Below are 121,896 nucleotides of genomic sequence, written 5' to 3'. Positions count from 1 at the left end.
TCGAAGTTCTATTTTTTAGGTCAATGGCATCGCAAAATCAGGCTTATATTACAAAACAAAAAGATCTATTTTGGCAAAATTAATGTTTTTTAAATAAGCATCGGCCTAGATTAGGTGCCTTAGGGGCGGGAAACTTAAAATCATGTTCCTTCGACTAAAAACCTGTGAGTCCCCTCTTTTCCGTATATAACCTTGCGAAAAAGCCGAAGTGGAAACAAAAACGAAAAAAAGACGATTTTAAACAATTTGCAGTCATATATTAAATCTTTTTTAAGAACATAAAGCTGGAATTTACTCGAAAATAATTTACCTCATGCAGATTTTCCATAAGGAGGACGACTTTTGTTTTGTCAACTGGAAACATCAACATCAAACTCTTTTCCTCAATTACTATATCAATGTCCTTGAGAAAAAGTAGTAATAATTTATTTATCAATAGACAAAAAGTACATGATTTTATAGAAAAATGATTATATAAGTATTGTTGTGACTAAGTCTATTGAAAGGTGATCATCACAAAGCAAAATAGCTTAAATGAAAGTGGTGACCACCTAAGAAACAGGACATCACAAAAAGGACAAAATACAAGACAGGACTGGGACTAATACAAAACACAAAGGTAGGAGTTTATGTAGATAAGTCTAGTCAAATATGAATTTATCAAGAAGGCATGATGCAAAAAATATGGAGGCTGATACAGTTAAAAAATATAATAAAATTTAGTAGCTGTTTAAGAAATGCGGAAATAGGATAGGTTTGATCTCAGAGGTAGATTTACTAAGAAGTCGAAAAGGAAAAGATTTTTGTACCTCATTTCACAATTTTAAAGAGTGATATGTAATAGACTTTTCCCCAAATGATGTTGAAAAAACAAAAGGTAATTTTAAAAGCCCTTGTTGATCAGCACGAGTGTGTTGATCATGAGAAAAGTTAATGGAAAAAGTATCTTTGATAGTGTCAGGAAGGCTATTATGAGCTAAGTTGTGCAGAAAAATAACATTTTGCATAGAGATCATGTCGGGAAACTTGAGAAGCCCTAGATTGGAGTAGAGTGAGCTGAGTGTTGTGTAGGGAGTTCCAAAAGAAATGAGTCGGATAGCATGATTTTGGAGAATTTCAATACGATGTGTGATAACTTTTTTGACCCCAAACTTGTGAACAGTATGAAATACGTGAATAAAAGATGGCATAGTAAATCAGCAGGAGTATATTTTTGTGGACAAGGTGACGGATTTTGGCTAGAGCTCCATTAGCTTTCTTTGTATAATAATGGTACTATTAATTTGTGATTTCCAGCTTAGGTCAGAGTCTAGAATGATTCCAAGATATTTGACTTGATCACTGGGATAGATTTTTGTACCATTAACATTTAATTTAAAGTTGAAATGAAGTGGCTTAAAAGGACTTTTGAAAATAACATATTCAGTCTTTGTTTTGTTGAGAGAGATCTTATTGGCATTAAGCCAATGACATAGGAGTTTAAGATCTATATTTAAATGCTTGGCGAGTTGTTTAGTCGATTTACTGATGTGCAGCATGTTGGTGTCAAAAATAAGCAAAAAGGTGAACTAAAGAATAATTGATAGCAAAATGAAGATCATTTATGTACACTAAAAATAAAAGTGGACCAAGTACAGACCCCTGTGGTACACCATGATTGATAAATTTCTGAGAAGAGATAGAGTTATTGATACATAATTAAAAAAGACCTAATTAAAGAAAGTGGGATGCCACGAATACCATAGTGAGATAATTTTGTCAGTAAGATTTCATGATCAACTGTATCAAAAGCTTTTTGAAAATCAATAAATACACCGCAAGCAAAGAGACCATTGTCAAGAGCATCTATAATTTTTTGAGTGATGTTAATGAGTGCTTGGGAAGTGGAAAACCAAATTGATTATGGTAAATAGTTTTGTTGGAGGATAAAAATTTATATAAGCGATTGTAAATTAGTTTTTCAAAAACCTTATCAATGTTAGAAACTAGTGAAATGGGTCGATAGTTAGTGAGTTCCATATTGGAGCCTTTTTTATAAACCAGAATGACTTTAGTAGTTTTGATGGAAGATGGATATACACCAGTAGAAAAGGATAGATTTATTCACTTAGCTATAGGTACTGACAGCGTTTCCCTAGATGGGATAAGTACTTGATAAGTGTCTAGGATCTTCCAACAAATTTCCAATCCAATCTCTGCGTCCGAACCACAAAAGCCCTAAGGGCTAGGTTGACGCAAAAACTATGTAACTTATTTCTCGACCCCAGTGAATTAAACTGTCCCCGACACACAACCCTTTTAAATCAACAAATGGGTAAACACACGTACCGACATCGAGCTTACAATTTTTCAGGAGGCTGACTGCTGGCTAACTGGCTAGCTAGCTAACTTGCAAGAATTAGCTATAAGAATTAGATGTCTCATTTTTCACAGATTATTGAAAAGAATATAGGGCGCATTTTTATTGGAATACCAAAGTTATATTTTAGTCCGACTTACAAAAGGCATTTGTCAACCAACATACAAGCAGACAAACTACCATTCCCAGACGTGCTAGATGTATATTGGCACATACAGGCAGCATTTTTTATAAGTATTGTTGGTGGATGGGGCAGAACTTTGCTTGGTAAGAAGTCTGAACTATTATCATAACTATAGATTCTAGCTACAGGGTGTCTCTCAATAGAAAACACCTCAAAATTACAGGGCCTTATTGACAAGTGTGGCATTTGTTGAAAATACTTTATCTTGAAAAAGCCAGCATTCATTTTAAGAATTAAAATCCACGGTTTTTGATTGTAGCAAACAATGTTCTATCTTTTTATTCAAAAAGTTGCCTGAAACCTAACCCTACACATACAGGCGTTTTCAATGAGTTGGCACCCTCTTGTTAGATTCTTCAGGTCAAAAAGGCTTTTAACCAAAAAGATTGTTCCATTTTTTTGAAAAAACAAAGAAAGACTTTCAAACAAACCAACAATATGTGAAATAAAAATTTAGGTGGCTTTATGTTCTGTTTTACTCCAAAAGGTGATGTAATCCCTGGGTGCTTGATGTATGGGATCTTTCTCATCACGAAAATCCTCCGAAAACGCCTGCACTTTTTACGGCGTATGCAGCTTATCCGCACCCTCGTAAGTTGATGAGAACATTCAACAGTGTCATCATAACTGCCTTCGTACTTTGGTGTGACAACTGCAAAAATAAATTCTTTCATGACTTTTATCTAGTTTTTTTTAAGAATAAGGTGTTACGAACATCAACCAATTAACTTTTTGCCATAATGTTAAGCTCTTGTAATACATCTTTCTTAGAATGCAGTACAACAACATTTAACGTTTACAGGGTGTTTAGTTTTTTAAAACTAAATATGATGACTTATATTCTTTATATGACCATGTGATCAACATTTTCAGCAAAATACACGTACTTACTAAAAGCAGTAACTACTTAAACCAGCTGAAACCAGCTAAAACCATCCACTTAAAACGTGCTTGCCAGGAGCATAATTTTTCTTACCACCAGCAAAATTGGAATAGTTAGGTGGGAAAAATTACGCTGGGTCTTAGATTTTTTGCGTTAAAATTCTGAACGCGCTTTTTAATTGATTAATTATATTATTATTTGCCTTGGTCAATATCAGGAAATCTTTTGTTTTGGGCCAGAATGACTTCAATCACCCTAGGAAATATAATTACTAGTATTATTAAGAGAGTAAAATTACCACTCCGACTTTGTGCTCAATTGTTAATTGCAATCCGGGGTTTCCTATGAGGTGGATTTGAATATTAGGAATTTGCTCTGACATATGTTTGCGTCTAAGCTTTCATGTGAGAGAAAATGAAATTGATATGCTCGGAGAAAGCTTAGCTAACCAGAAAGAGAAAATACCTGAAATCATCTTAACCCTATTCAACTTAATTCCAACCCTCCACCGGGGGATAATAACACAATTGGATAATTAATACTGTTGAAAACATTATTGTGGAACTTTTATGTACATAAATAATGTAAAAATAATATAATAGAAATTTGTAAATATATATATATATAAAAACAAATAAAGTGGTCCAAAGGGTTAGAACATTTTAAGAACATTTAAACTTCAAAAAATGACATAAAGGGTAGAAATTTAAGGACAATTAAAATATATTACATATAGTATATATTCTCTAAAAAAATAAAAGCTTTAATTCCATTTCTTTGAAATTGATCTAGAAAATTTTGGACATTTTATAGTAAATAAAATTGAACTTCTGAACAAGTTCATTAATATTTCAGTATTTAGGCGTTACTCTTACTCTTGGTGATGGTGGATATTTTGATAAAGGCTGATCTAAAAAGAAACCATTCAAAAAATAAGGAAAAAAAATACAATTGTAGCACAAACTGAGTTTCACATGCTGGTAGCTATAAGTCTAACTATTCTATAGCTAGCTTGGTGACTAGACAAAGACATGTGCAGATCAGCTAAAGAACACAACACCAGCCAGCTAATCGAAATACAAAATTTCTTACCTTATATCAAGTATACTATAATATAAACTACTCTGGAATTCCAACCAGCAAGCCAGCAAGCCAACCCTAAAAGAAAAACCCAACAAGCACAGCCAAAAGACGATCTCCGTACAACTAGAATTCAAAATGCTTTTGGTCATAGTCCAAAGCTTTGGCCAAGGAACATAGAATACTAGAAGGTCGTGAAGATCAGATTATTTGCAATCTGTATTCTTATTAGTTGTAAACCAAACGAAGCTTTCCTGTTGGCTTTTCAGTTAAAAAAAATCAACAAAAATAAAATAAAATAACAATGGTAGGGTCTGCGCAAATATTATAGCCTAAAGCCAAAATATCACAACCCAGTGCGTCCAGCCTAGCTGCACTGTCTCTCTCTGTATCCTTCAAGGTGATTTTAAAGATTCCACCTCACATAGTGGTTGGCGGAAATCAACATAAATTGAAAAACTGAGTCGAAATACAGGAGAACACTACTCTGGACCTGTTGGGTGGCTCCTAACGCCCTTTTAATCCTCAATTGTTTTTTATCTACCTTATACCAGATAAAAAAACCCGGAAATCTGCCCCTGGTGGACTTCCTGTCTGGCAAACTTATACAATCTGCTGCTAATTCAATAAATAAATATAAAAACAGTAGATTTTTTACCAACAAATAGCCATGTAAAATAGTATGTTCCTTTATTCAAATTAATTTGTGCTGGATCTCCATCTCCTTTTTGTATAACATCTCCAATGCTACAAATTATATATATTATATCACCCTATTACTTTGAGGTCAAGCTATTATCTTCATTTTGTACTGGTTATGTAATGCAAACACCATTAAGTTAGACTCATATTCAAAGACATCAGACAGCACTTTTTTGTTGTTGTTGTTAAAAATATAAATAGAACCTACCAAAAAGCAATATTAAATAGTTACAACAAATTGATAGTTAGAAAAAGTTCCAGCAAATTAAATTGTGCTTTTGCTAATTCCATTTGCCTACTTTGTCTGCTTAAAAAAATGTGACTAAAAATACATAGTATTCGTAGAACTTTCAGCAAGATCTCTAATGCATGATGAGTCTCCCTAATTTTCTAATGTTACCTTATTGTCAAATTTACATGATTTTTTCTGTTAGGTTTTGACAGGCAGAAATATAAATTTAGTTATATTTAGGAATAAACAAAGAAAAAAAACTGGCTGCAAACTAAAACAATACAAAAATGCTCTTTCAAAGCTAAATTAAATAACCTAAGTAAAGTAGGTAATCTAAGAAGCAATAGTTTACTCTGGAATATAAAGCAACTCCACTCTTTTTACAACAACCCCCTATTTTGCTCAACCCCACCCTTTTAAAAAAGAAATTTTTAGCCCCCCTTTTTTGAAATTTTTTAAAAAGACCACCCCTGCTTTGTAAAAGAGGTTCTAACTATGATGAATACTAACCTGCTTCAGCTTCATAAATTTCTCACCCCTCCAAGTCTTCTTAGCAAGGGCAAATTTGAAATAATCTAACCCCCGATTAGTATTTGGGAGAGTTTACACTATACCTTGCTGGCAACATCAACAATTATGGCTATAAAAATATCATTCTCAATTCTTTAAAAAAAAATGTTTCCTCAAAAAATTATTTTATGTTGTTTTACACATATTTTTATGTATATCTTGAATTGTTTTGATATTTAGGCATTGGAAACAAGGTCAAAGTATATAACCATGACAGATTGTTGCATTTTATCAATAACCGTCCAGTGGGAACCCCATTAATCACTGTTTGTAATCATACTTCAATGTTGGATGATCCTGCTTTGATAGGTAGATTGATTAATACATATTTACAACTTTATCAATTTAGCATATAGCCTAAAATATTTGAGCTACCTGGACAAAGGTATTGTTTTTCTGGTTGCATTAAAAAAAATTCTTATTTTCAATTCGTTCTTTAGCTACTCTAGCCAACTGGAGAGTGCTGTTTAATTCTAAAAAGATGAGATGGTATGTGTTTTTGTTAAGCAGTGCTTCCTCTTTTTTTTAACTACGCAGGTGTTAAAAGTAATCGTAGCCTCAAGTTAAGAAACACTGTCTTATTTTATACTATGTTTATGTTAAAATTTTATAAAAAGGAGATATAATGTCTTTTTTTTGTTTTTAGGTCCCTGGCAGCTAAAGAAATATGTTTCTCCAATAGATTTTTTACATATTTTTGCAGTCATGGAAAGGTTTTATTACTTTCTTCTTATTTAGATAAGGACTTTTGCTAAATTACTCACTGATTTTCGAATTTGCAAAGTTTCTATCATTTGTAGAAAAAAGGTCTTAAAATTTACTTCTTCTGTCACTAAAACTTCCTTTCTTTTTTGTTTTGCAAAATTTTAATTTTTTTTGCAAATTTTACTTTTTGTATTATTACTACGTTATCATAAAAAGTGAAATTTAAGACATTTATTTCCACTTCGTAACAGGAGACAAATTTATTTTTTGGTGAAAATATATTTCTTGTTTTAGGTTATACCAGTGGTACGGGGTAAGTTGTTGCTTAACATATTTTAAAACCATCCCTACCCCTACCTATTTTTCTTAACATTTTATCAAATTATACACATCGGAAGTCAGGCTGAATTTAAACTATGGGCAATGTACACTACTTTGGTAAGTAGTCCATTGTATTTCAGGTGCCGGTGTGTATCAAGCAGCTGTCGATTTTACAATAAAAAGGTTAAATGCTGGTGATTGGGTCCATGTTTTTCCAGAAGGTATACAGCTTTCTTTTTGTTTTACTGTTGTTCTCACAGGCTTACACCACTCCCATTATCTTTCCTCCAATTTGTTTAGAATATGTTCTTGGATTTTTTGTTGTGGTATATCTGTTGAGTTTAGCGTAATATTTCTTTAATTATTTTTTTCTATTTTTTAACATCTACTGATAACTTTTCTGTGTTTTAGGAAAAGTAACTTTGGAACCGATTAGACTGAAATGGGGTAAATAATTTTTTTTTCTGTTTTTTGTTTAGTGGCAACTGTGATGTACCTTCCCTCGATCAAGTGCCAAGTTTTAAGAATCACAATTTAAATCTTAAGCTTCAGGCTTTGCATTTAACATACATGTTTTTTTATAAGCATATTTATTAAGGTCGGGAAATCTTTTGCATATTCTAAGCTAACCCAGCCTTGGTAAATCTTTCTGACGTGTGTTTTTCTTGTGTTATCGGTATTTTAATTAGACACTAGACTTAATTAACAGCACTATATTCTTTAATATTTCCTTGCAACAAAACTAAAGGTGTACTCATACCTTCAGTTGTTCCTTTAAAAGTTAAAACGAATCGTTTTATTTTGTACTTTGTTTCTGCAATCAGCATATATATCAGCATACTTTAGGCCTGTTTTTTGCATAGGTATATCTCAGCCTGATTTTGAATTTTCACTATTTTAATTGGATAAATTTTGGCGAGTATTTAATTTGGCAAATAACCAAAATGGAATATTTATCAGGGATTTAATTTGACGAATAATAAATTGGGCGAGGATTTAATTGGGCAAATACAAAAAATGTTAATTTTGGTAGGGATTTATTTTGGCGAATGACACAAAGAAATGAATTTTTATGTTTAAAATGTTTTATAAGAAATAAGATTAAACACATAAACACAAGATTTACCTGTAACAATCCTCTTTATAACTTGTATTAAAAAACTTGTTGTAAATATAAAAAAAGTTCGTTTATTTTTGGGAAAAAAACTTTGAATTAAAAAAAACTTATTTTTTTCAAATTTGGCAAGGATTTAATTTTAATATAACGTACTGCTCAGTAAGTATGTTAAATTTGGCGAGTATTTAATTTGGCGAAATGTCAGTTATTAAAATTTTGGCAGGTATTTAATTTGACCAATTACGACAAATTTAATCCTCACCAAACTTTATCCACTTAAGATATTTTGGCAGCATTAGAAACCTTAATTTGTGTCTTCTCAGATGTCAAACTAAATAAAGAGTCACACCAACTTGTTTATTTTTAGTGTGATTTTTTTTGAGGATTTTAAATTATAATTGAATAGTACAAATTGAAACCGAATCCTGCAGCGTGAAAAACAGATGGAAAAGTGTGTTGATACAATATGCCATTGAAATGTAATGTTTATTTGTTGTCTGTAATGTTTAGGTGTAGGTCGTATGATTTCTGAGTGCACCAAACCTCCCATTGTGTTACCGTTTTACCATACAGGTAAGCATATAAACTTTTTTAATTAAAGTTCTGCGTACTGGATTCAAACTTATGCAACCAAACTGGCAAAATATCCTTGAACCTAGAATGTTACAGAATAACAAGAGAAATTTAGTTAGTTCAATGGACAGGTTGCCAATTACGGAATTTAACCAGTTTATCAGTACTTGTAATCTGACCTTCAGCCAAGTGACTTCTTGCTATTTTGTTAGGCGACTGCTAAGTCAGTTTTTCTTGAATTAAAAGAGAAACAAGAAGCCCTGGGGGCTCTAAGAATTTCCGCGCGCTACCAAAATATTTGATGAAAACCTGCTAATTCGTTGTGTTATTGTGCCAAACATTCGAAGGGGTTCGGTGCATGAACCTCTGAAGATAAAGCACACCACTGACATTATATCTTACAACAAACGCAAACAAATCGAAACGTGTCATTAAACTCACATTTTAAAAGAAATTGCTAACAAAAAATACAGCCTATCATTCATGGTTGAAAGTCTTGCGATTGAAACGTTTATGGTCCTAAACGGCATTAGTTGACAAAAAATCAAAATTTTGATGTGACCATCATTTTCAGCATACTTTTTTTATTAACTGTGTCAATTTTTGTCGAAAATAAAGCAGTTTTAATTTTTGGATAAATTTTGGCCTGAAATGATATTTAGGTGACAAAAAATCAAAATTTTGATGTCACCATTATGTTCAGCATACTTTATTTGTTAACTGTGCCAGATTTAGCCGAAAATAAAGTGGTTTTAATTTTTGGACTAATTTTGGCCTAAAATAGCATTTAGGTGACAAAAATCTAAATTTTGATGTCACCATTATGTTCAGCATACTTTTTTTGTTAACTTTGCCAATTTTTGTTGAAAATAAAGTAGTTTTAATTTTTGGACCAATTTTGGCCTAAAATGACATTTAGGTGACAAAAATCAAAATTATTATGTCATCATTATGTTCAGCATACTCTTTTTGTTAACTGTGCCAAATTTTGTCGAAAACAAATACCAATTTTGGCCTGAAACGTCAATACGAGACTTCCCAGTAGTTAAGGAGCTTGGGTACGAAGTTTACATCTGTGACTGAGCAAAGTGAAATCCCATGGTCGATTTTTTCTCAAAAAATACTCCGAAAGAAAAAAACGACGGTTTTAAAGAATTTCCTACGCCTTCGGGCGCGGAAATTCAACAAGAACAAGTGGCAAAGTTGCCTGTCCCCTTACAGCCCATTCCCTTAATTTTCACCCACTCATTTCCCACCCACAATTGACTTAATGAATGCTCACCCCATCCTGATTTATAATTTAATCAGCTTAAAACCAGTGTAACTTCGTTTAGGGATGAATGATTTTTTACCAACAAGCAAACCATACATACCAAGATTTGGAAAGGTAATGTCTGTGTATTTTGTATTTCATTGCCTCTGTTCTCCACATCTTTATAAAACTTCTTACAAAATATTCTAGGATATTACTGTTTGCATTGGGGAACCAATCAATTACACAAACATTCTCAAACGATGCCAACAGCAAGATTGTAGCCAGGTATGTTCTGTTATTCTTAATTTAACGTGATCCTTTATGGCACAGACTGTTCTAGTATGGAAGCGAGGGAATTCCTTTCCTCCATAACCTCTGACTAAGTGAAATCCTTCCTGAATTAGAATAATATTTGTAGGATATCATATTGAATGCTATGCACGTTTATTTGTGCGTGTTATTAGACTGTACCATCACCAGGATTTTTTAAATATATCTTTTTTCACTCTAGATGGAATTGAGGAAATCGTTAACAGACTTAGTGGAACAATCGTTCGCAAAACTGAAATTACAAACAGAAGCGCTCCACCGTTGTGAGCCAAGCTAATAAAATGTACCAAGTTCGCCCTTACTTATGCTTATACCTAGGCTTTATTTTTCAAGTTTATACAGTGGAACTCATAAATATTTATGTAACCCCCAGATATAAAAATCGACGCCCTTAAAGCTGGCGTCAAGTATGTACTCCCTCACTTGTTACAGAATAGCTTTTTATGGTTTATATTTTTTTGAAATTAGGTAAAATTAATATAATATTAATGTAATAGGAATGTTTTTTCAAGGTTTTTAGAAAATAAAAAAAGTTGAAAAAAATCAAGACTACTTACTTCACGTTTGTATTAACCCTGCGCTCGTTTTTGAAAGTAACTTTTTTAAAGGGGGAAGTGGGCAATCAATAATTTGAGTTGCAAAAAGGACCTGTTTTGAGTCATCCAAGTGAATGACACGAAACATAAGATTTTGAAGGTACCTATAACAAGTTGGACTAAATTTTAAACAATTACGTTCACTAATGGTTTGAAATAGACGCGCTCCTACCCGAAAATTAAATGGCCAGGGCGTTTATTAGAATGGTATTGGCGTCGGGGAACGAACCTTTGTCATTATTAACTACAGGTTATTCATCAGGCGTTCAATCAAACAGGTGTTGTTTGGATGTTGGTTTAAAATTAGGGAAACAATTGTTATATCAAAAAACTAAGACACATGTTTAAATTGGTTAAATTTCTATTTACCACATTTCAGCCGCTGTGGCGCAATGGACTAGCGCGTTGGACTTCTAATTCAAAGGTTGTGGGTTCGACTCCCATCAGCGGTGCTTTTTCAATATTTTTATTTAAAAAAAAACAAAAAAAATTAACGATTTAAGTTTTTTACCAAGTTTTGTTTAATTGCATTGCATAAATTAAAATAGAACATGACAGAGGCTTTAGTCCGAATAACCCTATTTAGATCCCTCGAAAAAAGTGACCTCGTAAGACTTTTTTTACTGTTTTTACGTTGTGCGTGAAACCGGGGTTCGATTCCTCTTGACGGCAATTTAACATGGGCGAGTGAATGTTACCATATCTCCGGGTTAACCCAAGCCATATGAGGAAAATTGGGAAGATGGTACACTGTTTGGGCCGTTGGATGTTGCCGAGAGTTGTCTAGCAGCGGGCCCTAATTGGGTCCGCGTGCTCAAAATGAGCATTAAATACTCTAGGTCTCTACATTAAGCCATGGCCCCTTCTGAAAATAATAGACAGGGTATATCTCTCGATATTTGTGAGGATAGCCATGTAAAATATATACATCTATCTATCTATCGTTTGTTGTAGTGGTGTAATGAAATCGTAAACAATTCTAGAAAAATAAAAACATTTCGCCCAACGTGGGGCTCGAACCCACGACCCTGAGATTAAGAGTCTCATGCTCTACCGACTGAGCTAGCCGGGCTGTTGAGTAATTCATATTGAAAAAATTAAATTTACCAATCTATTTAAAATGGAGATTTCTATTGTTAAATTTGAGACTCTTTACGATTTTCATTGGTTAGGAATAAAAATTGAGACTATTCCCTTATTAGCGCCGCACGCACAATCAAGTGTAACTAAGGTTAGTCCAAAGAGGAATGGAACTTATTATAGATGTAACAAGTTGTAACACAGAGATTGTATTGTTAGTACATAAACGCAAAATAAAAATACTCAACTTTACAACAGACACCCCTAGCAGGACATCAATCAGATGGACAGCCAGTGTGACAGTATATAAGCGGTTCTGTAGGAAGTAGGATCGTTTTTTGGGAGGGAGGGGGGAGTTAGTATTTCTTAGTATCTGGCTTTGGGGCTGCCAAAACATAAACAAAACATAAAACATGAAAAAATCTTTGACAAAACCAATATGCAAGACAACATTACACACGAGCAGGCACGCTCAACTAGCATAAATGTTTACAACAGACATTTAACAAAAACTTATTGTATAAAAAAAACAAAAAGAAGTTGAAAGAAACACAATACGTCATTAAAACAGAGGGACAAGACAGCAACTAAACATAAGCATTTAACATAAAACTTAAGGCTAGAAACATACAAAACAAATAAAGCTACACGCAGACTACAAAAATAAAAATAACCTTGCCCTCTCAATGACATTGCTACCAGCAACAACATCGTTAAATTTGATTGGCAAACTTTGCTTGTAGATTCTAATTGTGAAGGATTAGAAAATTGAGACTTTTTATTAATTTATGACTCTTGTTATCAAAAAAGTTAATTATTCATCAACGTTTTCATTAGGCGTTAAAAAATTAACACCAATTATCGCACTCGCTTAACGGGCTTAAATAAAATTTATAAAGCAGCTATAAAAACTGCCAGAACGGATTTAAAATTTACGAGAGGGCTTTGTTTTCTGCGTACATGTACAAATTTGAGGAGATCTGACCGTAACATTACTGTAGCCAAAATAGTATTACTTCCACTCATCAGATTTAGTTACAAATTTACATATTTGAATTAAAAAAAAATGCTGAATATGATTTTAAAATAAAAATAAAAAAAACAAGAAAAGAAATAGTATGTTTCCGCCCGGGTTTGAACCGGGGACCTTGCGCGTGTTAGGCGCACGTGATAACCAACTACACTACGGAAACTTAAAAGGTTTGGTAATAAATACAATTTTATAAAGTAATTAAGTCTCGTCATTAAAATGTTAAAAGAAGTATTTGAGGAATTTTAAAACTCAAGTACTGCTTTTTTCGGTCATTCAGGTATTATTTATTGCTTATTAGCTAAAAATAAGGAAAATTTCAAGTTCTGAAAATCTTTGCAATTTTCTCCCAGCAAAAATCAGAAAAACGCGCGCCTATGACAAAATAGGCTATGCTTTTCTGAGTATAATGTGGCCAGGAAGTAGAAGAAATTGCAGACCAATGGTGACCGATTTTAGGCGGTCAATCTGCCACGCTCTGTTTAGCTCCATGTACGCCCCATGTAAATGACGAAAAAAAAGATAGAATGTACGCCTATTAACCTTCAGGGGTTGTGAAGGGTAGCCCATGGTTCGAGAGCTTTTGATATCGAGGTAATAATCAAATAAAGTTAAGAAATTTTATGAAAACTTTCCGTGAAGTTTCAAAATTGTTTGAGAAGGGAAGGGGCGAAAGGCCGAGGGAATTAAAGTCATCCAAAAAAGAATAGCCAATGATGGAGGGTAGAAAATTAGTTTAAGGGTTTCCGAAGTTTTAATTAATTTTCTTTGCACAAGAAATTGAGTTAAATTTTAAGATGAAGAAAAGACTAGCACAGTTTTTCATATCCATAAAAATGAAATAAAATTACCTATGCAAAAGGCCTGCTTCAAAATCAACGTCTAAATAAATACACGATATTGTGGAGAAAGAAATGTCAAAAAAAAATTCTTCCGACATGTTTTGTGACAGCCTATAGCACAGGGTCAGATACAGTCGAGTCTTTGGTTCCCCGATTTTTCGGACTTCTCTTGTGGTCCTCCTGTTTTGCCCAAATTTTTCGAACTTCTTCAGTTTCATGAACAAACCTTTTGTTACTGGCAAGCTAATAACTCAGAATTTTTTAATTTATTTTATAACCAGGAAGGTTTAAAAAACATTGTAGAGAACTATGTTATTTCGCAAAGGTCTGGTTGTAATTGAAGGGTATGAAATAAAGCGATGTTACATCTTGTTTGTTGTACTTAGTATATCTACAAATTTCACATGCTTTTACCAGTAGAAAGCAGGGTATTTTCATGCCGTGACCTTCATTTTCTCTTATTTTTGTGCAAGAGATACATGGCATCTAGAAGTCGTGCATTTTGAACAAATTTTATTGCAACATCCAAAAATACGTGCTTACAAATATTTCCACATCATATAATAACACTACAAACTCGACAACCCGGGGCTGGATGAAAATGTAAGCTTGTACAATGTATGTGAAGAAACGTTGAAGAGTAACAAAATATATATACAATAGTTGGCTTCCATAGTTCGTGCAAATTAGATATTTGTATTGGGAATCAAGTGGGTTGCCACAATTAAATAGAATTAGCCAAACCATGTTCTTAATAAAATATCGCTTTAAAGGTGACTGAAAAACATCAATCATAAATAATGAAGAAAATAAATAAATACTGTTAACAGAAGAAAATAATTCCATCCAAAAACATAAATTTTGAACAAACATAAACAAAATTAAAGTCTCCCGCCATTAATTGATCCCATCCTTAAACATTAAGTTTACTTCCATATAAGAATAATAAAAAAATGTCAAAAAATTTCCTGAAGCTAGCACCTTATAGGCTCAAAAATGCTGCACTTATTCCAATTGACTTTTTTTAAATTTTGTTTAAAAAACTTCACCTTTTAAATACTCATTTCTTTCAACGTAATACACGCTTTTCTTTATAAAAAATATCAAAATTCTAAACAGGCTTGTGGTAATTCTTATTTTGTTCTTGTTTTAAACAATACCACTATTGTTTTTAACCCAGCCTGATATTCTTAAAAAGCATATTCTTATAAAACAAAAATCGTGATTTCGAGTTTTCGAGAGCACACCTACAATTACGACAATCTCACTTTATTAGATCTGGTATCGCTAATGTTTGAAAAAACTGATTTAAACACAAAAATTTATTTTACAGAAAAAACTTATTTCCTTTAAATAAAAATATATTTAGAATTTCGGCAGACCATATTTCTATGAGTAATCTATCCTTGAGTTTCAGAGTTTAAACAAAACACTTTCCGACAATTAGCTTTTTCCCTGATTCTTGAAATGTGTCAAGCAATCAGCGCAGGTAATTCTACCTTTCCTCAAAGGTTTCACTCGCCCCTCCCTCTCGAAACAAGGAAAAAATTGTTGAACAAAATATACATAAAAAAGGATAAAATTAAACATATTCTCGTTGACCTTCCTCGATTAGACCGGCAACATGATCTAAAAAGAAATATTATAATGTATAATAAAGAATCATATTATAAAAAATTATATTTTGAAATTAAGTACCCAGGATTTGCATAATAATTTTAATCAATTTTCCTAATTTCACATAATGTAAATAGAAATTATTAGGTCCAACCAAAATATGTATGACAGACAAGCTTTTTTATATACTTTACATATTTCCTGTAAAATTCCTAACTTCCAGTTTGGCTGGGAAGCTTGTTTTTAAAATTTAAGAGAAATACGTTATTAAATTCAGCGATTTTGGCAAAAATATGATTTTTTTCATCCAGAGCCAAACTAAATGCTCGCCAAATTTAATTTTTATCTTTCGCCAAATTCAATGCATAAAAACTCAACTCTTTATTTTACATGACTTCTTTTTGTATATAAATATAATAATGTAATATAAAGCATTCTCTCGTTTTTTTATCTTTTCTGTCCTCTAAAGCTTTTAAGATAAAATTTTAAGCTACACAAAAAATAAAATAAAAACTTTCCATCGCCAAATTAAATACACGTCAAATGTAAGTCAAAATGGCCATCGCCTAATTAAATGGACGCTAAATTTAAGATATTAAAGATGCTTACCAAAAAAATCAGTTTGGTCCATCGTTAAATTAAGTGCTCGCGAAAATTTTTACGAATAAGGTAGTCGCTTTGTTTTTTACTTTACTCCCATAATTATAAGGAAACGTAAAAAAAATATGTAAAACTCACATCATCTTCCACGTCTGACTCATCTTTGAATGCACGATGAGTTTTTGGTCGCGGATCAAACGCGTCTTTACTTTCGATTTCATCATCTTGTTCATCCAATTGCGAGAAAGCAAATGACCCTTTACTAGACAAAAACAAATACAAATAAAAAAATTAAAAAAAATTAAAGAATTAAAAAAGCATATAGAAACACCTTCATTAACTATACACTACGATTTCGCATACACTCTCTTTACAAAGGATGGCTTTCCATTAAAGCGTTCTCCCAGCGTTTGGTACATTAGAATTTTTTTTTGGTCAGGACGTTGAGACAAGTCAACTTCAAAGCGTTTGCAGACAAACAACTTTTTTTTATAAACCAATAAAAATCCAGAAAACGCTGCCATCTTCAATATAATAGAAAGAGAACATGTTGAGCGCTAGCGTTTAAACGCTTTGAGTTGCAGCCATAAACGACTTTTTTATTAAACCAATAAAAATTCAGAAAACGCTGCCATTATGGAAATTGAATATATTAAGCGTTGATGTTTAAACGCTGGGATTTAATAAAACAAGGTTTTAAGATTAAGATTTAAGTATTGGTGGAATTAATGGGGTTGTATATTGTATAGAACAAAAGTTAACTTACAACTGCCTTCGTTTGATGTGTCTTCTGGCAAAAAAGATGACAGTGCAAGTGAGCCCAAACACCAACATAATCGCAAACATGACAGCAAAAGTATGCGACTAAAAATAAATATGTACGTATTATTATGTATACTTCTAATAAATGTCAACATATATATTTGGCCGCAAAAACTAGCTAAAATTATCACAATGCAAATTCTCTAAACTGGAATTTGGGAATGTAGAACTACAAAAGCACTTGTTTAAACTACGGACGAGTTGTGATATCGACACGATCAAGTTATCAACACGATTGAGTTATCAAACGATCGTGATACCGACATGATCGACATACTGACACGATCAAGATATCAAACGATCAAGATATCGATACGATATCTCGACACGATCGAGACATAAACACGAAGAAGATAACAAACGATCGACATACCGACACGATCAAGATATCAATACGATATCTCGACACGATTGAGATATAAACACAATCGGCATATGGACACGACCGAGATATCAAACAATCAAGATACTGAGACGATCGAGATACCGACACGATCGAGATATTACCACAATCGAGATATTAAACGATCGATATCTACACGATCAAGACATCAGTACTATTAAAATGATTTAATAGACATACCGACTTCTTCTTTTTCTTTTTTCTGTTTACACTAAAGTTATTTTCATCAGTTTCCTTTTGATTTTTCTGCAATTTTTCTTGTGCTTTTCTTTCTTGCTCTCGTTCTTTTTCTTCTTTTCTTTCTGTAACAATTCTCTCCTCCTCTTTTCTGCTTGATTCGATACCTTCCAGATTTTCAATGGATGTTACACAAGTCTTTTTCTCGTCAATGAATTTCACCACGTCGTTGATCGCTTGCTTTGAAGAGCAAACATCACCAGGAATACGACGGTATCTGTTTGTAAAAACAATCAGGACATTTTACATATTTCTAGTGTCAACAAGTTACAATGTTTTGTCGTATTTTTGTAGTACCTTTCAGTTATCGTTCCTGTCATTGGAAAACGGCAGTGCTTATTTAGGGTGGCCACAAAAAGTTTGGATGATTTTAGATGATTATAAAGGAAATTTTGCACTGAATTCAGAGGAGATAAATTTTTTGAAGAGAAATGAGGATTTTAGAGGATTAACTTTTTTTTATTTCCTAGGTTTTCTGAATTCTATCAATTTCTGATGTCAAGTGTATAGGATAAAAGATTAAAAACAATAAAAATAAAGCTTTTAATGATAAACGATAAAGGATAGAACTAATTTTAATGATAAACGATAAAGGATAGAACTAACAGTTCATATCACTATATATAACAAATGTAAAATCTATGTAACATAATTAGTGTACCTGAAAGGAATAAAGGAGTTAAAGAGAATATTTGGTCACATTTTCATCTTTTTAGAGGACAATAGAGCACTTAAGAGGTTTTTCAAAAAAAGAGGACTTCAGAGAATTTTAGTGGAGACGTGGTCACCCTGTTATTGGGAAAACGCTCAGATGTCGAGAACAGTAGTTAAGACAGTAAGAATAAATAGCGACTGCGGACAGATTAAAAAAAGATCAAAGATATAAATAAAAAAAAAAAAAACATTTAAAAGTCGAATACTTAATTATTTAATCACTGAGACGCAAAAAAGATTTGTTTCGATTCGACTGCATTTTCTGCTGTAGAGAGTAAAAACGCTCACCAGATTTTTTTGTTTAACTTTTTGTGGAACATACTTTGCAATTTGAAAGTTGTTTTTATGCAAAAAAAAAACAGAAATTATTTTTGCAATTGGAAGTACTCATGATGGAAATACAGAATTAATGTTCATGATGAGAAAGCTGTTAAAAAAGAAGGGAAAAACATGCCTAATGATAAAATAAATTGCACATCACAAACAAATCGTATAATACATTCTTAAAGCAACACCGTCTCAGTTATTCTCTGAAAGAATTTTTAAATATATTTGCAGTCTTGTAAATCATCCACTTTTGCAAAACTGAATTTTGTAGGGGCCAAAATAATTCCTCCCGCATTAATTTCTCCACTTTTATGGTATTTTATATGAATCGTTTCATATCAACATTTTCGTTACTCGTAGGTACTTTAACAACAGATGAGGATAGGTTCAAAATCACAGTGTAGTAGCTTTATAACGTTGATTTCAAGAAGTGAAATAACCGAATTTTAAATAAGTTACTATCTTTGCAAGCAACATGACATTTTGGGAAGGAATAATTAAAGAGATGAAGAATACGCGAAAAAATAATAAAAAAAATAAAAATCGTAGTTCTCCAAACATGATAATGGAATTTGGCCAACAGAAAACGTGGTAAAATTAACATACCCTTTAGAAAAGCCTTCTTTTTCCAATCTTCCGTTCTTACAAATTTCAATGGGTTTAATGTCTTTGTTTCGCGCACATTTACCCGATTGTCGCTCGTATCCGTAATCACTACAAAAAAAAATCTTCAGTTAGTACTAGAAGAAATTACTGAAATATTTAAAGGCTAAAATCTTAAGAAGGACAAATGCCAGGGAGCTAGACTTTTTACAAGAAAGCTGTTTCATGGGTACATACTACTGAAGTAGATTTGAGGAAATTCTGAAGATATGGCCTGATATGCAGTTGTTAACTATGGCTAAAACGACCCTCTTCCAAAAACTTGTTCTTTGATATAACAATATTAAATAAAACTTTAAAAAAACAAATCAAAAATTCAAATCTTGCCAACATTCTGAAATACGATATAACCTAAAATTACTGTCATTTTCCTGACCTTTCTAAGGAATTCCTAGTATTTCTGATAGAGTAGAAGCCCTGCAACACACAGGTAAGAACCGCTAGTATCACATTCCTGCGTTGTTAAACCGAACAATAATACCATTGATACACAACACGTCTTATTAAATAAGGAACATACTGTTTATGCTCAGTCTGGATTCAAATTTTATTTTAGCAAGTTTGCTCAGTCTGGATTCAAATTTTATTTTAGCAAGTTTGCTCAGTCTGGATTCAAATTTTATTTTAGCAAGTTTACGGTAAATCTATTATTTACTTTTTCAGATTTTTCTTTATTTTCTGTGCTTGCAGTTAGAAGTACTTTTATCTCGTCCCCTAAGTCGAGAAGCAGCCCGTATTTACAAAAAAGCGTGTAAGTTATCCAGGACTAAGGGTCATAATAAGTAGATAAGTATGTAGAAATAAGCGTTTACCGTCTAGTTTTTATCGCTCTAAAGTTAATTTTTAACTCACCATTTATTTGAGCATTTAATGGCGGGAACCAATATTTTTTAAGAAATTCATTTTATAGAAAGAAAGAGTAGAGTATCAAGTACCGTTTAGGCATGCCGTAATGTGTGAATTAAGACATTAGTTGAAGTGTAAATTGGCCTTATATTAGCACTTAAGCACTCAACATAAAAAAAATGAGAAACACAAAATTTATAAACTTAAAAAACACTTAAATAACGGTTTACCATTCGATGTCTTCATCCGTACATGTGCAGATTTTCTCTTTGGCGAATGGTTGAAATGATCTGCCAAGGAAGCATCTGAAATGAGAAGCGAAAAATAACAATTTTATTTCCTTTCCTTGTCACGAAAACATCTATTTTGTGGCACCTTTTTTGGCACTCAATAATGGCAATAATATTTGAAACAGAATGCAGAATGTTCTGTTAAGAAGCGGTTACACCTACACAGCGTCAAGTTTAGGTCGTTTATAAACAATCTGCTTGCCCAGAATACACCCTCCTTTGCCATTCGAAGCGTGTGGATAAAATTCTTCCAAATCTTCACTGCTACCTGAATAAAATTAAGCACTACAATTAACACAACAACAGGTAATGGGTTAAAGTACTTTATTGTTAACAACTGCATTTGAAATCATAGCACAATGAGAACCACAAACAAATTAAAAAAAATAAGAGTGTAGTTCATCATGATCTCCAGGTTTGACACTAATGGTGTTATTATTAGCAACGTAACAACTTCGACATGCTACATACATTGTTTTGAGAACATGTTATTAAAGTTGATCGTAATAACAAGCCATTCCTTCTTATTTTTTGGCGCGTCAGTCAAATAGCCCCACAAACTAAAAACTCGATCCTGTGAATGTGGCTCGGTGACAAGTCCTCGGATTGTCACTTTGTCATTACTGTCAGTGAATTTATATTCATTCCAACATCTGCCCTGATCAATCGAATATCTAAATAGAGTTACTGTAACTTATCAGAAAGATGCAAAAAACGAACAAAAGGAAAATGAAAACAAAATAATGAACCAACATAATGAAATAAAACAAAACTCAAACAAGTCAAGTGATAAATCAAAGGCAGATGTTGCAGTTTGTGACTAGATACTTTATTCAAAAATAACAAAGATGAGATTCACAAAACTCACGAAACTTCAAAAACTTTAAAATCGTCATAATGTAGATCATACCAAAAAGGGTGTAAAACCTTTTCAGCCATTAGATTGTTTTTCGCTTATTTATGGACTGCGGCAAAGCTTTGGAGCATTAGCGAATATTAGGATTAAGCATAGTAGTGTCAAAAAGCCATCAAACGTAACATACTTTAAGACGTTTCCGGTAGAATTCAGCATTGGTATGATCACTAAAAGGTTGCCTCGATCACCAATCGCATAATGGTGAGGACCATCTGCGACCTGATAAATAAACAAGATAACAAATAGTAAAAATATCCCCAAGCCAGAGTAAAAATAGTTCAGTTAATATGCCTGATTTCACTGAATTCAACTTTTTTTGTGTGTGAAAATAGAAGCCATGATTGTTTCATCCACGTCTAAGAGCATAGTACGCAACCTTAAGAAAAACTTTTCATATCAAATAACCAGAAACGTGAATGATGGATGGGTTACCTTAGTCCAGTTGTATCCACCATTAGTCGACAACCAAACAGATGTCAACCCAACCAAACCATCGCCAGCATTACCTAAATTTATTTCACTGACATCATGAGGTTGACATTATAAATAGCTTAGCGAAACATGTTTTTGTTAATTCATGTTCAAGTATGACCACATAGTGTTTCAATCAACCTTCGTAAATATGTATCGTTATTTACAATCACCGTTAATATTTAACAGCAACTGATCAAGTACAACTTACTTTTAAAATTTTTATTTAGAACTTAACAAAACATGGCCAGTAATAAATTCCCCCATCTTTAATCCTACTTCCCCCATGTGTCTTACCGTGAACAAACACAATTCCTGGTGCACTTGGAGTGGAGAGTGGTGGTTGCATTGGTACATGTTTCTGTTGGCTGTACTGGCTGTGAAAGTGTAACGAGCAGGAATCCTTAGAATTCTAAAACGCAAAATATGACCGTTAAAGAATTATTTTTATGCTCGCCTTTTGTACACCCAATAATTGTATTGAAAACTTAATGCTTGAAGCTCAGGTGTGAAGACACAGAAATATATCTGACAAATTGACACAACAGTAAACCAAACAAGTCTCTTTTAAAGTTAGTAAGCAAAAACACTGCATTTATCTATCCCTTTATTTAAGACATAGGTCAATAAGGCTATGTCAACAAATCATTTCATTGGTCACACGTACCTTACAGTCATTTGGCACATACAATGGCTGCCATGTAACTCCACGATTAAATGTGATGACAGAGGTTAATGTTAAATCTAAAAAGAAGAAGAACAATTTGATAACACCCACAATAAAATGAATGATTCATAAATAGGAAATCTAATTCACCTTTAGCTAACACTTGTGTTACATAGACGCCTTCCATAGATTCAATCTTCACAAAATCATTAAAACCACTGTTTGTGTACTAAAAGTTATGGGACATCACTTAAAAACATTAAGATACACTATAAAGTGTCTTTTTTGACAACATACTACTTTAATAAAGTCAACAATGTACCACAATTTTTAACTTTTAATTCTACAATGAAGATATTGAAAGATTTTATCTTACAGAATATCTAGTGTTCAAGATAATTCATGTTGTAATTTTAATGCTAAGATAGAACTTACAAAGTGATTATCTAAAGACTTTGTGTACACAAGACCATCCGCACCAGAAATGTATAATGTGCCTTTGCCTGTGTCTAAACGAACATAGATTAATCAACTTTCTAACGTCAACAACAACACAAAACCGAAAACTCTAACAGTAATAACAACAGCAATAACAATAGCAATAACAACAACAACAACAATAATAACAACAAAAACAGAAGTTTTATATCCAACATACCTCCGGATTCATCAACATGCAGGAAAATTGTTCCATTGTACATTTCAACAACAGCATAAAACTGAAAATAAATTACCACAATACTTGTATATGTGGAGCATGTTTGACTCAAAGATCTAGGGGTCTAACTAAGATCCTCCTACAGACACCGAAAAGATGTATCATGCAAAAGATTTAATTGTAAATAACTCACTCGCTCTGCTGTTATCTCTGGTACATGTACCGGATGAAATGTGTCACCACTGTCCTTTGATACATGCATTATTCTTTTATCTTCCTTACTTTCCGTATCTTTCTAAAATAACATGGGAGCAGTAGATTTTAAATAACTGCGATACAAAATATAAAACTTGAGTACGAAATAAAAACGCTCTTTGTAACTTTCTTTTGCCGAGAAAACTTTTTTAACTTTAACTTACAAATTCAACTGAGGCAAATACAAAATCGCCTTGGACACCGAAGTTGAAGCATTCTTGAACAATCTCTAGAAAAAAGAAAGAAGAAAAAAACTAAAGTGAAAGTTTGAAAGTGTGTAAAATAAATTTGTATCACAACAAGTTATGAACATGAAATTATGTCCTGTTGATATGGAAATTCACTAAACATGTATAGTTCGTCAGAAATTTGGAATAATGTTTATGTTGCTGCTAGAGTTAGATACCCACTGAATAAAATTGCATTTGGGAAGGGCGTTTATTACGAGGGTAGTTATTAGAACACGTGGGGTGCTTAGAAAAGAGAGAGTTTATTCAAAGCATTACAGCATTTGAATTTGCAATCAAGCAAACATACACTTTCAAAAATATAAATAAAATATCTCAGTTTGGGAGCATTAAATATCGTAAGACAAAAACCTCATTGAGCATAATAGAAAAATCAAATATTTCAAAACAAGGTAGACATAATTCCCTTCTCAATGAAAAAATATTTAAAACTACATCTCTATAATAATAGCCATATTCTGTAATATATAACAGCAATTCTATTACTTCGTGAATCATATTACTTTAAGCGGACCAGAATGCCCAAAACACCTATGCAGGAAATATGTACGACTTGTCTTGTGGATGAAAATCTACTACCTGATGAAATATTTCAGCACATGGGTAAAGGAGCCAATCAGTGTGCCAAAGTTTCTAGTTTATTCAGTCAATGGGCTAAAACGTTCTCGGGCATTGCATCAGGCCATTTCTTGAATAAAACTATGCCAGAGCTACAAAAAGCACCCGTTAAAAAAATTACGAGTGCTATGGTGTGTAAAAAATCGCACTCGTAAGCAAAATTTACAAGTGCGATGTGAATATCTGCAAGTGTGATTCACACTTAACTTTTTTTTTGTTTACCACAACGTTATATGTTATTTAAGCTGTATAGAAATGAGGTTTAGGTCTTGCAAGAAATATATGATTAAAAGAAATATAAAAGGAAAGTTTTGAGTTGTGCACTCTCATTGTGTATGAAGAAAACAATTTTTTTTTAATATTTATTTTTGAAGGGCATAAAGATGAATATTCACGTCATACTCTTCTTGTGTACGAACAATTATATTTGTGGGCCACCAAGAAGGTGTTTTCTTCAGCCACCTGGTGGTGAAAATATAAAAATACATTTCAATTATTGCACAACATCTTTTTTCAAAAAAATGTGAAATTGCTGTAACTTTCTATTGCTTGCTAATGTTATGAGCTCTCTCTGAAACACAATGCTGGAGATCATTTTTCTTTTGTGTTGAATGTAATTCTAATCTATTTATATCTTTGCAATCACATTGAGCACATTGAAATGATTTGCTTCTGGTAATAGAGCAATATAGCAGGTATCATTTTTAGGTTTAATTGACATGTATTTCACAACCTAGTGCCCAGGACTTAATTATTAATTCCTGTTGAAAATATTGATAAATGTTAAAATAAATAGATAAATAGTATAGATGATAACTTTCTTTTTAATGTTCGCTACCTTCAAGCAACAGGTGGCCACAGAAAATATCAAAAATAAATATAAAATACAATAAATTAGACACACGCAACTATCTCCTTTTTATTGCCGCCATTCATTTCATCATGCACACTGTGATTGCTGAGATATAAATAGATAACAAAATTCTATAAACATTAGAAAAGATTGTTCCGTACATCGCTGTTACAGACGTGTGATAAATATTATGTTGTTTATTTTTATGCTAAAAAAATACATAAAAAAACGAATTTTTACTTTAGGTTTAATAGCCCTTTTCATCATTCTACAATATTTTAGAAAAAGAAAAAATTTACGAGTGCGATAAAAAGCACTCGTAAATTTTTTTACCAGTGTGCGGGCGAGTGCGCGTGCGATCGCACTCGTCTCAAGGAATGGCCTGTTGCATGAGGGGCACGGTTGGCAGAACTTCATGAGTAATAGTGACGGTGAGGTCAATTTACAAAAGTGAAGTTGGTTATTGGAATTCTTACCTATGTTCTTACATTTTTTACTCTCCTTAATTTGTATTTTAGGAAAGGTTTACTTTATACTTTGAAGATAACAGTTTATCTCATTTTTTAATCATTTTTGAATTTTAAACAAACCAATTTCAAAATTTTGGCTATAAACATACATAGAGCATAATGGATGATGAAAAGCTTGCCTAGTCAATATGCTTTTTCCTAGTTTTTTCTTCTAGCCAAAATTATTTCTTTTTCTCTTTCATATTATTCTTTACCCATGTGTTTTCTAAGGTGCACATTCTGGATTATGTTAACAACTAACTAGCTATGACTACTAACTACCTTAATAGTGAGAGTAAACAGATTTCTGTTTGTAGCTAGCTAACCAGCTTTAGCCTGTCTTTTTGGGGGAATAAATCGTTTTAGTTGGACTTTTCTGTTTAAATTAAAGAAGTGAAAAAGTTATTTTCTGAAAATGACATCACGCCTACAAGCACTCCACGTGGAGACGTGACATGGTTGAACTGTACTAGGCGTTCATCCTGGTGTCCCTCACAATAAATTTTTGAACTTTTAGAAACTCATTCTGCATAGAAAGTCAGCTGTAGTAAAGTTACCTTTTTTAAAAAATACATTACACCTGAGCATGCTGGCATTCAACACCAGCTCTTCTGCCTACCCCCATAATAATAGCTGTATTTTGTCTGTTTAAAACGGTTGTGTCTCAACAGAGCAATTTCTCTACTTCATGCCAGTAGCCAAACAATGATATATGAAATAGTGAGGTGGGAAATGGACAATAAATTTGAAGACATACCCTCAAAAGAAACTCCTCCATTACTTGATTTCCAAAGTGTAAGTTTTGATGTACTTGTAAAGAAAGATGAGAAGGGAGTAGATGAATCTAAAAATGAATGCCCGTTATTTACTAGGAATTAGCCATAATTTCCATTTTCGGTCAGCTAAATTATAGGGATAACATGATAACAAGGTTAGTTTACAGCGAAGTGTTGCATATGTATTGTTTGTTTACCTTTTCATTAGGCAAGAAATAACCTACATATTCGAGTATTTTGAACTATTACTTATTTTCACCAATCCTCAACAAAAATGAAAACATGAAGTTTAAATATTTCAAAATGGCAAACAACAAGAAAATTGACTACATGCATAACGAAGCGAATCTGAAATCACACAAGACTTTATCCACAATAGTTTACACAGCAACTTCGAAAGTTGCTCATCTAATTTTTACTTACAGTTTTAATTGTTTTTTTTTAAACAAATTATATAATTTCTTTTCTTAATTACAATTTACCTGCACTTTTGCCTTTTCTATGTAGTAATTTAGGTCGTTCACAGCAGTAGAATTTCATTTTGTACAGGAGAAAATTAAAATGCAATAGAAATCAATTTATGTTTAGGAGAAATTGCAGCCAAATGATACAGGTCAAGAATGTTATCATTTTACCTATTTGAGTTGACAGATATATTTCTTTTCCTTCTTTCCCTTTTGCAGCTCCCCTATTAGAAAAGTGAAAACAAACACTTAGCAGATGTATACAAGCATAGACGTTTTTAAAACCCCTGATATTAACCCAAGCATGCTTAAAACAATCTAAACATCAAAAAAGTGAATTATAAAAAAATACCATTTAACAGTCTCAGCTATATAACCCTTCATCATGGCTTTCCAAGTTTTACCAAAGTCTTTTGAAATCCAAGCAAAGCCCTGAAGAGATTAACATAGAAAATTTATAAATGGTTTCCAATAAAATGAAACACAAATTATTGAATAAGTAGAACAAGCGACAATTACAATCAAGATTTTTTAAAAAGAAAAAAATATATATTTAAATATACTTACATACTTCTCCGTTTTTCCTTCACCTATGTGCATGATTTTTTTCTGTCTTTCCAGTGCTATAATTGTGTTTTCTTCTGTTGGGTGGAACAAGAAAGGTTCTTTCTCTCGAACCACAAACGGTATTTCAACTGTCGAGAAAGTTTTACCCCCATTTTCTGTTATAACGAGAAAGGTATTTTTCTCTTTCCGAGATGTAAACATGGAACTAAAGAATCCCATCGAAGCTGATGTGTAAGATATAAAAATAACCTAAAAGTTTGAGTTTAAAATTTTTAAATAATAATTACACATACTGGTGCAACAAAACTGACTATATTGTTTGTCAAAATTTTTTTGGGAATACAATTTCTATACATTTAAAAAAAAAACATGGGATACTCGTACAGTTTTATAAAAATAAAAAATAAAAGAATTAGTGTATTAGACCATTTCAAGAGATCCTGCAGCCATTTTGTTTTTATTTGTTGACAGCTTGTGCGAGTGAAGTGCATTGTTTTTATTTGTTGCCAGAAACATAAACAATGCACTTGTTCTTCACTTGCTTATTTACTTACTTTAAAGCAAGCGTTAAAATTGCAACAGTTTCAATGTTCTTAATTTGCAAATATTGTAAAACTTAGTTGTGTGTATTTCATTAATAAAAGAAAAGAACTTCTGTACAATGACTGCCTTAATAGCAATATGAATTTAAAAATCTTTTAGAAATTGCTGCCTTAAACCTAATTCATTACTGTAAATAAAATCAATGTTATTTTTGCTCATAATTATACTGTTTTTTTTTAATGTTAGCAATTTTGTACCATAGCTTTCACAAATGCTGCTGCTGATTCCCCAATGCTGATGTATCTATATAATAATATGGAGACTGTGTCTGTCTGTAACAGGTGAAGTGGATGTGTATATTTTTATTTGAAGCTGCTGAAAGATTTATGTTTTATATGTTAATTCTCCAGACATTACAGCATGGCGACTCATGTCAATAGCATTTTTAAAACTTATTTCATTGTTTTTATGTTTAAGGCCTTATACTCTTGAAACAGCTGGAAATAACTGAGGTCTTCTATCATGTGGGTAACCAGGGGCCACTGGGATAAAATTGGGAACTTCCCCATACTTCTCATTTTAGAACAGACAGGTTGATGACCTTTAAACCCTAATATTTCCTTATCTGTTTGTCAAAAGTATGTGATCCTATACATTTTCTTGAGCGGCGTTTCAGTGTCTTTTGTGCCAGTAGAGATTGTTGCTGACGTTACAAAATTGGAATGACAGTATTTTCCATTGTTCTTCGAACTAAGTGGATTTTACCACAGGCTTAGCGACTAATTAGTAAGCAAAAGTAAAAAAAAATACCTTATTGTTGTTCAATGGACTTTTCATAATACCATATGAGCTGCGTATTTCTGTATTGTTAATCTTGTCTTGTGCGTTATCAAATGAAAAACCATAATCCTCACTAAATTTAACAAACCACTGTTTGTTAAATTTCAAATTCAAAACAGAAATCACAAGAAAAACCAAATGTCATAATAATAGAACATACCTTTGATATAATTTGGAGGGTGCGTGGGAGTGGAATAAAAAGAAATTCAAGTCTGTTGTTGTGAGAAGAAATAGTTTCTAAAGAGGAAGTTTTCATTATTTATTTGTAACCTTTATCAAAATCACAATTTATGTGCAGCATATTGAAATAATATGCAAAAGGATAACAAAGAGATATAATTCATATACTTGAGCATTGTCTCCAAGCCAAACCAGCTGTAAATCGTAATTGTTGTCATCTTTTAATGGAAACTATAAAACAAAAACAAATTAGCACTCTAAGGTTTTAATTGTTGTACAGATACTTATATTACTTCTATTTAATAATAGCCGTCGTCTGTCTGTGTGTCCGCGAAAGCCGTGTCCTGTAATGGAAACACGAAATTTTTAAAATGCGCACCAATACCAAATGCGATATATTTCTGTCCACTTCGTTGCAACATGTTAATTTAAAGGAGGGGCGACCCCGTGGATTTTTCCACGGGTTAACGACTATCTATATTATAATACCTGTATACGTCTGTCTGTCCGTCCATCTGTCTGTCATGCAAAATGGTAGCTTAGCTGCGCAAGCAGCGAGATGCACGCAATGAGGTATAAAAAGGACGAGTGAACCCGTGGATTTTTCCACAGGCTAACAACTAGTTTCAAATAGTTTCCAAACTACTTTCCTGACACAGTCCCTTTTTTAGAGTAAATATTTTGGTATCCTGTAGAAAATCCGCAGAAATTTACCTTCGCTATTGGAAGCTATACCATCTCTGGATCAAAGACAACGGATATTTAAAATATAGAAGAGAACGTCTCGATAAAATTTTTAAAGGCGTTCTTCTAATGAAAAACTAATGTGGTTGATCAGCAAATTGCAAATTGCAAGGCTGTCTTCTTCAGATCTCTATTACTCTGTTCCAGTTTTGGATGAAAGTCCAATCAAAGAACAAAATATTTTTCACTCTAAATAATTAGTTATTGTTTTGTGATGTATTCTGCCAAAAAAATTACTTCATAAAAAGAAATGTTTCAACGATTTTTTTTCAGCCTATCGAAATTAATCAACAAATACATGAAAAAAATGTAAATTTTAAGTTGTGTATAATTTGTTTTGAAGGTAAAATTTCTTTTCAACTTTGGGACAAAAAAAAATTTAAAATGGATAAAAAGAAGCGAATTTCGATTGTCGATTTTGAAAAACAAAACTGCAAAACAATTACTTTTAAGATATTTAGATTCCACTTTGCGAATGGTTGTTTAAATTGCAAGTTTTTTCTTGTTTCATTGGCAAGCATTTTAAAATAGGTTTAGAAACGTGAGCATTCCAAAATAATTTTAGAATAATTATAACACTTTACTGATTTCTATAGCAAATAGGGTATTCACAAAAACATGAAACACATAGAAATAATTAAATAAGATAACATAAATTTCAGTTCAAATGTTTACCATATGCAAAAGGCGTAGAGGTAAAGAAAGTTTGTATCACAATTTCAACCTAAATTATATTTTTGAAAGATTTTATAAAAATTTCATTTTCCATAAAATGCAATTCTCACTTGGTTTTTCTTAATTTTCTTTTTTGCATCTTCGTCAAGGACATCCTTGGTACAAGTAGTACCAAGAGGAGATATGTCTCTCCGAGCTCTTTGTTTTAGCGGACCACCATATTGCACATAATCTCTGTGTGTATTGCTTGTGAATAACTGTTTTGACTTTGAAACTATTCCACACCAAAGAAGAAATTGAAAAAATGCTAGTCTCATAATACTTTACCCTAAAAATGACAAAATAAATATTTTCTAGCACTTTTTTGTGAACAAAAACAAGAATCCTGACCGCTTGCAAGCTCATTCTAGACTTGTAAACTATAGGCAAGAAATATCAGGACCGTCAGGAAAAGTTGGATCACATAACAAACCAGGTTAGTTTGAAGATTGTGTACTTGCGTAAGCATTAAGGTAACCTTAAGGAAGAAGTTAATCAAGCCTTTTTTTTGTGCATCACACTGGATATAAGATTAGCCAAAAACAAAGTCATATATTCGTGCTTCTAAGACCATATTCTTAAGTTCAAGAAAAAGATCACATAAAAGCAATCTTTTACTGGAAGGGGTGTTTGTTCACGCAGGATCCAGGCTATCTGACAATGATTTTGGAATATCATGTGAAGAGATTAATCGACACAAAATGACCACTTTGCACACAAACATTAATACTTTCACTTTAACTAGTTAGGGTTTTAGTAACTTGTGTAATCTTTTTTTACACAAGTCTGATACAAGTTTAAAAAGACAAGGGTTTGGTCTTAAGCCCAACAGTATGTGGTAACAACATAGTTTTAACTTTGCCTTCATGCGCTTTGCACTCAAATCGACTACGTCTTCTCTATGAAAGTGATCAATGATAAAACATAAAGGAGATAGGATAATTATATTTATGTGTCTGAGAAGCTAAAATACAGAATATATATATATTTTTTGTAACTATGATGTCAAAAAAATTTTCCTGCAAAACACTATTTTATATTTTTACTTGTGTTTACATAGTATCATCATCATCATCATCATCATCATTCTCGGCTTAACGTCCGTTTTCCATGCTAGCATGGGTTGGACAGGATATATTAATGACCCTCTTCCAATCTGATCTAGACTGTGTTAGATCTAAACTCAACTTCCTCTGTATCAAGTCTGTCCTTATAACCTCCTGCCAAGTCTTTCTCCGTCTGCCTCTGGGCTTTGCCCCAGGAACTATCAAGTCTCTACACTTTCTTACCCAATTATCCTCCTCCATTCTTTCCAAGTGCCTCAGCCACATCAGTCTTCTTATCTGGATAACATCTTTAATTCTATGGAGACTTAGCCTGCTTCTTAGCTCATCTGAACTCTTTCTGTCTCTCAGACTGGCGTTACACATGCACCTAACCATTCTCATATCATTCCTTTCTAAACGGTTAAGATCTTCCTGCTTCACTGCCCATGTCTCACTACCGTACAACATAACACTTCTTACACAGACCTCATACAACCTACCTTTTACCTCAATTGACAGGACTCTGCTAGTTAACAAAGGAAGTAACTCTCTGAACTTTTTCCAAGCAGAACCTATCCTGCAAGTAACACTTCTTCCAACACCCCCTTCACTGCCCAACATATCACCTAAGTAACAGAAGTTCTCAACTATCTCTAACGAGCCACTGTTGTACATCATTAAAGCTGGAAATACTTCATTCTCTATAATCTCACCTTTGCAACGCTTGCATACAAACTGAATGTCAGCTCTTAACCTTCCACTAATACTACTGCACTTCTTATGTACCCAATGCTTGCAAGTCTGACAAAAAATTGAGTTACTACCAACCCCTCTCCTGCAAACTCCACAAGGCCACTTTCCAACTACAAGGTCACATTTGGCTGCAATGCTACTAATCATGACTTTAGACTTTGCTGTGTTTACCTTTAGCCCTATCTCTTCTAATCCTTTCTTCCACTTCTCAAACTTTTCAACTAATTCTTCCATCGACTCTGCTATGAGAACCAAATCATCTGCATACAATAACTCCCATGGACAACCTGTACTGAACTCCATCGACAGCGCTTCTAGACTAGAACAAACAACAAAGGACTAAGTACAGAGCCCTGATGTACACCAACATTTACACTAAATTCATCACTAAGTGAATCGTTAATCCTGACACGACTTCTAGCATTGTTGTACATAGACTGTACCATCGTAACTAGCCACTCATCCACACCTAATTTTCTCATAGCCCACCAAATAACTTTACGTGGCACTCTATCAAAAGCTTTCTCTAAATCTACAAAAGCAAAATAGAGATTCTTTCTCTTTCCTAAATCAAAATAAACCAAATGCTATATAGTCTGACAGCTTAAATAATAAGAAAATATATCTTTGGGCCATTAAAAGGAGGTTATATAAAATGTTTTTAGCTAAAAACCGTTGCAACTATGCAACAGAACAGTGATAGGCAGCAAATACCAGGTTGATGGCCTAATTAGGAGAGATAAATAGCCTAAATAGGCTATCGGAGACTAATAGACTATAATACCCTACGTTCACATTTGTTGCCATAGACATTTGTCCTAATTAACAAATTGCACTTGTGCTACATCTGCCATTTTAAAATTTTTGCTAGGTGAAAACAAACCTAATTCGTATGGTAAAAATTGTGGAAATGAAAGAATAATTAACGAACGTAATGACAATAAAAATCTGTCTGGAAATGATACTTAGCTAGCTTTCTAGATTTTGTTTTTAAAAATTATCTAATATACTTTTTAACATTGTTCTTAAAACACCAAAATGTGTCTAGCTCTGCACTCTCTTCACCTAAAATATGGAAACTTTTCACCTCCAAAAAAATTATGATGTCAAACCGAATTCTTGCGGTCGCGTCATAACACTAGCTGAACCAATCACGGGCCAATATATATTTAGGTTAAGCAGTCATTATGAAATGGTGTACTAATGCCGTAATCATAATGTTTTTGTGGTGAAACCTTCATAACTACAATACTGGATTTTTCAAGGAATTCTTTTTTTTTTAGTCAAATCTTTAATGTTTTAGGTACTGCCTAATTTTTGCCATTTTCTGACATTTTAACACTGTTTTGCTTGTAAAATCTGTTTAATTAAGGTTGCTACTGTGAAGGTTTGACTGTGAAAAGTCCACTTTGTACCCCCATTGGAGAGCAATGAAGGAGAACATTCCAACCGCAAGAATAGCCTAATTTATGGTTCCTGACTGTTTGTTGGTTCTACTTAGTCTATAATACGAGATTTAAAACTTGATTAGAGGCATCAAATTCTGTAAAATGTGAAATAATATCTTGTGTGAATAAACTTTTACCAATAAGGATCATACATACACAAAAGATATCACCTACCTTTTAAAAATATTATGACCCTTTTACATCATAAGCTAGCTGGACATGTAATAAAATAAACCCATTTTACAAAAACTAAGTATCTAGAAAATTCATGAAAATGGAAAAATAAAGAAAAGGTAGCTAGGTAGCTAGTAAAGTAGGGTAGGGAAGGATACAAAAGATGGTAGGATTTTCACAGCCAACTTTCACTTCCCGACTTGTTTTGCAATACGTCATTAACTTTTTTGCTCTCTATGTAACGAGCACACAAATACTGGAATGAAGATCTTGAGGGGGGAGGGGGGTCGTGTGATACGAACAGGGGGAAAGAGGTCTTTTTTTTTATGTATTGTTCGCTTTCTGGATATTTTTCTTTGTGATTGATTGACTACTTTCGGATATGGTTAACCCAACTTCCTCCTGTGCTTGATAAGGTATTTTATATTTACATGTAATCTGAACTAGAGTTACCCTGGGGACAAGAAGTTGCAAGCTACCTGAAAAAATTGATGCAGACGATAATTCTTAGTGGCATATTTTTTCTGCCCGGATTGCGAAAACGGCCTGTTTATAAACAGGACGGACAGATTTTGTACGCATGGCCCGATTAGGATTTTTTTGCCCTGGTTACGTCGTGGTGACCGGATTATAAACACGCTGATATAATGGCTGGCCAGGCCGGCTGTGCTAGATAGATAGATGTGCATATTTTACATGGCTAGCCTCACAAATATCGAGGGATATACCCTGTCTATTATTTCCAGGAGGGGCCATGGCTTAGATGGAGAGTCCTAGAGTATTTAATGCTCATTTTGAGCTATGCAGACCCAATTAGTAGGGCCCACGCTCTACTAGACAACTCCCGGCAACATCCAACGGCCCACACAGTGTGCCATCTCCCCAATTTCCCTCACATGGCTTGGGTTAACCCGGGGCTATGGTAACATTCACTCGCCCATGTTGAATCGCCGTCAAGAGGAATCGAACCCCGGTCTCCCGCACAGAGTACGAAAGCTATAACCACTAATCTACGGCTTTTTCTTCAAACTTTTGTGAATTAAACATTCTCTGGGGAAGATGGAACACCCCTAAAAACTAGACATGGCAAAAGAAAATAGTCTCGACGTAAACTCTTAGTATAAACTACTCTTGTAGTAAATACATTTCAACATAATATACTTTGAAGTAACTGAATTTCGCGAAACTATTATTCTTTTTACGGGAATTAAGTTTGGTGAAAAGTTATTAAATTTGCGAATCCCAAAATTTAGTATTTGCCACGAAATTTCGTTTCATTTGAGAACAACAACAACTTTTCCACCAGGGCTATTTGCTTATCAGAAGTGATGACGAATGATACAAAAGTAGTCAGCCTCGATTATATTTGTTCTATAAGTGAGAAATAATATAAAAACATAAGTGGGCCTGCCGCCCCGATATGTTCGTTCTATAAGTCTTCAGTAATATTAGACTGTCGGACAAAAGTCGGCCTGCGATATTTGACTTTTATAAGGGCCAATTAATATTTTTTAACTGTCGTACATAATTAGCCGGCCTGTCCTGATTATGGAGGTTGACAGTTTAAAAGATCCAACCTCGTCACCTATTTGCTTCTCAACGGCGCTGCGCTTTTTTATATTCTAGCGCCGTCACGGTAAAAAGTGCTGGGGTCGAGCTTGTAAAAGATCATCATGCTTTTCCCCCTTTTTTTTGTTCTGTAGATATGTTATTTTAAAGCATCCGAAATTCCAGCGACCAAACTCTGCCTGATAATGTTGAACGTAACTGGTGACCTTGCAGTATAGAGCGTTCGCTTTCAATGCGAAAGGTCTTTGTTTTAACCCAAGCCGAATTATACCAGATACTACAAAAATATAATATTTATCCTTCCTTCTTAGCGTTCAACATGAGGATAAGTTCGATATCTTAGGCCGTTGTCTACTTGAGCAATCTCTCGGGAGATTTAAATTGCATTAACACCCCCTTCGCAAGACCCTCGTTGATAGTAATACCAATAGAAACTGAATAGGTTTAACCGGATAAATACTAATTCTTATTGATATTCCCGTTTATTGAAAACCATCTCAAGTAAAAGATCACGGAAATGACAAAAAAAGTTTGGAGCGCCTTCTATTGTATTAATTTTAAGACAAAAGTAAAAAATATATAAATATGACTATTTGCGCAAAGAACGCGGATTAAAGTTTTTAATATATAATACTGACCATATAAAACATGGAACATATTGTTCGTAGATTATGTTGCATCGCAACAAAGTCTGAAATGCGCATGCGTGTATATTTACATTAGCTTGAATGCAATGTCAATGTTGATAAAAAATTCAGTTGTACTTCGAGCGTAATTCGTTGGCTCTCCGTTTAATTACTCGTGCAGCATATTTATACTGGTTCCTCGTGCTGAATATTTGCGCGGACACACGTGTGGCGAGCCTTCCTTGAACCGGGTTGACAAATATTGCCAGTTTAAAATCGTTTAACATGTCGATAATCATCCGATCAGCATCTTCTGTTTTCGACCCATAGTGTTTAGTAAACACCTCAGGGAGAAACACAATACGCATGTAAGGAGCTTTCATGCTCTTTGGAACGGAGAGTTCTTCTGTGTTCCATTCTCTCACATAGAGTTGGACAGCCCACTCCACCAAGGGAGTTATGTAGGAATGCAAGTGTCCCTAAGAACAGAAACGCGTGTCAACTAAAAACACAAAAATGTCTGCTCAAACAGAAACTAAACTATTTCATATGAAAATAGTGTAAACAAAAGTAAAAATCCTTTTTACTGAAGGACTGAAATTCCTAATATAATTTGGATCAAGGTCAATCTAGGGTGTAAATATTGATTTCACGTTCAAATTTTTTTTTCCAAGCAAACATTTCATTTCTATTTTGGGGGCAAAAATATTCCTCCAAGAGAAACACACAGATTTCGCTGTTAAACAGAGTTTTGGCAAACAGTGCACGTTGAAAAAATCTTTCGAAAAAGAGAAAGCAAAAACATATCGGTTTTATTAGGAACAACGGTGGTTATGTGAGATATTTGGCTTTATTTTAGTTGAAAAAAAAGGAGAAAAAGTAGCAGTTTAAATAAAATTACAATCAACATACATGCATAGTATCACGACCACATATATCATATAAATGCTTTCAAGATGACAAAATAAAAAGTATGACCAAAGAAGACGCTTACAATCCCTCCTAACTTCTTCATATATTCAACAGCGTAACCAGCAGTTACATGTGCCGAATAATTCTTCGTGCCTTGACGACGAAATCTTTCGTGTAGATCACCATAACAACCATGCGAAACAACAGTGGGCTGCATTTTATCGTGTAATCTTTCATCGATGCACATTATGGCACAACTTTTTGGAGTATAATACCATTTGTGAAGGTTCCCTAATTAGCAAGAAACCATTGTAAGAAAAAGAACTAAAAAAATTGAATAATTGAGTGAACCGATACTTAAAAACTACTGACTTCAAGACCGTATTTAGGATAAGGCATTTTTTCATACAACCACTTTTCACCTAGTCTTAGAGAAAATATCCGTAAAAAGATTTCAAAGAACATCCCCACAAAAACTTCCCTTTCTGGAAGTTGTTAAATTTTGATTCTTTTTATATATTTTATAATATGGATATATTATTTTTCCCACCATGCTCAATAACTTAATAAATATGGGATGGGGTTGGAATGAACGTATAGGCAGGGGGTTAGGGGTCATCTACAAAATTCGTAGCAATTCGTATCAAAAAAATTCGTATATGCTATACGAATTTTCTTTTGCCATACAGTAATTAAATTCGTATGAAATTTTTCTAAATTCGTATAAAATTCGTATGAGTTTTTAATTAAATTCGTATGAGTTTTAAATTAAATTCGTATGAGTTTTAAATTAAATTCGTATGAGTTTTAAATTAAATTCGTATGAGTTTAAAAAAATTCGTATGAGTTTTAAATTAAATTCGTATAAGTTTTAAATCAAATTCGTATGAGTTAAATTCGTACGAGTTTAATAAAAAATTCGTATGAGATTTTAATTAGATGCGTATGGTTTTAAAAAAAAGAAAATCGTTTGACATTGTATTAAATTCGTATATGAGTTTCAAAATAAAATATTTTTTAGATCGCATTTTAAAAGTTTAAAAACGAAAAACGGCGATAGAAATATTTTTTTAGATCGCATTTTTAAAAGTTGAAAAACGAAAAACGGCGAGAGAAATGTTTTTTTAGATCGCATTTTAAAAAGTTTAAAAACGAAAAACGGCGATAGAAATGTTTTTTTTAGATCCCATTTTCAAAAGTTTAAAAACGAAAAACGGCGATAGAAATGTTTTTTTAGATCGCATTTTTAAAAGTTGAAAAACGAAAAACGGCGATAGAAATGTTTTTTTAGATCGCTTGTTAAAAGTTGAAAAACGAAAAACGGCGATAGAAATGTTTTTTTTTAGATCGCATTTTTAAAAGTTAAAAAACGAAAAACGGCGATAGAAATGTTTTTTTAGATCGCATTTTTAAAAGTTGAAAAACGAAAAACGGCGATAGAAATGTTTTTTTAGATCGCATTTTTAAAAGTTGAAAAACGAAAAACGGCGATAGAAATGTTTTTTTAGATCGCATTTTTAAAAGTTGAAAAACGAAAAACGACGATAGAAATGTTTTTTTAGATCGCATTTTAAAAAGTTTAAAAACGAAAAACGGCGATAGAAATGTTTTTTTAGATCGCATTTTAAAAAGTTTAAAAACGAAAAACGGCGATAGAAATGTTTTTTTAGATCGCATGTTAAAAGTTTAAAAACGAAATATAATTCGTATGAAAATTCGTATAAAAGAGAATATAATTCGAATGACAATTCGTATGAAAGAGAATATAATTTGTATGAAAATTCGTATGAAAATCGTATAAAAGAGAATATAATTCGTATGACAATTCGTATGAAAATCGTATAAAATTCGTATTAGATTTTTTAAAAATCGTATAACTATTTAACACTATACGAATTGTATACGATTTTTATACGAATTAAAAGCAATTAAATTCGTATATATTCGTATAAAATATCATACGAAATTTGTAGACGACCCCTTAGGGAGGGAAAAATTAAAAAGGGGGGAAAAGGGGAACAATTACTGCGTAGTGTTAAAGTACAGACCTATGTAAATATCAATATCATAGCTTTTAATATCTAAAAACAGCTGGCCAGGAGCATGTGCTGCATCAACAACAGAGATAATACCAAATTCTCGACATAAACTTGCAATTTTTTTGATTGGAAGTTTAACTGCAGAAGCGCTGGTTATGTGATCAAATATTGCCAGTCTAATATTTCCATGTGTTGCAAACATATTTCGAAATGCATTCACAAACTCCTCTTCGGATACAATAGGAAATTCAACGTCAAGCTTTAATACTTCCACATTATTCTTCTTTGAGTAAACAGCTACCGTTTTCAAGACAGAAGCATAGTTAACGTTCAAACAGAAGATAGCGTCATTATCTTTAAAATGCGGTAGAAGTGAACGTAAGGTACAGTTCATTCCTTCAGTTACATTTTCAACAAAAACTAAGTTTTGTGCATCACAACCAATTTCTCTTGCCACTATATTTCGACTTTCTTCATATTTCATTTGTAATGTTATACGGTTAAATAAATCAGGGCATAGTTCCAACTCTTTCTAAAAATTTAAATTGAGTTATATACTATATTAGGGATTGTTGGCTAAAGCGTCAGGGCTTTTTTGAAAAAGACATCTACGGGGAAGTTTCCCAAATAGAGTTTAGTAATATTTAAGAAGTGAACAATAGCAAAAACAGGCCTTCGGGCAACTTGTTGTATGGCAGCAGACCCATCATCACCTGTACATCCAACTACATTTATGTAAAGATGATAGAATTTTAGCCTAAGAAACTCATGCTTCTCTCTACCTCTCTCTAGGTCTGTAACTATTTCGAAAAATGATAAATGACTGCCATTTTAAACAGTTTCAGGTTGGCATTTGCTAAATGAATATGTACATCCTCAATCTCGGCTTAACGTCCATTTTCTATGCTAGCAGGGGCTGGACGGGGTATATTAATGACCCTCTTCTAATCTGCTCAACTTCCTCTGTATCAAGTATGTACTTATAACCTCCTGCTAAGTCTTTTTCAGTCTGCCTCTGGGCTTTGCCCCAGGAACTATCAAGTCTCTACACTTTTTACCCAATTATCCTCCTCCATTCTTTCCAAGTGCCCCAGCCAATTCAATCTTCTTACCTGGATAACATCTTTAATTCTACGGATACTTAACCTGCTTCTTAGCTCATCTGAACTCTTTCTGTCTCTCAGACTGGCGTTACACATCCACCTGACCATTCTCCTATCATTCCTTTCTAAGCGGTCAAGAGCTTCCTGCTTCACTGTCCATGTCTCACTACGGTACAACATAACACTTACACACAGGCCTCATACAACGTACCTTTTACCTCAATTGACAAGATTCTGCTAGTTAACAAAGGAAGTCAGAACCTATCCTGCAAGTAACAATTCTTCCAACACCCCCTTCAGTGCCCAACATATCATCTAAGTAACAGAAGTTCTCAACTATCTCTAACGAGCCACTTTTGTACATCATTAAAGCTGGAAATACTTCATTCTCTATAATCTCACCTCCTTTGCAACGCTTGCATACAAACTGAATGTCAGCCCTTAACCTTCCACCAGTACTACTGCACTTCTTATGTACCCAATGCTTGCAAGTCTGACCAAAAATTGAGTCACTACCAACCCCTTTCCTGCAAACTCCACAAGGCCACTTTCCAACTACAAGGTCACACTTGGCTGCAATGCTACTAATCATTTACTTTAGACTTTGGTGTGTTCACCCTTGGCCTTTTCTCTTCTAGTCCTTACTTCCACTTCTCAAACTTTTCAACTAATTCTTCCATCGACTCTGCTATGGTAATCATGGCATGACAAAAAATCTAACCTGCAAGTTTTGCTGATGTTCCAGAACACGCACTGGAACAGTACCATAAGAACCATAATTGACAATAACATGACATCCTGACAAAATTACCATGTAATGCCATGGTAGTTTTGCAAAAAATTCACCTCTGATCAGTACACCACAATTCAAGTGTGTGCGTAGAAGTTTATGAAGATACAATAGCACTGGGTTGTTTGAATCACCACAGAGACTTATTTTACGAAGAAACTTTAATCCACAATGGAAACCAGCAGCAGCAATACCAACAACACGAACAATCTTTCCTTTTCCTGCAGCTTTTTCAAGTAAATTCTCAGGTAGATATTCTTGAAAAAGCAGCATTGCCATTTTTTAAATAACTCTAGCTATAAAATTAGAAAATAGCAATTAAACTGATAATAAAAAAGTTTCATAAATAAAAGATTCAGTTTAATACAGCAAAGTGGTTCATAAACATACTTGCAATATTTTATTGGTTATTGGGTCATTTGCAAAAATGAGGTCTGGGACGAAGAAAAATTGACATCTTAATTCTATACATCTTAATTATTTCATTTCTATAATAAGTACATTTTGAATTTAATTTATGTTTAATTTCTATGACAAAAATTATTTGCTACACCTTACACATTTCTCAAAGTATTCACATTATAAAAATTTCAGATTTAATTATACTGCATAAATTATGATTTATCAATGCATAGATATGATAAAGGTGAATGAATTAACTTGTTTGCTCGTCCCAGGCCTCTTATATTTTTTCCAATGACCCAATAACTCAGAATTTGCAATTTTGTTTGCAACATAATTTTCTGGGTAAGCTTGTATAGGCCTTATATGTTTACTTACAAAATTTGATTGCAAACTGACATGCGGTCTCAACTTAAATACATAACTTATACTAGATTGAGATACCCTAAATCCGTCAATGTCATATCAATAAAATATAAAAGTCAAGTTTACTACTTTTAATTTGGGGCATCCATAAAGTATGTATGCATGATGGGGGAGAGGTAGTCACACATAAAGTAAAACGGGGAAGAGGAGAGTTTAGAAGTATATAGTATAGATGTATATACGCCTTTTCCTCTTTTCCATGTTTTGATATGTGAACTTGTGTTTCAGGTAGGTAATTAATATTTTGTTTTGCAACCGCACGCTCCCATTCAGAATAGATAAAAATTCAGATAGAAAATGAGGCAAAAACTTTTGTAAGTTTAAGTTGACAAATATAGACCTTTTTGAATGTTTACATATTCCGCGGTAAGTCCTTTCAGCTTTAACAATTGCGTGGCAGGCAAAAAATGTGGCACTATGTAAAGTGAGGTCCTTTTTAGTCTGTTTCTTTGCAGGAAGGTATCATCACGACTTTACTTACGACTTTAAGAAGGAAGAAGGAAGAAGGAAGAAGGAAGAAGGAAGAAGGAAGAAGAAGAAGAAGAAGAAGAAGAAGAAGAAGAAGAAGAAGAAGAAGAAAAAGAAGAAGAAGAAGAAGAAGAAGAAGAAGAAAAAGAATTTATTCTACAGTATTAGCATACATAAGGTAGAAGTCAAATAAATATCAATTTACAAAAAAATAAGGCTATCACTGTAAGGAGATGCTGGCCACCCTTAATATACAAAAACAAAACAAGAAAACAACAGACAAAAACATATGCAAAACGCAGTAACATATTAAAAGAAAAACAAATGATGACAAACTCAGCTGTACAATGAGAAAAAGAACTGGATCAGAGAAGAAGTTAGTCTAGGAGAGGTGAGAGAGACTAGTTAAGTTGAAGGAAAGGAGTTTTGTACAAAATTCCATGAATAAATGGACTGACATGGAATAGAGTTCAAGCCGAAGGATTTAGATGACACAATGGGCGGATTTATCAAACCAGGAATAGATCCACAAGTCCAGTAAGAGTGGGAAAAGTCAACTTTGTAAGTATCAAGAAGTGCCTCTGGGAGTTTTCCGTGATATACATAAATTGTACAGAAAAATTACATTTTTCATGTGAACCAAGTCAGCAAATTTTAAAATATTAAGATAGATAGATAGATGTGCATATTTTACATGGCTAGCCTCACAAATATCGAGGGATATATGTTGAAATGTAAACTTTATATATTTGCAGAGTTGCTTCGACTGCTCCAATAACTTTATGACTCTATGACTCTAAAATTTACAAGACGTTTTCCTATTTATATATTAAAGATAAGATACTTTAGAATGTTCTAGTATATTCCAGATGTTCTATATTTACTATTAGTAGTTTCTAGTATAGTTATCTTATTTCTGGAATATTCTCCAATGTCCCTTATATTTCTAGATAGTACACAAGGTTCTAGAATGTTCTTGCGGCAAGAGTGCCTATTTTCAACAATATACCCTGTCTATTATTTCCAGGAGGGGCCATGGCGTAGATGGAGAGTCCTAGAGTATTTAATGCTCATTTTGAGCTACGCAGACCCATTTTGAGCCTGCGCTCTACTAGACAACCCCCGGCAACATCCAACGGCCCACACAGTGTGCCATCTTCCCAATTTCCCTCACATGGCTTGGGTTAACCCGGGGCTATGGTAACATTCACTCGCCCATGTTGAATCGCCGTCAAGAGGAATCGAACCCCGGTCTCCCGCACAGAGTACGAGAGCTATAACCACTAATCTACGGCGCCAAAGATTAGAGAAAAGAGGGTAGAAGTCATTCTGCATTGTGCAAAAGAAATTAGTCTAACTGCACAACGTTGTAAACAGTAAATACGATCAATAAAGTGATGACCAGGTTGGCCCCAAATTTCATTGCAGTAACGAAGATGGCTACCAAAGATAGCATGGTACGCAGTTTTCAGAACACTTTGTGGAACAAGGTACTTTTAGCTCCATTAGCCCTCTTAAGTTTAACCGCAATTGCATTGATCTGAGATTTCCAGTTGAGATCAGAATCTAAGAGAATACTTAATGCAGTTACTGGGAAAGAGCTTCTTGCCTGTTGATGAATAACTTGAAGTTATAGTTTGTTGGTTTAAACTTGTGCTTAAACAGGATATATTCAGTTTTACTTGCATTCAGAGAGATTTTGTTGGCGTTGAGCCATTGGAAAAGAAATTTTAGATCCATGTTGATTCTTTTAGAAAGAGATTTTAAAGACTTATTAAAACATATTAGGTTGGTATCATCAGCAAAGTGATGAACCATGGAAAATTTTATGGCACAATTTAAATCATTTATATAAATAAGAAACAGAAGAGGGCCTAAAACAGATCCTTGTAGTACACCATGTCTAACAAGTTTGTACTAAGATTCAGTTCCGTTAATTGATACAAATTGTTGTCTGCCAGATAAATAAGAACGAAACAGATTTAAGAGGAGTTCCTCTGATACCATAATAAATTAGTTTTTTCAGGAGAATTTTGTGACCAACAGTGTCAAGTGCAAAGGCCAGTGCCAATCTAAATTATAGGGGCTGTAAGACTTCCAGAGAAAAGTTAAGAAAGTTGTTCGAGTTTATACCTAATTTAAAACGGTAGTACTCTGTCAATTGTTTGAAAAAGAAAAAAAGGTGGAAAGCAAGTGCACTAGAAACGAAGGAGTGAATACCTTAGCTAGAGGTAGTGGTTTTTGCATTTTCTGTAGGTAACCTTCGTGGTTGCTTCAACCTCCTTGGTTCTACAGGCCTGTTAGCTGGCTACATAATGTGGAGAAGATCAATTAAGACTGTAAAGGGAGAAACAATATGCGCCAGATCCCAGACCTTTCCTCCAATACACCTCTGATCCCACTCGCCTCCAAAGTTCCTGGGCCAGGGGCGTTAATATCAAAATTTGAAGATCTCAACGCCCGCCACACTCCCTCTTCATTGTATTATTGCTGCACCTTTCGTGCTTCGTTTTTATATTCATTCTCGTCCCCAGAGCTCTTTAAAATAAACTACTTTTGTGGTTTATCTCAACAAGACGAGAATAAGTTAGAATATAGTTTGTGCAAAGGTCGCCAACATGATGTAAAAATATTTAATAAATTCAGCACGTCGGGACATAAACTGCATTAAATGAAGTAATATGCCCCAGGATTAACCAGTTAAGATTGACAAGCTAAAAGATAAAAGAAGCCCTGGGGGACGACGTTTACTTTTCTATTTGGAAACTTTTAATGTAAAAAAATTTTGAAATCTCATTTTTGTAAGGTCCGCAGCATCATCATCATGAACAATCGTTTGAATTTTACAATTTAGGATCATGCCTTTGCATTTTAGCAACTGTTTACAGTTTCGGTTTATTGGCCTACGTTTTTGTATGCAGTTTATGTGTGTCATATACGTATTCCAAGACTGTATTGTAGACCAATGATGTTGTTTTTGAGTTGATAGTCCATATTTGATGCCTTGTGCTGGAGTGTCAATATCATGGACTGAATTTTAAAAGTCCGTTATCTCGCTACGTCAACTAACGGAAAACAATACTTTTCTCTCTTATTATTGAGTGGTACCTTTGGCATATTTTTTTGTATTTTTTTTTTAAGTTAGGCCATATATCAGGGTATAAGTTAGTTTTACATTGCATGTTCTTTATTACGTCAATCTTTCAAAATCATCTGCCAAGCGCAACTAGTTCTTGTTCCACTGTCTTTTTTACAGCGCTGTTAAAGAAAGCTGTCAAAAGAAAAAAATCTGAAATTTCACAACTTCGACCTTTATCGAGCTCGTTACAGTAAGGCCATCCTTTTTTAATCCCCTTGTCCTTTATCTGTTTCGACCTTTCAACCTTGTGTGCCCAAAAAAAAAACATCACTTATTTTGTTTTAAATATATTTTTATATTTATTCATGTTTTTTATGTATACTTCGACCTTTATCTCTTGTTTATAAAAAAAGAGTTGTTTTTTCCGCATATTTGTTAGTCTCGCAGTTGGTTCCGTCATATTGTTGGTCCCGCCAAACTTGTTTGTCCGCCAAGCCAAAGCGGAAATTGCTGATATTTGGAACTACGCCTCATTTGTTAACCATCGTCGCGTACTATGTTCCGTTGTTTATATTACTGACAAAATAAAACTTTGCTGTAAATGATTTTCACTGTTTATCTCACGCAATGGATTATTTGAGGAGATACTATCTTATCATAGTTATATTGTGTATGACAATCTCTTGTGTTCATGGTGAAATAAAAAAAGAATTCTTTGAAGATGCCATTGTATGTCGCTTTTGCTTTTTGCTTATTTAATGGTGATCTTTTTTGTTCAATAAAACAGAATAGCTACGTTTGTTTTAATGGCGGAAGAATAATAGGTAGAACCTCTTGTACACGTTAAGAAACTGAACTTTTTGACCTAGTACTTGAGTTGAGAAACTGTCTGCATTTTGAAAGTTGCTTAATGTGGTTGCTTTTTTTTAAAGATGCAGAATTCTAATGCACCATACATTCGTTTTATAGTTTTAGGTGGGGAAAAAGTACGTTTCTTTTGTCCAAAACGGGAAGATATTGAGACGAAAATAAATAGTACTTTTTGTAAAGCATATAACGAAATCAAGCTCCGAAGGGTAGTAAAAAAAAATATTTTTCTTAGAAATACCTGGAGCGGTTCGGTTACCTTAATGTAAACAAAACCTTGCCATCCGACGAGACATCAGCAGAAATAAAATACAACGAAAAATTCAAAGATAAATATACGAAACAAGAAGTTGAAAATGCGCTCTCTGATTATCAAGATTTTTTAGGACTTCCAAAATCAGGAGAATTGACCAAAATCACCATAGATACAATGTTAAAACCAAGATGTGGAGCAAAAGACAAATCCCCTGAAAATTTTAAAATCACTTGGACGAGTCGTGGGCAACGTAAAAGACAACAAATACTTCAGAACCCCAAGGACCCGTTTAGTAAAAGTGTTACGCTCAGCTGGATCGTTTCACCAGATTATCTCTCCTCGACGACCAAAATTACAAAGAAAATTTACGAACTAATGGAATTTGCAATGAACATGTGGGCTGGAGTTTCAAACGTGAAGTTTCGAAGTCTGGAAGGTACAGACGAGGCAGATTTAGTCATATCATTTCGAAAAGGTAAAAAATACTCGTTCGAATAACCATTCTATAACCCAAAGCCCAACCTTGTTCCCAGGGCATTTTGCCTTGTTGATAGTTGATAGCGGCGAAACCACTCCGTAATAACGGCTCAGGGGCCACAAGACCCTGGGAACGAGGTTGCCTAAAGCCCTTTAACAGAAAATAATCCGTGCTATTTGTGAAACTTTCTAATTCATTGCATTCAAATAAAAATAATTTGATTTTTTAACTCTATATAATCTTCGTATATACAACAAGTGTAGTAAATCAGACTAGACAGTATGCAGTCGAAATACGGTAAAACAATATAGATCTGATATAACAAAATATATATAATTATTTTATGCGTAGACTCTTGCTGAAGACGGGTGTGAGGGTCTGCAAAACTATCTAACAATGTGTGATTACTTTCCCGCTTATTTGCCCTTTTTTCTTGGGTACGTTACAAAGCAAAGTGGACTTGCATCTTGACATACAATCTCGTCCCCAGGTTTCTTCTACGCTTATGATAGTCTGGTAGAACGACTTCTTTTTCTCAAAGAGCTCTTGGGACGACGTGGCTGAAGTTTACGTGTCTCAACTCCGCGTAAATGTTGCGCTTTATTCTCTAACATAATTTGCTGCCTAAAAAAGGCCTAAACGTCAGTCAACGTCGTTCCCAGCGCCTGTTGTCTCTTTTCTATAACCGGGATCGTATCCCTGTCTGATGTCAGAAAAAATACAAAATGCCCAGGGGACAAGGTTGAATCTCAGTTCTACCTGTAGTGGAACTAAAGTAATGCATTTCGGTGATATTGACAATCTTTTTTGTACAAGGAAATTATAATGGTTATCACTATAAATCTGTTGTTAAAATTACGAAAATACAATAGCTGCTTACTGTAAACAACAAATAGAGAAAGGGCTACAATAAAGTTATGAGAAAACGTATTTGTTTTTTCCTGTATTCTAAACTTTTAAAAAAAATCTCCCTTTTAGGATACCATGATGATGAAGAACCCTTTGATGGACCTGGAGGAGTTACCGCGCATGCGTCACGAGAGGCCATGCAGATTCATTTTGACGATAACGAGAGTTGGGATTACAAAAAGAAGAATGGTTTCTTTGTTGCTACACGAAAGCAAGGCGATTTCATTGCAACTGCTATTCACGAAGTGGGTCATATCCTTGGACTGCCGCATTCTGCTATTCCTTCGTCTATCATGTATGCTTTAATGGGCTCTCAAAGCATTTACGCTCTTCATTCTACTGACATACAGAATGTGCAAGACAGATACGGTAAGAAAAAATATTTTGTGTACTTTTTTAGCCTAAGAATAAAAAATCTTTGTAATTCACTGTTTCTTCTAATAAATCCCGATAAATCGCGCCCAGAGCTCTTTGATATAAACGTGTTTTATCACTAAGATCTCTGGGTACGGGAATGCATGGTCTTGCTCATTTATTTTTGCAATTTTAGGTAAATGTTGGCCAGATCGTATAGACTCTATCTTCAGCAATCACAAAGATGGTAGAACTTATATTTTTGTTGGTCCCTATGTTTACCAACTTAATGACAATGCATTGCAAGTCGAGCAAACATGGCCGCGCCCATTTCAAAAGATCTTCCGAAGCAATTTCAAATATATCGATGATGTTTTGATTAATACTGATTGGAAGCTGTATTTCTTTTCGGTATAGTTAAAATTAAAAAAAAAAATAAACGCATCGAGTTATTCAGAAAAAGCAACCTTGTTCCCAGCCCATTTTGCCTTTTTGATTAATTCTATAGATTAGGAAATTCAAAAATGTCTAGTTTGTTTGTGCATTTTTGTATCATGCGACCAGACTGTACCTGGGCCAATATTTTTGAAGAAAGCCTGTCGTTCCGTATTTTAGTCGCTAAATAACACTAATGCAATTTGATTAAAGAGTCCATCTCGTCTCTAGGAGTCTTTCCTCTTTCTAAGATTGTCGGAAAGTGAAACAGAGCCCTGGAGACGAGGTTGGCAACCAGCTTGTGTAAGAAAAGTTATAGAAAAATTTAACCATATTTTCGGATAGTCGTTCAAATAACTTGTCATTTCCATCTTTTTTCAGGGCGGTGAATATTATCGAGATGATGGTGGTACGCCCAAGATACTAAAAATTGGCAAAAATAAAAATGGTAACGTGGGTTGGAATAAATTAGAAGTCGATAAAATCGATGCTGGGTTTTTGCACACGGATGGCAAGGTCTACCTATTCCGAAAAGATCTGGTTTATCGTTGGGACAAACTTGCGTCGACACCGAACCTTCCACATTACCCGGTAGGGGCCGTTGAAATGGGATGGCCTAAGAAGATATCTGAAGTGTTTCCAGGTGTGCCAGAAAACATCGATACGGTATTTCGATGGTATCATGATGGTGGAGTGTACTTCTTTAAGGGGAAGTACTTCTATATCTGGAATGAAAAAGACAAGAAAGTTGTGGGGAAATACGCGACACACCAGTGGAAAAACATATGCGATGTTTACATGTGCGGTTCTGGCCGTTGCACAAGTTGGGCGGAAAGAGCTTGAATCAACCACGTCTTGGTCTTGTGGCCCCTGAGTTGTCATGAACAAGGCAAAATGGGCTTGGGAACGAGGTTGAATTAAATATCATTTCTTCCAAATTTACAACGCAGTTGCCTTAATGGAAAGCATGCTAGGGATAAGGCTGTTAAAGTTTAATAATGATCAAAAATGATTTATTTACTTATATTATTTTATTTATTTATTTCAATACATATTTACCTGCCAATATTACCTATTTTAATTTTTAAATCATAAAGCCATTAATAAGCATGGGTTTTTAGATAATAGCATTAACCGTCCCCAGGGATGGATAAGTGATCGTGACAGCTCGTTCATGCCACTCTCGTGCCCAGGGATGTTTGTATTTTCGATAAGAGATAAAGCCAAAATCCATGGGGACGAGGGTGGCATAAACCAGTTGTCACGACCACTTATTCTCTTCCGTACCAGTTCTGTTTATATGCACAAAAATAACAATCAACGTTAAAATCAGTGCCTAAAAGATCCTGGAGATATTTCAATAAAATAACAGGAAAAATCAACCTCGTCCCCAGTGTCTTGTGGCCCATGAGCTGTTATTACGGAGTACTTGATTAACAAGGCAAAATGCCCTGGGAACGAAGTTGAGGAAAAATAGCTACTTAAAACAAAAGGTAAGAAGGTGGTAGATAATCGCATCGGAGAGTAAATACCTATTTCCGTTTATCTGCAGGGCCTTGTGGCCCTTGAGACGTTATTACAGAGTGGCCAACAACTTCACACACAAGGCAAAATGCCCTGAAAACAAGGTTGGACCCATTCGTATCCTGTTGCCGAAAGCTGAGGGTACTCTTTAACAGCCAATCAAAAACGTCGGTAAAAACATGCTAAATGTCCCAGGTCCTAGCCTGGGTTTCCGTGCGCTGATAACAGGGAAAAAGGGCCGAGAATCTTTTTTTCAGTGCATTTAGGCGTATATAGCGAGATAGTTCATTTAGCCACAAATACTCAAATGCATTTTCAGTCATGGGAGGTTGTGATTTGCGACAAGGATAATTAACGTAGGGCCATTAGTGGGTAATATATTAACCAAAAGCGATGTTTTAGATTAATAGAAAGTAAAGGAAAGAGATTGTCTATTTAGAAAGTCACAAAAGAAATTCGGTTGTGGAAACGAAGCTAAGCCTGACCTAAAGGGAACTATCTGCTTAAATCTGATACATATCTAATATAACACAACAAAAATTAACTTTTCTATACGCCTATCTCTGGATATGTAATGATTCACTTGAAGTAAAAAAAAAAGAGGCATAAGGCGATACGAAGACTTTCTTATGGTGTACGGAACCTCGCCTCATTTGACCGAACCACAGATATATTCATGAGCTAACACACTGACATTTTTTTCCTATAAAGTCCTCTCACCCGAGCATACAACAATATTTGTCGCATACCGTACAAATTGCGAACAAAAGTAAAAAACACATGCTTAAATTTGTATTCCCAAATATTTACATATTTTCAAAATCGTAATCAAATAAAATAATTAATAATTACGTGTAAATTATGCATGGATAAATTATAATAATTAGAGGAGAAAACATATAAAGCGAATGCAGTGAATTTCGGTTTAAGCACCAACAACACCCCCAGAAAAATGGTCAACAACAATCTGAGAAAAATCTCGTTGCATCAGTTTCTCAATGGCGGCAATTGTTTTCTTTGGCCGATTTTATGTGTTGTCTCGTTGAGTTAATCAAGACCAAAAAAGAAAAGGCTATTAAGAGGCAACATAATAACAATCACGTCGTACTGTGAAACGAAGAAATGTTTTTCAAAATTCATTGAACAGATTTTTCCTTTAATGAGAATATACTGTTACAATTTTTTTATCGTCTCACTTTCGATGCATTGCATGAGTTTTTATAAGAATATCTTTTATAAGAATATCAGACTAGGATAAAAAAAAAATTGGTCTATTGTTTAAAGCAACACAGAAATAAAAAGAATGACCAGTCTGGTTAGATTTTAGCATTTTATAAAAAAAGCATAATTTTCTATATTGTCAGAAAGTTTTGCGGGAAAAAAATTCGCTAAAAAGACCTGATCCTTCGTAAAATTTACTTTTGGGAATTTTCAAAAAAAACGCAAAACCGCGAAATTTCTGACAATTAGTTAAACTCTATTATATACACGTTGAAGTATAAAAATGTTAAAAATAATACCTTGAAGTAACAAACACAATCAGAGACTGTGAAAGTATCACCCAACATGCTCAGGTTGAGCCAGATATCGGAAGAAAAAATAACCAAAAAAATATAATACTTAAAACTGTATAATTTTACAAAACATAATATATACAAATTTGTATAATTTTTATAATATTTCAATTTGTGTGTTATACCTAAGATTTTTGTGTTGCAGTTTGAAGTTCCTTCGATAATAGGTCGACGTCCTAAAATTAAAGAAGATATGAGAGCTGTCAAACTAAAAGAAGTTTTTAGTACGTTGCTTTTACTCAGGATGGGGATAGTTTTGTTCGTATCACCAAACATCAGAACTGTTCACATCATGTTAGCAAAGGAAAATGGTATTATCATGTTAGATTATATCCGTTTTCTAGGGTACTCTCCACTACTACTGTATAGTACACAACAATTGTGGATAATTATACATACTTGTACAATATACTGCACAGATGTAACCACGACAGACAATATACACGTATTTCTTTTTAAGAAAAATACATTTTGGGTTTAGATTTTTTTAAAGTATATTTTTTAAAATGTTTACAGAGACCGACCCCTGCTTTATACCCTTAAATGCTCTTCAGCAAGATTCCTGTCTATCTATCAATTTACTTCTTGAATGATCTCAATATTCTTCGAGTTAGCTGTCATCTCAACCTCAAAATTTTATCAAATCCTGCTACACAAAATTGTATACAATATTGGACAATTAATTATAGTACCCATAAGTAACGACAAAACATTGACGAAGGTCACAAAATAGGACAACACAACATCAGTAGTTACCTGTTGCAACTGCGCATTTCTAGCTAGCGTCTCTTCCAACATTCTCTGCATTTTAGCGTTGATTTCACGGTTTAGTTCTTCGTTGTTATGTAACTTCAGCTTGTCCATCATTTTTTCTTTTAAAGTAAGAGACCGACGTCTTTGAGGTGTAGTATCTATACCAACAAATAAATTAGTTAATGACGACTATTCAGGATTGTAGTCAGTATATATTGAGAAGAATTCACACTTCTAATCACTTATATAATATTTGTTCACTGTCTGATAAAAAATAGATGTACGAACAACGAACAGACAAACGAGATCTCTAAAAAAGGGATGTAAACAGGAGGGTGAATAATTTGGTGAATATTCAATTACAACGACGTACCAGCTTTGTTCTCCATCACATATGCTTGAATAACAAGTGATTTCTGCATCAAATCGTCCGCCATTGCAGCACCGTTCTCTTCCAGGTGACGTACCTAAAAACATTTTGTGACGTCATTGTGTGCGAAGAAAATTAAAATTGAGATATAAACTTGCAAATCTAAGACAGGCAGACTTACAGATAGACAGACTTACAGACACAGACAGACAGATAGACAGACTTACAGATAGACAGACTTACAGATAGACAGACTTACAGACACAGACAGACAGATAGAAAGACTTACAGACAGACAGACAGACAGACGACGCCTTACCCTTTCTTCCAGTAACCACTTTTGTTGTTGCAAATCCGCAATTCGCGATATCAAATCCATCGTTTCGTCACTTAAACCAGAAAGATTTGTCGAACTTTCGACAGGACTACTTGTCTAAAAACACAGATGTGATGCCTTTTTAGATATTTAAAAAAACAAAACAAAAGTTTATATTTTCGGTTTTTCGACCTATTGCTGTACCAAACAACAAGCCAATAGATATAAAATTCTTTTTTTGGAAATTTATTATGCTTAGAATGTTTGCAAATCATTTCCTGCGTTAAAATTTTAGATAAAACACGCATTTTTATTTCTGGTAATTTTAATTTCGTAGGTATATTTCTTGGGGTATACAATCTCGCAATTACTTTATTTTAGAACAATTTGTAACGCCTAATTCTGTGAACTGAATTTATTTTTCCACACTTTCCAAACATTGAATCTCGCGATTAAGAATTAATACAGTTAAAACATAATTGGAAACGAAAATTTAAAGGAGTATCCAGCGTAGCTTATCAAATAATATTAAAACAACAGTCTATAACAATATTTGTGATCAAATTCGTAACGCAGTCTTCATTCTTTTCCCAATTTAACAAATATTAAGATACGCACACACCCGAAGTAGCGCTGGGACGCGGGGTCAGGTCGGACTTTAAAAGTCGTGACGTTACGGCAATCAGTTAAAAAATCGGTCGAAGAAGAAGAAGGAGGAGAAGAAGAAAAATACCGCCCGTTTTAATAAGATCTCGGATGTTATCCGAAATCTTAAAAAACAAGGAATTATAGATGAACAGACGGGATATGTTACACAACAAAAAATTGCGTGTTTTTTTTTTTTAATTAAAATCAGACTCTCTCTGAATAATCAAAAGCAGACCATTTGTTATGTGTAGAAACACTTGTTTGGTAGTTCCTAAAACTAGAATAAACCTTCAATAATTTGTACAGGCAGGTCAAGTTAGCTTTGTGTATCTTGGTATTAAATTATGTATTAAATTTTGCAGGTAGATTTGTTTTCGCGATTTTGGATAAATTCCTAATACAGTTGATTATAGATTAAGAATTTTGTTGTAGCTAGCCAAATCCAGTTTGGCTAGCTACAACAAAATTCTTAATCAATATTTCTTATGCTAAGTACAATTAGTAGGCAGCGACACCTTTTATTACTGTCATGAAAACTTACTCCGCAAAATAGAATTGCTGAGTGCTTTTTTAGCTGGGCAGGTTAACGACAGGCTGTTTTCCCGTGTTCTTAATTTAAGCCGAAGTTGCAATAAAGTTTTTTTGAAAAGGGTATTACACCTAAACGCATTGATGACACAGTTTACCTGTACTAAGCGCTTAGTCCAATGTAACGATGGCTGTTTCCTGAGTTTCTGTTTAGCCGAAGTTACGACAAAGTTTTTTTCAAAAAAAGGGTATATTATGTCTATATGGATATGTGGCATTGTTTGCCTGTACTAATCCTCAGTCGGGAGAAATATTTATTTTTGGACTTTCAGCGGTAACGTTCTCTGAAAAATAAAAAAGGTTGGCCAACTGTTTTTGCTATAACAGGGTGGCAACGAGTTGTAAACTGTGTCTTTTGATTTTTTTGTGAAAAATATCTTACACTAGAAAGACCATAATGTTGTGCGCCTATTTTTTTCAAAATATATAACACTGAAAACACTATAATGTTCTGCGCCTCACTCAATTTATGATATACTTATACTAAAGCGCTTAAACTAAATGTGTGGCACAGTTTACAGTTCTTATTAATCGCTTCCAGGCGTTTAACACCAGGTAACACAGTAACTTGTGGTTTAACCCGGCGTTTCGACTCCGGTTCCCCCAGCTAGTCTAAATATTAATACCACGAAATCGCATTTTGGATTTAGTCTCTATTGTTAATTTTATACCAATGAACGTAGTCTTAACCTTTAACTTGGAGGATCCAACTTTAAGTTCAAATGTTAGTTATTTTAAATTTGATAAAGATTTTAGTCACAGGTATAATAAAACATTTCCAAAATATAGCTACACCACAAGCAATGATATTTAATAAATTGATATGCTAAAATGTATCCACTTCTTTCTTACGAATGTTAAGTGTATTGCAGTATTGTTAAAGTATTAATTTTCACAAATCACTTTTTGTATGTTTGTACTACATAAAATTTTGCAAGTTCAAGATAATACCATGGGATAACTCTTTATTTCAAATAACCGAATAACATTGTAGAAGTTCTGTACAAAACAGGCTACTGGCGACCTAGGTATAGGGAACAAAATTACACACGAACAAGAATCCGAAATCTTTTAGCCTGCAAGGGCTTTTCATTTTTCTTTCATCGCAAAGCACTTCCTCTTTATGAAAATGCCACTCCTCCATTGTGTCTAATTTGTTGGACATAACTATACTATTATTTCATTGATTTTATTATTTACACGACATAAAACGCAGCGCAAATATTTGTACCAATACTTTTTACTGTAGTCTTCAATATCCTGTATAAATTTTATTTTTTATATCGCGCCAAGCCCTTAGAATGTCGCCACCTGCATGCACAGTTCTCCGAAGACTGCATAAATATATAACACCATATTAAAACTTATAATTTATTGGCAAGAAAGCCGTTTTGTAGTTCACATACTTTCAGTGATCTGCCTGCATCTTCATTATCTGCACCACTTATAGATGACACCAGTGATAGATGGCTCCTTAAAATATAAATGTTGAGAATGAAATAAATATTGACTGATCTAATCTCAGGAAAAAACAAATTATCTATCAAGGCGAAACAAAACATATATCATGGCGCAATAAATTATTTTTTAAACCAAAACAAATTATCTATGAAGGCAAAACAAATTATAAATAAAGGCGAAACAAATTATTTATCAATGCAAAACAAAATTATTTATCAAGGCACAACAAATTATTTTTCAAGGCGAAACAATTTACCTAAAAGGGCAAACCACATTATATATTAAAGCCACCAAATTAGTTTACTGACATACCCACTGTCTTGTCTTCTATGACCAGCTGCAATTTTTAACTGAAGTGATTCTGGATTGAAAATCTCATCGTATGCTAAAGAAATTGTTAAAAGATGGATCCATTTTTGAAATAAATTGATGCATGTTGAAAAAGATTCTGTATGAGTTTAAAAAGAATCCTATATCACAAAGAAAAACACGATATGCGGAAAACTTGTCAAAAAAAAATGTTTATGTCGAACAAGATTTGCTATACAGCAACAAATTGATGCCAGTTCAAAAAGACAAAAATAAAGAAAATACACGAAAGGTTTCTGTAGAAAAAAGAAGTGTTACTCAGAATAACATTTTGGCTTGGTGACATTACTATTGCATCTATGAATTTACGCAAAAAAATAAAAGTTTACTTGAAGAAATGCTACTATGTATGACACACACGTAGAAATTTTATTCAGATGGCGTGCATATGTAGATAAAGATGTGTGAGGTTAAAAAAAAATTCTCAGTAAAACTTTAAAATTTATTATATCAATATTTTGCACACCACATGCGACTTGTTTCATATCTCTCGTTTAGAAATACTTGCTTAAATATATTTATCACCATAAATAGTGATACGTACTTTGTTTTACTTTAACTTCTTGGATAAAATCTTGCAATTTCATCTGCAACTGATCAGCTCTTTTTCGCTCACCATTTAACTGTCGCTTTAAATCTTTGATCTAAACGGCAACACAAAAGTATGTTATTCATTCCAAGTGAAAGATAAATAACTGTAAATTTGTTATTTCAAAATTCTGAGAGTTAAATATTTTGGGTCATAGATCACCAAAGGAAGGGAGTGCGCAAAAAAAAGGACTGTGCTGTTTTATCATAACAAAAAACAAATCCAATAAACTATATTGACTTTTTTCTGTCTATTATTTTACCAATACCACCTAAAGAACACCTAAAAAATAGAAATTACCTGATACTAGACACTACCTCTTCTATGAAACTTAAATGTCAAGCAAAAAATATTAAGTGACCTAAAGGGGCTACAAAAAAGCCTAAGTAAGCTCCTCGTAAAACAGACACCATCCATAGTTTCAGAAAAATATCGGCACTGTACAGCTATATAGACTAGCTGTGTATAAATAATTTGCTACATTTTTTTGCAATCTTCTGAAAAAATGAAATCACTTTTAGTATTTAGTATTCAGCTCAAAGCCTGGCAATAAAATAAATTTAAAATATACGCATATCAATAAAATCAAAAGTTTCTTTTGACAGGAAAAAAAATGCTGAATTTCATACAAAATTCTATAAAACTAGTATTAAAATGGTAATGAATACATTCTTACAGTTAGCTAATATAATAATGAATGAATTGTTGCTGGCTTGATTGGCTTTTGTGTAGCCATTTTAAAAACTTCTGTGTCAAATATTGAATGAATGTAGCTAGCTAGTTAAGTTAAAAAAGTTTTAAATTATTTGTCACAGAAGGAAGGATTGATTTAAAAGGTAAGTGTTTATATCGCCTAAATTTTGGATACCAAATATGTAGGAAACTTTTCTGTCATTTTTAGTTATATTTAATGTTCAATTTTATATTCAAAATGATTTTTGCTGTCAGTGCTTAATTTTTTACTACCATCAGCTCGACTTTCGGGTTAAGTTAATGGCAGTTAAAAGTATCACTTAAGTCTAAACCAACACAGCCCGTACCCGTTTTTCAGCCCTCTTCCCCTTCAAGATAACCTATGAAGGCTTAATGGAATTCCTGACAAGACCACCTTTTATTTTGGGATAGTTTCTTAAAATGTCCTAAGATTTCTGAGCAAGAAAACCCTGCAAAAACATATCACATGTTATATCTGTAAGTGTTTTAACAAAATACAAGCGTGAATTCAAGCCTTGATGCATTCATTATTTAAGGCTTAAGTTTATAAACATCCTTATAAACAACAAATGTATAGGGAAAACAAGCATCATGCTAACTGCTTACCAAATGATCGGTCTTTTTGTTAGCAATTCGATATTCCACTTCTCTGTCTTTAGCTGCCTGTTTTAAATTCTCCGCTAGAGATAGCTGTTCGTTTTTTTCTATTTCTAGCTTTTTAAAAGAATCTTCCAGTTCCTACAAAAAACATAAAGAATATGCAATTTTCCATTAATTTTTTAATGCTACAAGCTTTCCCTCAACATGCGACATGCTGCAACAATAGAGTGTAATACAACATTAATATTACAAATCATTTAGTTTATGTAGGATCCAGTCATACACGATACCGTGCATACCTTTATTACAGTTGTATGGTGTAGATCCAATTCTTCTTTGTCTGTCTTCATCTTTGCTTCTAATTTATCTATTTGTTCTTCGTGCTCTTTCTGTGACTTCTCCATTTTCTCCTATAAAAAGAAAAAGTTGCAGTGACAGCCTGATTAAAAAAAGTCAAAAATTTAAGATAAATTAATGAAGTTTAGAGATTTTACGAAATATTTTAACGAAATTCAAAATTCGTCTTCACAAACATCATTTTTTTTTTAATTTTATGGCAAATATGCAACAGAGTTTTCTAAATATTATTCCTAAAACTTTTTGTTGACACATTTAGTAAGCAAACACTGTTTCCTCGTTCTTCTGCTCCAAAACATTACAATCCTTGTAAAATGAATTATTATGTACAAAAAGACCAATTGCTACTGCTAAATACTATCTCTATACTACATGATTTGGGATTATGAAACTGAAAAAAAAACAGGATGACTACAATCAAAAATAAATAAATAAAGATCAGGTGATTTAATTGCAACATATCTATCATGCTTCATTACAACAAAGATATGCTTGGCATAACACAACAGGATTAACAATTATTTTTTTGTAGTAGGTTAACATCAAACTACAATTGACATCAAACTACGATACGTTGCAAGCAATGGCTCACCTCAGTCTCTTTCAAACTTCTCTCTAGCCAGCCTGATTTTTTATCCATTGATTCTACTTGTTCTTCTAAACTTATGTTCCGTTGTTTTGTTTCTTCTAATTCTTTTTTTAATTTCTAAACACAAATATGAAAAAGATTAACCATAAATGAATGAAATTTCAAGCTGGAATATATACATGACTAACAGTTTGATAGGTATTTACAACATTACTTCTCAATTTTATCAAAAAAAATAGTATGTCTTTCAGTGTGAGTATGAGGTCAAGTCTGAAAAATGTTTTTGACACAGGCACAGACTTTATATAGTGACAAATAAGTCAATAAAAACTTTTAATCTTATTAAGTTTTATTTATATTTTTTATTTGAATATTCCAAAGTAACCATAAAAACTTGACAGGTTGAAAACAGGAGAAAGTATCAATTCTTCTTCTTTTTCTTTATCAGATAGCTCTTTTAGCAAATTATATCAAAAGTTATCCAAATCTGACGTTTTTAGTCTTTCAAAACTCGGTATAAGCCCTACAAAAGTCTAAACCTTTTGTAGCTTAAAAAACCTGAAAATGTTGGAAATTAAAGAGATTTTTGAAAATAGATGAATTTCTGCTTTAGTTTTAAAAGTAAAGATACTTCAACACTGGAAGAAGTGAGAAACAACATTCACAAAATATACAATAAAGTAAATTAAAACTACGCTTGTGTGGAAAACAGCAACACAAAACAAATTCATGACAAAAAATAAATAAATTTATAGACTACAATTGCCTACCTTGTGGTTTGTAATTTGTTTCTTTAAATCTTCTATTTCTTCCTATAGAATAAAAATAGTGCAATTTAATTATCAGATGCTATTTTGAAAAGAATAAATATTGGTTTACAAAGAATAGTGTAAATCTAATACAACCCATGTAGGTAGCCATGAGTAAAAATAAAAAAACACAGTGAACATGAGTGATTCTTCTCTAATTTTAACCAAATTAAACATTCTAATAATGTAAACATATATTGTCTATCAGTATCTGTAGTTCAATTCACACTATTTGAAACAGAGGAGAACCCAATGGCAATTTTAAATTCTAAGCATACTAAAGCTAAATGATAATACTTTTAATTAAAAACACTATTTTTATAAAACAACAAAAAACAAAAAAATTCAAAACCTTACATTGTGTTTTGTCACTAAATTCTGTATTTCTTTTTCAAACCGCTCTTTCACTTCCTGCAATTTTGATTGATTATTTTCAATGTCTTTATGACGTTCAAGTGAGGATTCGTCAAGGAGCTTTTTTCTTTTATCTGCCAACTGAGTGGAAACAAAATTAAAATGTTAAAAGACTGGTTTAACCTACCAAGAGATATGCAGTCCTAATAAAATGTTTCAATACAGCACATTCTCTTAACTTTTCATTTACAGCACAAAAATAAAGCAGCATTTTTAAACCAATAATAAAACACAAAAGATCTAGGGGGAAATCAAAAATCATAACAATCTTTAAAGAAAGCATAATAAAAAGCTAGAACTATCTACAGATTTTATATATCAAACTTAACAAAAATAAAAAATAACCCATATGAAAATGACCGTAAAAATATTCGCCTTTTTTAAATATGTCAACATTCCTCAAAACAGAATGTGATTGGCATAGAGTGTAATTTTATTCTGAATTAAACATAATAAACTAGTTTTATTAATCCATGAAAAAATCAACAAAAATTTGCCTGTCATAAAAAATTTCTGAATTTCCTCATTGCAGTTACCGTTTTTGGAGCACATACATACGGCAGTATTATAATATTGAATAATAGTTCGGTCCTCAAATTTTTGTCTGTTATACATAACTCTATAAAGAGCATTGTTAGCACAAGCAACAACTTGCTACCATTTTAAACAGAATGAGACTATTTCATTAAGACAAACAGATTTGCAACTTTACCTAGAAGTGGGCGCTATGCTCTACTGAATAGCTTTGTATTCTCTTATGTTCCTTTCAGTGTTATTAACTCTCTTTTCCTAAACTCATGTGCACTTTAACATTTCAATTTTTATATATACCTACATTTTTTTTTTTTTGTTTATTCACAGGACACATAATGATAACAGAATAATTTATTTTCTGAAATGTTTATCCTGTACATAAATATTCGTCGAATAAAATAAAATAAATAATAAAATACATAAATTATACCTCATTTGCTTGAGATAGCTGTGTCTTCATATCACTGGCATTCTTTTGTACATCCTCTATTGAGCAGGATAATGATTCGTTTTTACTAGACAGTTCCTGGGGTAAAAGAGAAACAACACACTATAATGCTTTTCTTAGCTTAAAACACTGCTTCAAAAATGTGATTGAAAAAAGTACTTATATAAGAGTGTTAAAGTGCAATTATAGGTAACAGTGTCTTTTGCCTATAATCTTTCAGTAAATGCCATGTTAAACCTATCAATATAACATTGTGTAAATGACGTACCTGAATCTGTGATAAACAGGTATCCCTCTCGTTTGTAACACTTTCCAACCGATTCTCAAGATCTTTTATCTTCTCAGACTGATCAATGCGATGTTTCTAAACACAAATATTTTGCTATATAGCATACAGAGAGGTATAGACTTGTATCCCAGTTGTAATTATAACTAACATTTAAGATCATGGACAAAATTAATAAAATAAATGCAGTTACTTCGTCATTTTTTTAAAGACAGACAAAAGTGTGAAATGGTTATTACTCTGCAGAGATTCTAATATAGAAACAACCATTGTGATCACTTGTGGCAAATTCAAAATTAGCTGTCCTGTTTTATTATATTTTGTCCATGATGGTAGAGCTGTTTAAAAACGTTGCTTGAAAATGCAAAAACAACAACGAACCTCTTTCAATGCTATAAGTTCAGTTTGCATGGCTTGGTTTTCACTTCTAAAATACAAAAAAATTCACACATCTATGAGATATTCACTTAGAAATATGAAAAAGCAGATCATTGTTAGAGTGATGTTGTCACCTATCATTTAAACAGAATTTATCTACTATACCTTATTACATCCAACTGTCCTTGAAGATCATCAACTTTGTTATCATTCTAATATAGAACAAAGATATTAACACAAATAATTAATTAAAAAAACAGTCAGTGCATCTTCCTGTTACTCTTTAGCACAAGAACAAAATTTAAGTCATTATAATTCGAATACTCTTACATTTTTAGACTGTAAGGTTGCTTCTAAGTTGTTGATAATTTCCTGAAGCTCCTAATAAAATTGCACCATAAGATCAATATGTACTGACAGGAGAATAAAGAAAAAGTCTCATACCACTTGGGTAGACCTATGTATAAGGATTTAAGGTCCAATCTAAGGACCATGTAGCTAAGGGCAGGAAAAATCTCTATAATAATAGCAAAATAGGTCTGTTCGTGCATCAAAACTTAGTGGTTCTACATAACGCACAAAATCATGTTAAATGCGGAGAATATGTATGAAGGTAATACTTGTGGTTAATGACTAGTGATGTAAAACATATAGTATAAAACATACAACACTATAAAAGTATAACATATCAAATCAATACCTTCTCCTTTTTTATACTATCATCTTTCAATTTGTTTTGAGCTAATCTAAATAAAAAACACATCTTTAACCAGTCCTTGACCAAGTACAACCAAAAGAAATTGATTGTATTTAACATGCACCCACCTGTTTGCTTCGTACATTTTTTCTTTTTCATCTTGCAGCTTGGTAAAGCTAAAATAAAAAGATAACACTCTTAGAACTTAGAACTCAGGAGTGACTTCTAAATTTCTAAATGTATGTTGAAAGTGTAAAAAACAACTCTTCTTTCCTCCCAAAAATGATGTTTTTGACATAGTGTTGGTGTGGTTTATATGAGCGCTGATACAAAAAGTAAACAAAACCTTTCTTGTTTCTTTCGTGCCTTCTCTGACCACTGAAACAAAGTAAGAAAAAATCATCATGATTGCTGTATTTACCTTACACAGCTGCTAGCCTAGAAAAGGAAGCCTCACCTTTTCAACTTCTTGTCTTAACTGTTGTACTTCTTGCTTTGAAGAACTCTACAATCAGAAAGGTATTTATATAATCTATCTGTGCAAGATGGTTGCATCATAGCTTTATTTCAAGCCCTCACAGAGTAATTTAGCTAGAAAGGATGCATAAAATACCAATATAGGAAATATGTAGGAAGGTAAATTCCTGTGGATTTTTCTACAAGTTAACAATTAGTCTAATACTGAAGAGGCTAACACTCTAAATTAATTATTTTAATATATAAAATAACTGTGACATATTCAGTAGTGAGAGATTCACACAGTTTGAGACAGAAACTTGTAGGCATGTTGGCTCTAGTAATACCACTTTCTTTTTTAATACAATGGGTTGTTTTCTTGTTATTATTATATTTTCCCCCCAAAATATCAACAGTTTAGGTTTGCCTACAAAAATAACATGTTGGTGATCTGATATACGTAAAATTAAGTTACCTTTACAGAGTTCAATTGTTCCTGTAACATTTGTGTTTCGTGTAAAGCTGTTTGAAGTTTGATTTGGTGATCTAAATAAGACATAATGATTTCTCAACCCAATAATAAACATATTTTATGCATTTTTGATTTTGCATTTAAAATTAGCAATCCACTATCTTTGCATTCGGAAACGTGGTTGATATAATAGAAAAAGAAGGAATTTTTCCTGTCTCACCTGTGTTGTTATTGGAATTAGCAGGCAACGTGCATTTTGACGAAGTTATTGTTTTCAAACTGTTTATACATTTATCCATGGATTCCCTGAGCTCCACCATAGTATCGTCTTTGTTAACTCTGGGCACAGAGTCTGTAAAATCTTGTTCCAGATTAGTCTCTGGGGAACTAGTCTTTGATAAATTTAATACATTTTCAATAATCAGTTGCATTTCTTCATATGTGTTGTCAATTTTTGAGTAAATATCAACATTATCATTTTCTGCAATTGTATCAGGCTGTGAAGATGGTGCGGTAACTGTCTCTTTTGAAAGTTCTAGACAAAAAGATTGTGCAACAACTTTTACTAAACAATTTATTTAACTAAATTTTTCTTATTATCAGTGTCAGGCCATGTTAATTGTTTTCAACAATTTTTTTTAAAAAAAATAGTCAAGGCACTTTTTTGTGTTTTTGTTATGCAACATCAGTAAAAGATGGGCAGCTGTCTTTTTGTGACGACACTATCTTCATTAATTTTTACATCTCCACACCCAATAATAATTTTGCAACTTTATATGATTCTCTTCAACTTTTGCTTGAAGTAAAATCATTTCCCTCTTAAAATTCAATTTAAAAATAAATTTAAATAGGGTTATGCCAACAAGGACACAAGCAAAGAGCTACAAAACAATCCTGAGATTTTCCAAACAATTCAACATTTTTCCAAATCCACAAACCTTAGACAACTATGCCACTGTGGCATTATATGGTAGCGTACAACAACAGAATGAAACATAATTGTAATGAGAAATAGATTATGAATAACTTTGCCACTGTGATATGCTTTACCTTGAATAGTTTGTTGCAAGACAGAATTTTCAGCTTTTAAACGCCTGTACTCATCATTATCTTGTAGGGATGTTGAATGAGAAGATTTCTGCAGCTCTTCGTTTTCAGCTGACAACTTAAAATCACAAAAATAAAATAAGAGAATATTTTAATTTTTTTGTTATAACATCAAAGTTAGAATAAATCTTGAAAAAAATGAAACATTTCAGGGTGTTTAATTATATCTGTTTTCACAAATTTTAATGCTATACGAAAGAAAGCTACACGAGTAATGAAAGATAAAAAGAACTGGAAGCAAAAGAATACATTTTTGTTGTTTAAAAATAAATCTAAAACATAGTTTATTCTATCAAAACTTGCAGAATTCCCTATAAAACAAAGATTTTTTTTTTGTTTTTAACCCTTTCTATTACCAAAAATATATTTCCATATTTAAAAAACTCATGCCAGAATAAAAAGTAACTTAATTATTTTCATCAAGCCAACTTACTCTAGATACTTCTTGCAGTAAAGTTTGATTTTGCAGCTTAAAATCATCTTCGTGTCTCTACACAATAATAATGATAAAGAATAAAAACATAAAGCACTAAATCAAAAATGCAAATGTAGGGCTTAAGTTTCCAAACCTCAAGATGCTTCACCTAACTAGAACTCCAATTGAGTTTTGAATACAAAAGAGTTAATTGATTAGAGCTCAGGTGCTTTTGTGGAAAATAGTGTCATCATTAAAATTTTTAGTTGCTTGGCTTTTTGTTATAAATGTAAAATGCAGAAAAATGCCATTTCCTGTGTTTCAAAGACAGGGATATTGCAATTTTTTTAACATAATAAACCAAAAAACATTAACACCTAAGGCTGCAATGACGATGTCATGGTTGTGTATAAGTCACCTGAGAACGGCTGTGCTTTGTACCAGTAAAAGTCACATACCTGCATTTGTTGGTTTAATCTTTCATTTTCTTCTAGCAACTCTTGCAAATCCTGAAGAAAAATACAACTTTAAAATCTTTTAAACTGTAGTTAATGAAACCAAATATGTAATTAACTAAACTAAATGTGTTCCGGAATTAATTGACTTACCTTTTTTGATTTACTCTTTGTGATGGCCTGTAAAAAGAAAATGCAAGTCTGTTCACTAACACTGTAGATTTTGATTGTGACCTTTATACTAAGTCATGGAGTGGCCCTATTATTTTTTTGAAAAATATTCTTAAGCTTGAGAATATGTTGACAGAATACAAAAGACAGAAAGGGATTCATAACGCTTTTAACATTAATTTAGCGCCATTAATGTTATGAGCCAACATAAGCGCTATTTTGCAATGATAATTAATGCTATAGTGTTATATTATGTTAACGCTATAATATTAAAGTGGGTTATTTCTTTTCTTCTTTGTAGTGATATAATGTTAAAATTTAACGCAAATTTCTTTGTTATCCTCTGGACAGTCACATATGCTATTTCAAAAACACTTACTTGGAAACCAGGAAATTTCATCAGTTTTGAAAGTTTCTGAATTTCTTTTTCTTGACTGTTGCATTTTTCCTGAAGGATAGCCTGGTCTAAAAAGTTGAAATAAAGAGTAAGATAGGTTTTTGGTCTAAGCAATGCATTTTTTAGTATGGGCAATGCATTTAGATCATTTCCTGTGTAATATGGTGCTAGAGTTAATAGATCACTCACTTAAAATTAATTTTGATATTAACAACTGCAAAAAATTGAAAATGTACAAAAGAAAAAACATGCACAGGATAAAAAGGTTTGGTATACGCCTTCTCTAAATAATTAGTTACCAGGTATGCTCAAGTACAAACAAATAGGCAAACAAGAATGCGTTTAAGGTGAATTAGGCACACCATGTACAGAGGGAAAGGGAAGCAATGGCAAATCTTTGAGTGAGCATACATTTTAAATGGCCTCTGTGTATTATCATTTATAATGTATTATCATTTGAGTTTTATTTTGTATGTATCATAATGAGATCTTAAAAAAACCCACAAGTAATCCAGCGTTCAAGTTACTTACCATTTTGCGATTTATGCAGCTTTGAATCTATCTCATAATTTTGTGTACGAAGCTCTATCAATTGGTTCTGAAAAAACAAAAAACCAATGCCAGAAAAAGTCAACTGCAAACCATGTGTGTTTATATTTTTAAAATATGAAATGTCAGCAGTACAAGCATAAAGTAAAATAAATGTATGTGTAAAACGTCTAAGCACACATGCAAAATCGTATAGAATATTGCTCACAGTTATGGTCACCTTCTTGGAAGTACCTTGTGAAATCACTTGAATCAGTACAATCAAGTTTTGAGCAAAATCTATAGTTCTGATAAAAAGATTACTGGAATAATTTAAAGCCTTAAAGAATATACTCATTACAATGAAGAAGAGATAGATGCCAAATTGTCTACTTGTGGAAAATACTAGAAGGCTTTGTACTAAATTTCCTTCTTCACCCTGTTTTATACCACACAACAGTACGTAAAGGAAGACTCCGCAAGCTTCCAGAAGTGATGTTATCTGCCAGCAAAAGTCATTTCTCCCTTCTGCACTCATCCTTTCATTATCAAGCACCCAGGATCTTTAACTCTCTTCCCAGAACGCCTAAAGACCTAACTGGATGCACAGTAGAAAAGTTCAAAACCTATCTTGACAATTTTCTCCAGACTGTACCTGATGAGTCCCAGGTCTTAAATATGCAACAAAATGAAGACCTGAACAACAGTCTCCTGACAGTACTTAAAAATGCTGCATCTATTCCACTACCTCCTTGAGGTATTAGAGCAGCACAACAAGACACTGTTGAGGTGAACGCCAGTCAAGCATGACAGACGTGAGTGACCCTACTCAAAAGATTATCAGAAGTACATAGGAGATGCGTTTAAATAGGAAGAGATGTGAGCCATAGTGGCCATCATAGTAATGGATTTTTTGGAAAGTTCTCTGTTCTGTCCAACAAAATTATATTTGATGCAAGATCTAGAAGCCCTGAAAAATCCTTTTTGAATGAAATCCTGTAAATCTGGAACCTAAACTATTGGGAAAACTAAAGATTTATATACAGTCTATTATCTACATGTGGTGTATCCTTGAAAGCATGGTTGCAAATTTTAATTTTGACTATAAAAAAGGTGGCATCCACTCCTACACAAGCCAGAAACGTAGTTGAAAATATCAGTAACTGTGCTAAAGAAGTAAATTAGACCAATTTCTACATAATACACCTGATAAATCAATCCCAATTACCTTTCATTTTTAGAGGAGAGTGGACTTAAACAGCATCATAGTAATGGTCAAGCATTGGACTCAACAAGTTGTATAAGTAGAGAACCACAGCAGAAGTGGATTTAAGTTGTTTATGGTCTTGGAAACTAATTTACTTTTACAAATCAGGAAGTCTCAGGTAAAAATCTAGCCAGGCAGCAAACTGTTTTCTTTTTTTGCATAACATTAAAATAGTTAAAATAGTTAAGTAAGGCTAATATTCGTTTATGCCGTGCGTTTTCACTCAAAACACGGTCATATTGAAAAAGTGCTTGAAGGAGTTTGTTGTCTTCTTACTACCTCCTCTGAGGACGAAGAACACATTCCAATGCTCAAAATCTCCAACTTTGCTCCTCCGCCTAACTGTGGTAGGACCTCACGGAATAAGTAGAATAAAAACTTGTACATCCTGTTATGTAGAACTTTAGGGTTGGAAGGTATGCAAGTTTAATGTGTGTGAATTGTCGTAGTTAAGTTTTATACCTGAAGTCTGTTGAAGTCTTCGTCTGACAGCGCAGCCGCCATGTTGTTAGAACGTTTTCGGTTCCCGTGCAATCTAATGCACAGCGCGAAAAAACATGGCTGAATCTTGTTGCACTTTCAAAATTTTTAAAGGTGCTAAAACTTTATCTACATTTACGGCCAATGCTCCTGACGTAACATGCATTAAATCAACTGCTTTGCAAATAAAAAAACTTCGTGAACATTCGGAAAAAATTCTAGGCGATATTGTAGAGGATAACAAGAGAAATAAGGTAAACACTAGCGAGGAAGTGATGGGAGATGATTACGATGACGAAGATTCTGAAGAAGAAGCAGACGATAGCAGTTGCAAACCACCCGAATTAAAAAAGATAAAGAAGCTTGAACCTTAAAAAAAAATGTTTTGACTGATTATTTCAGGCTCACTCATAGACAGGAAAGCAAAATGAATACGTTTGTTAAATCAACCTTGCTTTTGTAAATTCAGCTAGCTAGCTATATATAAGATGTTAGAACATACATTTGCTAGAGCTAGCTGTTTTTTTGTTAAATATGTATGTATATCAAAACTAGATTTTTTATGTTTAAGCTATCTACACATACTGCAAACACCGATACAAGTTTCAGACAGAAATATTTTGTATAGCTATATATTCTTTTTATCTGCTATCCATGGAATATTATTTTTTACATGCTAAGTTTGAGAATTATTGTAGTTGGTAGCATCCAAAGTACACACAGCCATGTAAAAAAAATGAACAACCATGGCTGATTCCTTGATTGTTAAACATAACATTCGTCGTCTTCATCAGACAAAATTTTAGTCATTTGACACTACCAAAAAATCTGCCATAATTTTATTTCTTTGCTATAAAAACATTTTGACAGTCCTGGGTAGCACTAACTTCAAATATTAATGTGGAATAAGAAAGTCCTAAATGTACTCTCTCAGTCCTGCGTTCATGTTTGAAAATGCTATATGTTGTCAGGAGTTCCAGTTCTGTTGATATCTGAGAAATAAATATATATATTTAGGCCCCCTCAATAATTTTTTTAAAATGACTTTTGTAAAAAAAAAAAAAGAAATAGAAAAAATAATCTTTTGTTGCACCAAATTTACTGTTTTTTTACATAGCAACAATTTCCATTGGCAACATATTTGTAGGTAAAAAAAGAAATTTGTAGTGTTCAAAATTTAATTTTTGCGCATTTTGCCCAAATCTGCAAAAATTAATTCCGCAAAGGTGAAGAAATTTTGGTCATCCACCAAAAGAAATTCCGCAAAACAGTTGAAATTTTTCATCCGCAAAGATAAATTCTGCAAATTTTTCGGAATACTTTATACGTAAAGAATCGATCTGATGACTTTGCTTTGCATTTAAAGGCCATTTTAGCTTTACAACACGAGAATAAAAAAGGGCGTTGAAAAAGGAGAAGTAAAACGTTATTTATTATTTATTACTCTTCGTTGTTCGAAAAACCGTCGACCCTGAAGAGATGCAAGTTTTGTTACATACAATGGCGAATATGATTGTGACGAAGAGGAGTGGGCTGTGGAGGACGATCCATGTATAAATATTTTCGACGATATTTGATCTTACATTTGTGATGAAAAATAGAAAGATGATATTCCATAAATCGGATGTTTTTCATACACTTAGGTACTAAATTAGGTTTTTCCCGACTTTTGATTTACTAAATTTCTTGCATTCGCAAAAATTTATTCCGAAATATCTCTTTTAAGGTCGCTATCCGCAAAAATTTAATCCGCAAAATATGCCATTTTTGGGTCACTTATCCGCAAAAATAAATTCCGCAAAAGTTTCTTCCACAAATAAATTTTTCCCTTAAGGCACAATAAAGTAAAAGAAGCACTTGCATCTTAACAAATTTTAACTTCTTACATTAATTCTAGTACTTTTCGCATAAATTTTCGCGGGAATTAAATTTTGCAGATTTTGTCTTAATCCGCGAAATTAAGTTTTGCGAAAATCTGGTAAGTATCCATCTGTGAAAATTTGTCATTTCAACTGAAAATAAAACTGCTACCAGTGTCCTTTTTTTTGTATTTTCATAGGTGCCATTTCTTTGTTGCACCTGCACTTAGTTTATTTTTAAAAATTTTTCTTGCCAAATATATGACTTATTTACTACTTCTTTTCCCTTCTTACATAAATTACGAAAATTAGTTGAATAAAATAAAGAAATCGTTAAGCAACTTCAGATCTAGATATTGACTAAGATAAGCAATTTGAGAATTGACCAAAACCCCTACGTTGTTATAAAAAAAATTGTGTAATGAGTTTTGAGTAGGGCCATTAACGACAAAAATAATTTTTCTCCAATTTTGATCCCATCAGACGATTCTGTGAATAGTTTGTGGACAATCCATCCGCAGAAACTTATTTGCCCCTTCCTTTGATTAGATTAGAGCTTAAACCGCAGAACACAACAATTTGTAGAAGTATTATTAAAGAAGAAATATTAAAACATAATGGAAGAATACTGAAACATGCCAGGCAAGATTTATAAGTTATAAATCTACAACGAAAAACATAATAATATTACAGTTGACTCCCTCTAATTCGAATTTCTATAATTTAAAACTTTCTATAATTCGAACAGTTTTTCAGTTTTTTCAGCACGATTCTCTCCCTAGTTCAAATTTTAGAGTGTAAACAGGGCTTTAACAAATTCAATTTGTAGACCTGAGAAAAGCAATTAGTGATGCAACCCGAATAGATCAAATAGAGTTTCTTTTTTGTGTAAACTATAAAAATAAAGATTGAATGAATTGTTTTCTTGATTTTGAAATAACGTAATTTCTCTCTGTAATTCAAATTTCACTCTCTGAAGCTGAAAGTTTGAATTACAGAAACTTTTCCCCGTGGAAATTCGAATTAGGGAGAGTCAACTGTAGTTGCATATCAAAACCAAAATATAAAGCCAATGCTGCGGTACTTCTACCTGCACTGCAATTTGAAATGACCATAAACCCGATTATAGATATGATGGTGACGGAAAGCTTTTTCAGAAGAAAATTAAATGTTTTATACTTTAAAAGATATGGCGGCGGCGGTTTGTTTTGATTTTTTTTGGAAATTTAGAATAATTTTTGGTTTTCAACAAAATAGAATAAACATTTATAGCAAGAATACAAAGTATTGTACATATTATATATATAATTCCAAGACGCAACACGTGCGACAAAAATTAAATTGAAAATAAAATAAAACGCAGCTAATTGTGAAAAAATAACGTAGATAAGATATCAAAACATGTATATTACAACAGTGAGAAAGATATGAAACTGTTAGTGGTTTTAAAACGTGCTAAAACAACTAATATCACACTTGGAAATATAGTACAAGAGAAACAAATATAGTACAAGAGAAACAAATATAGTACAAGAGAAACAAATATAATATAATATAGTATAACAATAAAGATTCATGCGTATCTTTGATTGAAAGTTTTTGACTTATATAACAAAATATATGACGACGTTCATATATTTTTTTAAATTTTTAAATTAAGTACTTTAAAAATAGGGCTGTTTCGGAGTTTAAATTTTCTACTCAATTGAAAGAGAGACTAAAAACAAAATGCTTCTAATTGTATGAAATAATAAAAAAAAAAAATTAAACTGTGAGACAGTAAAACACCTGAAAAGTTCTTCTTATGCTTTGTTAAAAAATATTGTCGAGAAACATGAAATTTCAGAACGTTCGCAATCAAGCATCAAGGCCGAGACGGAGCAGCAATTTCTCCAACAATTCAAATTTTTGATCAGCGGAACTTCCGTAACAAATGTCGGCAGATTGCATACCTGGTAGGGCGGAGTTGTGAAGTTGAAATCGAATATCATCAATCACAGGGATGGAATCAGTTTCCTCACGATTTTTGATTTCCGTCGCATCGGCTAGAACCAGCTCACTAAACTCATCGCTATCGATAACCTTAAACAAGGACAATATTTTTTATTTCACATTTGAAAGTCATAGTTAAAATATACAGCGCCCTATTTTTTGGTGTTTTTTCATTTTTCTAACAACTTTGCTAACAGACCTTGGAATCACCAAACCGGGGAAATGTTCCGTGAATTATACCACATCTTGATGTTTCATTTCGCTAATTTTGCAGCTTCCGACCCTGTCCGTTTCCCATCCTGGGGTTCGTGACATATAAGTTCTTAAGGCATACTTTGAAGGAGCATACATATGATGAAAAAACCCACTTTATGGGAGAAAGTGCAACATATACCGTCGTAGGCGGGATAAGAACATGAATTCAGCGAGTGTATTATGTTTTCGAGTTTCCGTTATGCGACTTATGCGAGTTGTTTGCCTTGCTTATTTACGAAACATCAAAACTAACCTCGTGCAAATGATTAGCCATAAACTCACAACAAGACGTTTCCAAAGACGTTAGATTATACAGCCTTGACAGTTGATAAATGGCCACTATATTTTCACAATCCAACATGGCGGACAACTTATTAGCACACTTCTTCTTTAGTGTAGGAAGTAAATACAAGGAAGATAAATGCAACAATTCCAAAATGGTTTCATCAGGTATCTATACAGAAAATAATTTTTAAAAAACTTTTAAATATCTCCTCAGCAGGCTGTTTAAAATAAATAAAAAATCCCCAAATATCTCGATTTTTTTCTGGAATTTTCATGTCTAAGATACCAAAATAAGATATAAAACAAATTACAGGAAAGAAAAAAAGGAAAATAAAATGCAAGACGAATGTCGCTGAAAGCACACGCAGTAACATTCTTTGTTATTTCAAAAACTCTTCAAAGTCATTCATCTATAGAAAAAACAACAACTAGGCGTTAGCTTGAGAAAAAAACACAGATTCGTTTGTAATAAATACACCCAAGGGTTTTAGATTTTCGTCTGACGTAAAAATACTTTCAGGGCATCGTATTTTCGTGCATCCGTAGCACCACCTAGTTTTGACACACGAATAAACAAAATACAACGTGGTAAATACACTTACATCGCATTGGTTTGTGTATATAAACGTTGTTATGACGGCAAACGCTTCCGGTGTGACGTCATTTAGGGTGATTGTTGGTATATGACGTTGGTTATCCAGTGAAGATAATTCATTGAAGTGAGCGAGCGAGTTGAAATAATCACTCCGTCCACGAAAAAACAACTAAGAACAACGACGGCGTGTAATTAGTCTTTTTAATATCACAGTACTGCACAAATTATATAAGGCGGAGTGGGAGTGGAGCTCTAGTAATTTAAAAAAGTTTTTGTTTTTGATAAAGTTTGGAGGTAAAAATAATTTTGTTTTGACATGCATATATTTGTCTATTCTTATAGGTTGGCCATACATTTCAACTTTTGCAACTTAAACAATTTTTTGGACAGAATGGTCATTTAAATGTAGCGGTACTTTTTGTACTGGAATATTTCCTGTTCGAAACCAAAACACCCATATCACTAAATGTAACAACATTTTTATGCCCCAGTTTCACACCCTTTCCCAAACTCTTTTGTTCTAGGTGTGCCATGGTAGAATCATATCATATTTAGCACTATTATATAGAGATTAATTTTAAACTCAATTCAATTTTTTTGCTTCCATATTGCTACCGCCAAGACGTTCTTTTCTCAAGTTTTTATTACCTTAGGGAATTAATTATCTTAAGAATAAATTTTCGCGAAGTTAGAATGTCATAATTTAAGCAAAAATTAAATTTCGCGAATTTAAAGATTCGATGACTAAATTTATTCCATTTTTCAAAAGCGCTTATATATAGGAGGCATACAGACAAAAAACTGCTGAAGTTGAAATTCACATATCTATTATATGTAGTTCCAGGTAAATCAGAAGAAAAAAATTATTTTCTTCCTGAATTTTGCGAATAACGATTTAATTTTGGCGAAATTGACAAAATCCCCCCTAAGGTAGCCTTTTTAAAATGAAGCCACCCCTATCAGAGTAGGAGATTTTAGGAGAATTTGGGACGTTTGGGGATCAAATTTTTGGAGAATACTTATAAAATCGTTTATATTTCAGATTTTGACAAGATCTTAGTATGAAATATAGAATTGCTAATAATAAAGCCTAGTCTTTTTTGAAAATATGAAAAAATATACAGAAAAATCAATTGTATATTGCATACAAACTTTACGATATTTTTGGAGAATCAATATGTTGGGTACAAATTTTAGGCTATTTAAATTATTTTAGGAGGGATTTAATTTTATAGGTTATTTTAGAAAGTGTGGCCACTCTGTTATTGTGAACACGAGTTCTAACCTTGAATAGAAAAGCTTCTGAAGAATGCTATTCATGTTATTTCTTAAAAAAGACGATGCAAGCTATGACGTCATAATAAAATAAATTATTACAAAAATAAAACAAGCGCTTACCTGGTGGCCATAGAAAGTGTGTCCACTGACTTGAAAACAAATATCAGTGTAAGGAAAACTATTTGTTTCAGTAACATCACTCTTTCCTTCTAAATCAAAAAAAGTGTTATAAAAGACTGGTTAACATAGTGTAATTTTAATTTGAAATTTATGAAATTTTAGAATACTGTAAATCCTCTAAAAAACGCTCCCTTTTGCTAAAGGTCTCCCCCCCAAAAAAAACCAAAATATTTAATAAACGCCCCCTTTACTTAATATCCCTTCTAATAGACGCCTCTTTTAAGGGGCGTTTAATACAGAAATATTACCACATGCGTTTTTATAGGTAAAGACAAATAACAAATGTTTAAGTTGTTCTTCCTCAGTGTGATTATTTATCTTTTTTTATGCTTTCCGATGACTGCAATAGGAGGATAAGGGAATCGACTTAGTTGGAGGTGTCCAACTAAGTCTCTTTCCTCATTCTTTTTTTCTTGATGCAAAACAGGACGATTTATTGATATTATAGTTAGCTCCCGGCAACTCGAACACCGAATAACTCTAACTTTTATTATCTCGAACCATTTTCTTGGGTCCCTTGAACTTTCGTTAATACTTTCTTATAAAATACTCCGGTTAACTCCAACCTCAGATAATTCAAACATGCGTTAAATCGACCTATTTTTCGTCGCCCCTCTCAAAATAACCGCTCCGGGCGTTTTATAGAGGATTTACGCTGTATAATTTTTAGAATTACAACATTTTGACTAAATTTATTTTCCAACAGTAAATTCTTTCAGTACAATTATCCTATAAACAAACCTGGGGATGAGTGTTCTTCAAACTCTGGCAATTCGATGAAAAATATATCAGGTAATTCCTCTGGATATCTCTAAATGATAGCATGAGCTATTTATAAACAACATGTACTCCGGATTGGTTTAAAACGAAAGTAAGAGAGAGCAGTAACACATTCTCTTTAACATTATATTTTTGATATTTTTTGGATGAAAATGTATATATAAAAACTGGTATGTATTCTTCCACTTAATCAGAACTTTGACCATCACATAACTCATAGAAAATTTTTGATCTATCGATCTATCCTATCGGTCGCAAGAACTATTGACCAATCAGATTTGTTTATGCTATCAGTTATAATTCCTGTATAATGTTGACTATTCAAGGACATAGAAAGCAAATGACTTCGTGCAAAGAAAAAAATAAAGTCTCTTGTGTATATGTTATGGAGATTGTGATAAATTAGGGAGTTATGCATATTAACTGGTAATTATGCCTAATGAAAATAATTTTAACCCTAACGTAATCTCCAATTGATCGTAACATATACACCTAACAAATATTTATTAGCATGCTGATAAATGCCAAAAATTGGTACATTATGTAGGTTTTATATTCGGGAATTATGCATATTAACCTGTTATTATACATAACAATAACCTGAAAGCTAATATGCATTATCCTCAACTGATCATATTTCCGTAACATATACACCTAAGAAATATTCATCAACGTGGTGTATGGAAGTCATATAAATTTTCTAGATTAAACTTTTGTCCTGCCTGGACCTAACATTCTTTAGAATTACTGGAATAAATGCTCCGACAACAAGGTAGACTAAAAATATAATAGACTAGTAATCTTCCCTTGGTGTTCTTATACAAGCTTAGACTTATAATAGTACTTACTTTTATATTGATATTTTGAGGAATACAATAATGCATTAAATACATGTAAGATTCACTTAAAGCTGAGGAATTGAATTCTGGCTGTATGCTCAATATGGACACATTATCTTTCATCATCTTGGGTTTGGTACCAGCTAAGAAACAAAGGATGACGATTCTGTTATAAGTAAGGCGTATTTTCACCTACAGTTCGGAACATCTATTTTTTCTTATGAAAAACAAACAATTAAAGGATTTATTTAAGAACCTTAGGGTAAAATCCAAATATAAATTTTTTGTAATTGTTGGCCATTAGGCCCTTAGGAAATATTATTATTATTACTATTATTTTTAAATATTTATACAGAATATATGAAAAAAATTAAAAAGTGGTTTATAAACGATTTCTGTGTCATCTACAAAAATAAAAAAAAAATGGAAAAGCTACAAAACCTATGTGCTTGGTGATCTGTGCTATGACAACCATTTTAATTCATGTCGGCACCCGGCAATTGCCGATTTTTAGCAAAAACTCTTGATTCACGTCGGCAAACTTTTGATCTTTGCCGACGTGGTTATTCTTTGAGCTGAATGTTTTTATTTTCTCTCTTCATACAACCGCTGTTCGTATATACGAACGTGCTATCGCAAAAGAAAATATAAATTGTCGACGTTACACAAGTTTTCCGACGTGTAGCAGACAAATTATATCATGTCTGTAATTTTGGAAATAAACTGAACAAGAAAAGCTAGATAATACACAGGTATACTTCAGACACAATTTATAATAAATAAGAAAACGACCTTACTATAAAAGTAGCAATGTCTGTGTGCTTCATCCAGCTTTTTTTCCAATTCAAAGAGATGACATTGTCTGCTCAATCTTTTCAAATCACTTATTTCACATATTGGAACATCAATACGATCTAAAAGACATGGATGTAAATGTGTAATTCCATTGTAATTTCTCTTTACTAGTTGTTAGCCCGTGGAAAAATCCACGGGTCCGCCTGTCGCAGCTAAGCTACCATTTTGCGTGACAGACAGACGGACGGACGGACGGGAAGACGTATACGGGCATTATAATATAGATTTGTTTTTGAAAAAAAAAGATTTAATGTTTTTAGTCTTATTGCCTTGGCATGTGATATTTGTTTTTTGTAAAAGTGCTGTTACAAGTAACTCTTCTTACTATTACGAAATGTTGAGATATATTTAGGTAACGGGGAAGGACATACATTTTGCTATTATAAACAGCCAAATAAATTTCCTCAAACGGTGTGGTCACACTAACCTCATTAAATACTAACCTGTGTATACATACTGTAACATATATTGGAATGATGAAATTGTTACCTGGAAGATATTATATTTATAGTATTTAAAAACAGTTTTTAACTATAAAAACTGTCCAACGGTTAGGCTGTGAATTATATAAAAAAAATCCTAGTGAGAAATGTTCAATTGGAAATATTTTTTTAACATTCTACTGCAAATGTTAGTTCTGTTTATGTTACAAATTAGGTATTGCCGACATTTTGGATTCGCCTTAAACATGATACATTGAGCGAAGGTCTTTTCAACTTATTTTTTACTGTACATTAAACAAATAGTTTGCAAAAGACTGGAAAAAAGGTCAATCAAATGGGTATTTTGCTTTTTTGCAATTTAATAATTCAATTATAAGCTTATTACGATAGAGGATATTGGACAGGAAAATTTAACCTTATCAGTGTAACAAAAAAATAACATATGATGCTTTATGAAGTAGAAAAAACCCAAAGAGACTTTATAGTTGTGGAAATCATTACTTAGAATACAGCATGCGGTGCAAAGTTTACATCAGAAGCTATTATGAGTAATATGTGCTGTTCAAATACTTACAAGTTTGTGCTTGATATGTATTTAAAAACAGTTTTTATAGTATTTAACTATAAAAACTGTCCAACAGTTAGACTGTGAATTAAATTTTCTCAATACTTACGAGTTTGTGTTTGATATGGAGGTATTTCTTACATTTCCATTTCGTTTCAAACATATTTAGGAAATACGTTGATCTTGATGCCAGAATAACTTTGTGTACAAAGAAATGACGGCCATGGACAACAAAACAAAAGTCTTTATAAGCTTGGTTGTCTAAACATCTAGGAAAATTTATGTATCGAATATTAACAAATTTCATAGGGTAATTTTAATTTTTAGACTCGAGATAATAGAAGAGATAATGCAGAGAAAGATATCACCAAATTAGCGAGAAATCAAAATTAATATAGGGTTAGAAATTTTTACCAGAATGAAAATTCGTTTGACATTTTACAAGCATAAACTTTTGTGAACTGGGCAAAATATTTCTTAAGCACAGTTGTGTCACCTGCAATAACAAAATTTAAAAACTAATTCTATTCCAGCTTATTAGTGGAGGTTAAACGTTTCCACTTTTAAAAGTAAATAAAATCGCTCTCTTGCCAAAGATGCAAAATCGATGGTACGATTTCTAGATCTATATTAATTTAAAGGAAATGGCTATTCAAAAACCTTCATGTAGAATTACTTCAAGGAAGAATCACTAAAATTCTACTGTCTTTAATCTCTTCAAGAAATCTCTCTTCAGTCACTTCTTATTTGTATAAAACAAAGGAACAAAAGGTTTTTTTTCATGATAAAATGTCAGTAAGATAGTCTTAATCATGTCTGTATAATTTAGAGAATTTTCATTTTGTTATTTTTTAACCAGCTGTGCACAAACCTAACTTATATACTCATGTATAACTTCACTCATTTTGTAAAAATTACGCTTGTAAATAAGTCTTGTTTCACTCAATGCAAAAAATTAAATCACACACAAGAATGAATTGTTTATTATAAAAATAACTTACCTATTAAAGAATCCCACATAATTGTCTCTTCGAATGCAATCTTTAGTTATTGCTCTATAATCTTTAAGAATCTCCCTAATCTTTTGAGTTGGTGCTGCATACAGACAACGTTCTCCCGCAAATGTGTTGGCTTGACATTTTGCCCCTAAATATTTGTCCAAGATTTCAAAATATAAGGCATGTATACGAAAATTTTAGTTACTGAAGATGGCAAGCTGGAAATATTTTAACTTTTTAACTATATGTGTTTTTTTATCAAAAGCTAAGACGAAGAAATATAACAACCTAATCATACCATTTTGTAACAAGTATTCAACAGTTTTTTCATGACCACACAAACATGCATAATAACTATGAAATACAAATACATAATGTCATGAATAATATCTGGCTAAAGACTCTGCTTTAAAATATTCAAACTGCTACAAACAATGAATAATGAGACTTGGGCAACGAAAGTATGACAGACGCTTTTCGATAACATTACAGCTGAACTTGTAGTTGGAAATATCAACATACAGTGGAGTACTGTCCCATTGATCACATATATTCAATTCAATATCACTATCTTCAATGAGCTGCCTAAAAATGAAAATATTAAAAACGTTTAATACATAGGTAACATGTTTTTTTGATTTTAGATTCATATTATGGCATGACAGTTTAAACATTCCTAAGTACATCATAAAGCTTTTTTATACAGTGTATAAGTAAGAACATTCAAAAAGGTTATTCAAAACGTGAGTCAAAATTAAAGACCACAATCAGATCCAGGTTTTTTTAAATTTATGGAGAAAAAAATATTTCACATTTGGAAGAGAAGTGTTTGGAATGAAAGAAAATGTTAGCAGAGTAAAGAAAATTTTAGCAGAGGAAAAAAGAGCTAGCAAAAAGTCTGTAGTTAAAAAACTGATTGCATACTGATTAGACACCCACACATATTTATATAAAAAAGTTCAATACTGTATTTGCATGCCACCATATGCTCATCAGCTTATTATGCCATAAAATTGCATACAAAAAAATTCTAATAACATGCTAGGGAATTAATGTCACATAAAACCCCACATACTTGTTCTTGCTTAAGCCTGGACACTACATCTCCACCACTTAGATTTTCGAATTTTCCAAAACAAAAGAGAAAATATGGAATTCTAACCAGTGAAATAAATATTAGTTTGGAAAAAACTAAGAGCAAAATATATTTTCACTTACTTCAGTTTATTTATTTTTCCTCTTCGGCAATAATTAAACAAAGCTTTTATGTTTGGTTTTTCCATGACTGCTGCATCTGTATATCATATGTATATTATCCTTATAATACATACATAATATAGAGTAAAGTAAATGGTTTTTTCATTTACATACATACTGTAAAAATCTCTATAACAATACTCTGTCAGTCAAAACCTGGTCACACTAAACCATGCACGAAACCTTTAAGCTAAAAATAACAAATGTGAATTTTTACCATAGACTTTCCATAGGCTAACGGCTAGTATGTCTTTATTGATAGGAAAGCAGTTACTGAACAATTTTGCTAAAAACATTATACCCATGTGATATATGTAATTTGATGTCTCTGGAGATGAGGAGATTAAGAGTTGACATCATAGAAGTATTTAAAATAATGAATGGGTATGAAAATTTGAACACGATAGACTTTTTTGAACTGAGGAAGAATTCATTGACAAGAGGACACAAATATGGAAGCCTCATAGTAGGCTGGATAAATGAAAATTTTCATTTGTTCCTTGGGTTATTCATGATTGGAACATTCTACCAGAGAAAGTAGTGTCTGCCACTTCAATAAACATTTATTTTATTATACATTTATTAAGCCGCATTTCGAGATTGTTAGAGGGCTCTACACAAGTCCGCCTGCCCCACCTCTAAAACGACCACTGATGTTACTAAAGACCATACCGGTAATAATAATAATAATAATAAATATTTAAAGTGGCTAGCCCAGAAAATCACAAAAACCTATAGTTGGTGGATTGTTTCCACTGGGGACCACTAGAACAAAAAAGAAACAAAAAGTGATAAACCTTAGACTGCCTCAGCTCAATCAAACATAGTAACATTTATAATCTGTGAAAATTGAAAAGAAAAAGAATAAAAAACAAAAATTAAAAAGTTAAAAAGTGATCTCCATTAGAATTTGCCAAATAAATAATGATGGAAGTCTTAAACGAAAGCAGACTTCCATCACAGGTCACTTGGTCTGGAAGATTATTCCACACTTTTGCAGCTCTAAATGGGAAGGCTTTTTTGCCAAATTCCGTGTTGACCAAGGGAAGTGTGAACCTGTTTTTTGAAGCTCCTCTTGTTTGATGATTATGACAGTTTTTTGTCAAAAGGAATTTTGAGCGCATGTAATCAGGAGCAATGTGATTCATGGCTTTGAAAACTAATATGGCATCGTTTTTGATGAGTAAATTATTCATTGAATATTCCCTCTCTTTCCCAAGAAAGGTACGGACGCATGTTAATCGTTTTTCTAGTTTTCCCAATCTACCTTGGGTGGCACAAGCCCATGCCGGTGGATCCGTTAAGTTATCCAGTAAGTTATATAGAAAAATCACCAAGTAAGAGTCTCAATTTTCTATAAACCTTTAAGGAAATGAGTCTGAGATTTAAAACTTTTATTTGTTTCTTTTATTGCAAATCCTAATTTGCCTACACTTAAATAACATATGAAAGACTACAGTAAATTCACCCTAAAACACTTTCCCATATAAAAACATAAATTTTTAAAAAACTTATTGCCAAAAAAATAAGGAAATTCCTTCTTTTGAGGGCCAACAAATGAATTTGTAATTTGGGCAGTTAGCTCAACTTTATTTTATGTATGCTATATATTGTGGCCAAACTACCTTTATAAGTTCAAGACTACATTAACCAAGGTGTTTCTCCTTTTCTAACTTAAAATATTTATTAGTTTTAGACACTGGTTAATTGGCTATATATGCTTGTAAGTTTTGCATAAATAAGATTTCCACGATAAGACATTTATATACAATTAAAAGTCCATGTTCCACACAACTCAAAAATGCTCAAGCTAAGTAGTAGTGGTAGCATTGGAGCATTGTCTAGTTGGGCTAAAAATTCAAAGATTTCTATAGCTAGCTCAAACTTTAATCACTCTAAAACTCCTTCTAAATAAGTGAGGCTTGCTAACCACATAAAATAAATCATTATTAGCCAAAGGAACATGGACAACTTGTCTGTAAAAATTTGTTTGCAAGTATTATGGAATAAGACCTTAAAAATGGTAGACGCACAGTCCTATCATTTAGTAATTTTGCAACAAATCAGTGCGTTTAGATGGCTAGCTAGCTGTTAAACAACCTAACTGTGTTATAATACATAGGAGTATGCTTAATGTTAAAACAAAGAATAGAAAAAAATTGAAAACGCATTAATAGGTATAGGAAAAAAACTGTCAAGTTCAGTCTGTTCTGTGCAACTTTCACATTTCGCTCCCGAGCTAATTTTTTTGCAAAATTTTTTTGTGGTTTGTTTACATATTTTCACGCATGCGCACTTAGTTAGGATCTCCGGCTCCGGCCCCACGGCTCAGGCTTTACAATTTCCGACCCTTTGCCGCTCCTGTTTGAACCCGGGCGCTAATTCTTCACGCCTTCCCCTAGCCCTAGTGCTTCGATTACTATATTGTGTTTATTCGGATTAGTTTTAAAAAAAGTCGTTTAACTGAAGACTTTGTGAAGATAAAGCCTAGTTATTTTAAAGTTAATCTCGCTCTAAAAGGCAGTGTAACTTGTTTTAACTGGAAAATGGACTGAAAAGTCGTTCGGAGATTGGACGACCGATGTAAAAAAGAAGTAACTGGCGTGTCTTTTTACACTTTTCTTTGACACAATAAAGAAGTTACACGCACTCTGTTTGTTGTTGCAACGAATCTCAACTAGGCATGGTAAATTTACTATAAATCTAATAAAGGCAAAAAAATAAATTTTTAAATACCCAGAAGATAACAGTCCGGTTCAGTAACGACCATCTTTATACAAAGTCACTAATTAGCATAATATTGACCTTTATTAGTATGGGACTCTACAGACCAAGTCAAAAGATGAACCAGGGGAACTGTGATTGAAATTTAGTTAATCAACAGCCTTCTTTTTCAACCTCGTTCCCTGGGCAATTTTTCGCTTTTTTGATATCCGAGACGGCGCAAAGAAGAGTCCGAGATCGTCAAAAAGAGAAAAATGGGCCTGGGGACGAGGTTGCCTCCTTTTTAATAAAAAGTTCGAAAAAAAGAATAATCAATTTAACAGATTATCGTGCAAAAAGGGATTATAAGTCAAAATTGGTATTGTGGAATGTGAAAAAACAGAAGAAGCCAATAAATACTCATAATTTTTTAAAAGACCCCTAGGAAGGAGGATGAGAAAAAAATTAATTAGACGAATTAAAAGGGTTTTGTTCCAATGCGATCTGATACTTGTGATCTGAATTGTGATTTTTTGAAATACTCTGAGGACTAGTAATTGTTACTCTTGAATACAAAAAAATTACGCATGCTTTAAACCTAGTCGCTTAATAGAGTTTTGATTTCTAAAAACAATGACAATGAAAAAGCTGAAAATATCACTTCTGCTGATCAAATAAATTTGGCGAACAAAATAAAAAACTTATTCTTTTAATTTCGGTCTTGCATTTTTGTCATTGGTGCATTGGTAGTTTTTAATTACCGTTGAGATTTTACAGATAAAACATTTGATTGTGATTGTCCTAATGCAGTAGACTCTCTGTAATTCGACTTCCCCTAATTCGAACCTCTGCTCACTTCGAAAAAATCTTCTGGTCCCGTCAAAATCCCTTAACAAACTCTTATGATTCACTTCCCCTAATTCGAACCTCCATAATTCGAATACCTCTATATTTGGAAATATATTTCCGTCCCTTTAGATCATTTCACCCCATAAAGCGAACTTTTAAAGATTGAATTATGTAAAGTAGCCATTTTATCTCCCCCTGCTAATCTTTCATCGAGTGTAAATAGGGTTTTACATGTTCGATTTTAAAATCAAAGATCTAGGATTCTTTTCAAACTACAAAGGATACATTTTTGTTATTAATCAAAAAGATGGCGACTCTTTCAGCAAAACGTCGGCACAGTAAAAAGTCTACGAAAACAAAATACGAGGGACTCCAACAACTTGAGAAAGAAGTTTCATCAAAAGAAGTAGCTGAACAATTTGGAGTCCCTTAAAACACTCTTTCCACCAGGAAAAAGAATAAAGTAAAAATCATGGAATCATTTCAAAGTAGTTTGCAAGGAAAAAAGAGAATAATCCCAGAAACATACGAAGCATTGAATAGAGCTTTGATGAAATGGTTGTTAAATTTACAAAGTCAAAACATCCCCATCAATGGTCCCCTTTTAAAGGAAAAAGCAAATGACTTTGCCAAAGAGTTGAGTATAAAAAGCTTCCAAGCATCTGAAGGGTGGTTAGAGAAATGGAAAAAACAAGTTTGCGTTTTCTGTTTATACTTTATATATTTCACAACAGCTTTTCCTTTAGCACATTGATAAATCGTTCTTAAGCAAATAAGAGCAGACGACATGGTATTTTCATTCCTAAATCTTCGCCTTCGTTTACTGCTTTTCCACGTACAATAACTTTGCAGGAAATTTGTTTGCTTGTTGTTAAAAAGTACTATACCGTCTTTGCAAATTTTCCTGACTTTAGTTTGTTTTCTCGATTTGGCGAGCAAATGATGAGACCGTTGAATATGCTTGATTGTTTTGTCGATAAGGAGGAGCAACACTGCAAAAAGCAAACCACTATTCATGACTTTTTTGCAAAATAAGAAATACGTCTGAAGTAATATAGGAGATATAATACTCAAGATACATAGATGGATGTATCTATGAAGTTTATTTACTACCACCAACGCTGATTTTTGGACAAAATTTCACAAAAATTTATGAACTTTCCCTAATTCGAACTCTCCCTAATTCAAACTTTTTTTCGGTCCCCTGCGAGTTCGAATTACAGAGACTGTAGATAGTTCTTAATAGTTGTTATTCAACCTCGTTCCAGGGAATTTTGCCTTGTTGATAAGTTGATAGCGGCAAAAATTGTTGGCCACTCCGTAATAACGGCTCAGGGGCCACAAGACCCTGGGGACGAGGTTGGTTGTTATTGATAGCAACATAATAAATTAAAAGGGATGGATATATTGCGAGTAACACTCCTTTCTAATTAGGACAATCAGAGTCACTTTCGAGTGAAAATACAGTTGCGGAAGCCAAATAACCAATAGAAATCGCATAAAGGCAACTCAAGAACATTGCTCAGCAAGTTTTTTAGCTTATTTATCGACACATAGAAAATAGGAAGGTAATGCTTTGCTGGATAGAAAGACTTAATTTAACTCTCAAAGTCACTTTAGATTTTATTCAAAAAATTGGTGATTAAGATCAACATGGCTATTATACCTCTAATATGCTGACAAAGAACGGGAGCCATTTACTGGTCTAGGTTAGCCTAAACTTAGAGTACCTAATGTTTAAAAGGCCATCCATTAAAGGCGGCCGCAAATCGGAACAAACATTTGGGCCAACATCGGTCGTCCACATTTGTGCTGGCCAACGTGTTGTCTCGAGTTGTGGTAGATGGCAACATGGTGGCGAAGAAAAAAATGTTGGCCAACATTTATTATTTTTTTAAAAAAAACTGCCCAGCAGTATTGGGATAATCTGTATGTTCCTATGATTTGCTATTATACCCATCAGTACCCATCGGCCAATATGTTGATGGGTAGCTATAATAATAACCCTAACTAATATTTTAAAAATTTCGAACGTGTTTTTGAATCCTTTATTACATTTCGAATGCTCTTCTTCGAATGTATATGATTTATGTAGGAAAAATTCAAATACTCCAGCTGGAAAAGAAATATTCGAATGGGATGATGATGTTGTCGAATGGTTTATTGATTTATTTTAAGAAAGGCCTTGTCTATGAGATATATCAGATCGAAACTATTCAAAAAGAAATATCAAGGATAAAAGCACTCTCTAATATAACAGAAGAATTAAACATCACGAATAAAAATCATACAATCTAAAGCCAAGGCCAGCAACATAAATGCGGCAGCTTCCTTTTCCGCCATATTGAAAAAGGTAACGAATGAACATGCTATGTTTGCCGCCTTGTCAGTACGTCTTGTCAGTATTTTTCACATTTTATTTGAGGGTATTAGAGTTTCGTTGTCCATGGTCACTTCTTCAAGTCTCCTTCCTTGGCTCTTGGTTCAAGTCTTTGATCGTATACAAAAATGGTGTGATATATCTGTTTCTGTTTAAAATTTTTTGTTGTTTTTACAGATACGAAAGGACATAATAATTTCAAAAATTATATATCTACCTAGTTACCTAGCAGAAATTTTTCCTAAATTGGAGCAATTGGAGAACACGAGACACGCTATATAGAAATTGACTGGGCTTTGCATCACCAGCATCATCGAAAAACGAAACATTGCTTTCTAAATATGCAAACTTGCACATAAAAATTTTAATAAATAAAGAAAATTGTACAAAAAATATTTTCTAGAAATATGTTTGTGTTTCATCAAAATGGAAATACCATTACTATTATAATGTATAAATTTATATTATTGGTACAAATTAGGCCCGTTCATACCCATCGTCCTATTTTCTTCTTCATGTTTTGCTATTATAGCTGTTATAGGTATCAACTGACCCAGATTGTTTGAAAAATGTTTCTCAAAGCGTTCCCAATTACCTGAAAAGTCATGCTCAAATAGATCGACTATTTTTTTCCATCTTGAGATTTTGCTTTGTTGGACAGCTTTTTGCTGTGGACTCCATTGCTTTACGGGAGGTATTTTGTTCAGGCCGTGATACCACAACTGCAATACATCTTTAGCGCTAACTTTCCTACCGTTAATTTTTCGCGGAAGTAAGTAAAGTGCGTCTGTGCTTTGCGAGATAGTCCTATGGTGCGAGAAATCGAAAGTCATTGAACTTGCAGAAGTCGCGCTTAACGTCTCGACAGTATGCTGCTCTTGAAACGCTTGATTAAATTTTGAGAATATTTCCGCGAAACTCATTGGTTGTCCGTCTTCTTTAACGCATGCGTCGTTAAACGCGTTCATGTCACATTTGAATGTCTGATCATAAATAAAAAACAATTTCTCAATATCTGCTATGAATTCTCTTTGGTTATCTTTCTGTTCACGACTCCAGGTTTTAATTGGTGGAAAGTCAGTGGAGCCTTTATCCCAAAACCGGATGAGATCAGCTAAGGATGCAGAAGTCGGTATTGTATAAATTTCGTTAAATGAGTCACTCTTACTTCTCATGTCACTTTCATTTACCTCACTTTCCGAATTACTCGGTGAGGACTGGCCATCAAATGAGTAACCACTACTTTTTGACGACAGTTGCTGTCCAAACGGATGAAAACTAGATTTATCGACTTCCGCCGCCACATAATCTTCGTCTACCACTTCCACTTTTGGTGTAACGGTCAACTCTTTCGTGTCAGCTTCTGATGTTTTTTCTTTCTCAGTGAGACTCTTTTTCTCCAGCAGAGAAGGAGGCGAAGTACTTTTTCGTATTAAACATGGAGGACCAGGTAACGCATGTACTTCTTTAATCTGGAATTTATTACTAATTTTATTGGCTATTTCATCTTCTTCTGATTGGCTATCAATACTGCGTTTTAGATTTCGTCCTTCTGTGTGTGTAGGAGTTCCAGGCAGAGTTGATACAGTCATTAACTTACTGGTGATATTTAGCTCATCTCCGTATATTGTCTCAAACTTACTGGTGATGGCAGCCACTGGGAGTAGACAGCCATGACTGTCAGTGTATATTTCTTCAAATTTGCTCATGTCGCTATGACATTGATATTTAAAAATGTCGACTATTTTTTTCCAACGGGAGATTTTACTTTGCTGTTTGAATTTTTGCGCCTTGGTCCAAAGTTTGATCGGAGGTATGTCTCCCATTCCATGCTCCCAAAGTTGGATAACATCTTTAGCAGACACTTTCCGTCCGTTGATTTTGCGTGGGAGAATGTAAACTTTGTTGCTGTTGGGATCATGTGGAGTATCTGCTTGATCCTCAACCTCTCTTGAATGTAAAAACATTTCGCAGCTAGCTGCAACATCAGGACATAAACCGGCAACATGGGATGAAGTCATCATTTTTCCTTTCGAGTCTGTAAACTGCGAAATAAAACGACCGATATCACCGTGACATGACACGCGAAATAAGTGATACACCCGAAACCATTCTTCTAATTTATTTCGGTGTCGTAACTTTTGCTCTGGTGGCCAACTAATAATCGGTGGAATATCGTTCATTCCTCGTTGCCAAAGCAGTATAATTTCCGCGATATTAATGTCATCGGCGATAGACTGGAATGATCCAGTACTCGAGTCCCTGTGTATCACTATAGCATTATCAGAACTTGAACGAACTCTTTCGGATCGAGACGAGTTTGAAACAGGTGAGTCACTTGAATAATGTGAGTCATGATCTGACCTCGATAAAACTTCGTAGGGAAAGGTTCTTGGTCTAGACAGACGCGATTCGTTTTCGTGTTCGTGTAGCACTCTTTCATCGTGCCTCCCATACGTCACACTAGAATGTGGTTGTGGCATATTTTCGCGTTCCTGCATATTCTCTGAATAATTTATACCCCGATCGTAATAACTTGGAATCTCCCTCGTTTCCACTCGATCATGTGGTGTTGCTAGTCTTTCTCTAGGCAACCGCTCTCCTCCACGTTGTTCATAACGTTCGTAATTTAAGCGCTCCAACTCTCTTCTTTCATACGATAATAAAGTTTGTTTTAAATGTCGCACTTCGTCAACTAACCAGTCCACCTTTCGTGAAAGCTCTGCAAAGGCTGACATGTCCACGCAACTTCGCTCGTTCCCTAGAACAGAATAACTCAAAAAGTAAAATAAACGAAAATAAACGAAAAAAAAACGAAAATAAAACGAGAAACTACATATAGTTGATTCGTTTTTGAAAAGCCCATGCTGTCTGTGCGCATGTGCATGCACGCATTACATTATGACATCGTTGTTTGCACGAGCTTAAAACTGTTGACTTGACTATTGTTCACAAAGTTTTAGCCTTTGTAAATCGAACTTTTTTATTTGGTTCTGTTTACACACGCCCATTCGTAAAATGCGCACCGACTACTTCATCAATATTTTTATGGCACAGAAATAAACAATGACGTAAGATACGCAGGCAAATACGCAAGGTAAGGGGAATTATTCTGACAATGCGCATGTAGTTAAGTCGCGGCGTTTTGAACAGCTACAGGCAAAAAGTTGCTGTATGGAAAACACCTTATCAAACTGAGTCTTGATATTATACCAGGTCACTTGAACTCAATATAAGTTGCTAAAAATAAATATATGCGTATAGTACAGGGAAAACATCTAAATTTATAACCAGTACTTTGCTGGTTTAAAATAAATGCCCGCGGTTTCAAATTCCTTCCGCGCAGAGTGAATAATCTGCTGAGGAGCGCACTCGTGGAATTTTTTTACAAATTAACGAATAGTCCTTAATGCGTACAGTGTGGTATTTCTAGCGGTCTCGGAAGAATGATTTTAGTTCCAGTGCTTTTTTAATAGAAAATAAAAAAAATAATATTCAAACACGGGTCATACGAAAAACAAATTATCAAATCAGTTTGTTGTGCATAATTTTAATGTTCAAGATGCGGACGAACGCTGGGAGAAAGACTGCCAAAAGAATATGAGTGTGACCACAAAGATTAAATGGAAAGCAGAAAAAAAGTCTATCAAATTTAGAACTGGTTTCAAACACGGTGCTCTAATTAAAAAATCATTTCTTACTAAAAAAAATAATTAAAAATACCAACAAAATTAGTGCAAATGTTGTCACATGTGACAACACCACTATTCTACACAATGAGGATACGTTATTGGTAAAATCTATATTAAAGTTCCCGTATACGTCTTCGGTCTGTCACGCAAAATGGTAACCGCAATAGCGAGACACACGAAATGCGGTAAATAAAGGCCGGGCGAGCACTGGTATAGTGTTAAAAAATATTTTTATGACGATGAACTAACTCGCATTTCTAAAATATATATATAATTTTTTTTATAAGCAAATGAACTGAATTTGAAGAAAAATATGCAACTTTAGTTCTGTACAAATGTAAGCACAACAGAAAAAATTTATTTGTTGCGAAGATAGAAAACAAAGGAAATAAAATTTCAAAAACAAAACTACAAGAATTTCTTTGTTGCACACTTCAGTTTTTTTCAAAAACTTTTTTTTGTTAATAATATGTACATAAATTCTTACATAAATTACGAAAATTGTTTAAAATTAATGGCAAGTTTCGATCTACATATTGACTAAATAATTACTTATTTTATTGCTTATCAAGTTGTTTATAAAAAAAATTCGGGTAATAAGTATATATTTATTTTCCCGGGTTCCTGAGTGCGCACGTGTTCTTATTAGAACCTAGTTCTTTTACATAAATAGAAAAAAAGTGGTGTGTTTATTGATTTTGGTGAATTTGGCAATTCATCAAACTGATGAATTTATTTCGTTGCAGAAATTATTTTTCGCGAATTTCGTGAGTCTTGTCAATTTCGGAAATTTTTATCTCGTAAAAATTGATTCTCCATAAAGAGTGTCAGCAAAGTTACAAAATTTTATTGATAAGGCTAAAACTTTTTTTAAAAGCTGTTGTTAAACATAAAAAAAAAAAACTTACCAGATTGTGTGGTTCGTTCTCTCTCTTCATAACTTCGAATAAAATTGTGATTCTTGTACGGTAACATAACGGAATGATCCTCAAAAAAATCTCTTAGTGTGTTATAATGTTCGCGCATCTTTCGTTACATTAAGAAGAACACAGGAAACGTCTAAAAAAAATTACTTTCAATAACTTCAACAATGAATTATTTTTTTTAACTGCCTACGAAACTAGAAGTAAAAGCTTAAAATTCCTGTGTGCATTTCAAGCAGTGTGAAAACTGTTGCTGTGCAGAAAATAGACATGCGGAATGTGATTTCCCTATTTTCTGGATAAATAATTCAGCATTTTCTGTTTCGAAATGCACTTTCGAATTTTTTTTTAAGTTAGGCATAATGAAAAACTATAACAATTGATAATCAAATAATTAACGTTTAAATCATATTATACGAATATTTACTTTTGCCATAAATAAATTATTTTAAATAAAAAAAAGTAATAATAATAAAAAAAGCAGATTCAAAATCAAATATTTATTCTTTACTCTTTTATTTATGTTAAAATTTAATTAATTTTTTTATTTCAAGTTATCAATTATTATCCCAGTGCTGTAGCAGCTTATGGGATCCGAGGGAACGCCATTTCCCACAGAGAGAGACTTGTCCGGAGAAAGTGATTCATGTAAAGTAAATGCTTTGGGCTAATCTAGAGAGGGGAGGGCTGAACTCCTAAAATTTTTCCCAATCTAAACCAATACTATAATGGTAACTTATTTACTTATATTTTTCGAGAATTTCGCTAAAATTAATACCCGCAAAATTTATTAGAAAACACGTTTTTTGCGAAATTCGCGAATTTTGGACTTTTTCCTTTTTTTTATGTATATTTATATTTTATGTATATTTCGCCGTTATATAAATGTTACAGGTTAAAATACCTTGTAATATATACAAAAATGGCAGGAGCAAAAAGAAGGCACAAATTGCCTTAGCACTAAACCCCGTTGTTAAGCAAAAAGAAAGAAAGAGTTAAAATAATACTTAGTATAATAAAGCAATATTCTAACTATATATATTCCATAAAAAGATTAGTTGAATTTACAAAGGTCTATGTGAGAGTGTGCATCTAAAAATATTTACAAATGCCTGTAAGATCAGTCGTTAATAATTTTGTTTTTACATTTTTCTTGAAAATATTGAGAGTTGAGCTTGTTTTAATATCATCAGATAAAAGTTTATTCCATAGGTATGGTCCCCTATGTCTAATTGAAAACGTGCAAGATTCCTTATTTTTAAAAAAAGATTTACACGAATTTTTTACACGAAATTTCCCCCTAGCACTTAGTAGCTACTAGTGGTTTAAATTTCAACTTATATCATTTTTATTTTGTGCTTACAAACAAAAGTCCCTGAAAAACGATATAAATTGATAGAAAAATTCGCGAAATTTAACAAGCATCGAGGCATTAAGTCGATAAATCAGTTTAAGTAATCGATAAATCACTTAAAATAATCGACAAATCAGTTTAAGTAATCGATAAACCAGTTGAAGTAATTGATAAATCAGTTAAAGTATTCGTTAAATTAGTTAAAGTAATCGATAAATCAGTTGAAATAATCGATAAATCAGTATTATAATGCAAAGAAGCAGGTTAGTGCATCGTATTGTATTGATTGTCGTCGAATCAGTTTGTAATGACGAGACTTATTAAAAAAATAGAATAATTAAGCGAACAAAAACAATTCCGTATGTTTCATTTATTCATTCTGTGCAATGGTTTTAATATCCGAAACTCATTTCGCCTTTTCGGCACAACGAATCGATTAGACTTGATTAGACTTGGTTAGACTAGCTACTTGCCAAACTTATTCAAGGATTTATGCTTACCTCCCCGACTTGGGAATTTTAAATTATGGCATTGATTCCGTTTTTTATTTATATTGACAATTCATTTAACTAACAAACTAAGCTCATTATCTAGGTAAGACTATTGGTCTAGGTTATCAGTCTGCGTTTTTAAGTTTTGCATGCCGTGTGTTGCTATAGTTACAACACTGTAGTAAACGTTTGATCTTGTTTTTCAATACAGTATTTTTTTAAAAGAAACCAGTGCAAGGCTCAAGCAGCTACTGGTAGTTTCTTAATATTTTCGGCAATTTGAGCACTGAAGGTTAATTCTTTAAACTTGATATATCGGATGAAATCGACATCGACTTGTCTATGCATGTTGATCAATTTGGTGTAGACAAATTGAGCAAAAAAGTTTGCTTGTTAAAGTCAAGTACTTTATTGTTTAGAAAATGATTGCTTATCTAAAAAAAAAGGAAAGAAGGCAGTCCTATAAAAGTATGTTATCTTTTATTTCCGTTGGCATCAATTGCTCTTAAATGTCTTCTTTGTTCAGAATTAGCTACCCTGTTTTAAAAATAGCATAATACGAAAAACAGTTGGCCAATAGTCCAATGTTCTGTTTACAGTTTTTGTTTGTAGGCGTTTTTAATTTAATTTTATTATTTTAAGCCTAATCCAATATGAAATAACTACATAAAAAAATATAATAATATATAAATCAGGTATAAAAATTAGAATAAGTTAGAAGAGAATTCTACTTAAATTTGGAAATTCAAATAAATAGATTTTTTGCTTTTTAGGATAGTTAAATGTGGTTTTTACTGTTTTTGTTTGCTATATATGAATCATTAGATCGGAAAGTTATGTTAAAATCTAACTGCTTTAATAATCGAGTCAGATATTAACAGACAGCAGAGCCACAGCTTAAGGTTAAAGTACCACTTGAAAGTAATTCTCAATTCTTAGCACCACTTAAAACAACTAAAGACAAGGGGAAATGTACCGTGACTCCTATTTTTTAATAGCTTTAAAATAAAATGTCGATCACAAAATTGGGTTGCCTTCATAAAACCTTTTAGCTATCATAGCTACCCTTTTTATTAGCATACGAAATATTTTCACAGCGGTTTTCACCATGTAAATTTCCCGCCGTTACTGTGAAGATACTACAAAGCATTACTACTTTGATCTACCGCAAAGCATCAATGGTAACACCAACAACAAATCATTATAGCCAAAAAAAAATATCTCGACTTACCAAACAAATACGAATGGCGAAGCTGATTTGTGTAAATGAGTTTTTTTTAGCACTTTTGCCATCTCTGGTTGAGAAGCATTAGTCAGAAGTGGGAAGTCAACGGAATAAAAACATAGGCCACGTCAAGAAGATTACAGAACAGTGTCGTCTTTGTTTCAACATCCTTTGTGACGTCATAAATGACAGTGGATAACTTGTCAACGTTTTGGATTAGCGATAGGCATACTTTCAATTTTGTGGATATTTTAAACAGGTTATTTGGTTAGAGCTGACAGTTGTTTATTTTTGAAAGTCATCTCGAAATGTCGTGGCACGTCAAAACAAGATGATCATAACACGATGTTGAAATGTACATTGGTAAGTGAATTGACGCAAAATAAGTGATCATCTGAATTATTTAATGTGCATTCTGCGGAGTTTTTGAAAACCACTTTTGTCTGTAATAAATTTATAATTAATTTGTTGAAGCTTGATAGGATTACATGCTTCCTAAGGACAGTTTGAAAAGATCATTTTTATTTAAATTTAGGTAATTTTACCTTATTTATTTTTGGTGTCGGGTGTTTTGAGCTAGGAAAGAAATTTGCAATGCTACGTGTTCGATCCTATCAAAATATAAATAATTTTGGAAAATCATTTTTTCTCTACATAATATGATCACGACAATGAAAATATGCTTAAAATAGTTATCATACAGATTTATCATTATATAGCAATTAAATTTAAAAATTATAGTATAAAACAATGACATTAGTACTTGTTAAATTATATATGGATATATTATTTTAAATTAAAAGGACAAAAAATGAAAGTTTTATGCCACGTAACATATATTTTCACGTTACATCAGAAGATTCCACAAATTTTAATGTTAATTTAATAACAACTGTATAATTTTATTAATTATTTATCATATATTTATTTTTAATCATTATTATACCTGTACTTATTATACCTGTACCATACTGATCGATTGAGTAATAAATAAATAAATAAATAAATAAATAAATAAATAAATAAATAAATAAATAAATAAATAAATAAATAAATAAATAAATAAATAAATAAATAAATAAATAAATAAATAAATAAATAAATAAATAAATAAATAAATAAATAAATAAATAAATAAATAAATAAATAAATAAATAAATAAATAAATAAATAAATAAATAAATAAATTAACCTGCTGAGAATTGTTTCCATGGGAGTGAATGTTCATAAAAATAATTTTTGCATCCTTCTTCAACTTGAAAATGTCAAGGTTATTGGACGCTGATTTAGATTTAAAAGTGTAAAAAAAAAAACAAGAACGCTAAAAATACGTTTTAGAACTGGTGGTAAGTCCTTTACAATGAGTCCCTTACAACAAATCTCTTACCACAAGTCCCCTAAAACGAGTCCCTTACAACGAGTCCCTTACAGCGAGCCCCTTACAACGAGCCCCTTACAACGAGTCCTTTACCACGAGCCCTTTACCACGAGTCCCTTACAACGAGTCGCTTGCCACGAGTCCCTTACCATAAGTCCCTTACAACGAGTAGCTTGCCACGAGTCCCTTACCACGAAAAACGTGGGTAAGAAAACTTGATCTAAAATTCTTGTGATTGTTGATTGGGCTGAGCATGCTTTTGAGTTTTTAACTGGTACTGACACTCGATGTTCTTTTAGCGTTGATTCTTATAAACTAATGCGGATAGCATTTCTTAAATCGCGCCATTGCAAACAATTCCAGCCTCGTCGCTCGAAGGAGGCTAAATATCCTTCACCAACTACAATAAGTTAAAAAAAATAGTAAATAAATTAAAAATATCTATGAAAAAATTTAATACCTGGTCTTAAAACGTGTGTATTGAAAGTGTGTTGAGAGAGTACCATCGTTGTGTTCACACACCTCTCAAATATATAGCATTGATATCTATATTTAGCAGACGTTATGAATACAACGGAGATAGATGATGTTATAAAGAGATCTTTATCAATACCATCAACCAGGGTGACTATTATAGCGCTGCATAAAAGGGCTTTCTATGCAGTAAAAAGCAATTTAAAATGACTGTTAATTATAGATCTATAATTAGATATGCGCTTAAAAATGAAAGTTAATTCTGGAAGCTTTTTCTAAAAAAAGGGATTTGTATTCATAAATTAAAAAAGGACATAACTTTTGGTTTTATTTTAATCGCAGTTCAAAGAGAAAATGCGTTCGCCAAGGCAACGCGATAGCGAGTAACACCACATCTTAGAGACAAATTAACATCTAGAACTGACAATGGTTGTTTGACGGCTTTGTGGAAAGTCCTGCATTAAACAGAGGCTGCTGTGTTGTTATAGGAACCCTCTCGTTGTGATGGTAACTATTTTTATGAAAGCAGTTAAGATATATATGTATTTTTAATCAAAAATCTCGAGTTTTTGTGTGTGTGTCACACGCAACTTTGATATCCAATCTGTTCTGAGAATAAAAAAGAATATAGTTGCAACGATTAAATCGAGAGAAGACAAAAAAATGCGTCATACTTCCACCAAATATATAGAATGCGACTGTATTTTATCATTTCATCATTTCTGTTCCTACTTTATTCCTCTTAGAGTATACATTTGAAAAATTTCATCAAAGCAAAATCGAATTAAAATTAATTAAGCTGTTTCGTTAAATGTCATATTTTCCGCTATGCGCTATCTCCTTTAGGCGTTGTTAGTTTCTGTGAAAGTTTTTGAATTCTGAATGAAGAAACAAATCGAAGCTACTGACAAAAACAGTCATTGTTAAGACACTTACATTCCCACACTAAAAGTCAGCTGAGTTAAGACCTCGTTAAGAAAGGTCACAAGTCAATAAAGCTTATAAATCCCAAGCCAAATCTCTAACCAAAACTTATGCAATTTTTTTAAAAGTTTATTGAAAACTATAACAATCTTATTTTAGATTATTTCTGAGTTGTAAGTTAGTTTCTGTTATCAAAATTGCTTTAAACAGATTGGTTTAGCTTATCAATCATCCTTCTGTTGCAAAACATATTAAGATGATATCAAATTCAGATAATTTAAACAGTATTTCTCCATCATAACATCAGTTACTATAAAAAACCACTATCTACTTTCTAGATATCATTTCTGTCAACATTGTATTTGTTTACATAAACTTCACTACAAAACTTCTACTTTTACTGTTGAGAAAATGCTAAGAGAATGTGTAAACCGTAAATTAAAACAATAATCAACTCTCAAATTCAAAACAATGAACAAAAATAGGTTAGAAACTCGATTGGTTAAAGTTTGGAGACAAGAGTGAGGAGACATTCCTTATACCCTCATTATTATAACAAGTAATTTCTTGAAAACAGATGCTGCTGCTTGTATACAAAAATGTGCTTTAAGTAATGTTCAATCTGAACGCAATGTTTTCAGAAACGATGGCATTTACAACTTTTTAAAAAATTGCTTTCCCTGTTCATTCTTTCGGCAAAATAACAGTTTATACTTAAATTTTACCTGCCGCGAAAAACAAGTTATTTCATATAAAAAAGGTTGGGAAGTTGTCTAATAATTTGTATTTTTTTTCAAAAATCTTTGGTTGGTTCTAGAGATTTTTGAATTAGAAGTTCCAATAATTATTCGTGAGTTGTGAGTAACGTTTTGTATTTAACAGTTTTGCCAAAATATATAGGGTTAAATTTTTTTTTGGCCCATTCAGATCGGCGTTTTAAATATTTAAAAAAAAATTGATAGCTGATGATTAAAATTATGCTCGATAACGGCAGTGAGGTGTTTTAGAGCCAGTTGATACTTAAAATTGACCTATATCTTGAGAGATGAAGACTTTTCAAAAAAAAAAAATGATTCCTAGATATTTTTCAAAGATTTTTCTTATGAACACGTTTTTTCGCGGGATGTAACTTCAAGACAAAGGCAAAATTTTTGGACCCAAAACGAAAATTTTCTAATTCAGGCTCAAAGCATTCGGATTTTAAAGTTCTATGAGTTTCCACAAAGACAAATGTCCCAATCTTTAGAATTGTATTTACATCAGTAACTTCCTACGTTATATAATAGTGAAAATTGTTACTTGAATGAACTCCCATCAGGACTGTATTAGTCTCGTCCTCTTCATCCAAAAATGTTTTCGATTGTGGTTAATATGGGAGAAAATTTTGTTGAGAATGTGTTGCTACTTGATCTAGGAGGTTTAATTTAAAAATTTAACACCTGCAATCTTTCTTCGCGTGCAAAAAATTGCGTATCTTTTACGACCATGTTACTTCTCTTTCGTTGCAGTCCCATTTCAAGTTAATTGTCCAGGTATTTCTTTTCTTCTCAACACCAGCGATTTATCATTCACATTATTTCATATTTCAAGTGAAGAACATGTATATAAATATACTGAAAATTGTCAAAGTTTCTTTTTTAGTGAATTATCTTCTTTTGTGTTTCTTCTTAGGTGGCCATATTATTTTCAAACATCAAATTACAAAAATAAAACACTTGGCGACCCGAGGACGCTAACAAGGATTAACAAAATTTATCACTTAACCCTATAATTTCAATGTATTGTAAAACAAAAAAAAGAATACGCATTTTATGTTATTTTTTATTTATTTCCCTCGAATTTTGAAGAAAGATGTGATTTTTAAAAATCATTCTGAAAAATTATTTCGTAATTATCGTATTAAAGTAATTAAAAAGAAAATGAAAAATTAATAACCAAGATTTAGCGGAGAATTATGGTTGGAGAATCTGAAGAAAATCTCTCTTGAATTGGTAAGAAATTCGTAGTTCGCTATATTTTTCTTTTAAGCAAGGAAATCATAAAAGTCTTCTAACTCATCAATGATGAAATTCATCAGACAAATCTATGTCGAACGAAATCCACACAAATATTCTAAAATTTCGTCCGACAAAGGTTCTTCCTATGTGGTATCAAGTATTGTATTATAAAAGAAGTAAATAAATAAAATAAAAATACGGAACAAGAACAAAGAGATGAAACAGATAAACACTACCTAGTTGACCTGCTGACATTGGAGTCCGCCATTTCTTATTCTTTGTTTACTACTGTTTTAAGTTATTGTCTAAAACTACTTCTTCAGAAACTTAATGTCACTACGTAATACGTGTTTTTAAAACTTACCTCCTACAGAACAAGTCAGGTACAAATGAAAGAACTTGTCTTGGAATCTATTCATTGTTTTAAAAAATCTTTACTGGTTTTCGAGATGTAGGTCGTCTTGGTAGTTTTTGTTGTTATTCGCGCGAAATTATGGCATTAGAAGTTCGATGCTGGGAAACAATTGCTGGCATCATAAATGAAAATCAGGATAAAACAATTAATATTCATGAAAAATATGTTCAAAACATCAAACTAAATGGCTAAAAACATATTTCACCACGTGCCTTTATAAACCATTACATGCAACCTCCATTTATATCATCAAATATATGACGTCATGCATAATTAGTCGAATTAGCAAAACAAAGATAAAAATAATGAAAATAAATGAAGATTTTTTTAAAATTAAAAAGGTTTGTGAACAGCTTGTCAAGATTTTTCATAGGTAAGAAGGTATAGGTTCTTTGATTTAGTGTTGGATGACGTTGTTGATGTTGTTGTTGTTGTTGCTGTTATCCATTTGGACTAATCTGATACGTCTTCCTACCTTTCTCACCTTAGTCTATTTGCCTTTCAGCTTCTTTCTGACTTTTCTTTAATTTCAGACTCAAGTAACTCGATTGTTTATGTCTTGGAGAAATTTTAGGACATTTATTTAACTGCTGTTTGTTTGTGATAACTGTACTCCTCGTGTTGTGAGATAAAAAACATTTCGTTGAAAATAGACATGGTAACATCATATCCAACGTTGTAATGGAAACGCTTTGGTATTATAATTAAATATGCTGACTCATGCTGACGACTTCCTGGACATTTTGTTTTTTCGTTTATGGTTTAGTTTCTATCTAATTTGTGACCCCCCAAAAAAACATTTATTGTTGTTTAAAGCGTTTTTTTATCGTTTTTTTTTCACTATTTCCAAATCAGTAATTTTATTGACAATAAGAAGGGGGGAGGGACAAAGACATGAACTTTTCCATATTTCTATATTTTATATTATTATAAGACAAATTTATTATTTTTTAAATTCTGACATAAAAATTACCAACAAAATAGACATTCTTAGCAGATAAGTTTAAATTTTATTGATTTTTTTCTTCTTCCTGGAAGATGCCAAAACATGTTGGAGTATAAAAAATAATCAAAGCTTCAGTTGGTGCTTGGTTGCTGCGAATTTAAACTTGTACTTCTTATTTTTACAATAAACAAACTCATTTTTTGGAATCGTCTACAGTTACTGTAATAGAAACAACAATGCTTCTTCTGTCTTTCTTAACCACAAAAGGGCTTGCTCGCTTATTCACACAACAAAAAAACTCGCTGTAAATTTGTTTCAAACAAAACTTTATCAGTGGCCTCCTAAAAAGAGCCAGTTTATGCTTTGAAGCGCAGGTAACATTGTTGGTTCACAAAGGAAGGTGGAGAGACAGGTGACGACGGGTAATGAGAAGGAATGACAGTGATGGGTCACATGAAGACAGCTGACAAAGAACCTAAAATTATGCCTACTGTTTTAAATGGGTCGATACAATAAAAATAGTTCAAATATACGAAAGTTAATTAGAATATAACATATTTCTTATCAGACGTTTTTCTACGAGGTATCTTAACATAAAACGAGATTTTATTATATGTTACGCAGAATTAACATTTTGCCTAATCAAGTCATTTGAAATTTTTTAAATGGCTCTGTAAAAATGCTGTTGTTACGTATTTCTACCACTAGTTAAATATTATTAAACTTCCAAACTTCATTTATGTCAAGATATTATCAGGAGAATTAGTTCAACTTGCTTTTAATTTAAAAATAGATTTATGCTGACCAACTTAATTTAATCGTCAAAAATAGTGTCATAAGGTCAGATGGAAAACTTTCAAACTGAATATCTTAAAAACGAAAAAAGATTTTTAATTTTTTGTGTTAGAGTGCAGAACCATGCTAGCTTACTATAGCTACACGTGGCTTAAATTTGTACGTTTGGAAAATCAAAAACATTTATGATTTAATAAAGTAAACTTTCACGAAAAAACTTTAACCTTAATAGCATATGTATGATCATTAGTTTTGCTTTTCTACGAAGATCTCTATTTTTCCTTTTCACTTGCAAACAAAAAAAAAACGCGAAATATATTCTACACGAGGTTAATTCGGCGCTAATTTTTTTTAAGTCTATAAGAGCATCTTAGAACTGGATGTAGTAGTGAAGTTTTTGGCACTATGTACACTACGTTCTCAAAAAATCAAAATTTCAGTATTTCGACTCGTGGTGTTCAGTAAAACTCGTTTTTATAAATATAAGACGAAAAGTTTAAAAATCTTACCCTGTCCAACACTGAGAGAAAAAAACCTCTCCAAACCATTAAATTTATGAACATAGTTTTTATAAAAAAAACATTTCCAAAAAAGTAATTCTTCCAATTAACAAAAAATTTCTTTGTTTAAAATAATGAACATTTAAAAACTAACTCATAGTGGAAGAAAAAAATCAGAGTAGATTTCCAAACATGTAATGAATCTCAAATACAGGCTTTTTAAGTGTTAAATTCTTTTAATTTTATTATATAGAATGAAAAAAAAAATGAAAAAATGAAAACCTACCATGAAGCAACGCAAAACCAGACAGCAAATGCAAGTTAGATATTTCAGCATGGAAATCTATTTTAGTTTGTTGCTTTTTAAAAATCAGATTGCGTATAAAGTTGTAACTTTAAAAAACTACAATTTTTCTTGTTAAAAATATAAAGTTTTGTGAAAAATAAACTAAAGCTGGCAGTATAAAAACTTTAATACAATTATAATGAAATATAAAATAAGATGAAAAAATAATATTTTTTTAATTCTACTTTCCATTCAGGTCAGGAGCCTGGACGCTAGTCTAGTGGTTTGTTTACTGTCTATTCAACTTAATACTAGCATATTTAATTTTTTTTTTAAAAAAAAAATCAATTTTTTAGCACTAGCTGGGTCAAAAGAGGTCTGGATCTTACGATTTTTCTTATGCATGGGTCGTCTTTCAAAATTATGTTTTAATTTATAGAAATATGAAAACAAAAACTGAAAAGAAAACATTTGCTTAGTTCTCCAACGCAGTGATTTTAACAATTTAACACTTTGCTTTTTATGTTTCTGGTATTATATTTCCTTTAATTATCAAAACGAAGAGAAGGAGAGTATCTACAACGTAAAAACCCCTCAAAACCTTAAATCTTTATCAATGGGTGGTCTTAGAGAGATACCGTAACAATAGAACATTCTCTGACCTAAAGTAAAAAGATCGATTTCAAAAAAGAATTTAAAAAATATATATATATGATTAATACCTTCATCTTTGAGCTTGTTTAACTTGAATTTTTTCATACCAGCGTTTTAAAAAATTAAATTGTAAGTAAAGGAACTCAAGAACACGAAGCATTGGAAAAAATTTATACCTGGTTTCTCACCTGGAATGCATTTTAGCAGTACTAAAAAGAGATTTCTCTCCTTATCAAATTTTACCTTCATTCTATACCAATAAAATGAGAATTAAAAATTGGTAAAATATATTATTGTTTGCTAACAGAGTTGTTAGGAACATCAGATATTCTATTTTATATTTCTTGCCTTCAGAGTATATAAAAACCATGCTTTAAAAGAAATTCTAAATAAATACGACGTGATACGGTATAACTTTAAGAATTAGAAACAAAAAATTATGCCGAACTCTTGCTTCCAAGAAAGAAACGGGAATGAATTAGAAAGAAAAAGAAATTCTCACTTGAAAGTTTTCCTTGCTTTCCAATCGCCATTTCAATACATTTTTTTGTTTAATCTTTACCACAACTAACAGCTATTTTTCTCTTTCTCTCTTTCGGTTAAAACAACCTGTCGTGCCTACCTGGAATTTGTAATTAGCAAGATTTGATCTATTTCAACATGATTCCAAAAAGAAAGTTATTAAGTACCCAATACGTTGGATAAAAAACAATAGACCAATGCTCTCACCAAAACTCGTAGCTTCTAGAAGGTCCCAACGGTCCGAATACACTTTTTTATTTCCACTTTTTATATAAGAAACCACTTTATAGGAAACTGAATAGTCGGCTTCCTGAAAATTAAGAAACTTTTACTAGTTGAAAAAATGTAAAATTATTGTAAGTAAAAAGTAAGTGCCTCCCATCAATTAGGAGCTTTCGAATGGCATTAATAGCCCGTAAAAAGCAAAACCCTTTCGAGGAGAGGAGAGGAGAAAGAGGTAGTTTCGTAGTTTCAGAGTCTTTAAGAGTTTAGAAAATTAAGTATTATAAAATCTCGTTGTTAATTGTGATAATTATTGCGGATAAAAAAATTGGCAAAATTACTAGGGAGGGAGGGAAGCCCTGTCCCCCTAACCCCCAGTTGCCACGGGCCTTATTTAGGTATTATCTCCTAGTATAACAAGGATCTGAATAAATACCAAATATGTTATTCCGACAAATCCCTAGACATTATTTTAGATGGTAAATAAAATGCGAAAACAACTTCTTTTTTTAACCCTTTCTGTATATGTGTTGATAAAAGTTTTTTTGTTGTGTCAAAATCGTGTAGTTAATTCAATATCCCTCTTATAGGCCCTGTCAAAATTAAGAAACTTGCTAAGAAACTTTTTTGTATTGAAATTAATGATTTGGCCTTGTCCTTGGGTATATGGTTCTATATAAAACATAAAAAGTGTAAAAACCATGAAAAGTTTGTTTGTTATTTTTCACATTTTCAGAGTGATTTTTTTCTTATTTTGAGAATTTTTTGTTTACTTTACAAACATTATTACAAATATTTGCGATGCAGTTTCGCAAAAATGTATCAATTTATTCCGAAAAATTTTCGCCTCAAGGTATGAATTTCTCTACAAGAAAATATCAGCAAAATTTCAACTTCATCATTGTTCTTATTTTTTATTTTTCAGAAGGCAAGGTTTTAAAAACGTTATGAACTTAAGATAAGTTTTTTAAAAATCAAAATTTCTTATTTTAGGATTTTCTATTCTATTTCTAGTAAAGACCATCACAGGGTTGAACTTTTCTTTTTAACCAAATGCTTAATAAGAAACTTAATACCAGGCTATCTATAAAAATTTAAAAATAACTTCAGGAGCGAAAAAATAAAATAATACAAAAATAAATAAATAAAATTTTTAAAATTTTGTTGTAAGAAACTTTACGGAGAAAAAAAAATATGAAAAACATGTTTCCTTATTTTTGATTGACAATCTATAATGGTAGCTGTCTGTCTGTCTGTGATCCAAGATGGTAGCTGCACGTATTGACGGGTGAATTTCCGTGAAGTTTTTCACAGGCATAGGACTAGTTTGTAATAATTTCTAGAATAGCAAATTCATTATCCTTCTGATGCTGTTTTTATTTACAACTTAAAAGACATTTCTAATCAGACAAAAAAACACTTAACCTTTTTCACCAAACCTGAAATCAGTTAAGAAACAAGAAACTTCTGGAACCAAAAATCGTGATCAAAATTAAGAAACTTTTAAAGCTAAAGTCACCGCATCACGCCGTATTTTTTTGATTTTTTTTATAGCCCCCTTGCACTCACTCAAACCCCAAATTTATTTATTTACGAAGATAAACAAAGTATTAAATTCATTTGAAGCATCTATAAAATGCAGGTCTGAGTTCAGTGTTCCTCATTGAGAAAGACTTACATTGTCGCGATGGACACCCTCTGCCATCCTCCTAGGTGCCACAGGGAGTCCAATTAACTCTATGCTCATTTAACAGCCAAGAACGTGTATGTGTGAGAATATTTCAAACAAAAGCAAAAATTTTCACTTACTAAAAAGTTTCACACAAATTGAACCATGAAACACTAACATTAATTCCCCGTCACCTTACAAAAAATAAAGTCCAACTGTAGACCAGAATTTTTTATTGTCAAAATAAAAACTCAAAAACAAATAAAAAAAGGGAAATCAATTATCCTTCCTAACGCCTTTTTAAAAGTCACCTTACTCCTCTATGTAGGAAAAATTGCAGATACTGTTTCATTTTGCGTGGTAATGAAGACAGGAAAAAATAAACCACTAAGGATAAAAATGTTCCACCCAAGGTCTACATAAGTAACCTGTTGGTCAGGCTATGTTTGTATGTTTGTTGACATGATGTACATTTCTAAAAAGTTCGAGTTACTAGTATTTGTTTTTTTAAAGCTATTGGAAGAAATAATATCTCAGTTGAATTTTACTATGATAACATTGCTCTTAAGTAGTTTGACATTGTAACATTTTTTTTTCACTTTTAAAAATAACACTTCAAAACTTAATTGAACCTAAGCAAAGTCGACTGAAAATTAAACAAAAAACAGAGCTGTGCAGTAGCAAACAACAACATTGAGACAGAACTCGACGTGACGATAACAAGGACGACAACAATGGTGAAGACGATTACTACTACGACGACGACAATGACGACGACAAAAACAATGACGACCAGAATGACGACATGAATGACGTCAAGAACAACGACAAGAACGACGGCGGCAAAATTACCGACGACGAGGGTGTCAATGACAACAGCAATGAGAGATAAACAGAGGAACGAAACAATAACAAAAAGATATAAGTGATATGAGTACCTAGAGTGATGTATAACAGGAAAAATAACATTCAAAAACAAAATATAAATGTTGGAAATAAAAATAAAAACTCAGGATGGTGGAAAAAAAGAATTAATTTTACTGTTTTTAAATATTTAGACTTCCAATGGAGAAAATAAAAATAGTTGTAGCAGCTTATAAGCAGATTAACCTTGTTCGGCTCCACAAAATATTTACGTACTTATTGCTAATCAAAAGCTAAATTTATTTTTACAATAATTCTATTGGTTCTTATAACTCAATTCAAAAATGTACAGCTACTAATAAAACTGTCCAAAATTAAATACTAATGCAAAATGTTGACTTATAAAAAGCTAAAAGCTGAGCTAAATCTCATGGTTAAAAAATATCTTTATTGTGGTGAGCGACAGTGAATATAACTCGAATATGATGCAACTAAATTCAACTCGTAAAGATATTTATTTAGTTATTATCATATAAAAATGAATTACACCCAATAGTTACTTTCCCTGGTTAAGAAATCTTACACATTTCACTTAAAATTAGCTCTAACAATGTCACTGCAAAATAGTAGGTGCAAGGCACACCTAATTTCATTGTTACGATTAGAGCCTGATTAAGACATAAATTTTTAAATTGATCTATCCACCTACCTACCTGCCTACCTGTCCACATTATCAGGGCTTCTTCCAACATGTCTACTGCCACCGAATGCCACTTTCCGAAAATAATATTGATTATAGAATTTTAATTACACGTTTTTTTGACAATAGCATTAATTAAATAACACAAAAAGCTAATGCTTTATTCCATCACCATGGAAACGTGTCATTAAATTAGGAGACAAGTATGTGTGGCATACTTGAATGACTAAATTATATTGTTTTTCTTGTTTCCATGGTTTCATACGATTAAATATCTTTTTTTTTGCATCGCTAAGTGCTATCAAAATCAATTTCTGACAAACGATAGATAATTATAAATTGCTATGGCCAAAGCAATTTAAAAACCACACCCGGGGATTTTGAATTGGTCTTAATTTAGAATTAAAAACTCGTAAATATTAATTTTTCCTTTCATATCTGTCATTCAACCTGGAAGCACATGCAATAGATCAATGCATTTTCACATTACTGTTTTGGTATCGATAAAAACGTTGAAGGTCTTTACTCGCATTCCTTCGTGACAAAATATTTGAAATCACGTAACAGAAAGTAATACAAAAACATGTCATTTTTCAGACAAAAATTCTTTCTAACAATAAATGAAAACCAATTTGACATTATATTGTATTATTTCAGCACTAACAAGGCAATGGAAAGGTTAAAATTTAAAAACTAATGTCATCTGCATTCGATATTTTAGTAAGACAGTTTCAAAATATGGTTATTTCATCACTCAGTAAAGTCGTTAAAAGATTATTGCCGTCAAGGTTGCTAAGAAAAAATGTGCAATTAAGCCATAAATAAAATTAACAACGAGGTCAATCTGCAAATGCCAAATGTTAGCAGGCAGTTTACTACGTATCTATGGTAACTGCAAAACAAAACAAACGCGATATAGTAATCATCGCATGGTGATAGATGTGTAAACATAGAACCTGGTTGCCGATATTTGAGATCTGTGCGAAAGTGTGTGGCCTTTCAAATTGACCTTTTTTTCGATTGAATTACCATTGTAGCTTTTTTAAAAGTGTTTTTTTTTAGTGGTTTACACTGAAACGAGTAGGTTCATTCTCTCAATTTTTTGTAATCTCGCAAAATCTGTTATTGTGGTGGTTATCAGATCTTCGTAAGTATTATGAGGATTTTTTTTTCTCTATTATTTATACAGCATAGCCACATAGTATTTAAAAGACGTACGTGGCATTAACATAGCTAGATGATACACCGGTAATGTTTTCCCTTATATGGGATAGGTTGACCCCATGGCATCTAATCGTATTAACTGGTTTTTAAAATAAACGACATGGAGAAGTTCACGTCAACATGCTTTGCATGACGAAAATCACGTTGTTTTTCCGTATGTTTGTTAGTCTCTAAGTAGATGGTATAATAAACGGTTTTTCAGGATTTCCTACGCCTTAGCTACAAAACGAAGGAAGAAAGAAGGAACGAGAAGGAGTGGACATAAAGGATACGCCTTTGTTTTCTTAACATATAATTATTCGGTTACAGTTCAAGGTAAATGCAGTTAGGTGTATAGGTGAAAAAGTAATATAGATCTAAAAATCTTTTTCAGACAAACGCAATCACCATCCTGTTGAATAACTTTGAGTTATCATATCATGTTTTCAAAGAATTGACAGACTTTTTGCAATGATAAAAGTCTATAAATTGGTTTCGTAGTTTTAGGATTTAGGAGGTGAAATCCCGTCGAGGATGTGCGAAGAAACTCAGTAAACTTTTACCTAACATCCTTTTCTTGCATACGTTTTTCCTTCATCATTTTTGAGCTCGAACAAAAATCTAACTTCCTTCTTGAGATCGCGTTTCAATATTTTTAAATGCCACTCTTAAAAAAAGGCTTTATCTACGGTACTGGATTCAAGCTAGCTAAAATATAGACGGTAGCAAACAAGATGCTGTATCTAACCCTAGCACTTCGTATTGTTCCGAAAAATTAGCGCCTATGACACATGCATTTCTTTTTTTCATTTGTTTATTTTTTTCTAGCAACTTAACAACTGTATTTAATACCACAATAAACTGTTATGCAACAAGGAAGTTCTGCGAGGTGTGAAATAGAGGAAAAAACTAGCTACCATTCTCCTTCGTCTTTATTTGATTTAAATGATTGGTTTAAAAGAAGTAGACGCCTTTTTTAAAAGAATAGTGTTTTTTTGTTTCAACATGAATATTCTTAACTTCTGGCTAAAAATCTTTGCATATTCGCAGCACAGTTAAAATTGAAGGATCTGAAAATGTTGTTTAAACACTAACAGACAGATTTTGTGGGGCAAAAATATTTCAAAATGAAACCTGAGAAAGGACATTTTTCATCAACGATATGATACAAGTTTGTATGAGCTAACAAAGAATCAAATTCAAGCTGACCATATTTTTACGATATTACGATACGATACGATGTTAACTTTTTGTCTAATTTCATCTGGAATATCTTTGTAGAGAATGCTATTTTAAAAAAGCGTGTAGCCTTTCTTGCTTATTTTTTTGGTGTTCATATTCCTGTTGACGTTGTCGTTATTTTATCTGAACCATCTAGGTCATGTTTTGATTGAGAAAAAAGAAAGGGTAATTTTTTAGACTGTTTTTTAGCAAGCAATAAATATCTCTCGAAAACTGCAGAACAAGTTGTTTTCAGTCATCAATATAAAAATGAAATACAAAAAGAAATAGAAGAAAGTATATATATTTATATTAAAAAATAGTCAAATACTGAATATTTCATCAAAAGAAATTAGGATACCTTTGAACGCCATTGCTGGGGGTTGTTTCGGTTCTCACCCTGTTGTCAATTTCTTCACTTTCTTATTATTTATATTACAATGCTGACTATAATTATTAACTTATATTTCTTCTTTTCCTGTAGTGTTGGTCCAAGTGGATAAAAAGGCTTTTCCTTCCTAGCTTGCTCCACACCATTTATGAATAATTCATTTCGAGTTGAGTTTTTGAACGATCACAAAAATCAAAGATCAATTTTTTTCACGGAAGATAAAATTAGTTGAACCATTGTCACGGTTCATAGATCGCAAATCATTCTGAAAATGATAAAAGGGTTAGGTCTAAATCGTAAACATTTTGCACCATTTATGTTTCCGTTTATTAAGACTTTAAATTTTTTTTTTTAAATTACTTTTAAGGCAATTTCATAGTTAATCAATCAATCGCTGTTTCAGTAATGAATTTTATACCGTTTCATGTCCCTGTTCTATTTTCTTACAGCACCCTCCCCCCTTTTTTACCCCTCTCCCTTCACGATCTTATGTTACGCAATGTAAATAATCCACTTAATTTTGGTATATATCACCTCATTGAATCACAAGATTAGTTAGTTGCATTCAGATTCCTTTCTAATATTGGATTATTAAAATATGGTATGGTTGCTAGGCGATGCATTTGTTTTACAGACTGCCCAGTGTTTCTTAAACCTCATGAAAAACGGATAAGAACGAATGAAAGAAGGCATTGTTCGTACTGATGCAATTTCGGAGATATATGAGAAAAAAAGAAAATTAACTTTAGATTACATTAAATAGATTTCTACGATAAATACAAGATAATACACAACGGTTTGTTGCCTCGTAGACCATTTTTTGTGTCCACAACGGGAGAGATAAGTACTCATCGATAAGGAATTACGGTTATTTGATTAGCTGAAACTTAAAATTCATATCACTAAACGAGAGATATTTGAAAATCATGCTTCATGTGATTGTGATCAGATGCATGTAAGTTTGGTTCCGTTTATTGGATTCATTCTCAAAAAAAAAGAAACAAAAGAATTCCGCATGGTTACATCGCAGCCTCAATGCTTTTGTTTTCGCAAACAAATACAGCTTTATGTACTACTCGCTTCTTCTTTCTTTATAAGAAACATTGATTGCTTATTTAAGCTTCAAGTTTTTAAAATTCTTAACAGCAAAAAGAAAACTCCAGTAACAACAAGAAGCTCGTTTAATTGTAGTTTTTCTATAATAATTCAATATTTTTAATAGTGATAGAGCTGTATCAAGCTTGCATATCCAAAAAAGCTTACCTTTTTATTTGTTTACATGTATTTGTACAGTTTATTAGCTACTTTGTTTTTCTTTCTATTATTATTATTTTTAATAGTATTAATTTTATTGATAGAAAAATAGCAATTGAAACTTTACTTTATTTCAGAAAAAACTTGTTTATAAAAAAACAAGTACTAAGAACTGTAAAATTAAAAAAAAAATCTATTAGTACAATTTACTTACTCGATAAAAATGTTGAGAAAATTTTAAGAAACTTGGAGCATGCACTGCCCTTTTCCCTACAACTATTTCGAATCAAGCGTTAGCTTCACCACAAATTGCAGTTATCTTATGCGTGGTTGGATATGCACAAATCTCAACTAAAAAATATGATAATAATACCTTCAAATAATACCTTTAAGCTCAATATTTATTATTTCATAAAATTATCCATTCATTCTTAAGGACACACATGATTTTTGTTATTAAAATCACGAAAAAAAAAAAAGAAACGAAAGTAGTCGCATCATTCGGTGCCTTACAAAAAATATGTAAACATTTCAGTTCTTGTTGATTTGATTTTTTTTCTTTCTTTTCTTCAAATTTTATATTAATGATATCGTGTTCAAGTAATCATTGGCGTCAATTCATCTAGGTTGAAATATTTGACAAGTAAGTTGGTAAAACATGTCGACTTAGAAGATTATGGAACCTACTTTTTTATACACCCAAAATGTGCATTATTTTCCGCCTTTGTTGCAAATTAATTTCTTATATGAGAATGATACGAGAAGGAAGTAAATTGCTATTCTGTATGAGAACCTACTGGCAATATTAATATTGAAAGCAGTTCTAACCCTATTCCTGTTGAACTATGATCCCCCCCCCCTCCGCCCTCACTCTGTAATTTCTAATGTTGTTGTACAGTATAAAACTTAGCTACTACAAGCTTAAGTAACAACTTGGTCTTGCTAAAAAGTCTTCTAAAGCTTATAAAAATATAATTTGAAGAATTAAAGCTGAATAAAAGTTAGGAAAAATAACAAAGTCTCAGGGTGTAAATAAAAGCACATTAAAAATTATGGGAAAAAGTTAAACCCTGTTCAACTATTCTTCATAACTTTTAAGAAGGGAGATTAGCAACGCATATTTTTCTATCAGAATTTTCAGAATCAGATTATATTCATTTGTTTGCATCGTTACATCACAAACTGAAACTGTTATAACTTGATCATACTCGCATAAAGTGTTTATTGACTAAAATTCACCAGATTCTATGCATTGAATTAACTTACTAAACATTGAATTAACTTACTAACTCCTAAATGTTTAATAAAATAAGGAAAAAGAAGTCATGCCTAATAGAGCTGTTTAGCTCCTTATGTTTCGCATATTTTTGTACTCAAGGTTAAGAAAAATTTCTTCAACACCGCTTTGTTAGCAAATGATATATTTTGGCTAGTTTCCTCTTGTTTTGCCAGCTCCCTTCCCAACTTTTTGTTGCACTTTGATTGGATTTTCTAGATTTTAAATGCCAGACCCCTTTAGATATGGCTATAGTTCAGGTGGTGTTATTCCTTTTTTCTCTGCGAGATACTTTTACACTATAAAATAGATGTTTCGCTACATTACGAACTATAAAATTACCTAGCTGCCAATAATAAATTTAAAAGGCTTTTTCCATGTACACACTTTTTCATATGAAATCTTAATAATGCTCTGATGCTTCCTTATTTACTTTCAAAACTTCAGCTTCAAAGTTTCCTAATCAATTCCTAAAATATATATTTATTTTAAAACTTCTGTAAACTGTAAGGAAGTTGCAGAATAGTTGGTTTTATGGAATGATTGATTATTTTAACCACAACAGTATAAGACTAGTTATATTCCCAACACTGTCGATTTTGCTCAAAAGGTGTATATTGAGGGTGATGGTAGTTTAGTATTTCCTACATTGGTAGCTTTTTTTTGGCTACATACCCTTATAACAATATTCCTCACAAAACATTCTAAGTAACAACAAATGATCATAGAATAACTAAGACTTCATGTAAGCACATAGTTGGAATTTTCAACCCAACGATCTAGCGTGTACAAAAGAATTCTGATATTTTTTTCGATTTGGCGCCTAGGTTACTGCTGTCGACATCCAAAATCGACACAATTGACATTGTTTTGATACATTTGCTGATATTGTTTCTGTATTGCTAATACGACATAAAAATAAAATAACTGGTTCATAAAAACACAATAAATTTTCAAGTTAACAAACGCTATGTATATTTAACTTCTTCAACGACCTAGTAATTTATTGTGGACTGCTTCTTTATAAATAAAAAATCTTGTGTATCATTTTTTTGATTTTTTTGTGTCATTTCTCATCAAATTTTCTTGCACTTGTTGTGGAACTTCAATAGAAACCTCTTTGCGGATGCTCTCTTAAAAAATCTAATTTTACAGATATTTTTGGCGCCTACTAGGAAAATAAAAATAAAAAAATAATAAACTTGAGCTTACCATTTTAAGGATTTGGTAGAGAATTTTTACTGCATGCATGATCATGTACGACACATTAATTGATATTTTTGTGACTCAAAATATTTTTTTTTGTAAGATTTATCAAAATAAATTTGACATATTGGCATTTAGCAATTCCTGAATTTAATTGGTTGAAAAGGAGACTGATATTACTTGAGGCGAATCCTTTTGCATCATTGTTGCCACAAAAGGAACAGTTACCAACATATCTTTGTGACCGCGATTGTTATTACGCGTGGAATATTTTCAATTTGTGCTGCATTCCAATCACTTTAAAGCAACTGAATGACCACGCATTGGTTAATGTAGAATGCAAGAAAGTTGGAACTATGATCTGGAAAATTAAGCAGGAAACTAGAGATGTATGAGGTGGAATGAATAACCAACCTACAGGCAACAGTATTGACCACAAGACCAAAAATTCATTCCTGATCGTCTTCTTAAGTAGTTGTTTAAAAACAAAACCAGGAGAGCACAAAAATAGGAAAAATAAAGTAATGAATCTAAGAGGTATGATGAAATAACTTTAAATTTGTAAAAACAGTATTGTACAATAGAAAATAAAAACCTAAATTTCCTTCTTCATCTCCTAAATCTTAAAATTTAGAATTATTTCAAGTTTTCCTGAACAGGCCCCATTTTCTGTTCATTCATAAAATGTTATAAAGTGTTTTTTATAGACTATGACGATTGATTCTAATTGAAAACTGACCAAATAATGTTTTACTTTTGTGTGGACGTGTCTATTTCATGCTAATGACCTCATTGTAATTTTTAGGTTCTGACGAAAATCTCTTAATAATTAACCCCTGTAAAAGTTAAAGAACATTTTCTAACGGCTTTATTTAAGGTTAAGTTAAAAAATAGAGAATTTAAAATCTCAAATCTTTTTATATTTATATTATTTACTATTTTGGGAGCAAAAAAAATTGCTTAAAAAATTTTGACAAGCAAAAGTTGTCAAATGTCTTCAGATAGCACCTGCAAAATTACCACTACTAAAGAAAAAGAATTTTTTTATTAGGTAACAACATCTGCTGACTCATTCACCTATAGCCACATTGTAACAGTCACCAAGGTTCAATAATTAATTCTTAAACTGACTTCCTTCCCGAAATCAATTATTCTTGTTTTTTAACCAAAAAGCAATCATGTTTTTCTTGGACCAACAAAATAACATAAAATTTATTACCTCCTGTTGAATGTAATAAAATACTTATTTACCTAAAAATATTTATTTGCCCTGGCAGAGAATCATACTTAATTGGTAAAGTAAGACATTGTTATTTTTGAGCTGACTAGAATTTATTTTGATAAGGAAAATTTTAAAATTCTACTATAAATTAAAATCCTACAACGGTATCTGTCAACGACATCCCTTGAAAAATTTACCTTTGACATTTTTTGCCAAGCAATAGATAAAAGTAATACCACAACACTATCCCTACGCCAAATTGTAACTGAACAGTGAAGTTAATTTTCCCTAATTTAAAAATGTAATTTGTTTGGAGATCTCATGGATTTGGAATATATGTTGTTGTTTTTTATGATACAGCTGTGTGATAATTGGCGCATGGTTCTAAAATTCAGCTTTGTTTTGTTTACGATAATCTTATACATTTATAATGGTATAAATTCAGAATAAATAATTGTGGAGGAAGCACGTAACTTTCAAAAGTTGTTTACGCTTGCGAGAGAGATATTTCACGAAGTTCCATCATCCCAATAGCCACCATCCTAATATTTTTTAAAACAAATAAATATTATCTTAATAGGTTAAATGAGTTTCCTCAGGATTTTGTTGCTAATTTTCATGCTTTTTTGTTTAAAAATTGGAAAGTTGAGCAGGACATTTTTTAGGAATAATAATAATAATAATTGATAGAGAAAAAATAACATTTCCGATTTACCATGCCTAAAATGTCACAGCATAATTATACCATTTGTCTCATAATAAAACTTTAACTAATAACTCAAATAGATCTTAATAAAATTAATTTCTATATTGCAATGCTTTTTGTTTTTTTTGTGAGAAAAAGAAGGTGGGACAAATTCCCGTGGAATTTTACGGACTTATAACTAGTCGTGTTAAAGTATAATTAGTGAACCGGAGAAATAGATAAGTATTTAGTTGAGTTTTAAGGCTATTCTTGCATCAAATAAAAAAAAAATATATCAGAAAAAGTGTTCAGAGAAATTACAGGTAATTGGAAACAACTCCCTAATGCATATTATTTTTACACCCAACACTAACTATCAAATCCAGCTTTATGATGCAAATGTGTTAACATTCATTTTTCAAAATAAGCACTATTGAAAAACAAGCTTTAAGCTTTTTTGAACACTTTATCCACAACAGTTGTCAATTTTATTTTTAAGCTTCTCCGTTTTTTACTAGTGACAAAAGCGTCTTTGTTGCTGTCCATCCAGAAGTCGCCATTTTAAATTCTATTTTAACTTTGGGCATTAAATAACCACATTAAAAGTCTTGCATCATTCTAATTAAATTCTTATAAATGAGTTATTTTTATTCTGTTGCCAATAGCGGTGATCAACTAAATAATTCTCAAGATGCAATGAACTGTAAAATTCACTTCTTTGAATCGAAGCACATCTACAAGCTTGTAATTGTTGACAATTTTAAAAGGCGAAAAATTGGTAACTTAGTTTGAAAAAAAATCAAGGCGTATTCTGAAAATCAATCTTTCTTCTTACTTAATTCGAGGTCAAAAATTAAAAAATCATCAGAGAAAAAGAATTTTTGTAAATAACTGTAACTTTCCAAATGGTAATTATTTTTGTTTTGTTGAATTCTAATGATCCTGTAAGATACTGACACAACTAAATATATATTATGTGTTCGTTATCCTGCGATATATTTATTATGACTGTCAAGCGGTATTCTACGTGCAATTCTATTTGTGGAAAGTAGCTACACTTAAAGAACTAGAAAATTGGACTTGAGATGTTTTTATTTTTTCAAATGCCTGGACTGAAATTGCTTTTTATTTTGTTCTGATATCTGAGCATTGCATTACAAGTACCTGCAATGCAAATCGAAGTACAGGTCATAACAATTGATTCTGCAAAACCCTCTGTTTGAATTTTAAATTTTTTTATCTCAAAAAACAAAACTCATCAGTAAAATTTCAACCTATTTTTTTGTCTTATTTTGTTTTAATTTTTCGGCTTTTCTAACTATTCTGTTACAATTACTAATATAAAAAAATTATATGCAACTCTCAAGTTAGGTTGCCACTATATCTCCAATACATGGGCGAGATATTCATGATCATGCGGATGTACCAGAAATATTCAAGAACCTTCTACATTGATTACGATAAGCCTTCATTTTATCCCTTTCCTGAGAGTATTTTTTCGAGAGATTTAAAGAAACGTCCTTTTTCAAAATTAATCTTCAACCATAGTCACAAGAGAGAGATAGTCTGGGTAATCGGCCATTTCGGGCCGCTACGGCAAAAGTACCTGACCTAGAACGGGTGGTCCGAAAGTAAGGGGACTGAATGTTGTAAAATGGCTGCGGCGAAGGAAGATTTCCTTTATGGTGAAGACCTTAATGCTATATTGGAGGCTATAGATGAAGACATTTTGCTAAGTAATTCAGATTTTGACGTGGAACTAACCACAGTTGTTAACGACATACGACATTTTTTTTAAATATATACTATACTTTTAAAAAAATTGTAGCTAGTATGAATATGATCATAACTATGTCCAGGTCAAATTCTGAGAGTCATAAAGGATCAAGCAATACTTGCTCCTTATTCAACTAAGTTTTTATGGTTGAAAAAACCTTCACTGGCATTTTGTTTAATTATGCTACCGGGGGTACTACTTTATAAAAAAAATATCATCCAACTCGTCATTCGCTTGAGTAATTTTGAAAATAGAAATTCCACTTGTTCTACGGGAGCTAGAGCAACCAAACACTGAACAATTAGCTCCAACCATAGTTTATAATACCAAAAAATCCAGGTAAACTTCTGCAAAGTACCTAGCATACGAAGCTTCCCGCCTGTTTTTGAATTTTTGGTCCCCCTAAAAGTAGACTGGGCACTAGAAAATTTCTGAACGCGAGTCAGATACCGGAGCGGAGCTCAATCACGGCGGTACCCAGACTATCTCTCTTTCTTATGACTATGCTTCAACTAATGTTTGTCACAGCAAGGTATAATATTATTTCTCAATCTATTTTTAGGTAGTAATTAAACTCTTCTAAGCAGAGAGTTAGTGCTGCTATGAGAGTACGACTATCTCGATTATCACATTTGAATACGATTAAGCGAACCATTATAACGTGTGCCAATATAACCATTCTTATATAGCTTGTCACTTAAGAGCTTGAAGGCACATATAAATATATAAAGCCTTAATAAAACAAAAGTCTAGACTAAGCTTTTTTCAAAGGTGCAATGAAAAAAAAATTCAGGTCACATTTTTTTAAGGTAAAGGCAATAGGGTATGTGATTTACCCACGATATTTCTCTCTTTCTGACAATCTCGGATGGCAAGATTGTAAGAAAGAGAAAAAGAGCCCTGGGGACGAGGTTGCCAAGATAGCCTCTTCAGTTTTTAATGATACTGTTATAAATGATAGTCCTGAAAAAGAGGTCCTAATGCATTTGAAATTCCTCTTGAGCTACGAAATCCATACAAGTACAGCAACCACTTAACTATAAACACCTGATATCATTCCTACTAAGCAGAAAGGATTGATTCACGCTTTTATAGTCTCTGGAATGACTCAGCGAGGGTTTAAACCACTGGCAACGAATATTCTCCCACAAGGCTACCAGTGGGTATTCTAGTGATCCTATAATGTGCATTTATATGCATGTTAGTTCAAAAGGACATTTTGAGACATTTAAGTGTACTAACACCATCATTACGATTGTGACAGGGTTAAGGACCGATTTACAGCATTACAGTCCTGAATAGGAAATTACATAAATTACATAAATAATTATTGGAATACCTTAAAAAAAAATACCTTACTGTCTTATCCTTTCTGTCAACAATCTCCATATTTTTCCTCAACTCTGAAAGAACTCCAAGGCTACCGTGAAATATAATCCGTTTAAGCTTACTTTTTTAATTTCAATTTTCCTACTTTTCTCAGCAACCAAATTCACAATGAAACTTGCTAAGTAAGCAAATAACTTCATTAAAAGATATTGTCGTAATATATCTGCATCACGTGTGAATATCTCTATCTTTATTATAATAGCCGCATTTTTGTCTGTACTGAAACACGAATATCAAATGCGATGTATTTTTACTCCACTTTGTTGCGACGGGGAAATATAAAGGACGGGCGACTCCGTGGATTTTTTCACGGGCAACGACTAGTCTCTTTAATAATAGCCGTATTTTGTCTGTCTGTCCGCGAAACACGAAATGCGCTAAATAAAGGACGGGCGACCCCGTGGATTTTTCCACGGGTTAACGGATGTTCTCTCCAATAATAACCATATTTTGTTCAAAATGGTTGAGCGCAGCTTATTTCGGAAAATTCTGTCAAAACCCGATTTTTACGGACTATATTTCGGTTCCACGCCGCTTAAAAAAATAAAGTTTTTTTGGAAAATGGTATTACGCCTATACGCCTATGCAACACGCCTATGCAACACGCCTGTGCAACACCGTTTAACTGTACTAAACGATCAGACCAGTGCTAACAACGGACTGTTTTAACGTGTACTAACTGCTCAGTCTGGTGTCATAATTAATTTTTTTAACTTTCACGGAAACCTTTTCTGTAAAATAAAGTAATATTGACAGATTTTTTTGCTACGACGAGATAAAAAATGGTTTGTAAACTGTTTTTTCATTTAAGTTGTAACTCAATTTACAACATACGGTATGCTTATACAAAAGCGCTCCACCTGAATGTATGGCACACTTTACGGCTTGATTAAGCTTTATCAATCGCTCAATGCTGCGTTTAACACCGTGGCACACACTTACTTGTGACCTGGTCTCTTTAATAATAACCGTATTCCGTCTGTCTGTTTGTTCAAGAGAAAAATCCGTGTTACAGAAACACGAATTGCGAGACATAAAGGACGGGCGAACCCGTAGATTTATCCATAGAGTACACGCTGGTATTATTGTAATACCCCTATTCCTTCTGTCTGTCCGCAAAAAAAGTCGTGCTGCATGCGCATGAAATATTGTAGAATTTAAAGGACGGGCGACCCCGTGCTTTCTCCACGGTAAATGATTTTCAATTTATTTAGACTTTACTGTTACGACACTTTAATAATACGGTGTGTTATACAGAACGGTTTGTTACGTCACATTGGCCAGAATCAAACTGATATTCTTTCCTAAATTTAAAGCACACTCTCTTTATGTTATTAATTAGTCATTATCCGTAACAATTTTTATTTTTTGTCGCTCAAAATACACTTGAAATTGTTTGTTGATAAAAAGACACGTTTTTTTAGAGAAAAATATTGTAAGGAACTGTAGCCGATGTTTAGGGTAAAAAAAATGGAGTCTTAAAAAGCTCCGGGGACGAGAATAAAGGTTGCCATCTTAGGAGAGGATTACAAATATTTCATTCATTTTTTGTAGATAAATTATCAGTTATCTAATATTTGTCCAGGACATTTTTAAAAATTAATAACCCAGGTTAGCTTTTTCCTAATGGTACTGTTATTAATGAGGGGATTTTAGTGCATTTAAAGCTCCCATTTAAGCTTCTGACGGCGTACAAGCACAAGAGCGACTTAACTAGGCAACCGCCTAAGATAACAAGATAACTTTTAGCTGAAAGAATCGATATAAACTTTTATAGTCTTTGGAATGACTCGGCCGGAGTTTGAACCCAAGACCACCCTCACTGGAGTCGAACGCTCTACCACAAAGCTACCAATCAAATGATGGCCTCTTTATTTCTTATTTGCTGCAACCCTCTCTAGGTTAAAACCGTTGAACAAGATGATATGGAAAGGAATTGCCTTTTCTGAGCTATTTGATTAAGATACGATGCAGTTGCCATGGTTACCTGGTACTATACTCAAAAAGTTGAAGATTCTGGAGGTTTTGACTGCATTTTCCGCTATTGCTTACTGTACAAAATTAGAGACTTTTTTCAAGTATGCATGTGATATTTTTGCGCCATAGCGAAAAATGCGATCAATTGGTAACGAGCCTTTAGACATACACTTGCGTTGAATCAAGACTGTCGACAAAATATTACATGAATTTAGGTTTCTTTTAAAAACATCGGCGTCAAAGGGTTAAATTTTATGGGTACAATTTTTTTTTCATATACACCTTAAAGCTACCTACCCTGTTTTTCTTTTCTTCGCAGGTGCCTGAACAAATTTCATTTGTTAGAGGTTGACACGTATAAGCATTTAGTGTTTGGAAAAAAATAAGAATGTAAACAAAAACAACAAAGAATAAAAAAAGCGAACATGGTTCATGCCAATCTAGTTCCCAGGGTATTTTGCCTTGTTGATGAATAACGGCTCAGGGGCTACAAGACCCTGGGCACGAGGTTGAGTTCATGCGGATTAAAGTGTGGAGAAAAATCTACCTTATTCCATGAAATTAACGAGTCCAGAAATTACCGCAAATTATCGGTCATGAAAGTAACGCGGTTCGATGAAATTATTTTGAAAAACGCATTTAATTAACGCGAATTTGAGAATATGCGACATCACACGAAGCAAAAATTACGGTAACAGTCGAATCAACGGTAGTGAAGCGGTCTTCTCTATGACAATGCGGTTTGGAAATCGAAAAAAAGTTTTCGTTGTTTGAAAAGACAATGTTAAATATTTAAAAATTTTGGAAGAAAAAGTGCTTTCAGTTATTATTAGTCATAATTTTCCACTTGGATCAGAGTATGATGATGATACGAAAGCTATTTAAAAAAAGATCGCTGAGAAAGAGAACACCGTTGAGCTATCGTCCGATGAGGAGAAAATAGTAAAAAATTTGTAAAAAAAATTTGTAATTTTTAGTTTTTTAAGCTTTTATAAATTATATAAAAAAAGTCACCAAATTAACAGTATTGTAATTAACGAGTCATGAAATTAACAGTCTTTAAGTTAACACTGCATTTAATTAACGGTCATCAAATTAACGCAAATTTTGAAAAACCGCATAAATTTCATGACTCGTTCATTTCATGAAATAAGGTAACTCAATTGAAGAGGTCGATACTAAAAATGATTCTTATCCCTAAGTTCATTAACAAAAGGTAGAACAAATTGCCTTATTTCGTAAATATTTCTGTTTATTAAGTGCCTCAATTGCAAACCGAGTTACGGTCAAACCCTTCATATAACCGAGGTTTCTAAGAATAGCCTCGTTTTCAAAATAATTATTTTTATAAAATCCAACCAGAATATTATATTGCTTTAAAATTTTAGTTTTGTCATGATAATTTGATATTCTATCTGATTATCCTTATTTAAAGAGCATAGAACCATTATAAAATTTTGGATGACGTCATAATTATTATATTTTTTGAAATTCGGGAAAGATGTATTAGAGATCCTGCGTACTTAAATAAGATAACACAGAAAAACACTCTTTCTTCCAGTTTTTCTTTCCGAATAAAAAAGGCAAGGAAATAAAATCTAAAAATTAAAAAAATTAAATTAAAAAAGTCATATTAAATTTATTTAGCTTTTAAATCAAGTTCTTACGGCCAGTTTTCATACAGCAGCTTTCAAGCTCACTCGGTAAGACGCCTTGCGGGTGTTATTACACACGTTCTCAACACTTCCGTTAAAAGTTTATAAGTATGTCTTTTTGTTTATATAGTTAACATTGGTTTTATCACAATATTATTTTGACGCAGAAAAACCATGTTGTAAGAAGTAAACGAA

At 32.6% G+C, this 121,896-nt stretch overlaps 7 protein-coding genes and 3 non-coding genes across 13 annotated transcripts; 3 read left to right on the top strand and 7 right to left on the bottom strand.

Annotated features, from left to right (window-relative positions):
- The first annotated feature begins 1,935 nt into the window (after positions 1–1,935).
- On the top strand, positions 1,936–10,868 carry LOC130625310 (tafazzin-like). The gene is made up of 11 exons (XM_057440367.1): positions 1,936–2,626; positions 6,191–6,319; positions 6,451–6,499; positions 6,657–6,723; positions 7,010–7,028; positions 7,177–7,257; positions 7,448–7,483; positions 8,664–8,726; positions 10,061–10,113; positions 10,189–10,266; positions 10,493–10,868. Exons 1-11 carry the CDS (start codon positions 2,416–2,418, stop codon positions 10,586–10,588), a joined length of 882 nt encoding a protein of 293 aa, XP_057296350.1. The 5' UTR covers positions 1,936–2,415; the 3' UTR covers positions 10,589–10,868.
- Positions 10,869–11,285: 417 nt separating this feature from the next.
- Trnar-ucu (transfer RNA arginine (anticodon UCU)) lies at positions 11,286–11,359 on the top strand. Its single transcript has one exon. It is a non-coding gene; the product is annotated as a tRNA-Arg (tRNA).
- A 547-nt stretch (positions 11,360–11,906) lies between these two features.
- On the bottom strand, positions 11,907–11,979 carry Trnak-cuu (transfer RNA lysine (anticodon CUU)). Its single transcript has one exon. It is a non-coding gene; the product is annotated as a tRNA-Lys (tRNA).
- Positions 11,980–13,106: 1,127 nt separating this feature from the next.
- On the bottom strand, positions 13,107–13,180 carry Trnav-aac (transfer RNA valine (anticodon AAC)). Its single transcript has one exon. It is a non-coding gene; the product is annotated as a tRNA-Val (tRNA).
- A 1,179-nt stretch (positions 13,181–14,359) lies between these two features.
- On the bottom strand, positions 14,360–30,690 carry LOC130625297 (sortilin-like). The gene is made up of 25 exons (XM_057440351.1): positions 30,473–30,690; positions 29,112–29,174; positions 28,924–29,000; positions 28,734–28,836; positions 27,381–27,629; positions 27,166–27,245; positions 26,985–27,037; positions 26,331–26,417; positions 23,510–23,574; positions 23,284–23,385; positions 23,091–23,151; positions 22,868–22,941; positions 22,583–22,661; positions 22,433–22,509; positions 22,063–22,177; positions 21,727–21,800; positions 21,422–21,513; positions 20,850–21,052; positions 20,541–20,646; positions 20,319–20,393; positions 19,186–19,293; positions 17,482–17,755; positions 16,843–16,940; positions 16,215–16,338; positions 14,360–15,488 (listed from the first exon to the last, which is right to left on the bottom strand). The coding sequence occupies exons 1-25, from the start codon at positions 30,677–30,679 to the stop codon at positions 15,471–15,473; spliced, it is 2,664 nt and encodes an 887-aa protein (XP_057296334.1). The 5' UTR covers positions 30,680–30,690; the 3' UTR covers positions 14,360–15,470.
- A 5,231-nt stretch (positions 30,691–35,921) lies between these two features.
- LOC130625305 (uncharacterized) lies at positions 35,922–41,176 on the bottom strand. The gene is made up of 4 exons (XM_057440361.1): positions 40,793–41,176; positions 38,978–39,500; positions 37,012–37,220; positions 35,922–36,496 (listed from the first exon to the last, which is right to left on the bottom strand). The coding sequence occupies exons 1-4, from the start codon at positions 41,138–41,140 to the stop codon at positions 36,146–36,148; spliced, it is 1,431 nt and encodes a 476-aa protein (XP_057296344.1). The 5' UTR covers positions 41,141–41,176; the 3' UTR covers positions 35,922–36,145.
- A 322-nt stretch (positions 41,177–41,498) lies between these two features.
- On the top strand, positions 41,499–49,601 carry LOC130625125 (collagenase 3-like). The gene is made up of 6 exons (XM_057440196.1): positions 41,499–41,507; positions 41,837–41,917; positions 46,339–46,834; positions 47,816–48,115; positions 48,297–48,511; positions 48,917–49,601. Exons 1-6 carry the CDS (start codon positions 41,499–41,501, stop codon positions 49,376–49,378), a joined length of 1,563 nt encoding a protein of 520 aa, XP_057296179.1. The 3' UTR covers positions 49,379–49,601.
- A 1,228-nt stretch (positions 49,602–50,829) lies between these two features.
- Positions 50,830–68,390, bottom strand: LOC130625298 (GRIP1-associated protein 1-like). Of its 2 annotated transcripts, none has more exons than XM_057440353.1 (30): positions 68,284–68,390; positions 66,558–66,624; positions 66,009–66,094; positions 65,612–65,638; positions 65,462–65,512; positions 65,022–65,078; positions 64,532–64,646; positions 63,702–64,016; positions 63,485–63,555; positions 63,011–63,058; positions 62,900–62,931; positions 62,682–62,729; positions 62,557–62,602; positions 62,187–62,237; positions 62,022–62,068; positions 61,860–61,905; positions 61,461–61,556; positions 61,175–61,270; positions 60,154–60,291; positions 59,758–59,799; positions 58,991–59,104; positions 58,341–58,451; positions 58,048–58,179; positions 56,683–56,782; positions 56,082–56,154; positions 55,715–55,781; positions 53,076–53,189; positions 52,760–52,853; positions 52,390–52,544; positions 50,830–51,809 (listed from the first exon to the last, which is right to left on the bottom strand). In XM_057440353.1, the coding sequence occupies exons 1-30, from the start codon at positions 68,323–68,325 to the stop codon at positions 51,759–51,761; spliced, it is 2,532 nt and encodes an 843-aa protein (XP_057296336.1). In that variant the 5' UTR covers positions 68,326–68,390; the 3' UTR covers positions 50,830–51,758. The 2 variants fall into 2 exon arrangements, with proteins under 2 accessions (XP_057296336.1, XP_057296335.1); XM_057440352.1 differs by lacking the exon at positions 68,284–68,390 and adding an exon at positions 68,101–68,223.
- A 2,396-nt stretch (positions 68,391–70,786) lies between these two features.
- On the bottom strand, positions 70,787–80,564 carry LOC130625304 (ankyrin repeat and BTB/POZ domain-containing protein 1-like). 2 transcript variants are annotated; one of them, XM_057440359.1, is made up of 13 exons: positions 80,444–80,564; positions 79,748–79,810; positions 79,524–79,579; positions 79,229–79,373; positions 78,337–78,496; positions 77,663–77,708; positions 77,162–77,278; positions 76,374–76,507; positions 75,487–75,556; positions 74,686–74,774; positions 73,295–73,456; positions 72,661–72,861; positions 70,787–72,242 (listed from the first exon to the last, which is right to left on the bottom strand). In XM_057440359.1, exons 1-13 carry the CDS (start codon positions 80,506–80,508, stop codon positions 72,018–72,020), a joined length of 1,533 nt encoding a protein of 510 aa, XP_057296342.1. In that variant the 5' UTR covers positions 80,509–80,564; the 3' UTR covers positions 70,787–72,017. The 2 variants fall into 2 exon arrangements, with proteins under 2 accessions (XP_057296342.1, XP_057296343.1); XM_057440360.1 differs by having other exon boundaries at positions 74,686–74,771.
- Positions 80,565–86,755: 6,191 nt separating this feature from the next.
- Positions 86,756–103,366, bottom strand: LOC130625299 (uncharacterized). 2 transcript variants are annotated; one of them, XM_057440354.1, is made up of 3 exons: positions 102,971–103,366; positions 91,015–91,165; positions 86,756–89,175 (listed from the first exon to the last, which is right to left on the bottom strand). In XM_057440354.1, exons 2-3 carry the CDS (start codon positions 91,130–91,132, stop codon positions 86,879–86,881), a joined length of 2,415 nt encoding a protein of 804 aa, XP_057296337.1. In that variant the 5' UTR covers positions 91,133–91,165; positions 102,971–103,366; the 3' UTR covers positions 86,756–86,878. The 2 variants fall into 2 exon arrangements, with proteins under 2 accessions (XP_057296337.1, XP_057296338.1); XM_057440355.1 differs by lacking the exon at positions 102,971–103,366 and adding an exon at positions 101,815–101,959.
- Positions 103,367–121,896: the final 18,530 nt, after the last annotated feature.

Source organism: Hydractinia symbiolongicarpus, chromosome 14 (genome assembly GCF_029227915.1).
Source record: "Hydractinia symbiolongicarpus strain clone_291-10 chromosome 14, HSymV2.1, whole genome shotgun sequence".
NCBI lineage: Eukaryota > Metazoa > Cnidaria > Hydrozoa > Anthoathecata > Hydractiniidae > Hydractinia > Hydractinia symbiolongicarpus.
The sequence above is the reverse complement of the archived record's forward strand: the minus strand, read 5'-3'. Positions and strand labels throughout refer to the sequence as shown.

Bases quoted from the DNA above. Each gene is read 5' to 3' on its own strand.
- LOC130625310 (XM_057440367.1), top strand. From the start codon at position 2,416: ATGTCTCATTTTTCACAGATTATTGAAAAGAATATAGGGCGCATTTTT. The intron at 6,320-6,450 runs GTAGATTGATTA...TTCGTTCTTTAG, and splicing joins GGATGATCCTGCTTTGATAG to CTACTCTAGCCAACTGGAGA. The intron at 8,727-10,060 runs GTAAGCATATAA...AACTTCGTTTAG, and splicing joins GTTACCGTTTTACCATACAG to GGATGAATGATTTTTTACCA.
- LOC130625297 (XM_057440351.1), bottom strand. From the start codon at position 30,679: ATGAGACTAGCATTTTTTCAATTTCTTCTTTGGTGTGGAATAGTTTCA. The intron at 27,630-28,733 runs GTATTTTTTTTT...TCAAACTTTTAG, and splicing joins GTCCATTGAACAACAATAAG to GTTATTTTTATATCTTACAC. The intron at 16,941-17,481 runs GTATGTCTATTA...ATTTATTTTTAG, and splicing joins AAAAGAAAAAGAAGAAGTCG to TCGCATACTTTTGCTGTCAT.
- LOC130625305 (XM_057440361.1), bottom strand. From the start codon at position 41,140: ATGGCAATGCTGCTTTTTCAAGAATATCTACCTGAGAATTTACTTGAA. The intron at 39,501-40,792 runs GTTAGATTTTTT...TTAAATTTTTAG, and splicing joins AACATCAGCAAAACTTGCAG to AAAGAGTTGGAACTATGCCC. The intron at 37,221-38,977 runs GTCTGTACTTTA...CTTGCTAATTAG, and splicing joins TGATATTGATATTTACATAG to GGAACCTTCACAAATGGTAT.
- LOC130625125 (XM_057440196.1), top strand. The intron at 41,918-46,338 runs GTAGGTAATTAA...TATTTTTCTTAG, and splicing joins TATGTGAACTTGTGTTTCAG to AAATACCTGGAGCGGTTCGG. The intron at 46,835-47,815 runs GTAAAAAATACT...TCTCCCTTTTAG, and splicing joins AGTCATATCATTTCGAAAAG to GATACCATGATGATGAAGAA.
- LOC130625298 (XM_057440352.1), bottom strand. From the start codon at position 68,208: ATGTACAAGTTTTTATTCTACTTATTCCGTGAGGTCCTACCACAGTTA. The intron at 58,180-58,340 runs GTATGCACGGTA...TGTTTTTTGTAG, and splicing joins ACCATACAACTGTAATAAAG to GAACTGGAAGATTCTTTTAA. The intron at 52,854-53,075 runs GTAAGGCGTCGT...AAATGTTTTTAG, and splicing joins AGTGGTTACTGGAAGAAAGG to GTACGTCACCTGGAAGAGAA.
- LOC130625304 (XM_057440359.1), bottom strand. From the start codon at position 80,508: ATGGAAAAACCAAACATAAAAGCTTTGTTTAATTATTGCCGAAGAGGA. The intron at 77,709-78,336 runs GTAAGTATTGAG...AATATCTTCCAG, and splicing joins TCCATATCAAACACAAACTC to GTAACAATTTCATCATTCCA. The intron at 74,775-75,486 runs GTTTGTTTATAG...TTTTTGATTTAG, and splicing joins TGAAGAACACTCATCCCCAG to AAGGAAAGAGTGATGTTACT.
- LOC130625299 (XM_057440354.1), bottom strand. From the start codon at position 91,132: ATGCGCGAACATTATAACACACTAAGAGATTTTTTTGAGGATCATTCC. The intron at 89,176-91,014 runs GTAAGTTTTTTT...ATTCTGTTCTAG, and splicing joins AGAACGAACCACACAATCTG to GGAACGAGCGAAGTTGCGTG.